General features: G+C 41.7%; 1 protein-coding gene and 2 long non-coding RNA genes across 5 annotated transcripts; 2 read left to right on the top strand and 1 right to left on the bottom strand.

Annotated features, from left to right (window-relative positions):
• Positions 1–28,556: 28,556 nt before the first annotated feature.
• LOC140686768 (uncharacterized) lies at positions 28,557–31,904 on the top strand. The gene is made up of 2 exons (XR_012060664.1): positions 28,557–29,225; positions 31,754–31,904. It is a non-coding gene; the product is annotated as an uncharacterized lncRNA (long non-coding RNA).
• PARM1 (prostate androgen-regulated mucin-like protein 1) lies at positions 31,821–128,373 on the bottom strand. Of its 3 annotated transcripts, none has more exons than XM_015246348.3 (4): positions 128,043–128,373; positions 65,752–66,453; positions 43,469–43,547; positions 31,821–32,009 (listed from the first exon to the last, which is right to left on the bottom strand). In XM_015246348.3, exons 1-4 carry the CDS (start codon positions 128,083–128,085, stop codon positions 31,925–31,927), a joined length of 909 nt encoding a protein of 302 aa, XP_015101834.1. In that variant the 5' UTR covers positions 128,086–128,373; the 3' UTR covers positions 31,821–31,924. The 3 variants fall into 3 exon arrangements, with proteins under 3 accessions (XP_015101834.1, XP_072797542.1, XP_072797563.1); XM_072941441.1 differs by lacking the exon at positions 128,043–128,373 and adding an exon at positions 127,740–127,891; XM_072941462.1 differs by lacking the exon at positions 128,043–128,373 and adding an exon at positions 87,018–87,123.
• Positions 52,386–56,443, top strand: LOC140686766 (uncharacterized). The gene is made up of 4 exons (XR_012060662.1): positions 52,386–52,429; positions 54,594–54,744; positions 55,353–55,482; positions 56,333–56,443. It is a non-coding gene; the product is annotated as an uncharacterized lncRNA (long non-coding RNA).
• Positions 128,374–144,179: the final 15,806 nt, after the last annotated feature.

The raw sequence follows: 144,179 nt of genomic DNA, 5'->3' as shown, positions 1-144,179 counted from the left end.
TATATATGGAGCGGGAGAGAGAGGGAGAGGGAGGGGAGGGGAGGAAAAGAGAAAGAGAGAGAGTGTTATTGTAAGGAACTGACTCATGTGGTCATGAGGGCTGGCAAGTTTAAGATCTGTAGAGCAGGCTGGTAGGATGGAAATTCAGTTACTGGCTGATGTTGCAGCCTTCTCTCTGAAATCTCAGGCAGTGTTTCTATGTTGCAGTCTGGAGGAGAGTATCTTGGGAAACTTCAGTCTTTGTTCTTAAGGTCCTCAACTGACGGGATGAGGCCCACCCCTATCATGAAGAGTAATCTGCTTCTACTGACTTCTGTGTTAATCACATCTGAAAAATAGCTTTAAAGGAACATCTAGACTAGTGCTGATGAAATGACTGGGTGCCACAGCCTAACCAACGTGGCACATAAAATCGGCTGCAACAGACTATTTTTTGTAGGTCCCACTGTGCCTACAGAGTACTCTTGGGCAAAGTTTTAAAGGGCTTCAGCTTGGCTTCCTCTCAAGTGCCATATCAAATCTAAAAATAGAGTCATACATTATTTTCCCAACAAATTTTAGTTTTTGCTTTTTCAGTAATTTCTTAATCCTCTGCCTCCAGCTTTATTGAGGTTTAAATGACAACAGTGTAAGATATTTAAAGTGTGCATTTTGATGATCTGATAGCCATATACATTGTGAAAGGATTCTCACCTCACATATTTCTTACCCCTTCTGCCCATCTTTTTTTGGTTAGAGCAGTTAGTTTCTCCACTCTCCCAGAAAATCTTCCTTATACAATATGGTGTTGTCAACAATAGTCACCACCATGTTTTACATTATCCTCAGACTTTATCCATCTTATACCTGAAAGTTTGTACCCTTTTACCAAATGCTCCCTATTTTGCCCATCCCCAGCCCCTGGTAATCACTTTTCTATACTCTATTTCAAAGAGTTTGACACTTTTAAAAGAAACATTCCACATATAAGTGATACCATTCAATATTTGTCTTTCTCTGTCTGGCTTATTTCACTTAGCATAATGTCCTCAAGGTCCATCTAGGTTGTTGCAAATGGTAGGATATCCTTCCTTCTCATGGCTGAAGGACATTCTATTATATATATGTATATCCATCTCATATCTTCTTTACCTATTACTCTATTGATAGAACTTAGGTTGTTTCCATATTATGGTACCATGAATAATGCTGCAATAAACATGGGAGTGCAGATAATATCTTCAAAATTCTGTTTTTCATTTCTTTTGGGTATATTCTCAGAAGTGGGATGGCTGGATCATGGGGTGGTTCTATTTTTAATGTTTTGAAGAACCTCCATACTGATTTCCATAGTGGTTGCACTGATTTACATTTGCCCAATAGTTCAAAAGGATTTCCTTTTCTCCACATCCTTGCTACTTGATATCTCTTGTTGTTTCAATGATGGCCAATCTAATGGGCGTGAGGTAATACCTCAGTGTGGTTTTAATTTACATTTCCCTGATGATTAGTGATGTTGAGCCCCTTTTCATGTACCGATTGATTATATGTACGCCTTCTTTGGAAAAATTTCTGTTTAGTTCCTTTGCTCATTAAAAAACCATCAAATTGTTTGTTTCCTGCTATTGAGTTTTATGAGTTCTCACATACTTTGGATTTTTAACCTCTTATCAGATATGTAATTTAAAAATATTTGCCACCATTCTATAGGTTGCCTTTTTAATTTTGTTGATTTTTTTCCCCCTTTACAGAAGCTTTTTAGCTTGATATAGTCCCTCTTGTTTATTTTTGTTTTTGTTGCTTTTGATTTTAACGGCATATCCAAAAATCATTTAAAAACCAATGTCAAGGAGCTGGCATCCTTGTCTTTTCTTCTAGGAATTTTATTGTTTCAGGTTAAATTTAAGTCCTTCATCCATTTTGAGTTGATTTTTTGTGTGTGGTGTAAGATAGTGGTCCAGTTTCATTCTTTTGCATATTGGCTGTCCAGTTTTGCCAACATCATTTATTGAAAAGACTATCCTTTTCTCATTGTATATTCTAGTCTCCTTTGTCATTAATTAGTTGAATATATGTCCATGGGTTTATTTCTGAGTTCTCTATGCTGTTCCATTAATCTGTGTGTTTTTCCCCATAGCTTTGATTATCGTAGCTTTGTAATATAGTTTGAAATCAGGATGAGTGATACCTTCAGCTTAGGCTATTGGGAGTCTTCTGTGGTTCCATATAGATTTTAGGATTGTTAGTTCCATTTCTGTGAACAATCCTTTTGGAATTTTGACAGAGATTGCACTGAATCTGTAGATTGCTTTGGGTAGTGTGTTAAAGCCTAAGGTTTGTTATTCTCTTCATCCTCCTCTGTGTCCTAGGAGGTTGACATGTATCAATTAGATCAACCAGTCTCCTTTCCTTCCTGAAGTGCAGAGGATGTTAGAGGAGACAGAAGCAAAGTTTTTTTTTTTTCTTTCTTATCTCCTTCCCTCCCAGACTTCAGGTTGGTAGTGGCAGAGTTCCTCTACCAAGGCCACAGTTCCCGTCAGGTGACTGTCCAGTAATTCCAGGTCTTACTGCATTCTGCTAACTGCTCCATTTCTTCTGACCTAGGTATAGTATCCAACCTCTTGCTGCTATCCTTGTGGTTGATCATCATTCTTGTGGGTGGGTTACCACCACATTTTTGTCAATAGTCTCTTAACTAAACTCTTCTCTATTACTCTGTTTAAATGTGCCATCTATCCTGCCAGTACCCTAATGGATTACATAATTGGGGCAAAGAAGGGCCCCTATCATGACCTTTTAAAATGAGTTTCTGGGATTGAGAGTCCTACTTATTTGATAAATATATGAATAACTTTTTTTCTTACTGGGGTAAATGAGACATTGACAATCCATATATGGTGCCATCATGATTACTCTGAGTATCACCAGCAGCAGCACATGATGTAGTATAGATGGAGGGCAAGGTAATGGGAGACCAGGTTATTCATTCTTCCAACACCATTTATTGAATAACCCTTTCTTCCTTTACTGATTGAAACCATCTTCTTTCCCATAAACTAAATTCTTTTATACTGAGGTGTATTCTTGGGCTATCTATTTTGTTCTGTTTATTTGGATAAATCTCACATGATCACCCTATTTTATTGACCCTCTATGCAAGTCAAGGACATAACATTGATTCATAATAAAATAGCCTCCACTCAATAGTGCTTCCTCTGTACCGGGCACTGTTCTAAGTGCTTTAGGTAGATTAACTCATTTCATCCTCACAACAGCTCTATGAATAGAAGCTGTTATTATCTATGTTTTGCAGCTGTAAAATGAGGACAGAGAAGTTAAGTGACTGGTGCTATATCTCACAGCCAGAAAAGCAAAGGATCTGAGATTTTAGCCTACCAAGTCTGGACTCAGAGTCTGCACTGCTAACCACTATGCAATTCTACCTCTAACCATGAGTGAGAGTGTCTCTTTCGGAGACTAAAAAGATACAGTCTAGCTGCACTGGTCCTGATGATTTAAATTAATCAGATAGAACTTAGATAACCTAGAAAATTGCTAGTTATTATATCTCCTAGACTGTCTCTTTCAATTATCTGTTTCTCAAGTAACCTTCTAGTTACTGTCAGACTTTATCTGCATCAGACTAGCAAATTAAGTCCAAAACATTTTATATCTGCCCATCTTCCCTGTTCTTCATATCACTGAGTGAGACAAAAAATTCCATTTTTTTCTGGTGCTGGTTTCTCACAAACTATGACTGGCAACTGTATATTTATGAAGTTTCTATTGCATTGCTAGATTCTCATTGCATTATTATAACAGATCATAGATTGCATTGATAAATGCCATGAGGAGACATAATAAATATAGTCCATTTTGACTGGGTAAAGTTCTCTTCAACTTTGCTGATCTATAAAACAAAGATTAGAACAGTGGACTCCTAGTTTTGGGATGAACATTATAAGATCATGTATGTGAGTACAATTAATGGTGCCTGGCATATGGTAGGTATTCAGGTAGTGTTGGTAGAATCTGAAGCTCTGGTTATTATAGTGCTAAGACTAAAGGCAGAGAGGAGATGTGGAGTGATATATATTTACTGAGCATTTTCCATAGACCTGGCACTATGCTTGGTGGTTTCCATGCATGTAGTTTAATACTGTGGAATTAGTTAAGTACTTTTATGAGATGACTTCCCCATGTGGTACCAAACTATCAAATTATGGTCCAGTATTATGCAAATGACTACCTGTCATTTGGTGAAATAAAAAGGGGAAGGGGTGCCCTCAAATATCCTAATCACAAGTTTCCCTCCCACTCTACCCTTCAGGTAAGGTCCCCAAGCCACACAGCCTTCCTTGTTAGCAAGTGGACAAGGTACAGTTTCCATTTATCCCCAAGTAACAGGTTTCAGTTCCTGGCCAACCCATAGAATTGTTCAAATAAGCCAATTGCATCCCAATTGCAATGGGAAAAATTCATCTCTTGATACTACAAAGCTTACCTCCCACAGCCCCTAGTTGTTCACTCTGTCACTGAGTACAGCTCTGTGTGACCTGTGAGGCACATAGTATCTTCCCTGTCCCTGGGCACAGGGTAGGGCACAACCACTAAAAGAATGACATAGCCATTGAGATAAACAGGGTAGGACATAAATAGTTTAGAATCAACTAGGCCAAGATGGTGGAAGATTTGACTTCCAGTAGACCCTGAGCCTCATTCCATGCTCATTATAATATGTTAGCATGCTAAATGATACACCCATAGGTACCATGAGACTTCCATAAAAGGCCAAAAAGTGGGCAGTGGCCTAATTCCTGGAAATCCTTGCCCCTACTTCAAAATAGTTGGAATAATCGTCCCCCTTGTTAGCATATGACATTACCTAGCCCATAAAAACTAAACACCCCCACATCCCCGGGGCTGCTCTCCCTTCTGACACAACCACATTCTGACTATGTAATGTGTATCTCTCTAAATAAATTTGCTTTCACTTTACTATGGCTTGCTCTTGAATTCTTTTCCTGTGCAAAGCCGAGGACAAGGACCCTTACTTGGCAGGGCACATCCCAGGGACTCGCCCAAGACCTGGGACATGACCATCCTCTTGTACCCCCATTTTTCTGCAACATCCTCATAGCCTTAAGGCCAGAATTCCTCTTTTCCCAACAATTTGACTAGAAAGTGGTCAAAATTCTAGAAGAAAATGAATATGATGGGTCCCATTGAATGTCCTAGATCATAACTTCTCAAACTTTAATGTGGAAATAATTACCTGGAGATTTTATTTAAAATGTCCATTCTGACTTAGTAGGCCTAAAGTTGGTTTTCAGTGGGGCCTGAGATTTTCCATTTGTAACAAGCTCTCATGTGATGCAACTGCTCCTCAGACCCTATGAGGCACAGAACCCAGGCCAGGGAGACCTGGAATGTTCACTTGTATCACTCATCAATGACCTTACCTTACAATCATCTGGGAATTTGGCACATCAAGAAGTGATTGATAGTGTTACCCAAAAACTGAGATCACCTTTTGGTGGGTATCTAGCCAAAAGACACAACCAAGACAAAGATCATGAGAAGGAAGAATTTGTTACTACTTGCAACAAGTAAGGAGAACACTGGGAATCTTTCCCAAAGCAATGTCTCCCCAAATAGCAAAGTTGGGGAGGTTTTAAGCTAAGGATACATGCATAATCATGAAGGGGCTGGAGCAGAGGAGAATTCAGCAGAGAACTGGGGCAAAGGTTGACAGAGTCTAGGCTTAAGTTGATTGAAGTCAGCAGGGTCAGTATCATTATTCCATCCTCCACCTTGGTGGGGGGCCTCAGTTCCAGTAGAACTCGAAGATATATTATTATGTATATCCTTTGGGGAGGAACTCTGCTTTATCACTGCACCATGGTTTGACTGTCTTTTCTCTATTCTTGCATTTCTTTGTTCCCTTAAGATAATACATTATTAAATGCATTGTGGCCTGGCTTAGATCACAAAATGGTTTTTCTTAGGACAACCATGCCTGGTTCTCTTTCTCCGAGGACCCCTTAACCAATCTACTTACAATGGTACCTTCCTGGAACTGAAACATTCAGACTGAGGGATTGGAAACTGACTAGGATCTATGTAAGATGGAAAAATCTACCAGAACCAGAAGCAAGAAACTGCTTAGAGGTCACATGGCCAGGAGACCCATAGTAGCTCCGAGAAAAGGGACTTCAGTTTCTGCCTTCCTCTGGCTACTCTGTGATCGAAGACTGCTACTATTTTAAAGAAGGAAATGATGGTCTCCGTGAAGTTTATCACTAGATTTCTTAGGATTAAAGAACTTTTCTTATTTCTATTAGGTTTTTAGTAAGGTTTATAGGGAAAATGTCTGATTCTGAGAAAGCGGGAAAAGAGACAAAAGATTTGTTGCAAAGCATCCTAATAAACAAGCCAGATACTTCTCAGTGAGAAGGACAGGAGGAGAGAAACAGAAGGAGAAGAGCTGGATGAAATCAAATCATGTTTTCTCCAGGAAGCCTGACCTCAGTGAAAATCCAAAAGCAGAGGCCCCCAAGGAGTCCTTCTGCTCCCAGGAGACAGTGCAGATTAGATTGGCCTCATGCTTAGCAGACAGGCCTTGATACTAAATTCTCTTGACCTTCTCATGTGATTCTTGTCAGCCTGGCCCTCATTTGTTAAGCTTGCTTTAATTATGTGCATAATGGCTCATTATTTTTTATAAAGAAAACAGCAAAGGAAACAATTATGCAAATGAATGAGGTTTGTTGTTCACCAAGGAGCTGTGGCTACTAGGGCACTGATACAAAAACACCATTGCCAAACACAGTGTCAAAAGGAACCCCACTAATCTCTGAGATCTCCTTCAGTACATCAGTACCTACAGGATAAACTTTATGTCCAGGGGCTTTGATCAGAACAGTTACTCTTCCTTGTTGACATTGAAGGCTTATCCAAGTTGTTCAAGTGTTACTGGAGAGTATGTTCTTCTCTCATTGCAGAAAGAGTTCAGAAACGAGACATTGAAGATAAGAAAGCAAAGGAAAGATTTATTAAGCAATATACACTTTTAAGGGGGAGTGCAGGCAGACTTAGGTGAGTAGCTGCACTGAATTTTTTTGGCAAGTTGGTTATATGGAGTGTAAAAATGAATGGGCAGAATATTCATCGGAGGGGAAGGGGTTTGAGGTCATATTTCCTGATTTTCAACCTAGCTCCACTTTCCCAAGGGGAGGAGGGATTTTAATCCTTATTTAGTCTTGATTGGAAGTGTCATGGTGTCAGTGCATGATGGTTACTTCTCATTTGCAAGGCTAGTTTTATTGTAATGTGCGTATAATGAGGATCAAGGTCTACTGGAAGTTGAATCTTCTGGCCATCTTGGGCGTAGTTGGTTCTAACCAATTTATGTCGTATCCTCAAGGGCTATGCCATTCTTTTGATGATTGTTCCCTGCCCTCTTCCCTCCTGTCTCACAAGATCAAGCTTCTCCTTTTTGGTTTGCTCTTTGATTGTTGTCAGACAGAAAGGATTTGTATTTTGACCTAGGATTTCTTCCTCTGGTCTCTGTTTTGGAATGTCTCATTCACTCACTCACTCACTCATTCATTCATTTTGCCTGTTTTAATGCTATCTAGTTAAATCTTTACCTACAAGGCCTGTGCAATTTGGCTACATTTCGTCTTAACCAATGTCATCTCTTTTTGACACAGGTCACTCATCACAGGTAGCCTTCTTTCAGCCTTACATATTCCAACCTCCTTTGGTCTTTGGTCTTTTACCTACAATGGATTAATTTCCTCCCACCCCCATGTAACCTCCAGTTCTGATTCTTTAAATTAGATCAGAAATATATGTCATATGCTTCTATGCTACCCTGTATTTTTCCCTTAAGGCATTTATAACATTTGAAATTAATTACTGTTGTAAAATGACCTAAGCTAACTTGGTCATTTATAATTATTACATCTTCTCCAGAACTCATGACCAGCAGGGATATTATACTCAAGGTGAGTCCCAAAATGGATTCTGCAGAACAAAATGTCACCCAGAAAACACAAAACTCATCACATAGCCTGTTCTGTAAGCTCAATGAAATCTTAGCACTCTCTCTTTTTATGCACTCAGACAAGCTCTTAATTAAAGGGTTCATTTGAGGCAAATGTGAAAATATTTTAGCAGCAGGATTCAGCTAAATTTCTAATCAGTATCAAATACTGCCTAAATGATAGGGTATAGAGCCAGAAGAAATACCAAGGCCTAGGGCTACTAGGTTTGGCAGATTCCTAGATGTTTTGAATATAATGCTGTAGAGCCCAGACAACATTTTTAGACATTCCATAAAACTAGAAGATCATTTATTTCACCAAAGAAACAGTATCTCCAATGTCTATTATACCAAATGACACATTTTCTGCTGTTGATCAAATATTAAGGTAACTGTAGCTTTATGGTAACTGTCCCTGGAGGGTGGATTTTGATTAGAGGCTTTCAAATATCACCCCTGGGGTGTATATTTCTGATTAGAGTTGTTCAGATATCAACCAACCACCCCTAAGGTATAAATTAAAATGCACATCTATATATCACACATTCTGTGAAGTAATTTAAAATAAATTGCAGACAATATAGCAATTGTTAAAATTACAGGCTAATTTCTGGTTTGCTTACTGGAATGTAAGTTCCATGGAGGGGGAGGTGACATTCATATCATATACCCAGAGTATACACAATTTCAGACCTGGAGCAGGTGACCAAGAAATGTTGTTGGAATAAATGGAGATCATCTGCCAACCTCTCCCCATTCCTTCCCAATTCTGCCTTTTTACCTATCATTCCCTTCAATCATTCTCCTTCCTTCCTTCCCTCTTACCTTCCTCCCTCCCTCCTCTCTTTCTCTCTCTATTTTCTCTTTTCCTCCCCCTTTGCCCTCTCTTTCTCTCTCCCTCCACCTTCTCTTTTTCTTTTTTCTTTCTTGAGCCTCCCCTGTTCCTTTTCTCTTTTTATTTGTGTGGGAAAATCATGTGGCTTTTTCAAAATTCTGACTGAATATTCTGCCATTGAAGAACTAGTGTCTGAAGACTTGCTTTACCTTGATTTAGTTGCTTGGAGGCTTTATTTATACTGTTTTGTTTCCTTATCTGTAACAGGAGAGTAGCAGCGGCGCCTCCCTCAGAAGGGTGTCATGAGAATTTGTGGAGTTTTGCCAGCAGGCTTAATTCTCCTTCCACCCATCTGCCTCTAACTTAGTCCTAGCCCCCATTTCACTAATTATTAGATTACTTTACTTTCTTAGCCACGACACCATTCATTTCTTTCTCCAACTGGTCTTGAGAAGGTGAAAGTGTAGCATCTTCTTTGCTGGGTATGTTTGTGCGTGTGAGGTGTGTTGGGGCAGGGACTGGCAGCCAAGAAGAAATGTGTTGCTCCACTCTCCTTTCTTTCCAAGATGGGTTCTCTTAGACAAGACAGTTAACCCCTTTCAGCTTTTGTTTTCCTATCTGTAGGAGGGAGTTATGATGCCAATCTCACATGGGTGTCATGAGGATAGCATGAGATTAGTATATGTGAAGACAATTGGCCCAGAGAGATGCTCAACAAATGTGAATGGAATTAAATGATCCTTTCTAACCACTTGTAACATCAGGGTTCAACCAGGAAGCTGACCTCTCTGAGCTATCGATAAGGGATTGATTACAGGAAGTGGACCTGATATAATTGTGGGAGGCTGGGGAAGTGAAGGTGTGAAGGGTGAGTTGAAGGATCACAGAAGCCAGCAACTGGTCAATCTGAAAGCCAGGCATAGCTGGCTGCCGAAGTGAGACTGAAAGGCAGGCTGATGGGAGGTCTGGACCCACAGCCACACATCTGTTGATGAACCTGGGGTCTCTGTTAAACAGTATGATTAACAGTCAGGTAGAAGCATTTGACCTTGGGTAGAAGAGAGTGACAACAATGTGTAACCCTCTGGCACCTGCATCTGCCTGTCAACCCTGGCTAAGCTTGATGTCCTTAGGGAATAATGGCTGCTGCTTCATTTTCGCTTTCCAAATCCCATGCAAATTCCAACTCTAACTCTGTTTAACACCCAGAATAAGAATCCTGGGAAATGTAGTTTCAGCTTTCCCAAGTTGACCTGGAAAAACCATCAGACCAGTTTTTAAAATATTTTACAGCCAACTCCTTTTGGTTTTGATTTAAACTTTTCAAGAAATGCTAAAAATACTTTAACCATGATCTTAAGTTTGTGGAATTACATAAAGTGATTTTTGGACTCTATTTATGTCAGGTCCTCTACTTTGCCCTTGAAATGCAATGTCACATAAGAGAAGGATTTTTAATGTAACCCTACATTAGTTTGCTTACAAATGGGAAAGGGAGATTGTATTGAGTGTCATTTGGGTTTAAATTTAGAAATGTATTAGCAATGACCATATCCAGGCTCTGTAGAGTTTATTCATTTGTTTGTTATTTGTCTCCACCCACCAGATTTTCAGTTTCATTGTCTATCTTGTTGCCTCTTCCCTGAACCTCTTGGGACTCTGACATGAGAAGCCCAGACTCTTTCAAACCTGTTCTTTTATAATCCCAAGGGGCCCAGAACACTTGTAGGCAAAGACTAAAGTAATAAGTACCATCTCTGATTTGTTGAGGAGAAATAATTGTTAAGGTTCTTGAGTACTTCAGGTTAGAGCCTTAAAATTTTCTTTATAAAATGTGCCTTTCTTACGTGAGGCTGACAGCACACCTGTGAGGCTGCTTACTTCAGGAGATCAAGGCAGTTTCAAGCATTAATCATCTTTCTTGTTAAGACATGGAGATTGGAAAGATGAATAAGATGCTGGCACTGTCTAAAGGGATTTAAAATCTAGTGTGTGTTGGGGGTGGGGGAGCAAAAATGATAAGATAACTTTATTATATTATCATTAGATAATGATAATATATCATTAATATACTTTAATGACAATGTATCCTTAATACACTCTTATCATAATGATAATATATCATTAACATACTTTAGAGTGAGGTCCTCTGGAGGAAAACCTGGTCAATTCTTAGGGAGGAGAGGGCAGAAACTGAGGGAAGCACACCCGAGAAGCTGCCTTCAGTTCTTGGCCCTCAAAGATTTCATTAAGCATTAAGCACATGAAAGAAAGTAGGCAGGGCGTTCATTCCCAGCAGAGGAAACTCAAGGAGATCTGAACATTTAATTAATCTTTTAACAGCCCTGGTTGAGTGAACTGAGAAGTTTCATTCTTATTTTAACAAATTAAAGTCTGACGAGAATGGATATAGGAGAAGAAAGGACAAACAAAATAGAATGAGTTTGTGATTGCACAGGCAAATTGTTAAGGGGATGCAGTTTATTTTCAACATCTCCGTTTACCCTCTGGGGGCTCCCCAGTCCCCTTTGCACTGGGGATCTCAGCGACCTTCTGCTGTCTCTGGTCGCTCCCCCTGCTTTGGAGCCATTCCTTAGCTTACCAGGACAATTTTCCCCTATTCAACTTACCTGTCTTCATCTTACTCTTTTGAGGCTCTGTTTATTAGAGTATCTCTTCAGCAGGCACTCACTATCATCATTCATATACCTTACACTTGTAGAGTTCCTTAAAGTTTGCTAGGCTTTTAAGTACATTACATCATTCAATCAATTTATTTGAATGGATTAATATACTAATAAATTAGTCTCTCTAGGTAACATATTGATACATGTTAAAGGGGGCTACTAGAAAGAGTACCATAATCCCCTAAATTCCGTAGATTTGCATCATTTTTTTATACTTTGTAAAGTGTTCTTCAAATGTTTTTGTAAAGGCTCTGGAGTAGTGGGAACTGCACACTGGGTAGATTGGAAGAGAAGGTATCTTAAGGCCTATCTGGTCCTCTGGGGCCAGAGTCACCTCATTGCACAACCCCAGGGGGTGCCATTGACACGGTTGAGCCCGGGAATGGCACCCCTGCATCCATGTAGGGCACTACCTGTGAGTAGCCAGACCCAGTGGCTCTGTTTGTGGTCTTTGATTCATTCCCCTGGTGCCTCTGCTGGTGCCCAGGAAGATGGCTTACACCCACTGTCCAGCGATGACTTGGAGAGGGCTGGGTGGAGGGAAGCCTTTAACCCTACACTTCCCCAGGATGGAGTAACTAAAGCCCCCACCATACGTCCTTCTTCCCCAAGCCCAGGGGTAGTCATAAAACTATGCTTGGCAGAGACATTTTTCTCTCAATGCTTATAGTAAACCTTGGAGTTATGATTAGAGCAGAGGCTGGAGATTATAAAACCATATAACTCACAACAGGAATGTTTTCCTTTTAAGGTACAATCCGTTCTCCTAGGCAGCTGTCGCTTATAGCTCAGTTACCATGTTCTTGTTGCCAAGGACCTGCACACAGGCTGCTGCGATGTTTAGTTTTCCTGACAAATTCAGAAGGTACCCTACTTTTAGAACTAGTTTGCTTGAGGTCTGTGCACTAGCTGTCAGAGCCCCTTCTTATCCATCTTTTACACCAAATTAGTATTTTCAGGGCTTCTTGGTTCTTCTGCTATAAACTTATTCTCTCACTGTGACATTTCTACTTCAGAGTCGGGAGGTCTGAAGGAGCCCCCCAGACCACTGGTTGTCCCAGCAGTTTATCAAGAAGACCTCAGAAAGCATGACAATGTTACAGGAGAAAGCAATAAACAGTGTCCATATCAATTTCACATATTTGCAATGTAAGATTAATTACAGGCTTCAGAGAGGCCCTGTTATAGTCCTAGCAAACCAAAATATTCTAAAAGCATTGCTTGTGTCAAAAGGCCACGTGAGTCAGCTGTCCCTGCTAACATTTAGTTCATCTGTATTCCTGTGTTTGTGCTGGGTGTGAATTTCAAAAAGTTTGTGATCACTTTCCTGCACGCAGATAGATTTTGCCCCAGGCTACACAGGGACCAAAAATAAACAGCACAACAAGAGTTCTTTGCACATGTAGGCATTCCCTCCTTCCCACACCTCTCTTTGCCCAGGTAGGAGATGTAGAGACATATGGCCTTTTCTTATTCTTGGCTGAGAGTGTGGAGACCCACAGAGATAACATGATACAGCCATGAGGGGCATATGACAAACGAATACGACATAAGTGGCAGATGTTCCTCATAAACACTTAAGGGGAAGCTGTCCATAAAGTCACTTTATTTGACAGTGGTTTTGAAAGTTTGAAGGGAGGAGGGTCTGAGGTTGTAGGAGCCTGACCTGTAGTCCCAGCTGCCATACCCTTGGCTGGAACGGAGATTCCATCCTTCTCTATTTGTTCACAACTGTTTTCTTTGAACTGTACGCTAACATTCAGTTCCTGCCAATGCTTAAATTGCTTTTACTTAATATATATATATGTATTTTTGGTTCTTTTTTTAAAAACAAAAATATAATCAGTTACAAAGTGTCAATTTCTGGTATATAGCATAATATTCCAGTCATGTATATATATATACATACATTTGTTTTCATATTCTTTTCATTAAAGATTATTACAGGATATTGAATATAGTTTCCTGTGCTATACAGAAGAAATTTGTTTTTTTTGTTTATTTTTCTATGTAGTGGTTAAATTTACAAATCTCAAACACCCATACTTATCCCTTCCCACTCTCTTTTCCCCATAACCATAAGAAAAGAAAAAAGAAAAAGGACACTAATGAACTCATTTACAAAACAGAAATGGACTCGCAGACATAGTAGACAATCTTATGGTTTTTACTTAATATTACAGATTGAAAAATATGTAGATGTTACCTTAGTCGTTAACTTATGATCAACATTTTAATTAATGTCACTCTTTGTCATCCTCTTAGGTAGTTTGCAGAAGTGAGTTACATTACACACACATGTATCCCTTTGTGCTCTTATAGCAAGAACATCTTACTTTATAGTTGTCACACTCCCAAGCTCTCTGTCCACCTCACACCTAAACTTGATGGGAGTCCATTACAAACTATCGCGCATAGAAAATCTGGCAAGTTGAGTGTTTGAGTGTTTTTCTCCCACCTCTTTCTCTAATTGCATTGTATTTGGTGTTACTGTTCATGTTTGGTGTTTTTGATTTTGGCTGTTACATTATATCTTGATTTTTACCAAAATAATTCAAAGGCTTAAAAAGATTTATCAAAATATAAATACAATGGTAACAATAGTCACATGGATGCTGTAACTCAGAATATATGATCAGATCTTTTCAATATACAAAGTGAGTGTAGTGAATGTACACTGTGAATTTCCATCAACTGGGACAAGATAATCCATGGAAACAATGATTTTACACACACACACAAAGGTATTGTTGGAAAGCATAACAATAGTTATCTGAAATTTGAGTGTTACCAGACTGATAACTCAATTTTCCCTAATACTTAGTGCTTTGCACATTGAAAAACACCAAAGAGAGTCATGAAGACATAGTAGCTTTTCCATCCTTTAAAAATAAAGTATAATGATATATCTACCAGGAATACTTTCAGCTGTATTTAAGTAATTAACCCCAAAATAACAGTGGCTTGAATGGAGAGAGATTAATTTCTCTTTCTCAAAGAAGTCTGGGGGCAGACAGTCTAGGGTTAGTATAGTGAGTCAAATCCACGGTGTCATCAGAGCTCCAGGCTCTTTTCTCTTTCTACCATCTTAGTGCCTAGCTTCTGTTCTTACAGTTATTTCAAGGTCAAAGGTGGCTGCTGGAGCTCCAGACATCACACTCCTACTATAGCCAGCTAAAAGAGGTAAGTAAAGATGGACACACCCATTCCCTTTCAAGGAGACATCCCAAAAGTCCTACACAAACCATCTATTTATATTTCACAGACTGCAACTTAGTCACATGACTATCCCAGCTGCAAGGGAGGTAGGCAGGTAGTCCTCCATCTGAGCAGCACAGTTTCTATCTAAAATGTGAGGTTCTGATCCTAGAGGAGGATGGGCATTGTATAGCATTTCCTTTCACAAATGACCTCAAATCAAACTAGTACATTTTCTGAGAATAAGCACACAATGATTCTTTCCAGTGTAATACCAATAAATTTTGTGGCTAAAGGCAAAGAAGAGACCAAAAATGAAGAATCTTTAAAGGACAAAAATGAGCATTTATTGTGCAAATCACAAGGGTTTGTAAAACTAGTCACAAAGTTAATGATAAGTACTATGTTTGAAGATTATTGGTAAAATTCCTCTATGACATAGTTCTGTTGTATACTGCTCAGTATCAGTGCAATGTAATGTGAGGGGGCAATTACTACCACAAGTGCTTAATAAGAGTAAATATTTTGTAGATAAACAACAAGAACCTACTGTATAACCCAGGGAACTATATTCAATTTCTTGTAATAACATATAATATAAAAGAATCTGAAAATAAAAAAAAGTGTATGTATAACTGAATCACTTTGCTGTACACTTGAAACTAACAAGTGCTGTACACTTGTAAAATTACAAGTTGACTACACTTCAATAAAAAAAATTTTTAAAAATAAATATTTTGCTTTGCAGCTCTATAAAACCACTGATTTCAGAGTTTTAAAAAGCTCCTGACATTTGTCACGTTAAAAATGAGGGGAAATTGCTTAACAATTTTTTGTTCTCTTTATTCTTGAAAACCCATGATGTAGGAGAGTTTTGTTCCTTTCATTAATAATAACTTTGTAAGTCATGATATATATATAGGAAAATATACCTCGAGATTCATTCTGAAGGATGACCACCCATGTTTACAGCAGGGAAAGGAGATGCCATTGAAAGGTGCAATCACACTGTTTTCTTTACATGGAATAGTTGTCAGTGAAGTAGGCCACAGGTTTTAATTTGAGAGGTTAGAGAGAAAGCTGTAAATACAAATAGTGACTACTTGGTGAATTGTGTTCAATGTATTATGCAAAAAAAAAATTGAGCAGCAACTAACACTTACTGACAGTAGGGAGAATACAGATAGCCTGTGGCACGTGGTGGTGGTGTGGTTGTTCAGCATGTTAACAGTGGTGACCTGGGATGCTGTGTACTGACACCGTGACTTTGGCCTCGTGAGACCCCACACAGGAAATCCAGTTGAGTCTGCCTAGTCTTCCAACCTATAGAACTGTGAGGTAATACATGGGCATTGTTTTAAGCTGTTACATTGGTGGTAGTTTTTTTGCAACAACAGAGAAAGCATACAAATTAATACAGTATGTTCAGAGGGTGGGAAATAAACCCTAACATGATTCAAGGGCCCACAGCATCAATGTAAATTTTAGTCAAATTGTCCGAAGCACTCCGCAACATTCTGCTCCAGTTAGGGGCAGATTATGCGTTGTGTACTTCCCACCACCAGGAAAGAAGGCAATGCCTGACAGGTGTCTCTGATTTCTGGGGGCAGCACACTGGGATTATTGATTAAATCCATTCCCAGTGTGACGCATAACATCACCAGCTCTGTGTGGGTCTCAGACCAGGAAAAGGATCTACCCGCAGTGGGTCCAGGCTGAAGGATCCTTCCACATTGGGTTTGACACCTACTCCGAATATGGGTTTGCCTTTTCTGTTGGCAGTGCCTTGGCCAGCACCACTAACCAAGGGCTTAGAAAGTGATTCATAAACATGGGCTCTCACATAAAATTGCATTGGATCAAAAGACTAACATTATACCATAATAGCAAAAGATCAACACTATACAGCAAAGGGGGTGAGCAGTGGGTGTGTGACCATGGTATTTGCTGTACCAACGCATACCCCACTGCCCACACACAGGCTGCTGGATTGACAGAGTGGAAGAACAGTCTGTTGGAGGTCCAACTGAGGTGCCATCTTGGAGAGAACACCCTGTGCAGATGGAACACTATCCCCTAAGACGTGGTCTGTACCTCAAATCATTAGATATTTATGGTGCTGCGTCTGCAAGATGTGGAAAGCATAATCTAGGAAGCAAAAGGTGAGAGTAACAGAAACCTTGCTTATCATCAACCCCAGTGGCCCTTTTGGGATTTGTGCTTCCCTTTGCCACAAATCTGGATTCTGACATTTTTATAGTCTTGTTTTTTAAAGGGGTCATGGTTCCACCAAGGAACACAGCAAAATCCTATAAAGGTTATTAATAGGATTAAGTTCCTGCTCAGTTACTCGAAAGATCTTGTCTAAGAGGCCAGCAGGCAAAGAAAGTACTCACCATACTGGCAGGAGTGATTGACCCTGACCATCAGTCAGAGATAGAGCAGCTGTTACACACTAGGGGCAGGAGAAATATACCTGACACTCGGGTGATCCGCTTGGGATGTTCTTGGTAACTGTCTTCCCAATATTGATGGTAAATATGGCAGCAAAGACAGCCTGGGAAGGTCATGGTGATCAGTGACCCATGGCCACTCTTATTTAGAGATAAATGTCTGTGTTATTGCTGAAACCTAACCACCTAGACCAGCAGAGGTGCTAGTCATGAACAAAGAGATTCTAAAATATTTGATGGAGGACAGGCAGGATGTCTGTTATTGTCTGTTCAATGGCAGGGGTGGTAGTTTTTCTCATGGAAAAGAAGCCAAACAGAATGCTGAAGGACCTTCTCCCAGAATTTAGTAAATGAAGCAAGTGCATCCAACAGAGGCAAGGAGTTGTACACAGAGGATGCCACGGTGTGCCACCCAGATCCCCCTCCAGCTTCTTTCATTCATTCCCCCAGCTGGTGGGAGTATGTGTGGCAGATAGCTCTCAGCTAAGTTCCCTTTCTGGGACTTTCTATAGACTGGATAGACCTGCCTCACTCAAAGTTATGCAGAGGGGAGCTTGTAATTAACACCCCAATTTGAGACAACTTTGAAGGATCACTTCAGTCCCAAAGCTTCCTGTGGGATTGGCCAAGTCCTTTGTTGCAATGGTACTGCAGTTCTAATTCACCCTCCTCCCATACTCAAATCACTCCCCAATCAACCTTCTGCACACGAATCTCTATCTTGGAGAACAATTCTTGGATTTCCAACCTGTGACAGAAAGTTTATGCCAAACTGTATCTGATTAGAAATACATGAAATAGTAGTTTCATCTCAGAATTTCTGGTATTGAATACCTTCGGTTTTTTAAGTTGGGGATTTTTTGTTTGCTGTTATTTAAATTGATGATGCAAAATGGTGCACTAGTCTGATTTAGAATTTTAAAAATTACCAGCAAGGTTGAAAAATATTCTTACATGTCCATTTGTAACACGTCTGTGGCATGAATATTTTTGGATCTGGTCTTTATGTGTCATCCAAGCCAATGGCCATTTCTTCATCACCTTCCCTACTTCTTTCACATGGCACACATCACGAGATTTTGAAGTATGCTGGTCTTGTTTACCGTCAAATGAGACACTATTCTGTCCTTCAATGTCCCAAATTCCTAGAAGGGCCAATTAATGAAACTGGGTTGGGAATACACTCAATATAAATAGGTTTTTTATTAAAAGACTGTAAACATACTTTATGGCTTCTCTTTGTTTGTTTAAGCTTTTCAAGCTTGTGACTTCAACTTTGCCAAGGCTGGGCTATTTTCTCTGGAAGTAGGGCTACATATTTCAGGACTAAATGTGCAGACCTAGCACTCAGCATCCACGGCTCAGACTGACAGAAACTTCAGCTTTTATCTAACTTCATTAGGAAAGATTAAACCATCTGAGGATATTTGAAAGCCTTTTCAAAAGTCAGAAATACTTTAATAACCCTACAAACAGCAACTGACATTTAAAAATTTGATTATGCAAAGAACTTTGTCTCTGGGACATGGGATTACCTACTGCCAAAAATAACTCAATTGAGACTGGGATCTTTTTCCTAGCTCGGAGAGAAGTGATGTTAGGAGGATTAGTTAACAGACCTGAATCCCTGTCTTGAGCAGAGACATCATGTGTGATTAATGACATATTTGGAAACAGACACCATGTGACTTATGATGGCTTAACTTGAGAAGTTCAAATCTTTATAGGCTTATCATAAATAGGACTTAATCATAATGAACAAACTTTGTGTTTATGAGTACCTAACTGCTGAAACTGATGTGCTTTTAGAATAAACTTGGGTCAGTGCAAATAATTAGTGACGATGCAATGTGATGTGTTGGTTTGAAAGGTGAAAAAACTTTTTGTTATGTGAACTCATGATTGATTGAAGAGCTTGCTCTGCACTAAGGTATACAACCTTAGCTTATGAAGAAGGCATTGATTGTCACTTTTTAAAACTCTTATGAACAGAGCTTGGAAAACCACCAAGAAAAGGTGGTAAGTGGAGTAAGGATGATTTCGTTGTTCAGGGAGATATCTGGGTGGCAAATTTCAGATTTCAAGGGAAGCTGAATGGGTTGTCATAAAGACATGGAAGGCTTCTTTGGAGAAGTGAGCTGAAGTCTTCAAAGATGAAGGCTACTATTCACAGTAGGTGCTACATGCTTTTGAAAAGGGAGCAGGTGATTACTGTAAGAGAAGTCACCTTTGAAACTCTTCCTTTAGAACTGACCATTCACTCATTCACTCCTCAGTGGAAAATTTTTCCCCAAGTGAACCAAGTATTGAACATTTCCATAGTCCCTGGAGCAATGAAGGCTGCTGATTCTGATTACTTAGAAACCTAGGAAAAGGCAGCATCTTCAGTCCAGTTTTTAGGAAACAAACAGCCTCTGCCCACCCACTCTGAGATGTTTTGAAATGTAGATATATATCATGTGTTTGTTTTTACATATTAAATACATGTTTATCAAAGTGTGTATCCGAAGCGAGGGCTTTTTTGGTTATGATCATTTGATATTTTAATTATATGGGATGGATTTTATGGAATGAAACTACAATTCAAGAGTCAAATATGGGACTCTTTGAACTGTCATCCAGAGACTTTATTGTAAATCACATGTCAACAGTACCTGCATTTCTAATTCCATTTTGTTGTTCCTTCTGAGGCTCAGAGAAAGGAAAAGAAGCGATGAAGGTTATCAGTCATTGAGCAATGCTCAACATGCCTAAGGGATCTTACTTAGTTTTTATCAGCACCATTGCCAAGTAAATATTATCATCTACCTTCTTTTCAGGTGAGGAATCTGAGGCTCAGGGAGATTAAGTAGCATTCCTAAGGTCATCGAAGTTAGTAGTTGGCAGGACTGAGATGTAACTGCAAGTCTGTCTTTCTTTCTTTTTTTTCTTTCTTTCTTTCCCTTTCTTTCTTTCTTTCTTTCTAATTGAAGTACAGTCAGTTTGCAATGTCGTGTTAATTTCTGGTGTGCTACAACATAGTGATTTAGTTATATGTATATATTCCTTTTCACATTCTTTTTCATTATAGGCTATTACAAGGTATTGTATATAGTTCTCAGTGCTATACCTTGTTGTTTATCTATTTTATGTATAGTAGTTTGTATCTGCAAATCACGAAATCCCACTTTATTCCTCCACCATCCACCCCTTTTCCTCTCCCCTGGTAATGATAAGTTTGTTTTCTATGCCTGTGAGTCTGCTTCTGTTTTGTAAATAAGTTCCTTTGTGTCATTTTTAAACATTCCATGTATAAGTGATATCATATGGTATTTTTCTTTCTATTTCTGGCTTACTTCACTTAGTATGACAATATCCAGGTCCATCCATGTTGCTGCAAATGGCATTACTTCATTTTTTTTTTTATGGCTGACTGGTGTATATATATATATATACACACATATGAAAGTAACCCTTGTGACTTTTTGTTTCTTTTTAATCCCAGAATATGCCTAGCTCAGTGCTAGGCACAGAGTAGGAGACCAACAGGGTTAGGTGAGGAGATGGATAAAGCATGGCATTTGGAACTGTGGCACCCGGGCTCCAAAGCCAACTCCTGGATTTACCGCTAACAAATGGGGACCTTTGGGCAAGTCTGCTTCTTCCTATGGCAAAATGGGGATAATAACACCTATCTTTTAGAGTGGTTGTAAGGATTAATTGAGTTGATGCTACTAAATTACTTAAAATCATGTCTGGTACATAATCAGTTCTCAGTGAATATTAATTTTTATTATGATTGATCAGATAAATTCTACCAGATTGTCACTGTGTAGACTTGGGTAAGCTTCAGTTTCCTTATCTGTAAAATATGAAAAAATAACTTACCTTGCATGGCTGTTTTATTTAGCAGACATACACTTAGCAATTTGTCTGCACTTTGAAGGTCTTAATTCATTTACCTTTCATAGCAGCCTAATGAGGCAGGTCCCCTTCTGACCCCCATTTTACAGATGAAAAAGCTGAGGAACTGAGAGGGGAAATATTTTTTCAGGGTGATACAACTGGTAATTAGATGAGTCAAGATTCAAACCCAATCACTCTAGCCCAGAGTCTGAGTTTGTCATGACTCCTGCATGCTACAGATGTGGTGAAATAATATTTGTAACGTGTCTGTCCAGTTGTGGGTAAGTGGTAGAAGCTTACTAGATGTCAGCTCCTCTCCCATCTTCTCGATAAATACCTTTTGAATTCTCGTGGAATGCAAAGTGATAGGAATTTATTATCCGGCTTACTTGCTTTCCTAAAATGTCCAAGTTTGTATGATAGCAGCATCCCTGAGCTCGTTGAGGGTACTCAGAATTTTGTGACCATCCCACTCTCTGATTGGGCCCATCTTTTCTGTTGGCACATTGGAGTTCTGGGAAGCAAGACATCAATATGCACTCACGCGTGTGCAGTGATATCCTGGAGAGCAGCTGTCACTGATGACAGTTTGGAGCAGAACAGCTGGAGGGCAGAGCTGATGTTTCTAATGACCGAGAACAAGTAATGGAGATAAGGCAGCCAAAGGGATGGTGTCTGACAGCAGCGCCGACACCCCACGCTGTAAGAGTTTCAGGTGGGACAATTCCGGGCCGTGCAGGACCTTCTGGAGAAGGCCAACCTGGGTTATTTCACATATTGTAGGATCTGTGGCATTCTTGACTCCCAGATGCTAAATGCCAGTAACTCCACTGTCATAGCAACAACTACCAATCAAAACCAATCTATGCTGTCGCACACTGCTGCCCTGGGGTTAGGAGATGGTGTACCACTTCTGTTGGGAACTTCTGGTCAGGCCCTGGGGGTTCACCTGGGATTCTGAGTAGAAGGCTTCGTTTTATATTGCCTGGCGCTTATAATCAGCGGGAAGCCTGGAACCCTTAGCATCAGTACCACCTGGGAGCTTATTACAAACGCAGACTCAGGCCCCACCCCAAACTGTGGCTCAGAATCTGTATTTTAACAAGACCCCCTGTGATTTGCAGGCACATTCAAGTCTGAGAAGCACTGTCATACTAAGTAGAAGGTGGGCTTTGGTGTAAGAATTTCCGGGTTTGAAGTTGAGACCCCACCTCTTTCTAGTTCTGTGACCATGGGATGGTCACTTAACCATTCTGAATCTCAGTTCCCTGGTCTCTGAACGGATCTTCATACCTTCCTTAAGGTGCAGGCACATGACAGGAATTCAACACACGTCCTCTCCCTTCTCTCCGTCTCCCTTCCTTCTAAGGGCACAGTCAGGAAAGGCCATTTGCCTCTTTCGTGATCATTAGGAAACTGTGGTATGGTGAGGAAAGGATGCTTTTCTCTTCCTCGCCCTCCCTCTCCTGTCTCCTCTTTCCTCTCTCCTCACTCTTCTGCTTTCTTTCCACAGTTAGAGACACAATACTTATCAGGTTCCAGCTGGGGCACCACTAGGACCCAGCAAGCTCTGAAAGAGAGGGTTGATCTGAGTGTGACCAGGATCAGGGGAAGCCAAGACTCCTGGTTCTAATGGATCAATTAGGAGGAAGAAAGTACATTTCCAAGATAAAATTGGACTTATGGCAAAGGATGGGTCTGTCGAGAAGGAACCCAGGGAGTTGATTAGGCAGACAGCGGGAGAATGCGGATCAGAGAGAGATCTGGGAGTGAGGAGGATGGAAATAAATGTGTCAGGGCACTTTTCATCCTTTCACTACATCCCCTTCTGTGCTCCCGCTGTCCCATGCACATTCCTCTACCAGGGTACCCACGGCTCTGAACGGAATCACAGATTTCACTCTTTGATTAGATTGGAAGCATTCTGAGGATTGACTATCATCTTAAGAACCATGTCTTATTTCATTTGTTTCTACATCTAGAATGTGTAAGTGAATACTGTTTGATGAGTGATGAATGAATGAATGAAATTTTTGCTTCCAGTGCTGTAATCCTGTCACAGTCTATTCCTTAGAGGAATTCCAGGGCCTTTAACAGAGCAAACATGAGGCTCTCAAGCCAGTGCATAACTGTCGGTCTCCAACCCCATATGCCTCCATGTGGCAGCCTGGGTTTCGCACTGCCCCTCTCTTCTCACAGCTGGTGTCCTAAGTGTGGAGAAGGACCAAGGGGAAAGGACGGAAAGTTGGCAGACTCTCTAGTCTTCCAGTTCTCTTTTGCTCGCTATTTTGACTGTGGTCGGATTGAGAGCCTATTACCTTGCAGGGAACCAGCTGCCTCGGTTTCTAGGAGCTCAGAGAGGCTAGGAAAGAATATTTGTGCCTTTCTTTACTGAAGAGCTACCTGTCAGCCCCCAAGGATGACTCAGGAGGTTAGTCCCCTAGCTCAGGGTTGTACCTGAACTCTGATGGGGGCATTAAAACTGACCTATGGGAGATAGACAGAAAATCCACCCTCTCCACTCTGGAGGAGAAGAGGCCAACAGCCAGGTGATGCTGAGAACCCTTGGAAGGTGACAGACAGAGGCCTCAAGGCTGTGCCCCCACAAGCAGGGCTTCTCGGTGAGCGTGGCTGCTTTCCAGAAATGGATGTTCAGAGGAGAGAACACAACCCCTGAAACCTGAGATTAATCATCACTGGGAATTATTCACTCTATATTTCGTTTTATCTCATATCGGCTCCAGAACTTGTTTTCAAGGGTCAGCAAAACCATGTGCAGCCTGGAGAGAGGGTGGGGTTGGTGGGATGCAGAGGGAGGTATGAGCCTTGGAACTTCCATGTTGAAAGTGAATAAATTAAAGGAAACATTGCTCTTACTCTCCCCTGCCCTTCCCAGCAGGTCTTCTATCCAGCTTTCGGAAGCCTGCATCCTTCTCCTCAGAAGACCCCAGCAGAGGCGGGGAGCTGGGAAGGGTTGGTGGGTGGATGGCGAGGGTGACCACAGCTCTGCCTGCAGCAAGAGAAGTGCTGAGGAGGGTTTTGAACCCCTTCTCTATTTCCTTCCCCCACCTTTTTTGTTCTATTTGGCAGGGGTGGGGTGGGTGGATGAGGCAGGCTGGAGGGATGGGGGAGGGGAGAGGGAAGAGCACTGAAAGCAGGGAGGGGAAAGAATTTGGCACATCACATGCAATGTGAGCTGCTCTCTCTCTCGTTCATTTAAAATTTAGGTCAAAGTGAAAAAAATTTAGGTCAAAATAGAAATATACATATTTTGTGGTTTCATAAAACTTCATTTACTGTATCTTTAAAGACAGTAGAAGTAACAACAATATACGTAAAAGTAGTGATTTAGTGACTAGAAGCAAGACAAAGCGAGAGAATTGTAGAACCAGTGTCCAGCTCAGCAACCCCCTTTCTTTCCTCCAGTCCCCAAGCTGTACTCACATTCTGGCAGAACATATGCGTCACCCTGCCACGTGAAGAAACACGAGCAGGGGAGGTGTTGGCGGAGAACAAAATGGGCCTGCAAATGGCGAAGGGGCTAAGAAAGCTGCAGTGACCACTGTGTCACGTGACCCACTGCAGACAAGAAGCTTCTCCTAACTATGCACATTCTCTTTCTTGCTTTGACAGGTATATAGGTGCATATGTTAACCAGTCCCTTCTCTCTCCTTTCTCACCGCTCCCTTCCAATGCAAAGTGGTTAACCCTGTAATGTGGCATGTAAGTCGCAGGGTAGCAGAGGAATGTTGCATCTGAAGTAGGAGTGGGTGTTCCTGGAGATTAAGTGACACATGGGATGCTGTCTTTCTTTTCAGGGGCAGGTGAGATCACCCTCAGTTGTATAACAGCCAGTTATGTCACGTTAGGAATGAAGCGGTGCTCTTTTTTTTTGAAGTTCTACTCTGGGGTAAGAAGAAAGGACTGGACTCACCTGTTGATGCTCAGCTCAGCATTGTTACCGCCCTAAGACCTCCTCTGTGATACAGAGGAGAAGGCAGGAACCACTTGCAATCCTGTTTCCTGTAAGGCTCTGGCTAGAGCTTGTCCACAAGTGGTTTGTGGAAAAGGCAAAGTCATTCTCCAGAAACCTTTGCCGTCAGGTGTGCAGGCAGCTGCGGCTTCCCCGTGAGCTCCTGAGAACCACCTGCCTCACTGCTGCAGCCTGAGATGTCAGCTTCTCAGAGACCCAAGAATGCCAGCAGTTACCTGCCATGGCCTCCCTAACCTTTCTTCTTTCTGCTCTTGCAAAGTTTTTGTAAGACTCTCATGTCTATATGAGATCCTTAACTTTGAACTAAGATTTTAATATACATTTCAGAAATATAAGAAGTGTTTCTGGCTTTGGTTTTTCCCTGATGAACCTTCGTTCCAGGGCTGAATGTCCCGGCACGGGGGCTGGGGGTTGGCATTTGTCTCTCACACCTGCCGACAGCACCAGGCTTCTGACGGGCTGGGACTTTTCAACACTCTGCACAGCACTGTTTGTGGCAGCGAATTCCGTCCAAGTGCCAAGGGAGATATGGCCAGTGGGAGAACAAGACAGTGGTCTGGACTGTGTCACCACAGCTGCTGTGTCGGTCTGGTGACAGGGGAGGGTCAGCCTGGAGTCCCCTGCTGTTGATTGTAGTGGCTGTCATGTGGGGGACCCCGGCTGGCAGTGCCAAATCTGCTTACAGGCAGCTCCGAGTCTGGACAGCTGGAAGCCCTGAGTGAGCCCCTCTGGCTGCTCGAGGAACTTCTCTTCAGGTAGGGATCCTGCTTCTGTGCTGGGTGCCCAGGTTGTCCCACACTGGGTTCAGACCTGGGTGGGCCTGTCTGCTGGCTGGCCGAATGTGTGAATGTGTGTGCCAGGAACCTCTGGCACAGAGTGAGGGCTCCCTGGAAGTGGTCAAGAGCATGGACTCTGGGGATCAGCTGTTGACATGTGACTCCTGCCTCACTGCTTACCAGCTGCACGACATTGGGCAAGTTTCTCAGCCTTTTGGCCCTTAGTTTGCTCATCTGTACCATGAAGATATCAGCAATACCGCCCTCACAGCGATGTTAATTTACGTTAAATGTTTAGAACAGTGTCTTTCTCGTAGTAAGTGCTATGTGAGAATGAGCATTCTTATGATGACACTAAGGAAGGACAAGTTTGTGTCACAGTGGAATCTTCAGGCAAGAGAGGGCAGTGACCTTCAGGTCAGCCTCCCTGGTCCAGGCTGCTGTGGGGAGCGGGGAAGCCGCCAGTGGAAACCGAGAGAGAGGCTCTCACAAACACACTGGGCAACAGTGGGGGCCTGTGTCGGCGTCATGACAGAACAGGGGGAAGGGGAGGCAATCTCCCCCTCGGCAGAGAACACAGCCCAGCAGGGCAGCAGGAGTTAGCGGAAAGGTGGCAGTGCCCGGCCGGGGGACAAGTGCCTGGGACCTGGCTGGGCTTGCTCCGGGCTGCATGCCAGACACCCTCGAGATGGCCCAAAATAGCTGAGAGGGACTTTGCAAGGGTTGGAAGATCCCATTTTACCAGGAGGTGTAAGAGTCTTCAGAGCTGCGTTAGACTTACATCTGATGCCAGTCCCTTGGGTGAAAAGCAACCAAGGGCTCTGGTGACAGACAGACCTAGTTTGAGTCCCACCTCTGCCACTTACTGCACCGCACACACTCGGAGGGCATGGGCCACCTAAGTCATTGTGGAGTGTGCAGAAGGGTGCAGTACATGCATGAATGGACTGAATGTCCTGGAACCTCAGTTTCCCCATCTGTAAGATGGCGAGAGTGTAATGATCAGGGAAGTGATGCAAGGATTACATTAGACAATTGCCCTCAGGAGCCAAAAGTTCCTACTGAACATATGTTACTTCTTCTTTATAGTAAATATTAAGTGTCTTGCTTAAAATAGAAACCCAATACATTCACTGACCGGAACAGATAATGTGGTTTTAGGGCAGTATATGTAGTCCATTCTAAACTTGCCAAAGACTACAACCTTTAGGGGAAAAGATCATACCTCTTACAGGGGTTTTCCCAATTTGATCAGTGCTTTTAAGTGTCATATATGACTCAGTCCTTTCTGACGAAAATCGAAATATAGCTATGAGCTATTGATAAGTGCCACTGAATTTTAGGAGAGTAAAAGATTCAAGGTAGGTTACTAAATAATTGAAACAGATTATGACCTGACTTGGAAAAACTACGATACCAGGGAAAAGTGGACTTGGACGCAAGAATTCACAGTGTGTTCACACTGCACATTATTATTAGGCTTTTTCTTTCCATGCACATTCAGCGTGCTTTCTGACCAAACCTGTTCAAGCCAGCTTGGAATAATGGAGCTGTTACTTGCTTTCATGCCCACGGCAGGTCCTCAGGAAATGACTGAATGATGGATGGGAAAGGGCCTGTTTCACGTTTGGTCCTCTTTGTCTACCTTACTCCATCCATTCAAGCCTCCATGTTGTGCCGCTGGAAGCCAGGTACCGAAACTTACTGAATCTGACCTCATGTTTAAATCCATCCTCAAACCAGCTTGCTCTAGTTTGCAGGTGGATCCACCCCTTTCCTGTGTTGCAAAATGCATAGGCTTTGTTGTTGCTGTTTTCTTCAGGATCAGAATAGTTTTTGGTTGGCTTCTGGAGGGGAGAAATTATATTCTGGATGATTGAAATTGCTGGCTATTTAACTGCCAGAGAGGATGAGTAGGTTGACTTTTTTGAAGGCAAACAAAACAAGTATCAAATGTACCGTTATGGCCTCAATAAGACTTGATTATGTATCACTACCTATTAATTGAACCAAAGTGTTTACTTTTACAACTGTTTTATAAGGCATGGTGTATACATAAGAATGAAATCACTGCTTGGGAAGTTTCTTCATTTCTGACATCCTTCAGTTCTGTTTCAAGATCAGAGGGGGCATCCCACTCTGCAGAAAATATTATTTATTGATGTGGGATAAATTAGCTCTAAGAACAAGCCAGGGCTACTTAATATGAGCAGTACTGAGGATATCCAGTGAATGGCTTGAATAACAAAACATATCAAAATGTGAATCACCGGTGTCAGACGCAAGCTTTTAAGAACTTTAATTGATATAATCATAATTAGTATGCAGTATGTCTTACAACAAATGTAGATACAGTGACAGCAAATATCAAAGGAGTTGCACGTCTTTCCATCTTTAAATGAGGTTGGCTAACTCACTCCAAGAAAGCAATCTGTCATTGGTCTCTTGGTTAGCATTGGTCTCATAGTTAGCGCTATTACCAAAATCAACTAGCACTTTAAAATCAAAGTTGAAATGGTACATTCATTTGCCAAAATAGAGGTAAAAGGCAAAGAAGGTGAATCAACGTGCAAATCAGCATCTGGCCCAGTTGCAAAATTCGTTTCCCAGATGCGAGGGATTGAACCATGCACCCTTGCAAGCAAGAGGAAGGGCAAACGGATGACATCAAACCAAAATCAACTCCACAAAGAACTCAGAAGACTTTGGGGTGGTCAAGGCCAGTTTACTGCTCTTAGTGCTCAAGTGTCCATGTATTACCCTAACTCAATAGTCTGTGAGACCTGTGTCCTGGGCCATCCTTTCACTCAAGGATGGAAACCATCCTTTGTGGTCCCAGGAGGTCAGCCAGTGGCACTGGGGGGTAGCCCGGAGCTGGAACAGCTGTCTGATGGAGCTACCATACAGCTGTCGTTCTATAGATTTAAGTAAAAACAACACAGCAGTATAACAACAAACAAGAAACTGAGATCACTCGTACACCTGTGTAATACTTAAAATGTCTATAAATATTTTTCTCCAGAAACTGAAAACATAGTAGACATGATTTCATGAATCCTCACAACCCATTTGTGAGGTAGCAGGGGGTGAGGTCAATATGACAGCATCACGCCTGCCTAAGAAATGAAGACACAGACATCCAGGGAGGGCAGGAGACTCTGTCGGGGCCGTGGTGAAAGTAAACAAAGTTGAGCCCCACTCTGTCAACATTTGCAATCCATGGTCGAGAAGAGGCTGCTGGCCTCCCTCCTGCTCTGACATTCTCTCTGACGCTTTAGGACTAGTCCTGTCCCTGGATGGTGTCTGGTTGTTTTCAATCCCCTGGAGCCGTTTCCGTCGGGTAGACTTGAACAGACTCGCTCCTTGAGGTAAAGGACGTCAGTTATTAGCATACATTTCAGATGTGTGTATATGTGTGTGTGTGTGTTAAGCAATATTTCTTGAATGCAGTTAAATTTCTTGGCCAACTCAAGAACAGGAAAAAATGCCACTTGGCAAAATAAGGTTCAACCCATTGATATTTGATACTAACATAACAAGGAGTGTTAAGAGTTTTTATGGGAAACTGTCACCTGGCTGAATGCATCTGCTGTAGGTCCAAGTCCCTTTCTTCACCATAAGGACCTGGAAGTTAATAAGAATGACCAGTCCATCAAGGACTCTTGTACAACAGGAGCCTTTGATAAGGAAGATGTTTGCTGAGTCCATGATTTATAATCGGTCGGAATTCCCTGGGGAGAGGCTGGTCCCTCTGACACAGTACTTATGACAGAGCAACATCCAGGTCTCACCTCTGCAAAAGTGTCTCATGGACATTTTGTCAACATGTTTGTGACCAAGGGAGAAAAAAATATATGGAATGTCCTGTTTTTATTGAATTGTCCTTTGCCAAACCTAAAGCTTATAAAGGGGGTGAAGGTCGGGAAGGGGGCCAATTATTCAGGCCAAGCATGGTCAGAAGGGGCACCCTTGGTCATTCCTGGCCATTTTTCTGACAATATCCTTTATTTAAAAAAAGATGATCACAGATATGAGAATTCCTGGAAGCCTACTTCTCAGTCTTCACTCCTGCTGTAAAACAACTCTGGGGATTGCTCATTCCCCTTTGGTACCTAAGGAGTTTAGGAATAATTTCCTTCAGAGTGTGGGAGTGGTAGGTTGCGGAAAGTGGCATCGGTCCTGGTGTCTCTGACACCAGAAAGGTTTAGAACAGCATGGCAGCAGCCGTTTTCATGTCAGTCCTTTACTCCACAGTGAGTGACAGGAGGAGTTGAAGGTCAAGTTTCTGGAAACTAAACAGAGTCACAGCAACAGGGCCAAGTTTAGAAATAAAATAATGCAACTTTAAGTTCTTTATGATATTGTGGGAGCATATAACACATTTGGAGACAGACGCCAATGTATGTTTTTCTACTCCATGAAATCAGGACAGAAGATGCCAATTACTAATGTTCTGTGTTACAAGAGGACAGAGTTATAGCCATGAAATAAAGCTATCTAGAAAATACATAGAAATCAAAAGGCAAGCATGCATAGCAAAAACAACCCATCAGCCAACAAATGAAACACTTTTCAGATATAACCAATAATCAACCAATTATTTCATTTAGTTAAAAATAAACTCACTAACCTGGGAGGGTCTGGTTTTGTCACAATGGGCATTGAAATAAATCAGGGTTCCTCAAACTCGGCACTATTGACATTTCAGGCCAGATAATTCTTAGTTGTGATGGGCCATCCTGTACCTCATGGGATGTTTAGCACATCCATGACCTTCACTCACTACTAGCACCCGTCAGTTGTGACACCCAAAAATATCACCAGAAACTTTCAAATGTCCTCTCTGCTGCTGGAGAACCACAGCCGTAAATGGATGCCCGCAAAGATGATCAGTTCCTTTTCAAAATTTGTGATGCAGGATTTTATGTCTCTGTACCGACGGGTGTTCACTTGTTAAAGGGCACGATTAGTAAGGCAGGGTTAAGGGAAGAATAAATGGATTAATCCCCATGTCTGTTTCCTATGGAAATGCCTCACCGAGCAATTGCAGGTAGACTAGTGCCCTTAAAAAATTTCTTTAAAAAATAGTTTACAGACGTTATCCAACAGACAGTAAGGCAGTGAACCAGTTGCTCTGTGGGTCGAAAGCAAGGATTCTACAGGCTCCTCCAAGCAGTGCATGTCCCCGCTGGGTATTGAGGGCTGAGTCCCACTTCCCCGAATGAGGCGCTCAATGCATATGGGGCCCTCCCTTCTCTCCCACCCTCCTCCACGCCCCCCATTACACTCACTCCACACATCTCTCTCTTTCTTTTCCATAACTAAACTCATCTCACAGCCTTCTCCTGTGGAACCACAACTCCCTAAAGGTGTGTGGGCTGGGGTCGCAGCTGCAATTGACCAGAATGGGCATCCTTAGCAGAGACAGGTGCCCTGGAGGGGAGGACATGTTGAGGGCACGCTGAAATCTGACAGCAGCCTGCTACTCTGACTCCCTCGGGCACCTCGGTTTTCCTCCTTCCTTAATTAGGCGGCTGAGAAGCTAGGATCCAGCTTGCAGAGCTGAACAGGCTTCCTGTCAGACACAACCAGGTGAAGAGAGATTAAAAAGGAATCCTGCATCCTCACCTGCAGGGCGGACTCCTCCCACTGAGATTTAATGTAATTTCCCAAAGAAAAGTTTGTGAAATACCACAAACGGCAAGTTCCCCTAAAAGTAACCTCTGATGACACAGCCTGACCCCTCTTCTCAGTTCTTCTTGCCGTGGGTCCTGTCCTGGGTACAGACACCTCCATCGTGGTGGTGTCCAGCCTGGAGGGCTCAAGGTTGGCCCATGTCAGTTGCAAATCAGCCTCCACTCACTTTTAATTTTTTTTTTTTTTTTTTTGGTACCAGAAAGGGTGAGTTGTAGCAGCCAGAGGAGAGGGAGGAAAACAAAACAACCAAACCAACACAACAAGGCTGAAGATTGTCGCTCAGTGAGCATCAGGTTCTTGTAATTAATTCTACTGGATAAGCACTGATAAATAAAGACAGTTGCTCCTCATCCTGTGCCATGTTCCTTTGTTAGGAGTCGTCGTACAGAGGGTTGTTGTAGTTTCCCCAGGACCCGTAGTCGTGATCATCCAAGAGCCTTCCGTAGGAGGAGTGCCTGGGGTGGGAGAAGACAGGGTTGTGGTTATTTGGAGAAGGTGCCCATCTGTGGGCAGCCTCGTGCCCTGGGGCCCGCTAGAGGGGACACAGTTCTTCACTAGGACGACCTCTGGGCAGCAGCCCCACTGAGCGTGGAGGCCCCAGGCTGCAAACGCCCTGAGTTACGACTGAGCCTCTGGGAGCCTGACTGGCGCCTTCTGGTGAGATCAGCGGGGTGCTTGTCTCTCACTGACCTCCAGCGCTGGAGCAGGAAGAGGCTTCGTTTCCATGGCTATTTAATAAGAAGTAATGGGAAAGAGAAGGCTGCATGCCTGGCATTTTGGCTTAGGTCCTGGACTTGATTTTCCCTGAAATGATAATAACACAAGCAGAATGGCTGTTGCTTACACCACCTCTCCTGACCTCTGTATAATGTTTTACAATCTGCAAAGTTCTTCTATATTCCGTATTTGCTGGATCCTCAGAATAGAGCCATGGGCCAGGTACTGTTTATTTTGATTTCTCCAATGAGAAAAATAGGGCTCAGGGATGTTGACTGACATGCCCAAAGTTTGCCCAGCTGAGCTATGAGTTGAACCCTCACTTCTGGGGTCTGAATCCAGTGCTCGGAGCTCAGCTTCCCCGAGTCTGGTTAGTGCCTTAGCTCAAAGGCAGTATGGCTTTATGAGGCTTTGCTGGGTCATTTGTGGAACCTGTTCCACAATTAATATTATTTCTATAAGAAAGTGAAGTCAGATTGTTACTCTTTTGTTCAGAACCCTTGAGTAGTTCCTCATCTCACACAGAGTAAAGCCACAGTCACTAGGATGGTTTCCAAAGCCCTATAGGATGTGACCCCTGTTACTTTCTGTTTTTTAACTTTTTTTTATTGAGTTAAAGTCATTTTACAATGTTGTGTCAAATTCCAGTGTAGAGCACAATTTTTCAGTTATACATGAACATATATATATTCATTATCACATTTTTTTTCACTGTGAGCTACCACAAGATCCTATATATATTTCCCTGTGCTATACAGCATACTCTTGTTTATCTATTCTACATTTTGAACTCCCAGTCTGTCCCTTCCCACCCCCCTCCGCCTTGGCAACCACAAGTTTGTATTCTATTTCTGTGAGTCTGTTTCTGTTTTGTATTTATGTTTTTTTTTTTTTAAGATTCCACATATGAGCGATCTCATACGGTATTTTTCTTTCTCTTTCTGGCTTACTTGACTTAGAATGACATTCTCCAGGGACATCCATGTTGCTGCAAATGGCGTTATGTTGTCGGTTTTTATGGCTGAATAGTATTCCATTGTATAAATATACCACATCTTCTTTATCCAGTCTGACCCCTGTTACTTTCTGAGCACGTCGGCTACTAATCCAGTGCTTCTTGCTCTCTTGGATCCAACTACACTGGCCTCCTACTCTTTCCCCTCATGCCTGACACACTCTTGCCCTAGGGCCTTTGCACTTACTGTTCCCTCAGTTTGGGACAACTGTCCTCCAGCTCTCCACAGAGCTCATCCCCTCCTAGCCCTCAAGTCTCCACAGATGTCACCTTCTCAGTGAGGCCTTCCTTAAGAACTCTATTTAAACTTGAACTCCCACCCCAAAGCACTTCCTGCTTAATTTCTCTCATAGTACACACCACCTTCTAACACACTATATTATTTACTTATTTATTTTGTTATTGCTTCTCTCCCCTAACTAGATGGAATGTGTGGATTATTTGCCTGCTGTGTTTGTTCGTAGCTCTGTCTCTAGCACCTAGAAGAAGATCTGGCATGTAGTAAGTCCTCAATAAGTATTTCTGGAAAAAAACAGTAATGGGGAAAAAAAATCCTGAAAAGCCAATCTTTTCACGAGATGGGAGCCTTCTGGAAGGGATTAGGGTCATTTTAAGCTTAAAACTCATGGCAGGATTGGGAGAACAGCATAGAACGAGCACCTAGTGCCTCTGAGGTTCACACTGGCTAGTGAATTTCTACACCTTGTCACAGGGAGTCAGGTATGCTATATACAGGACAGATATAAACATACCCACTTCCCCTAATGTTTTCTTACCTACATATGAAAATTAAACAAGATGAAAACACAACTTGAGAGGCACAAAAAGCATTTGTTAGATATTCTCTTCAATTTCTTTCTTTTTTTTTTTTGTTTTTTTGCTATATAGTTCTGTGTGTTGCTAAAGTAATTACTGTCACTCTTCTGAAGTGTATTTACATCTGTCAGGTATCTGAAAAGAGATGATCTGTTGAAAAGCATCAGACCTTTGATGTGCTGGCTTTAGATTTTAAGCCTTCAAATTTCTGATTTCTGTCCTGAAGACTGGCTCAGTGGACCCAGTCTATACACCTGGGAACTTGAGGATGTCCCACAATATACTCTGTTTTCCCTAAAGGCCCACATCCGTTTCTGTGGGTGTGAGGAGGATCGAGGTCACAAATAACACACCACTGATCTTCTGATCAGCAGGAATAGTGGAGGCCAGTTCTGGTAAATTAATCACTGCCCATTCACTGCCAACACTCCCTCCACTCTTAAAACCTCTAGTTCCAATCAAATCCTTTAACAGGAAGGTTGAGAAATGGAAGCTATAGAATAAACAAGTAAAAACCTAGGGATTACAAGACTGGAGCTCAGCCTCAATTTCAGCATGACTTACTGTGGCGAGCCTGGCCAGCCTCATAAACGTGTTCCTGTATTGACAGGACACTCCTGCCTCACCTTGGTGTGGTAATTTAACTTCTCACATCGTTTTTATATCTATCATATAATTTTATTCCCACAAAATGTCAGTTGGGCCTATAGATATATGTCCTTGAATATACTTTTAACCCCCTGCTTTTTCATCTATAAGACAAATGAACAAAAAATTGCTTTAGGATTGTTGGATGGATTAAATGAGGTAATGCGTATAAAAGACCTGGCACATAGTGAATGCACAACAAATGTTGGCCAACATTGCTTTTTAATTTTTATTAGAATGAAACTTACACAAGCACATGGCAGATTTGCAAATAACAAAGAAGGCTACTCAGCGAGAAGTGAGTATAATTTAAAAAATGATTATCATGCCAGAGTGGGGTTAGAGGATTAAAAATCTTCCCGTCATCAGGTTTTACTGCTTATGGTTATTGTGGGCAAGACTATTTGATCAGGGCTGTACCTGGATCTGCTGTAGTATAAGAGATGTAGTGTCCACTACACAAGCACTCGTAAGATGAAGGAAGAAGATGGACCTTTTGGTTTTCTTTGCCTTCTCATTTGAATGAAGAGCGAGCTGAGCAAAATACTAATAAATGAAGAAAACAAAGCAAGAGCTATAGATAAACCAAACTGGGGAAGGCACTGAACCCATAGGCCTTGTTTTAACAGATTAACAAGCCTCAACAAGAAGAATGGGCTGTGCTGGGATTCAAGCCAGGTTTGGGTAAATCCTGCAATACTCTAGAAAGAGCAAGACAGACATACTTTGTATGTGTGTGCTGGGGGGGGGGGGTAAAGAGAGAATGATTAATGATCACTTTAAACTGTCTCTCTAGATCAGAACTTCTTAAATCATGGAATCTTTTAGATGAATATGGGGGAGTTTTTCAGATTGGTATTTGCAGAGTCTAAAGAGGTGAAAAAAACTATTCTAAAGATTAGGAAGATGGAGTTTGGCTCAAAGGAGCTGGAAGACTGTCACTGTGATTTAATGGTAGAGCTGGTACTAAAACTGGGGTCTGCTGGCTTGGTCCTGCAATGCTGCTTCATCTAATTTCAATCCGAATAGCAATGTGTGCAAATGACATCATCATCAGGTCAAAGCAGTTTTGTTTACTCAGTTTCTTCACAAAGACTGGTGCCATCTAGCATAGCTAAGTTTTCCATTTGCTGTGTCTTGGATCCCTTAGATGGTAAACCTCCTGGGCAGACTATGTCTTACTTTGCTTCCAATTTGCTGAGTGTCTGATAGGTTGTTGTTAATGCAATGGTATTTAAAAAAAAATACTTGATGACAAATGCTTACATCCAGTAGCATAAAAAACAGTACACAGAGTAAAACACTGAGTATACTTGGTCAATACCAGCGGGGATTAGTATGGACTGTGGCAGTTCACAGTGAACTATAATTGTGGCAAAGTGAAAATACTGTATTAAAGAACAGAAAGGGCCAAAGCCACCATTTTCATCTTATAGACAGGAAGGAGAAAGAGAATTATAGCTAAGTTTCTCCCATGCGATGACATGGCTTTAAAGCACTCAGCATAGGCTCACAGTCCCTGTAGATCAATGGCACTGTGCTGTCAATGATGTTCTGCTGTGTCGTACAGCTTAGTTAGCTCAAAGCAGAACCCGAGGGGATAAAATAGGCAATGACTGATGTGAAGCCCTTCCCTTATTGCTTTCTTCTCAAGTGGCTTTGCTCTAACAAAGCAACTCTCCCCACTAGCCTCTGCTCCAACTGGTGATGCCTTGTTGGTGACAAACGGTATACGTGGTGGTGACATTTGCGGTTTGAGGCCTTCCCCACAACTGTGAAATGGTACCTATTTTAAGATAATTACAGCATCAGTACTTAACAGAACTCAACTGTCTTTGAAAATGAATGAGGTGTTTTACTTTTTTAATGGTGAAACCAACATATTTCGGAAAGCACCTTCCCCTTTGTCAGGGTCAACCCAAGTTCTCTGTCGAGTCTCCACCTTTGTTTATTGCTACTCCTCCCAAAGTCAAGTGAGTCTTGCCATTCAATCACTAGTGCTTATTATGTGCTAAGAAGGAGAGACATAAAGATGACTAAGATATGGCTTGGTGCTGGGAAAACACAGCTAAACTTGCAGCACGTTAATCATTAGTCATTAAGCCTTAGACTCTTACCATCCATTAGTAAAGCTGGTGTGGAGCAGCTGTCACTGTCTCCCTTGTTTCTGATGGTGACTTTCTTTTCCTCATTGTCATGTCCCTGCCTGGCTTCTTTCATTTATTCATTGAAAAGTTGCCATTGATCAGGCCTTATTCTGGGGCTTGGGGGATACTCCAGTGAACTAAAAGACCAAAATCTCTGTTCTAAGGGAGCTTACATTCTAGTGAGGGCAGACACAAATAAGACATGAAAAATAATATGGCAGATGGTAATAAATGCAATGGAGGAAAATAGTGCAAGAAAGGGGAATGAGGAGCTCCATATGGGAGCTGATCAGGAAAGGTTTCACCAAGATGTCATTTGAGCAGACATATAAAGCAGATGCAGATGAGCCATGTGGATGCCTGAGACAGACCCTACAAGGTGGGGAGAACAGCATGTGCAAAGGCACTGCAGCAGAAGCAAACACAGCTGTGTGGTAGCTGTTGAATAATAATTAAAAAATAAACTTTCTATTTTGAGACGATTTTAGACTTACAGAAAAATTCCAAAAATAGTACAAAGAATTCCCGTAAGTCCTTCACCCAGCTCCCCTTGATGTTAACAGCTTACATAACCAGGGCACATTAGTCAAAACTAAGAAATTAACCTTGTGAACCATAATTTTGAAGCTAAGAAAAATGTGACCACTAGTGGTGAATTTAGTTGCCCACAGTTAACCACAGCAAGTTAGTGGCAGAATGAGTATCATAATGCAAGAATCCCATCAGTTTTGTCTTCTCTCTGCCAAAATCTCAAGGATGGAAACATTTCCAAACATTCATTTTCAATGTGCTTTTTCCATAGGCTGGGTTTCTTTTAAAAAGCCATTACTTAAAACTTTGTCACTAAATAATCACCTTTACTTTGAAGGGGCAGCTACAATTTGTTTATTTTATATTTAAAAATTATCTGCCAGTATTGTACAGGAAGACATTCAACACAGAAAAGGCCTGCACACTGGAACACCTGCCTATTTGTAAACAAGTTCAGAGTCACGAGGTAACTAGAAGGACGTCTATGGTTTAACAGATTCTCATGGCTTCTCCTCCTCTAAACCTAGTTTCTCTTGATTTGGAATAACCAATACTGCTGCCGCACCCCAAACTTTCCGACCCAGAAGAATCCACTAATCAAGAAAATGTCTATAAAGCAACTATTACATGTCAGGTATTGCCAGCGGCTTTCTGTCCTTCTAGTGGAGGACACTGGAGGAGGATGTGACGATTCCAGTACTCGGAGGTGAATGGGACAAAGGAAGCCCGTGCAGCATGAGCCTCAACGGTGGAGACGGTGGTGGGGTGGGGGGTTCCCAGAGAGGATCTCTTTTGAGCTAGACAACTTGGAATTAGCCAGACAAAAAAGAATGAACCAGTTACCTCCAACAGAGGGATCCACATGGTCAAAGTAACAAAGGCATGGAACAATGGGGCATCATACCTGGGAAGCTTTAGAGCCAAGTGCGTATTTGGAGTGTTGGGGGGTGAGAGCAGGGTAGGGAAGGGTTCCTCAAAGTCTGGTCCTCGGACCAGCAGCACTGGTATCACCCATCTTGACACACTGAGTCAGAATCTATGGGGCTGAGACCAAGGAAAGTGGGTTTGTAGTACACATGCCCATTGATTCTTATGCACATAGAAGTTTGAGAACCACTGAAGTAGAGAATCCAGCCATCTAGACCTATAGAATGCCCAAGGCTGACCTGAAGAAGTCAACCTGTAGCTATCAAACTCTAGAAGATCTTAGACTTCATGGCTGGCTCTTCATGGGACTACTTTTTAAACCTGACAACAACCAGAAGGAATCCAGTTGTATAAAACATGATCGCTAGAAGACTTGAAGCAAAACAGATGACTTCTAACAAGATGTCTTAAGAACCAGGCTCTACTGTGTCTATACATCAAGATCACATTTATTTTCGTGAGGGGAACAGCCACGTTATCTGCCTGGGTTACCAGCACACCTAATTATAGCAGCATCCACACTGCTGGTGACAGCAGATATGGTCTCCTGCCCAGGAGATTATCTCGTGGCTCAACAGTTTTGAGCCAATTTCAACACAACAAACCCGACTTACCTCATTCTTCTATCATCACTAATTAAAGACACCCTTCTGCTAGAGGCAGGCAGGAACTTTACTTTTTTTTAAGGTTTCAAACAAGTGCTAGAATAAAGATTTCTCAGAGATAGTTTCTATCGGTCAATGTATAACATGGATGCAGAAGAAGCACAATTGAAACTGCCAAGATGGAACACAGAAGTCTGCGCATTGATACACAATTCAAAAACTGATCTGCTGTATCCTCTTCCTCCTCCTCCTCTCCTCCTTTCTTTGAATCCCTGATGCCTGTGGAGTGGGGCTGCTGGTGGCTATCATTTTACAGAGTGCATAAGCTGGAAGCCCACGATGACAATTACAATGCTGACAGCAGTTAGCTCTTCCATCGCCTCCACCTCAGCCCCAGCACTGAATGTTTATCTGTGTCATAACTTAATCCTCACAAACAGTCCCGAATTAGGGATCAGTATTCTAGTCCCATTTCACAAACAAAGACACTGAACACAGAGGGATGAATAAACTTGCCCTCTGGTCCATGTCCTTAACCACCATGAGCTGCATTCATGACTTCATCTCATCTTCTGGACAACTGTGACAGATAGGTATTAGCAGCCTTATTTTTGCAAGTGAAGACATTAAGGATCAGGGAGATTATAATTTGCCCAAGGCCGCCTAAATAATAAGTAGAAGGGGCAGTGTCGAACCTGATTGCCGAGGCCACTTCCTCCCTCCACACGGTACCGCTGCTGGCGACGGTGGGCGTTGTGGGGTAGGTGGGGAAGGAGTAGAAAAGAGCCCTGGAAGGTTCAGGGCCGTTCATTTTTCGTAAATCGCATCCCAAAGTGGCTTAGGTTACAGAAAGATGTGGCTCTCCAGGCAGGAGATGCTGTGACAAAACTAGGGGTCACGGGACCCAGAAGAGCAGGAGTGTAAAAACAGACAGGTAATGCATTTACCGACACCTTCAGAGGGAACCTGAATTTGGGTAAAGATGAAACTCCTGAGCCACTGTTAGCAGAGCTTGCAAGGAGCACCGTTTTTCTGGTTGTGAAGCTGCCCTTTCAAGTGGACTATTCTGTGCATTTGCCAGGACATTGGCTGGGCCAGGGCGATAGCCCATGGTTGTGGGCCAGAAGCTAATGCTTCCCTCATGGGCTGTGTTTCAGTCACTTGCTGCTCCAGCCAAGTGAGCTAAAAAAACCACAGACAACATACCTCTCGTCATGTTATTGTTCTCAGAAGTCTGGGACAATAGGAATCAAACACATTTCCAGGCAAGGCAAAATTCAACTCTAGGTACACAGACACACACACACACACACACACACACACGCACACGCATGCATGCACGTTTGTCAATTGAGCCAAATGTATTTTTGATGAGCGATTAAGTGGGGCTTTCCAAGAATCTGGCAAAATAATACTTGAAGGGGTTTCAGCACAGCCTTAAGGTTCATGGGAGTTATTAGCTTCCTTATGCTTCATTTTTCAGAAACAACTAACAGAGCAGCAGAAAGGGGTTTTCCTTAGGGGGTTTCTAAACAGGGGTCGGATCACTTTACCCATCCTTAAGTTTGTAGTGCCAAAGATAAGTATCACTCTTGTACCACTGGGGGCCTTTCTACATTAAGAGGGAGGACCTGCACTATAGGGGAGAGAAACAATGACTAGCTCGATTTAGGCATTCACTGAATTTACCTAGTGTTGACAATGCTTGGAGGAAAAACATGCTTTAAATTTTTAAAATGAAACGTTCTGCAATTTTAGCCAGCACTCAGTAGAACGGATCTTAATGGCCTGCTAACAAAATTCTCCAACCCAGTAAGTTCTGAGATGGCAGGACTGCATCCCATCACCGATGTGACCTCAGTGCTTAGAAGAGTGCCTGGCACATGGCTATCGCTGTCACTGTCTATTGAGCACCTGGCCTACTGGGCCCTCCCAGCTGACCACTTGGATGACAGTGATGATAATGATGGTGGTGGCAGTGCTAGGTACTTGGGAAGCAGTGTCCGTTAATCCTCCTAACAATGGTTTTTAACCAGGTAGTTAAAACGATGGCCCTTATCTTTCAGGGGAGGGACGTGAGGGTTTGTGAAACTCTGTCACACTCCCAGGTGATGGCAGAAACTTCCAGAAAGCAGTAGAGCTGGGATTTGAACTGAGGTCTCCCTGCTTCTGGAGTCTGAATTTTTAGTCACTGTTCTAGTCTGCCTGTCTGTAGTCAGGGGTAGGCTTCAGGTGGTAAACTTGAATTCTTGCTGGAGTCAAGAGGAAGGATCCTGAGGTTATTTTAACATCATTTTTGGCAAGTGTGTGGCGAGAGTGAAGTGTTTCTATTTTGCTCCACACACCATGGAGGTCGTATTTTTGGTGACCTAGCCCTTCAGAAACTCACCACTGGTGATTCCAGAATGACTCTAATGTTTCCCCAGATGCTCCTTTTTCTAAGCAATGCTGCTCCCCACCCCCCACCCATCTCCCAAACACAGAGAGAAATTCTGCTGCAAAGTGGCAGTGAGGTACCCAGACAAGTTCATAGAAGCCAACTTAACTCAGAATTAAACATAGTGCATCCATGGTGATGAACTAGTAATCAAGCCAGATGGAAAAGGGTAGCTTTCAGTAGGAGATAATTCATAAAGCTGATGCTCAAGGAAATACAGACTTAATGAAGAGAAAGTTTTCTTCTTTGTTTGTTTGTCTTAATTTGAAGACCTCTGGATCCTTTTATAAAAGATACAGGTAATGCTGGCACTTTAATTCCACTTTCTCTTTGAAGGCTGGCTTTCCTGTCCATTGTCCCTGAGATAGCAGTGATATTACAAGGCACTCACACTTGACACAGCATTAGATTGGTCTGGTTCACATGTAGAGCAAAAGATGGAAGGAGATAAAAGGGAAGGGGGTGTTCCCAAGTGGGTGCTGGTCTGGGTGAGGGTGACTGGAGGAGATGAGAGAGGGCAGGCAGCAAGGGGGACGTGTGCATGGGAGATGAGACCCTAAATATGTGTGCTCCACATGGGGAGCCAGGACACGCTCCTCGAGGAAGAAGCATAGCTGTGACGAGAAAAAGTTGGGAGCATGCATGTGTGTGGTGAGGGTGCCTGGATGATTGTGTTCTACGTCCAGTTGTTCATTTATTCAATGTGTCGAGCATCTTCTTTGTACCGACACTATGCTCACAGGTAAATTCTGGATCCTCACGCAGCTCACATTTTTGTGGGGAAGAGACAACAGACAAGCAAGCATATATAGAAGAAAGCAAATAAAAAGCATAGACAGTGATAATAGCCAGGATGAAACTCACTGGGGCACTAAGAGAGTCCCAGACCGGAGGAGAAGTCTCCTGGAGGATGTAACCTGGAAGCCGTGCACGGGGGAGAGCTCGGAGAAGAGCGTCCCAGCGAGGGGACCAACAAGAACCGAGGACCTGGACAGACAGAGAACCTGGTGCGTTCTAATGTTGGACAGAAAGCCAGGGTGACTGTGGCGCGGTGGTTAACAGAGAGAAATGTGTGATCAGCAAGAAGAGGTGGGCAGGGCGGGTCCAAGAAGGAACTCAGGGCCAGGCTGAGGGGTCTATTTAATTCTAAGGGAAGGGGAACCCACTGGGCATTTGAGGGAGGGAGTGACAGGTCGGAGGGGCTCCCACAAAGCTGGCTCCTGCAGCTGGGAGGACAATGTGCGGGGGTCAGGGAGTGGCCGTGCACATCACGGCAGCAGGCGGCCACCTGTCCTCACTACAGGCACCGCACAGCCTGGACAACCAGATTGCCACTTGCCTCTTGGCATTTTACAGCTGGAAGGACACTCGGTGTGAGGAATGTGGTTTTTGAGTCTGGGATTTCACAGAGCAGTAGGCAACAGAAGTCGGGGACTCACAGAGTACTACCACTTTCTCTTTGGCTAAGGAAAGTAAAAACTCAGCCACCGTCTGTGATCACCTTCTTTTCATAAGAGAAAGGATATTTTAAAACCAAAAATATAAGACTACAATCTCATGGGGAAAAAAATCAGTTTTATCGAAAACAGTACACCTTCCTTATATTTTCAACGTCTTGCTTTAGAAACAGTTAGAACCTTCTGACAGACTGGGCACACCCCCCCACATCAGCATTCAGAGCATCGGTATTTAGGAGCCACTGAGCCCACCCATCTCTCCCATTTCACAGATGAGACCAGGTGAGGTTCAGGAGGCATGTGGCTTTCTCAGGGTGAGGGCCTGAGTTAAGGGCAAAGGTCTGAGGTCCCCCTCTCCTGCCTCCAGGTTCATTCTCATTCCATTACATCATCATGCTGTATATTCCAACTATTTCTTCTGCTGCCAACTTGCAGCGACTGTCCCATGTATTTCTGTCCAGTGGGGAGGACACTGGCCATTTTCACTTCCCTGCCAGTATTTCTGAGAGCTAAGGTCCTTATCAAGAAACAAGTATTCAGCACAACTGCTCTCAGCCTGGAGCCCAACAAAATGGAATTCTGTTCTTGATAAAGAAGACAGAAGTGTGTCTTACCTGATCTTTAGATATGCTGCCACTCCAAACACCAGCAACACCACAGCAATGACTGTCACCGTAATGGCCGCGATGCTGCCTGTGAAGGAGAGAAGGCACAGAAAGAAGATGAAGGAAGGGTATTCATTTCAGATCATTCTGCGACAAAACCCTGGAGCTTAATGCTGCTACCAAAATGCTTCTCAGCCTAGGCTAATTCCGGTAAATGGCCAATATCTATCAAGACTTTTTGGCTGGCCTGGAGTTCAGAAAACAGTCCACAGTAATATCTGATTATCTTTTAAAGAATGCTGCCAATCTGTTGCTGCTGTGTGCAGGGGTAAGGGATTTAAAATCTCCAGACATCTTATTTTCTTCTTTTATATGCTCTAGCTTGTCTTTCGGGCACTTGCAAAATATTGGAAGACTTAGGATGTTTTATTCAAGTGTCATGACAAAATAATTTGGTTGGCTTTTTAATAAACCAGAACCACACAACTATATCAGTCATGTCCATTTCAAAAGGGTCATCTTGGTAGGAGATGCATTAACTTTAATGATGCCATCAAATCAAAGCATTAAAAAAAAATGCCTCTTTGGGAGGTGTGTTCAGTTTTCATCCTTGATAAGTGAATTTGATTTTGTAGAGGATAAAGTCAAGTTTGGTGCATAAAATAAGGTCAAGTCTGGTAGGTAACACTATTTGTTGTTTGTAGAAACAACCAGGTCCAACATGAATGTTTTATTGTGTAGTTTAAAAATCTGGTTCCAAAGGTAACTATTAATGGGCAGTTAAAAAAAAAAACCCTTTGAGCATGTAGTCTTGTAAGAATAACCATATTGCTTCCAGAGATTACTACTTCGAAGCACAACACTCTTTTTGTGTGAGCTGCTGACTAATAATGTGTATGTTTCAGTTATATTTCACTTCAGAAATGCCAAGAATCAATTGGGCTCTTGTCCCCTAATAGTTAAAGTGACTTTTTGGCACTAAAGTTGGTATTAGGAACCCCATGTACCCTTTCAGGCCACTGAGAAATTATTTTCTGCTTCAACAAATGAATGAGACTGTCAAACACACTGGAAAGAGCATCAACTCTGGAGTCCATGTGGATTCAAGTGTGGTTCCATCATTACTGGCTATGTGACCGTGGGCTGTTTACTTAACCCCGTCGACCAACACTCACCTGCACTGACAGAGAAAGGAGAGCTGTTCTACCCTCCCACGTAGTTTTAAGAAAATTAAACGAGATGCTTGTGCCAAAGGCAAAGTCCTATCCAAATATACCTTCCTGGACCCATGCCCGTCTCTTGTGACAGCATCTTAAAGGTGATGGGTCCGCCTCACATTTTTGGAGATTTACCATTTGTAGATTATTTTGCCATTTCTCCTTTTATTCCCTCCCCCACCTTATAAATAGCTTTTGTACACTGTTCTTTTTTTGAGCCCTTCCACCAAAGGAATTAGAGCAGAGCTAGGATGAAAATCAGTCTACTCATTAACTCTTTAGTAACTCCCCCAAAGTTTTGGGTGAAAGAAGGCTACGGCAAACATCCAGAGTGAGAAGGCCCTCACTTGTTATAAATTCTAAAATAGAGCCAAGGAGGTACTGCAAATGTAGAAACTAAGACCAGACCTTGATGTGTCCACACAGGTTATTATCAGTACATTTTCCTTCCCCCTTTTACTACTGTCAAGATAGAATTATGGCACTGAATACTCAAATGTGCAGACTGGATCAAGTAAAGTTCGAAGTCAGATCCCCTTATGGGAAACCTCTACTCCTACTTTGAAAGGCTTCACTTAGCTGCTCAGCCTCCAAACTATGCTGAAATTAGAACAATTCAAAGTTCATTGAAGCCCCTTAACAACTCTTTTAAGAGCTTGTGAAATGAGATTATTACTGCCAGGTAAGGTGATGGGGATATTGTCAAGATTCAAAAAGATATAGTGATTGCAATTAGAAGCAGTTTTGAAAACTGATCTTTAAATTTGATTTCCCCCTTTCAAAAAAATAAATGGGAGAAGAGAAAGAATATAGTTGATTTCTCTTTAAGACCCTTCTTTCTTGCCCCAGGATACATTTAATACAGGAAATCATAGGTCTGACTTTTTTCAGTTTCTTCCGTAATTCTAGGTAGTTGGATTTCCTCCAACTCTGTGATTTACTGGATATATTTATATACCACCTCTTACTAAAGATAAAACATGCAGTTTCCCAACCCAAGTGCTGTTTTTTTTTTTTAATAGTGAGTGATAGAGTGATCCACTTCCTCTCTAAGTGACTGGTGACTGTCTGGCTGTCAGGGCAGTCTTCAAATGGGGCTCTTCAAGAAGGAGAAAGAAAAATACCATATGAGATCGCTCATATGTGGAATCTAAAAAAAAAAGAAGATAAATACAAAACAGAAACAGACTCATAGACATAGAATACAAACTTGTGGTTGCCAAGTGGGCAGCGGGTGGGAAGGGACAGACTGGGAGTTCAAAATTTGTAGATACTGACAGGCATATGTAGAATAGATAAACAAGATTATACTGTATAGCACAGGGAAATATACACAAGGTCTTGTGGTAGCTCACAAAGAAAAAAATGTGACAATGAATATATATATGTTCACGTATAACTGAAAAATTGTGCTCTACACTGGAATTTGACACAACATTGTAAAATGAATATAACTCAATAAAAAATGTAAAAAAAATGGGGCCCTTCAAGATCACCTACTAGTTCACAAAGGGCAGCCAGTGTGACCTGAGCTGGAATTAGCAGGTGACTTTTCCCCCATGGGCCCTTGAGGGCAGCTGAGCAAAGGGCCACTTCTGAGGGTTGGTACAGCCCCAACGGAGGCCAAAACCTGGGAAGGAAGACAGGCAGTCCTTAAATATTCAGGCCACCTTATGAACTGTTCTGTCACCCCCCAGATCTCCTTGGAGGGTGCCACGGTGGGGGCCAGGGTCTTCTGGAACTAGAAGACCTTAATTGGCCCCTGCCTAGGAGGTCTTGGGTCCTGAGCTCAATTTCCCCTCCACAGCAGCTGCCACCCTCAGAAGCAGCCGGCAAGCTTGCCCTGGAAAGTTCCTCACCTCAGGGCATCCCTTGAGCATCTGAGGTGACACAAGCATAACTTTACATGGTCAGGGAAAAGGCTCGATGTCTTCCTTGCAAGAACAGATGTCATTTCCCCCGGGCTCTGGTTAAAGTGGAATTCCTCTTCTTCCCCTAGTCTTTCTTCATTTGAGATGAGGCAGGAGAAAAAAAAAAAAAAGAGGATGGTATGGCTGGGGCAGGGAGACTCTGTCCTGTGAAGGGGGGAGAGACGGGGAGGGGGGTGCCTGCGCCCTGGGAGTGGGGGATGGGAAGGTGGCCCACGCCAGTCTTCCTGGTTGGGATGTGTGGGTTACAGGCTCAGTGTGACTCAAGCTGTAAGGCCCTGGAACCAGAAGAAATTAAGAGAGAACTGGAGTATTTTCAAAGCTGGAATGCAAGAATATTCCATGATGCTAGCACATCCCCCTGTGCCCACCTGTTCTGCCTGACCAGAGTGTTGTTGTAAAGCTAGGAGCCAAAGCCTCCTTGAATGCTGCACCTCTCCGAAGGCAGGGATTTCTCAGGGGGCCATTTCACCACTTTCCTAACAACTCAGAACAAAAGAACCAGAACAGGCTACAGAATAACCTTGTCTAAACTTGCAGGTGGTTACTTTGGTCCAGCGCTGGGCCAAGAACTTCACAGCTATCACCTCATTTAATTCTCTTTATGAATGAGTAGGTTTAGTCCCATTTTAGGGATGGGCAGGTAGGGCTCAGGCAGATTTAGGAGCTTGATGCAGGCTTTACAATCTGGTTAATGATTAAGCTAACAGGACTATTTCCTGGGGTTTGCATGTTTAATCATTAATCTACTGGTTACTTCCCTGGCCCTTTTCTCAGCTCGACCAACTCCTACACTTTCTTCATGACGACTAAGTACCGACCTTCAGAAAGCTCTCCTGATGCCCCCAGGCAAGATGTAGAGCTGCCGTGTGGTCTCAGCGGCTCCTTGTGTCTGTTGCTTTCAAGCACTTTGCGCTGTGTGTTTGAGCTTCCCTACACATAACCGTACTCCCCTTGCATCTCTTCCTCTTCTCCCTGCTGTCTTAGCACCAAGCATAGTCTCTAGCCCATAGTGGATACTTAAATCCTTTTTTAAATAAAATTTTGAATGATTAAATGGAATTTTGGCAAAGAAAGAAAAAAAGCTAACTGACAGTTTGGGGACCAATCACTGTGCTAAGAAAGTTCCCAGTCTCCCCACCTGTCCTTCTTGGAACCTCGGCTCCAGGCCTCACCCAAACATCTCTTCTTATGACGACAGCTATGGTCCAACCACCCCAGCGCATGCTTGCCAGTGCCCATGGAAAACTGAGCTGGAGGAGCGTTATTTTAGGAATCTCTGTCTGAATAGAGTCAGATAATATCCTTGAAGTAGCCAGAGAAAATCCCAGAAGGCCAGGCGCCTGGTCAGACCTGGTCAGACCACCCGAGGAAGAGGGCTTACCTGGGGGCATCACTCGCACTGCTTGACTCTGTTCTGTGCCTGGGCCATCCTGGAACCAACTATGGCATTACTTTAAGGGCTCCCTCCCCCAACGCCTGCCTCTCCTCCCACAGACAGCCCATCTTTTAACACACTCCTACTAGCCCCTTCCAGACGCAGGAAGTCCTCCACACTCAGGCGGGGCTCTGCTCCTGCCCAGACTACCTCCCCCTTCATTTGTCCTAAAGGTGCCTTCCTGTCTTCCTGGGCTCAGCAATGTTCCCAAACCTCAAGTGTTCCTCTGGGACTTGTCTCATGGAGGAGGTTTCTTTCTTCCCCATTTTAAAGGTGAAAGAGACATTTCATCTGACCTCTTTGGCAAAAGTATCCAGAAATGAGAATCTTAGGATGTGATGGTAGGAACCCAAACAGCCTCTGAAAGAAAGAGCCTCACTGGGCTCTTGAAAAAAGTTGTCACTGCTCTGAAAGAGCCAGGGGGCAGAAGAGGTGACTTCCCCCTGGTAACAGAAAGAAGGTGGCTTGTAACTATCTGTGGCTCCTGAACTACCTTCTCCATGGAAACTCATCAGTCAGCTTATTTAGAATCCCGTGTGAGTACTCTGACCGAGTTCCCGGGTATGTGTGTGTGTCTGGTCTATTTTGAGATGTCTTTAATGAACCTCCTGACTGTTTTTCAATATTCTTGCTCTTTTCTTTCCTCTTCCTGGTCCAGAGAATAGGTGAGAAGAGGAGCAGGTGGCCACTTCAGAGTGTGTGGCGGCTTCTCTAGTCAAGGTCACCAAGAGGAAAGGAACAGTATGTCTCGGGGGAATTCTTTCTCTTTCAAAGCACGTGTCTGTGGATGTGGGCGATGGGTGAGGAGAAGGGCTTAAGGGCTGACCTTTGAGTGCGCCCAAATCTCTCTTTATCACCCTGGGGAAAGCCTGCTCCCTCTTCACAGCGCCAGTCTCCCATCGAGACTCCTTCCTTCAGACCCCGGTGGTCATGGCAATAGACAACCGCAAAAACAAAGCTCGCGGCAACGGGCGCTTCGTCACTTGCTCTGTGCCAGGGATTGCTGTAGAAGCCTCGCTCCTTTCACTTCAAAGACTCCTCCCCAGAACTCTAGAAGGCAGGCACTGTTGTTACCTGCACTGACACACGAGAAAACTGGGAGACTAAGGGCTGAGAGACGCACGGCTGGTCGTGAGAGGCCCCGCACACGAGGGCGTTCTCTAGAGGCCGTGCCGTTCCCCGCTGGGCTCTCCCGCCGCCCGGACTCTAGTGTCAGAGCCGAGTCCACCGGCGGATGAAACCCGCCACCCGCGCCTGTCCTCTGTCTGCCTGCTGTCCAGGAGCCGGGGCCCAGCGAGGGGCTGTGTCGGGGTTTGCCTCCTCTTATGCGCGCTGGCGAAGGGGGGTCTAAGCTCAGTGATTCAGTTAACTGCGAGGAGGACTAGTGAGCGGCAGACACCGTCGCAGAACGGCGACCTGAGGAGGGCCACGCCGCTGGTTTCCAGCCTGTGCTGCGATCAGGAGGGCTGCCTAATGCTTACTTCGCAGTATTTACAACACCCCAGGGCACACAGGGACTGTGATTTGCTCTCGGGAGTGTGTCTGCGGGTGTGCGTGTGCAGGCATGAACGTGTAGGTTGTGATACGGGGGAGAAAAAGGCGAAAAAGAAAATCTCAGTTTGGGGATACTATCAGTTGGGTGGATCCTAATTTGACCATTATTGAAGGTCGCTTTGACTTCTGGCCTTGAGTGCTGCTTGGCTTTACTGCTGTTTTTCCTCCTACTCTACTCCACGCCAAGGGCAGCTAAGCTTGTCTCCGTCTGACCCCAACAATCCCACAAGCCTCTCGCGACTGAGCTCCCCAGGCTCCTCTTGAGCTGGGACAGTGCAGCGTGGACAGAAGCCACAGGCAGGCCTCTGAGGTTTTACTACCCAGTGGCAGAGATGAGAGTCAGGCTCGGGGACCACACAGGGGAGTGCAGGACTGGATGGACAGACAGGTGGGCGGGGAAGGTGGGAGATGGGTGGTACCAAACTCTGTGTTTCTGTCTCTAACTTGGGGAAGGGTTTGTGTCTATAAAAGTCAGAGTAGTCTTGAGAAGAGATGTGAATGAAACTGTTCTCTAAAGAATAGACAGAACTTGAAAAGACAGCAGTGAAGGTTTGAGGCAAGAACTAGCCAGACAGAGAAAACACCTAACATTTCCAGGCTTGAAGGATTAGCACTGAACTTGGAGACAAGCACGTTGACTGGTGTCCTCATCTAAAACCTGGGATGATCCTCTCCACTTCATAGGGCTCTTGGGAGAATCAGATGAGAGGAAGTGCTTTGCACATGAGGACAAATGAAGGCCTTTGAAAAGCCCGCTCCCTTCACATGATGGATTAGGAGACTGCGATACTGAGCGACTGAAGGAGTGATTTGCCTTATTGAAGGTCACACAACTTACAGAGGTGACAAAACTAAGGCCACAGTCGACATAAGATGGTGTAATGGAAATGAATAGGGACCATGAAATGGTTGGGTACTTGGGACCAGATCATGGAGAATTGCGTGTTTGGGATTGACAGTGTGGGGAGGGGGAACCACGGAAGTGCTTTGGGCAGAAGCATGATTTGCAGGCACTTTTTCAAGTTCAACTTTCTCTTGGAAATCACCCCCAGTGGCGTCTGCTCATCTCGAACCCTCTTTTTCTAGGTGTTTGCCCTCTTACTTTCTATGGCACAATTCAATAAACTTATTCTAGTATTGAACTAATACTGACAAATGTAGCTTTGGGTAGTTATGCTTGTACATACAAGACAAAGACACATGAAGTACACTGTTACACTGATGGCTTTATGTGGACACGTTCTGCATCCTCTCTTGACTGAAAGTCCCTTCAAGCCAAGGATGCCAAGTATATTTCTTTATTTGTCTAGATCCAAAGTAAGTAATGCATAAAATAACTTATTCTTCTGAAAGTGTAGCTATTTTTTAAACTGAACTTTATAAGCAGTTATGGTGCAAAATTAAAACTCCTTTATAAGGCATACAGCTTGCATGAAAATCTGCTACAGAATTGTTTTTAATTAACGCAATCTAAGCTTGTCTCCGTAAGTTAGTCCTTTTCGCCACTGACCCATCTTCTCAACTCTTTAAATCATTAAATAACTGCCACTCACATGGAGTGGCAGAGGTAAGCTTTATCAGCATGAGTCAAATATTATCACAACTGGAATCTTTTACTTCATGTTTATATGCTTAGCTAAAAGCCATTTAGTTAATGGGGATTGGTTAATGGGAAGACTTGGGATTCAAACTTTGGGGCAAGATCTCTGATATCTATACTTCTCCACATCTTGTAATCAGAAACCCTGATTTGGGGACTGGCTTTACTTTTCTTTAAAAGCATTTTACCTACTTGGGTAGCATACAGTTAAAAAGCTGTATGAGGAACATCAATCTCTGTTAAGATCATAAAAGATTTGCATTTGTGTTTCCTTCTTTCCTCATTTCTCTCCCCTGCAGACACATCAGCTGTACTTTAAGGATGCAGGGGGCACAGGTTTGTAATTGATGCCAACCAGGGCACACAAGTCGGCACAGTTCCTGGGTACCATGGGTTTAAAGTCGCTTGACTTCACTTAAAATTACAACCTTTACCAACACAAATGAAGCCTCTTTCCCACCTGAAATTTGTCATAACTACCTGTTTAGGTCGCCTGATCCCAGCTTTCCTTTGAACAAGGCTGGGTTTCTAAAAACAGCACACAGCGTGGCTCATCCGCTTTTCCCATAGCATTAGGACAAGCTGACCAGCACACAGCAGCGTCTGATCTGTGTCAAAATCCAGGAGCATTCCCCTCATCCAGCTCTCCCTAGACCAAAAGGAGCCCGCAGGGAGCGAGACTTACTCCTGAAACAGGGGCGACCCTTACATCTGAATGCTATTAACCAACTCTCCTTAAAGACTGCTCCGAATTCAGTCTTGGCTTAACGACAGTTCTCAGGGGACATCTCGAGTATTACGCCAAGGGCAGTAATAAAAGCATTAAGAAAAACAATCCAGCAGTATTTTATTTGCTAGAGTACCGTAAACAGTAATACTCAGAAATACGGATTTACTTTGTCGCACCTTATTACGGAAGTAAGTTTTTTGCCTTAATCCAGCTCAGCCATAGAGGGAACTCTCCAAAGTATAAGAGAAATGTAAAAAGATATCAAAATACACCAAGATTTTTTCTTAATGATGTTTCTTTTACTTTTCCAGGGTCAGCAGAAAAATACTATATTACTATTTTACAATTTTATTAAAATTTAATAAATAATTATAGAAAAGAAAGAAAGAGAAAAAAAAGAAAGAAAGAAAGAAAAGAAAAGGAAAAGAAAAACAATCTTGGTCATAAAAGTCACTACGGACAGACACCCTTTCCTGCGACCCTGTGCCCTGAGGCAGAGGAGGGTAGGTATCTCCGTTCAGAGTTTAGCAAAAGCAGTTAACAAAAATCTATTCAACTGGTTAGTATGCAGAAACAGGATTTAACTTTTGAGGCTTGATTCCCCAAACTTATGCTTCTCTACTTTCTGTAATCAGAATGGCGTGAAGACTAGCTTTACAAATGCACTAGCTGAACAGTCTTGGACAAGCTGCTTTCCGTCTCCCGTCTCCCCGCCTCCACGGCCTTATTTGTGTCCCCCTCTCTTCCTGTAAACGAGACTCGTTCAATCATTCACGTGGCTGGCTGATGTTTGTAGATTACTATGGGCCCAACTTTGATGAATCACTGGCTTCCTTCAGAATGCTTTTACAAATTAAATAGTGTATTTCAAATGCTTTGTCCATCATGAAGTGCAGTACAAAGGTCTCAGTCCTGGGCGTCTCTTATCCATAAAAACTCTGAAGCCAGGAAGAAACCTTGAATCCAGAGATTTGAGCCAACCTGAGTATTTGAAATGACTGCGGATCTTAAGTTCAAATTTTGCTTCTAGCCTGATCAGGACCAAAGGAATAATGTGATTTTTTTATTGTAGAAAGGAAATTCTAAGAAGGTTCATTGAAATGAATCTAACCCTTCCATTTTACAGATGATAAAATAGAAGGCTAAAGAAATTAAAAGATTTGGGTGAGATCAGACTCCATCGGTGGCAGAGCTGGGACTAGATACCTTTGAATTCCTGGTCTGACTTCTTTTAAATTTTCTACCCCAGGTCTCATCCCACGTAAAAGCCTTAAAGCACTGGTGGGCAAGACCCCAGCCTCTGCTTCAGGACAATGTTTCCAGAATTCAAACATCTCCATTGATGTTTTCTGCCAAGTCCGTATCACTTACACTGTTATTTTCTTAGTATCTGTAAGTCATTTTTCTCTAGCTGTTTACTACCTATAGCCACAACCTAAGCCACAATAGCTATGAAATGGTGAATTCGATGTGCTATTTTTAGTTTATTTTTTTCTCAAATTCATATTGAAACAAAAGCATAGTTTCTATTAGATCCTCTTGCATACTACCTGTTCAGGGACTTAAACCATGCTTTTAAGAACACTGCTCCAGGAACCCCAGGTTCGCAAGGAGACTGGGGATGAGATGCTGGATGGGGGGTAAATCACTGTCCTCAGAGCCCCTGGAGCGAGGCAGGGAGAACGGAGGGCAGAGAGGCAGGGTCAGCAGGGCCCGTGTCAATGCCTGTCATGGCTCTAGGGAATGTGGTAGCGTCACACATACTGCTTCCTGGTGAAGGCCCAGCAGGGACAGCTGTCCTGACTCAGCCACTCCCCAGGGAGCAGTGCAGACATGAACAGAGGCTGCACTTCTGGGTCCATGGCCCTAACTAAGCCCTGATTTCTCTCCCTTAACGTGCTCTGTGTCAGTGTCTGCTTCTCATTCTCCCCTGTAGGACAGATTTGCAGTGCCTGGGCTCATAAGCCTATCATAACTCTTTCGACGTTACTTTATATAATAAACATAATCCAGCCTGGGCTGAATTATAAATTCTACTGAGTTGAAAGAACCATATCTTGTGAGTGGGAATTTCAGCTCTGAGTCAGCCCTACCCCAGATCTCTTGGGAGTTGGGGGAGGTGGCAGGGTTAGAGATTTCTGAGGAATAATTTTTTTAAAAAAAGGACAGAGAATCCCCTCTATTGTTTTTTCTGGATGAGAAGACGTCTCCTTCTCCTCTTGTGAAAATTCTGATCTATACTGTGAGTAGATGAGCTATGTCATGTTAGGTCATCAGATCCCTTGACAGAAAGGCGAAGATACTTCTATTTAGGAGTCAAGTCAGAGAGGGGAAAATAAATCCCGACATCTCTCTGCTGACTGAGTATCTTTAATGCAACAAGCATTGAAGATGGCAAAAAGAATTCCCTGGGGGTTTTCCAGCTGGGGACGACTGGCTGCGTGGCAGTGGCAGGAGGAGATATAGGCTGAGAAGTCAGCCTTCATGGCCTCTGACTTTCAACGTTAAGGGGCCACGTTAGGGACCTCAACTCTGAGGTCATCTCTTTGTGAACGCCCTACATAGAGGTGCAAATAATGTATCGGAGGTGACTTTTATCTTCATGAAGACTGAAAAAGAGGGTTTTTTGGTTTGTTCTACATCTTAGTATTTCTTCTGTCTTTTCAGTATTTCTGAGATGAAAATGGGGCCTGATCATGGATAAAACAATACTGAGGGGAAAAATAAACCAGAAAAGTTGGTATATGCCCCTTTTTGAGACTTGTCCAGTCTGCAGGGTGAAGGCTCAGATCCCTTTGGAGTCTGCCAGACTTAGCAGGTAAGACCTTCCACACTGATAGCTTCTTGGTTCAGAAGATACAGCAAGAAGGAAGGAAAAACTTTTCAGAGCCTGAGACAGAATCCTAACCCTGTTTGCCAAGCAGTGTGCAAGTTTACCATTTTTATCATGGAATACGGCTGGGAAGCCAAGAGTCGCAGTGTCAGGTCAGTCTGTCCCAACACCTTGACCAAGGGCAGTGACGTTAGTGTAATTACTGTAGCCCAAGGACCCAGGGATCTCTGTGGAGCCATTAGTTTAGCTTTGCCTCCACATAATCAATTGCCAAGTCTAGGTAGGGATCTGCTTTTTTTTTTTTTTTTAAATTGAAGTACAGTCGGTTTACAATGTTGTGTTAGTTTGTGGTGCACAGCACAATGGTTTAGTCATACGTGTATATATAGATTCCCTTTCATAGTCTTTTTCATTATGAGCCATTACAAAGTATTGAATGTAGTTCCCTGTGCTGTACAGTAGGACCTTGTTGTCTAACTCTTTTATGTATAGCAGTTAGTATCTGCAAACCTGAACTCCCAGTTTATCCCTCTACCCCAACCCTGGAAACTGCTTTTGGATACGGTATGTTACCAAATTTTAATTTCTTCCAGGCTCAGGCTCCCAAGGTTTTAGAGTTACAAACTTTGGAAAGAAAATAACTTCCAAACTTGGATGCTAATTAAGGGAAGAAGGCAACCCCTGGCTCTCAGTCCTCCACTCTTCAGGGCAAGTGGAGCCTGGGTAAAATCCTAGCAGCTCAGCCTTTGTGTCCTCCTCCTCTATGATTTACTTTCTCCTAGCTAAACATTTCCAGTTATTTGCACTCTTTAACCCTTTTTCTTTGGATTTCCCGTTTCATGAAAGTGTTACTATTTCAAATGTGAGCATAGTTATTTTTCCCTTCCACACTTTTTGGATTATCCTTTTCTGTATTGTGCTTGCTATAGGCAGGTGTATAAATGGATCTTCATTACCTAATATTTATAGTAATAATCCTTTTGGGAGTCTTAAAGTGTTTTTCCAAACATTTTATTTCTTCAAAGTTAAAAAAATCATAGTCTAGAAGACTCAAACCCTTGTTGGTACCCACACTGAGAATTAGGGACCCAACTGTAATAACAGTGACATTTACTTAGTGCTGACTGTGTAAGGGACCCTTTATATACCTGTCTCATTTAATCCCAATAAGAATCCTATAAGGCAAGTATAGTACTATTACTACTCTCATTTTATGGCTGAAGCAAATGTGGCACTCAGTGATGAATAAATTTGCCAATTCTACCATCTAGCAAATGGCAATGGTGAGATTTGAACCAGACAGTCTGATGCCACAGTGTGTACTATTAATAACATTCTTACCCTCCTAGAGCCTGGCTTTGAAATGACCCCAGAATTTCACCAAACAGAAATATGGCAAAGTGTTTTTGATGGCCCATTGCCATGGACTCACTGAGAGTTTATGATTTTAACCCAAGTTCACCTTATTTTTTGAGCTTGTGGTCTACCCCTGAAGGCCATGAGTCTGATGATAAAAGCAAGATACTGTTAAATAAAATGCTGTTTCTTATTGGCAAATATTTTTCTTTCCCAGGACCTGAGAAACAAGGCATGCTGAGGACAACATCAATTTAGTACCCATTATGTGTTCTCCTGATGCAGTACCCCGGAACCTTTTCTAATAAAGATTCTGGGTTAGTGCTGATCTAGTCTCTTTCCTATTCTTATTTTATAACTAAACAGACTCTTTTGAGTCCAGAGATTACAGTAAGGGTTCAGTCTGGATATGGGATCAGGTATATTCCAATCAGTTTCCCCAAGGAGCCAACAAGCCATGGATTCATTTATGACATCAGCCGTGCTTATAAGCTAAATCTCATGTTCTCAGTGAAGCATTTCCAAAGTCACTTTAGTCATATGTGACTGGTAAAAATATTTGAAGCAAGAAAAAGGAAAGTGTTCCTCGGAGACAAACTATCTCAAATTAATAAAAGGTGATACTGAGACAATTAAAATACGTGATGGAGCTGTATTGCTACTAGACAACATTGACGTAGCTACCTGATTTCAGTACCTTGCCATATATTTTTCAAAGGCTATTTTGGAAGTATCTTAAAACCAGATTAGGATTTAGGCTGTAAAAGTAAACCAAAGGAGAATTAAAGTAGTAGCGACAAGAGTAGAGAATTTTTTTTTACCTAAAATATTGTCTGACAGTTGGAGTGCCTTATGGGAGTTTACTTGGGGTTAGCAGGCTTAGAGGTTTAGCCTAAGCTTAAATAATTGGGCAGAGAAGGAAAAAAAAATGTGAGCGAGGGTTTATAACAATCCATAAACTTGTCAGCCCTGCAGCCCAAAGAGGAGCCAGTATGATGGGAAAAGAGAGGTGTGGCAGGAATGGGGATGGAAGGGAACTCATCATAGCGGAAGACAGCCCTTTAGACCGTCTGCAATGATGATGGTGTATTAGATGGGTGTGTTTCCATGCACAGGTCTTCAGGACTGAATGTGTGAGTCTCCCCAAAATTTATATGTTGAAATCCTAACCTCCAATGTGATGGTATTAGGAGGTGGGGCTTTTGGGATGTGCTTATGTCATGAGGATGGAGCCCCTGTGAATGGGATTAGTGCCCTTATAAAAGAGACCCCAGAGCACTCCCTCACTCCCTTTAACACGTGAAGACACAGTGCAAAGTCACCGGCTATGAACCAGGAAGAGGGCCTTCCCCAGAATGTGAACATGCTGGTGCCTTGATCTTTGACTTCTTAGCCTCCAGAACTGTGAGAAATAAATGTTTGCTGCTAAATAACCCAATTTATGGTATTTTTGTTCTAGCAGCCTGAACAGATTAACAGGGGAAGGTGCTTAATTTTTCTTTATTTTCAGTTTAAAGGTTAGGATGTACAAGGCTAATATGTGCATTTATTATTTTTAAATACAGCTATTTAGTCATTCAAAGTCATTCATTTACTTATTCATCAAACATTTATTGAGCACTACAATGAGCCAGACACTGCTAGCTGCTGGGAATTTACCTGCGAGCCCAAACAGACAAGACCCTTTCCATCATGTACCGGAAAGAGCAGTGTAAGCCCTGAATAAAAAGCCACATGAGTAAATGTATAATCACAAACCATGAAGAAGAGATACAACTGAATTATGACAGTTTGTAACTGGGAAAACAGAGCTGGACTAGGGGCCCCAGCAGACACTTCCTGAACAGGTGATGTTTGAGCCCAGACCTGAGGAATGATTTAGCCAGGTGAAGTGATGTGCTGTGGGAAAGTTCCAGGTAGAAGCATCCAGATGAGGAAAGGCCCTGTGACAAGAGGGAGATCTGCAGGTGTGTGGAACTGAGAGACAGCTGGTATGGGAGATGCAGAGAGGGAGGGCTGCGGGGCTGAGATGAAGCAGGCGTGGCGGGCAGAGGCCCAACCTCGCGGGGCTCTGTGGGCTTGTGGATTTCATCCTAAGGGCAGCTGGGATGTTGTGGAGGGGTGAGGTTATGAGTGTCCTGATCAGATTTATGTTTAATTATCATTCTGGCTGCTGTGTGGAGCACTGGCAAGATGAGGAGACCGGTACAGTGGAGGATGTGAAGGGGCCAGATAGGAGTCTGTTACAGTGGGATTGTGGGAGCTTTGCCATGAGAGTGAGAATGAAGAGAAGTGGATGAATCTGGGAGCTACTAAGGGTTCAAATCAACAGTACTCGGTGATGGGAAGAACACAGTGAGTGAAGGAGGACTGAACTAGAGGATGTTGGCACCATTCACTGTTGGAGGCCAGGCCTGGGCACATACAATGATTTAATATTTGCAAAACTGAGCTGCAGATAGATGCGATACATTTTAGGATCATTGCTTCCTGATATATTCTGGGCAATCTGAAAGAATCTGATCTGTAAATGTTTAACATTCTTTTACTTTTTTGTTGTTGTTGTTGTTGTTAAATCATCATTTCCCCCTTTGCTGTATTAAATACCTCATCTAAATATAATGGACATTAACTCACCACAATACATTTTTTTACCCCTTAGATTTTTCTATGTATATTTAAAAAATCATTCTTCCCCTTTTGTAGGAGTTCATTCATTTTTCAAATCTGTATTCATCCTAAGAGTTAGTCTGGAGTAAGGAGGTGTACAGCTCAAAGTCCCTCGCAGCAGGAGAGAGATAAATTAGGAATTTGAGATTAACAGATACACACTACTACATATAAAATAGATAATGAGGACCTACGGTATAGCACAGGGAACTATATTCAATTTCTTGTAATAACCTGTAACAGAAAAGAATTTGAAAATGTATGTGTGTGTGTGTATATATATATATATATGCATAACCGAGTTTCTTTGCTGTACACCTGAAAATGACATTGTAAAACAGCTACACTTCAATAAAAAATAAATTTAAAAAAATAAAAATGGAAATAATAAAAAATAGGAAAAAAAAAAAAAAGAAACTCCTTAGCAGGTATGCACACAGAGAAGGGTAGATATCTGTGTCCCTTCTTTCAGGGTGTTTTTAGCACAGTTCATACTGAATAACTATGGAGTCAGACTAGCAATTTGAAGTTCAAGGGTCTTCATAAACTGTCACAATGATGAGTCCTTTTTTTTGTTAATGGCAAGTGTAGGACAGCATAAGACAAGTGGCCACTTGGATTTTTAAAAGACAACAAAAGAGAATATCTCCTCTGCAGCAGGCAGAGTGACTGTAACTCTAAAGTTTGCACACACAAGAGTGGGGGCAGTTGAGTATAATTTGGTGTGCAATATTGAGTAATCCCTCCAGCATTTGGACAGTGCCATTCAATTAGGTTCCGGGAGCCACAAACATACCGTAGTCATAGTTTCCACCCTGAAGAGCTCTGATTTAATAACACAAGATGACCCATATATAACACATCATGCCTCTCTCTCTTTCTCTCACTTCCTTTAAAAGCAAAACAAAAATGGAAAAATGAAAACGAAAACTCGTTCCTTCCACACAGCCGCCTTTGGACGGCTGCTGCTGCCACCTGCTTCTTCTCTCGGGCGGCCCCACCCCCAGGCCCGGCGGGCAGCACCATGCGTTTGATAACATCCCATATGCGGCTCTCTCCACAGCAGTTTTGGAGGGCACAGGTCCTCCTCAACTTTTCATTTCTATGAATGCAGGGCGAATGGATGTGGCAGAAGAAATCCTTGGCTTAGGGGCACTCAGGCGAACTAAATTTGAATACTGGCCTGGTCCCTCATGTGGGAACTTAAGTCACTCAACCTCCCTGAGCCTGTTTCACCCATCACCTGTAGAACAGATACTGTCTGGCTCACCTCACTGGAATGTTCTGAAGATTAGATGAGGGTTCACCTGTGTCAGTCACTAGCCCAGTTTTTGGATCAGATATATTCTCAGTCAGTCTCATAAGAATACGAGTCTCATTTCTTCTGCCTAGGATACTTCTAATAAACAATTTTCATGGTAAGACAAGCCAGATAAAATCCCCTGAAAGATTGCCTCTCTTGTATTCAGTTTATAGTGAGGAGCTTGTAAAGTCAGAGTAGTTGAATGACAAGATCTGTCAGTGACAATGGCAAACCAGAAGCCAGGTATAAACTGATCTATATGTTTTCAGTCCTGAACCCCTGCAATTTACACACACGTATTCCTACCAGTTGAACACTCAAAATATAATTCTCGACATTTTCTTCCCCTGATAAAAAGCCTTTGGTGGCTATTAGTGGCTTGTCAGGGAAAGTAAATTTTCTCATCATGCTACTCAGGGTCCTCTAACACTTGTCCTGAAGTCTTCCTTCCTGTTTCTTCTTCAGTCTCCTCTTCCACACATCCTGGGATCCACCAAACTAGACTACCTTCCATGCTGTGCACGTGTGGCACTGTAAACTCCAGGAGGGAGGCCTCACCAGGTACTTGACTCACAGTGAAAGCCCAATAAAAGTTCATTGAAGATGGTGGACATTCTTCATTATGATAAATACAATAAAAATAATAACAGCAATCACAACAGCAAAATAATGATAATAATGCTGATGATAGCAGTAAGTGATAGTAAAACAACAAGCACAGGCATAATTGAGCCATTACTCAGTGGCCACTATCTTGTACATTTCCTAGTCCAACTAAACCTTATAATAATCCCATCATTTGGATTCTACCCTTATCCCATTTTATTGATACAAATACCAAGGCTCAGAGAAATTAAATAACTTCCCTAGTATTGGATGACTGACCCTTCATTCATTTATTCAACAAACGTGATTGTGGGTCTGACATGTGTCAGCCTCTGTTCCAGGGTTGGGCATGTAACCTACATCTTTCTCTTTGTGAACAAGGTCCCTGGTTTCACAGAGCTAACAGTCCAGTGGCAGAAAACCAAATAAATGAGATACTGTCAGAAAGTGGTAAGCGATCAAAAGAAAAATTAAACAGGGTAAAGAGGTCCATGGTGACAGGATTATAATTTCAGACAGGGGATGAGAAAAGGTTCCTGAGGAGACAGCTAAACAGTCTTCCCTGATGAGCCATTAAAGAGCTGGCAGGAGAATGTTTCACGCAGAGGCAATGCAAGTGCAAAGGCCCAGGGGCGAGGGTGTGCGTGGTAAGTTCAAGAAGTGGTAAGATTGCCAGTGTGTTTGCAGGTGAAAGTGGAAGCAGGTGAGGGCAGAGAGGCAGGGCAGGTTCAGTGTGCGAACACAGCAGGCAGGACACAGACTCCGGCTTTTATTGATTCAGAAGGGAAAACAAATGGAGTGTTAGAGCCAAAGAGGGACAAGCTCTGTCCTGGGTTTTGAAAAGGGTTTCTCCAGTGAGGGCATGGTGAGTAGTGAGATCAGTCACAGGGATATTCAAGTCCTACCTACGAGAGCGCCATGACAGACGGGCGAGAGGAAATTGGGTTCTGCAGGACCAGATGTGGAGTATGTGTGAGAGAAAAGCGTCTGGGATTAGTCCATGGATTTTGGCCTGAGGAATCAAAAGAGGGAGGAGGGGACTGAGGGGTGAGGAAATCAGCAATTCATCTGACCTATATTACCTCTGAGATGCCCAAGAGCCGCCCAAGTGGAGGATATGAGTTAGTTGACAGCTGGGTGTTGACACGTCTTTAGTTCAGTGAAACAAAACAGGGACAGAATTTTACATCCAGGAGTTATCAGCACAGGGATGGCATTTTAAGTCATGAGACAGGATGAGATCATCTCAGCAGTGAGTGAGGAGGGAAGAGCAGAGAATGCGCGTGACTGGGGGGAGGAGACGGCAGTATTGGGCCTGGGGTGCTCCAGTGTAGGAAGGTGAGGGGGTGAATTAAGGCGACAGACTGTGATGGAGCAGTCAGCCAGGTAGGTGGTGAAACAAGAGAGGGGTGTCCTATGGCCAAGTGGAGACAGTGCTTCAAAGATGAGGGCAGTGACCATCAGCGTCAAATGCTGCTGATAGGTCGGGCTTTGCCAGGACTAAGACTTAACCCCCAGAGCTGGCAGTGTGGAGGGCACTGGATACCTCGACTCAAGCAGTTTTTGTGCATGCAGCTGCCAGCTGAATTCTGAATCCAGGCATGTGCAGCTCACAAGTGCCTGAATCTCCCCCGAATTCTCCTGGGGTCCTATCTCTCCCCACCTCTTACAGCTCAGATCATGTGCTCCCTCCCTCCATCACAGACCCTGCCCTCATCCCACCAGTCAAATTTAACTCCCATAGCGTTTGCCTCTTTTTAGAATCATTCATTGGTGACTATGTCTGGATATTATTGAGTGGATGAGTCCTTGGATTCATAGAAATATGCTATGTGAATTCATACAGAATAAGACAAAACGCTAAACAAAAATGTAGTGTTATTACTGCCACTCTTGAGGCAGCACAAGAATCTTCAAACAGAAACATCCCCAAACAGTCATCCATGAGCACAGCATCACGGGGAGCTGCTCAGCCTGCTGGGCTGATGGAGAAGTGGAGGGGCAGTGCTGCTGATCCGAGAAGTGGTTGTAAGGATTGTGGTTTTAAGGATCTGGACTCTGCCACTTGGTGGTTTGACCTCGGGTGAGGCACTCCAAACTTCTGGGACACGATTTCTCCACCGTTGAAATGAATGGATTGCATCACATCTGCTCAAAGATCCTACCACCCACTTTCGTTCATTCTCAGATCAGAAACTAAGGAATGATGTTAAGAGTTACTTTAAGAGTTACTTAAAAAATGATACAAATTCTATTTACAGACCAAAAACAGACACAAGGACATAGAAAACAAACTATGGTTACTAAAGGGGGAAGGGTGGGGAGGTACAAATTAGGGGTTGGGGATTAAAAGACACACATTACTATATATCAAATAGATAAACAGGGAACTATTGTATAGCACAGGGAACTATATTCAATTTCTTGTAATAACATATAATGGAAAAGAACCTGAAAAGAAAAAAAAATATATGTATGTATATGTATAACTGAATCAGTTTGCTGTACACCTGAAACTAACATTGTAAATCCACTACACTTCAAAAAAATTTTTTTAAAAAAGCATTACTTAAGAAAGTGCCCTTTCTTTTTATTTTAACTATAAAATTTCAGAGGACAGATCTTGCACTTATTAGTTCTTTGCATCAAGCACAGGGTCCTGGTTGATGCATGATAAATATTTTCCGATTTAATAGGTCATAGGGGATAAACCCTCTTGGGTCTATGATATGTACACTGGCCATGCTCAGGGATCTCCCTCTAACCTGCCACACCTTCCTCTCGAGTCATTCAATCACTCCTTTGTCCATTTACTCTGGATTTCCTACTGGGGGTCATATTCCCTAGGACTATAAAGCTCTGGTTAATGACCCAGCTCTGTCACTAATTTTGTCTCTTAGCCCTGCTAGCTTTGAGTTGAGGAAATCAAGATACATGGTCTAAAACACAAGCTGGCATATTAGAACAGGACTGTCTTGTATCAGCCCATGATCTAGCCCATGAAACTGAGACTGGGACTTGAAGAAAGCAGTAGGTTGTGTCAGATGAGGGAGGTTAGCTAAGAATTTGTGCTTGGTACTGACCTATCATGTCCATGGTATCCTGGAAGGCAGCAAAGTGAAGAAAGGGAGACTAGTTAGAAAACTGAAGACATGGTACCATGCAGGCAGCGGCGAGGTCTGAATTAGGAAAGAGAGGAGATGGGGCCACTGCCCGCACACCTGTTCTTAGATGGCACCTTTGTTAGGGACAGTCCCTGGGACACTGAGTCAACACTCAGTCTGCTCCAGGTACCTTGTCTTTAATGGAGCTGTTTCCTGCCAGCTGGGAGCATGGAAAGTATCAGACAGAAAGTGGTGGAAAGCAGAGACAGGAAGTACACTTCTAAATGCCATGTGATAAGTGCAGGCTGGAAGTGCGAACAGGGCGCTAAGGAGGATGGGGCTGCACAGAGGAAGCTATTATTGAACTGCGCGCGTCAGATTCCCTCCTTTTGACCCTCCAGGTCCACTTCCCACCTTTCTCCACTCTGCTCTCCAGGAAGTTGACCTGTATGGACCACAGTGGGTTTCCTTGTCCTTGGCTTACTGGGTTGCACATCAGTGGTAGGGGGATGGAGGGCAGAGAAGTGATTCCCTTCACCCCAGAGGTTAACCTTGGGTTAGCTGTGTCCGTCGCCCAAGAGTCACTGCTCCTCCTAAGGTGGTCTTTTCTGAAAGAGTCTCCTCTTGGGTTCTGGTTTCTGGTCTCTCCCTTGAGGCCTGACTCGTGACAGCTCTGCAGTTATGATCCCCCGTGGTTTTCTTACACCCCAGCTGTACCTTTGTAATTCTTTCCTTTACCCCAGTTTGATTGTATCTCTCTTTCTTGTTGGGACTCTCACTGATATATACTGGGCCTTTGAAATAAAAAATTGCAATTCTTTGGGACTTTGGTCCCTAGTAAACTGTGAGCTCTTCTGTGAGAATTGTCTTGTTTATTTTAAGTGTTCTCCCTCTCTCCTTCCACGTCTACCAGGGTTTCCATTCACAGTGCTTGTCTAGCAATTGTTAAAAGATGTTCATTTCTCCTCAGTCACAGCATTTCTTTGACCTCAGCTGGTCATGTGTGGCTCTGTCCCAAATATCCTCCTCTGAGTCCATGCCCCTGGCAGGACTACTCAGGGAAGGAAGGGTCTAAAGTTCCATTTTCCCCTCCCCTTTCTGACTGATATCACCTTACGGTTTCTTAATCAAGAGGGCAAATGTTCCCACTAAGGCCTTTTCCTGCCCAGTGCCCTAAAATTTACGGTCTTCACGTCAATGTCAGATGCAAGTGACCTTAGAAAAGACCCTAAATCTCTCTCCATCGTAATTTCCAAGATTGCAAAATCAAGATAAAAATAATACCATCTTCAGAGGGTTCCTGGGAGAATAAAAACAAATGTGACGTTCCATAAGATTGATTGTCTTTCCCACGTATCAGTGACTCTAAAGAATAAGCACATTCTCTCCAACCCCCCACCCTACTTTCTGGCCTGAGGTAAACACTTCGTCAATACACTGAGCAAAGTCATGATAACAACTGACATTTCCTGAGTACTCACTCCCTGCCAGGGACTGTTCTTAGCACTTTATATGTCATTTCATTTAATCCCCACAAGAACCATGTACAATAGAGCCTATTTTATGCTCATTTTACAGATGAGGAAAAAATAAGGGTACACAGGGATGAAGTAATTTGCCCAAAGTCAGGAGCCAGAATTGAAACCTAGGAAGCTCAACCCAGAGCCGTGCTGTTCATCCCTTTGCTTATTCAGCTTCATTCATTTACACTCCCTGTGATCTACGCAAAGACAAACCGTAAAGATTGGCTGCAATTAATTAACTATCTTGGGGAAATTATTAAGAGACTGAAAATTTGTAAAGTTTGCTCTCTTGGACATTCTTGTGCATTATAATTCAGCACAGGTGTTGCACTCCAAAATTCAGATCTAACCCATTGTGTCTGGTTAACTGAACGGTACTCATAGCATCTTAGTGGCGTCAAGGACACCGATGTTCTAGACACAGACTCACCTGAGCTTAGCGCATGCTCCACTTCCTGCATGATCACCCTGGGGGAGGCGGTGGTGGTCTCGATGTCTATCAGCACACAGGTCACTTTGGCTGGCACAGTTGCTTGGGGTGTCGTCTCCGTGAGCACCAGTTCAGCTGAGGCATGTGAAGTAGGTGTGTGGCTAGAGCTGTGCTCCTCCGCTGGGGACTCTGGGGTGGTTGGGGCTCCTGTAAACTTGGTGCTGGTCTCAGTCGAGGTCTGATTGGTGCCGACGGACGCAGAAGGAACCTCCGGCGGTGAGGTTGATGGGGGTGAGGGTGATGAGGCTGGTGCTTGAGGGGAGGTGAGTGCGGGAGACTCAGTGGGGGGCTGTGACCCTGTAGCTGGCACCCTGGCCTCAGGAAAGTCTGAGCTGTGTTCCTCAGGCGTCGGGGTTAAGTGGGCTCCACCGCTAGTTGGTGAGGGGTCTGTGTTTGTGCCTTCCCAGTTGGAGGCTGGACTGGTGGGCTCCTCTTCTCTGGGCTCTATGGAAACGTTCTTGGTGGGTGGAGATGTCTGGGCTGATGCTGTAATCGGGAGGACTGGGTTGCTGGGCGTGTCACTGGCTGGGGACGCAGGAGGCCTTTGTGGAGAGCTGGTCCAGACTGTTGTCAGTGGCGTGATGCTTGCAGGAAGAGAAACAGGTGAGAGGGCAGATGCAGACACGCTCTGTACCGTCAGTCCTGCGGAAGAGCCAGTACAAACGCGGTCAATGTATGAAAACCTGCACGGCAAGGCTGTTTTATAGCAGTTTCACAGGTTTTTTTTTTTTCATTTTACACCGTGCCTCTGCAATTGTGAAGGTCATTTTTAAACCCCCCACCCCCAATTGCTCTCTTCTCCCTTTGTGACTATGGGTAGGAACCAGAGTGAAGTCTCAGCTGGAGCAGTTATGGGTCAGTCAACGCAAATTCAGCCATTACATGGCGTGAACTAATCTTCTCTCCTGCTTACTTAAATTTGTGCTCTTAAAAACTGAGACACTCTGCAGAACTGACTTGATGAAAATTTCTCTGGATTGCTCTAGGGTCTGCTCCACAATGACTGGGGATGCCCAGCCTGTGTGCTGAGCATGGGGAAGGCGTGGTTGGTGAGCCCAAAGCTGGAGGAGCTCACTGATTGGCTGGTCCCTGTCAGAAGAGTTCACTGATTGGTTGGTCCCTGTCAGAGGAACTCATTGATTGGCTGTTGCTTGCTTCCAGGTTTTGAGTCCTGCAACTACGCACAGGGGTGCAAAGGGTAATGGGTTTGCCCCAATGGGGTGAATAAAAGTGTGAGCACATTTCCTGTTGGGGAAAAAAGAGGGAGGTAACAGAATAAAAGCCTAGGGGAGGAAGGAATCTGAAGTTTGGAAATATTTTCTTAGACTAGAACCTAGTTCTCCCAAATTCTAGCCAAGGGTCTTTACCATCATGTAATTTTAACAAATATTCTCTTTCATGTTTTGTAAGACTTAGAGTTTCCTTTCTGAGTTTCCTTTCTTCTTTCCTCCCTACCTCCATTTGCCCATTCAGTTCCATTCATTCATTCATTCATTCATTCAAGTATTTAATAAATGGCTTCTAAGTACTAGTGGTCTGCTGGACACTAAGTTTATGATTTCACTTTTCAGGGAACTCTTGATGCCTCCCCATATCTCTTCTCATTCCTCAACGGGCTTTTCTCCTACTCATTTCTATCTCAGTGGATGGCACTTCCTTTCCATTGGCTACTGAGTTCAAAATCCAGACATCGTCCTTGATGCGTCTCTTTCCCTCACCACTTCCCCACCCCAACTCCCAACCAGCAAATCATGATGACTCTACCGTGAAAATACATCCAAATCCGATCCCTCCTCACCACCTCCCTTATTATCTCAGCATCACCTGAGCCACCAGTCACTCGCCTGGACAATGCCACAGGCTCTTAGTTGATCTTCTAGCACCCAGGTTTCCTCCCTTTCAGTCTACTTTTCACATAGCACCAGTATGATATTTTAAATTGGCAAATCAGATTAACCAATCAAAACTCTCCAAAGATTGTACTTAGAATAAAATCAAAAACTCTTCCCCTATGTCATCATCCCATGTTCTCCTCATTTCCGTTGGTCTCTACTCAAATGTCACCTCCTCTGAGACTTCCTAGACAGTCCTAACTAAAATCATTCTTACTCCAACCCCTTGCTTATTTTTAAAAATTAAAAAAATTGTATATATATATATATATACACACACACACATATAAATGCTATATTTACAACATTTTAACCATTTAAAGTGTACAATTCCTTGGCATTTGAGTACATTCTCATTATTTTTCAACCATCAACACCATCCATCTTCAGAACTTTTTCATCTCTTCAAACTGAAACTCTGTATCCATTAAACAATAACTCTCTATTCTTCCCTTCCATTCCTTTCTCCAGCCCCTGGAAACCACTATTCTACTTTCTATCTCCATGAATTTGACTGCTTTGGGTACCTCATGTAAGTAGAATCATACAATATTTGTCCTCTTGTGACTGCCTTATTTCATTTATTAGTACAATATATTCAAGTTTCATCCATATTACAGCACATGTCAGAATCTCCCTCCTTTTTAAAGCTGAATAATATTCTGTTACATGCATGCACCACATTTTCTTTATCCATCCATTGATGGGCACTGGGGTTGCTTCCCTCTTTTGGCTATTGTGCTGTTCTGAATACGAGTGTACAAATACCTGTTTGAGACCATGGTTTCAATTCTTTTGGGGTACATACCTAACAGTGGAATTGTTGGCTCCTACAGTAATTCTATGTTTAATTTTTTGTGGAACCATCATAGGCTTTTCTCTTTTTTTTTCAATTTTGTTTTTCATAAAATAAATAAATTAAAGCAATTTCTTCCTGAAACTACATATTCTTTATTTGCTTATTATCTCTCTTCTCCCAGAGTATAAGCTCCATATGGGTGCAGGGACCTGGTCTTATTCATTGCTGTTTCCTCCAAGTTTAGGACAGTGCTTAGGTCATTGTAATTGCTCAAAAAGTACTTGTGGAAAGAAGGAAGGAAGGAAGGAGGGAGAAAAGGAGGGAGATAAGAAAGGAGGGTGGAAAAATGAATTAACTTAAGAATTTTATTTAAAAAAAACCCCAGTATTTCTCTACTCTCTTTTACATATCATATCACTTAGTATGGCCACAGCCATCAGAGCTGCCTCAAGGAGGGCTGCCTATCTGGTGTTATCTGAGGGCAAGAATCTTGCTTAAAATGTCAACCTCTGTCCTTCTACGTGTCCATGTACATGTATGTGCCTGATGCATTGTTAGGTCTTCAACTATTTAACCCTCCAAACTCTGGGGAAATTTTCTTGGGGGTAGCATATAGATAACAGTCAAACATGATCTAGATTCACAAGGAATAAAACATAGGCTAGATTTTAGCACAGAGGAAGGGAAAGCAGAGACATGCAAAGAAATTCAGGCACTTGAGATTAAATCTGCTCACTTCTTCATTCATCTGCACAACAGATTCAGTAGCTGATGGGAAACTGTGCTACAGAGTCTAACCTGAAAATACAGTTTTCTCAAAATGAAACTGAATCTAACACTTGGATTGTTATCAAAATTACTGGCTTTATTTTATTTAAAAGGAGTTGGTGAAGACTGTAAACCACAGGAGGGGTTCTCTCCTAGTAAACAGAGGGGCAGACCTCCCAAATTAAACCACATAATAGTCCATGTTTCTATGGTGGACTTTGGGCAGCTGTGAAGTGTCAATAATTTCAGGATGAATACAGACCAAGGGATCTTTGAAATATGGACAAAATAACAGTTGGGACAAATATTATTAAAACACTGAATCTTCACATATGACCTTAGAGCTTACTGGCTCTGCATCCTGGTAGCTCCCATGACTCATTAAAGATTCTGAGGCCAAAGGGGGAAAAATGACAATGTTTAACTACTGTTCATAGTATCATATAATAGATGGGCAGATGGAGGTAGAGAAAGCCTCAGTCTGGTAGCTGAATCAGTCTTTGGAAGCTTGGGATGAATGGGGAATGAGTCATATGCAAAGGAGCAGGACTTTATTCATTCATTCATTCATTCAAGCTTTCATTGAGTAGTTTCTATGGCCATGGCCTTGCTCTTGGAGAGTTCACTATCTAGCAGGGCAGACAGGACATCCAACTTCCTGTAATGTGATGTGATAAGTGCCTTGTGGAAGTAAATGCAAATTGGAACGGGAGCCCCAAGGAAAGATGAATATTCTGTACGGAGACCATGGAATGCAAAAATACACAAAAGTTATTTTCAAATGACATTTAGAAAAGTCACAGAAGAGATGACATTTGAGTTGGTTCTGAAAGGATGAGAACACACAAGGTGTCATTAAAGTACATGATGTTCAGGGTGACACGTGTGTTGTCATTTCCAGTGGAGCTAAAAGCTGTATTATGGAAATCACTATAGTGCTGAAAATGACATGCTCCAGGAATTGGTTTTGTTGCTGGAGAAGTTCATGCTCTTGTTTTACTCTGATTAATATACCTTTTTTTCCCTCATTTTTCAAAATCGAAGTATAGTCAGTTTACAATGTTGTGTCAATTTCTGGTGTACGGTATAATATTTCAGTCATACATATACATACCTATATTTCTTTCCATATTCTTTTTGATTATAGGTTACTACAAGATATTAAATATAGTTCCCTGTGTTATACAGTGGAAACTTATTGTTTTTCTATTTTATATGTAGCATTTAGTATCTACAAATCTCAGACTCCCAATTTATCCCTTCCCACTCCCTTCCTCCTCAGTAACCATAAGTTTGTTTTCTATGCCTGTGAGTCTTTTTCTGTTTTGTAAATAAGTTCATTTGTGTTTTTTTTAATGATTCCACATATAATTGATGCCATATCATATGGCAGTTTTCTTTCTCTGTCTGGCTTACTTCATTTATATGGTATGATAATCTCCAGGTCCATCTGTGTTGCTGCAAATTTCATTCTTTTTTATGGTTGAGTAATATTCCATCATATACTACAACTTCTTTATCCTAACTCTGACTAATATACTTTTATAACTCCTACCTTTCCTGCTTCCAAAGAGGACTGAGGAGGTCGTTCATTTTCCATGGCTACCTCCTTAGTTATTTAAAGTACTTTACAGTCTAGTTCAGGTAATTCTGACTCCTAACAAAACAACAGTGCACGGAATTGTGGGACAACAATGATTATCTTCACTTGAACAAGGCATTAAAAGCCTCTTCTTTGCCTTATTTGTTGTTGCATTCCAAATTTCTCTGAGTGCAGGAGGGTGGGTCTTCTTTCAGCATGAAGATACTGTGACTACCCTAGAGAATGCCTGCTGTCCTAGTCAGCTCAGGCTGCCAGAACCAAACACCATAGACTGAGTGACTTTAACGACAGAAATTTACTTCTCACAGTTTGGAGGCTGGGAAGTCCCACCAAGGTGGGGGTGAATTCAGGTTCTGGTGAGAGCTCTGTTGCTGGCTTATAGGTGGCAGCCCTCTACCTGTGTCCTTGCATGGCCTTTCATTGGTACATGCTTGTGGAGGTGGGAAAGGGGGAAGCTCTCTTATATCTCTTCTTATAAGGATGCTAATTCCATCATAAGGCCCCAACCTCATGACCTCATCTAACCCTAATTACTTCCTCAAAGTTCCATCTGCAAATGCCATCACATTGTAGGGGTGGGGGCTTCAATATTAAGAGTCACTGAGATAGTCTGAGGAAATATCACTATGCTTTCTCACATGTAGGACTTGTGTTTCCACAGGAAAACCAAACGAAGTCAAACAGGGTTGTATCAGGATTGAGGATTTATCTCAGGATTTCAAAAAAATTTTTAGAGCTAGAAAGAGTCCAAGTGATACATGATTACAACCCCTCATTTGACAAATAAGGGTACAGGCACAGGAAGGGGACACGATGTAATTGAACTGGCACATCTAAGACGGGAAGTTGGACAGTGTTGCCTGGAAAGAATAGTGTAGGGACAGAGTCCCAGCTAGAACTCCCACCCTCTGACCCACACCGCATAGTGCCTGGCCTGGAAAAGGCTGGTAGAACATACTTTAGCAAACACCATTACAGAGTAAGCAAGGAGGAGCCCACAAGAGACTGGGCCGCTGAAGAAGTTAGAATAACGTAGTGCCCATAAACCTTCCCAACCGAAGTAGAGGGACTTTCCCCTGAAGAAAAGCCTTAGTTCTAATATTTCCTTGAGAAAATGGCAGCATAAGTAGAATGAAGAAATTGAACCCATTAACCTCTAAATTATAGGTGAATGAGCCTTGCTCCAAAACTGAGTGACTTTGACAGATACAGTGTCACTGCCCTGGCAGTGACAGGCTCACTGGCCTGAAATGGAGTGACTCAAGGGTGGAAATCTCTTCAACTTGGCCAAGTGAGTGATCTGGGGATGCATACTATGATGGCTAACTTAATCTGCAATTCCTCCTTGTAAGTTAACAAATGGAAGTATTTCCTGAAGTTTGGTCAGATTAAAGCTTTTACAATCAAAAATAGCTGACAGATTGTTGCTGAGAAGAAAAGCAGACTCTTGGTTGGATAGCAAATTATCTATTTCCATGTATATTGTTATTTGATATGTGAAAAAACTGTGTCTGGCTTGATCCTGGGTTTCTTGCGTTGCCAGGAGGAAAGATTTGGGGGCTGATGGCTGGGACAGGGAAGCGAGTTCCCCAGTGTTGAAAGGAGTGACAGGATATTGCAGTGTAGAGAGTCTGTGTTCTACACAGGTGCTCTTGCCTCCTGGCTGGACCGGGTGTCAGGAATACAGGTCTGCAGCACTGGCAATGAGTGCCATGAATTGTCACCCACCAAGGACTAGAAGTCTCCCTGTGATCCCAGCCCAGTCTGCCTCTTCAGCCTTCTCCCTGCCGGGTACTCAAACACACCAGGCTTTTGATTTAGTCTATTCCTTCTACCTAAACAGCTCTCCCTCTTGTGTCTGCCTGGGTTACTCTTGTTCATCCTTCCAGGGTTAGCTTAAGGGCCTTTGCTGATTCTCCTGCTAAATCTAACCCCATCTCCACCCTCCACGTCCGTCCCAACCCCCGATGTACGCAGAGCACCTTGTATCTTATATTTACAGGACTGAAATTGGCACGTAACTGTAATTGCTTGTGGGAAGCTTTGTTTAATGTGTGCCTCCCCCTTTAGACTCTAAGATCCACAGGAAGCAGGGACTGTAGTGGATTTACTGGTCATATATTCTCATTGTCTGAGCCATCGTAGGAATTCAAATATACATATGTATATTTCTATATATGAATGAGTGAATGAGCTAAGCCCTTTACACATATCATCTCATTCAATCTTAACATCCTCTGTTACCTTGGCTTCATAGATGACAAAACAGAGGATCAGAAAAGTTAAGTAACTTCCCTAAGGTCACCTAGCTAGTACAAGGCACAGCTGAAGTTTGAATCTGAAACTATCTGGCTCCCAGCTAACCTTATAATCATTCCACTGTCTTGTAGCAGGAAATACAAGGGTGTTTCTGAAATCTGTGCTCCATATTAGGCAACAAATCACTAGTTTTCCTCTATCCTTCTGAATACATTCTCTAATATGGGCCACTAGAGAAGACTTTAAAAAATTACGTGACCGTGTGAACCCCTTTCTCCCGCTTCAGTCCTGCTGTGGGCTGCCTAATGGTCTCAGGATAAATTCTGAGCTCCTTGGCATAACACGTAACACCTTTTATGGTCTCCAACCCCACCCCTGGTGACCCCTGAGACCCAAGCAATCTGAATCAGCGTGTGCTCCTGAAATATCCCGTCTGCCTCCTTGCCCCTGTGTCTGCTGTTCTTCCCACCCTGACTCCCCTTTCTGCACCCAGTTCTGAGAACTCTGGAGTCTCACCTCCTGTATGAAGATTCTCCATCTCCTCTGTGTGGCCACCGCACTTTATACAGACTTTGTTCGTAACACATGTTCTACTGAGCTCTCCATGGTTGTCTGGCAGCCCTAATGAGAGGGACTGCAGCTTGTTGTTTGTGTCTTAGTGCCTGGTGCGGAGAAAGTGCTCCATCAACATTCATGGAGGAAAGACACGAATTTTCTACCCTTTGAAAAACAGCAATGTTCTCTGGCTCATATTCTGGACTGTGATTGCAGAAATGCATCCTCCTTCTGCTTTGTCTGTGAGTTCTGTAAAAAGCACTAGCTAATAGGAAATTTTGGATGGGTCTCTAAAGAGACTTTTGCTATTTTTGCTTGCATCCACTTTGGAAACTTCAGGGATTGCCTCTCTGTGTGCAGGATATAGACCAGGGTTGCCAGTTCTCGCTATGCTGATTATCAGTCAGTTGGTCCAAATGTGGGTGGGCCTTACCATCCTTGCACTGAATGGATTAAACTTCAGCAAGTACTTGGACTGAAATGATACGTATATTTTAATATGAAACCTAAATCTTTAGATTGAGGGAAGCCACTGTTTGGGACCCTCATACTTATAAAAATCCCCCATGTTCTCTTTGGTGGGGCTGCTAAGTGCCCCCAACACTCCAGCAGGTTCATCGAACATCTGCAAAACCATGACTAATCAGTCTGGTCCAGCCAGACGGCATTTGAGAGCGCCCATATGTCTAGACAGACTGTGCGTGCCTCCAGGCCATCAAACTGTGTTTAAGAAGACACTTGTTTGAAGTCAAAGAGCCATATTCTCCTGAGGGTTTTGCTGCTGGAAATGGGATACCATTCTCATCCAGGGAAAAAAAAAGACCTTCTGTTTTCTGTCCCCCAAATCAGAACCCACAGACCTAGTGTCTGACTCAATTTCTCTATCCGTGAAATCCAGACTAATGGTCTCACCAGGCTCCCTGTGGGGGCTGTGAATGCCAGCGAGAGAAGAACACTTGTGAAGAATTTTGGTACTTCTTGGGGGAAAAAGACACCATTTTTTGTTTTTCCTTTCAACCAAGAGCAGCATCTGTCTTTCAGTCAAATTCTCCTCCAAACTCGTTATCTTTAAGTTGGGAGCAGGCCTTGGTGGTCGGCCTCAGGAGGAGGCTGTGCTGAGCAAGGAGGCCAGTAGGTACCTGAGATTCTGAAGGGGCCACTTGGGGCCGGGCAGTGGAGGCAATGAGAGACGATGGAGGCAGGGAGGGTGCCTTCTCTTTGGTCGCTTTGTGGCTGGAGGTGCACTGGGCGTGGGTCGTGGGGAGCGGGGTGGGAGAAGACGATGACTAGTATCTCCCACAGGGGGTCTTCTGGACAACTGTGTCAGGTCCTCTGCACTTCCCTTCTGTGGGCCCAGACCCAACACTGCTGGGGCTCAGGCCGAGGGGACACGCCACGGCCCACCCACAGGGCGTGTAAGTACGCAGCTGCTCCAGGTGCCTGTGCTCCATCCAGGGCCCGCAGCCTTCTTCCGGGAGCCTCTGCTGACTGGAGACCAAGGGGCCAGAGATCTGCCGGGGCAGCTCAGGCCAGGCCAAGCCTGGGCCCACCCAGTCCCGGGATGGCGCCTGCCCTGGACACGTTGCCCAGGCTTTCCTCGGGAGCAAGCCCCCTTCCCCAGGCCTCAGAGGGGAGGGAGGGAGTGCAGGTAGCACCTTGGGTGATTTCCAGTGGCCGACATTAAACCAAGGCAGCCCCCTTTCCCGTGACCCAGAGCTGAGGCTGTGGTCTCCCCGACACATGCTCTGGCCTGGGGGCCCAATTCAGCTCAGTTTGTCCAACTGCTGACTGAAATTTCAAAAAAATTTCTCATGCGATTGAAAAGAAAAAAACCCTCTGTGTTTGGGTGTTGTAAAATGCAGTGGTCTCTTGCCTGGTCAAAGGTCACACCCCCTTCCTTCCACCCTACCTCCTACAGGCGCAAATAACAATCAAGTCATTTCTCATACCCTGCAGCCCTGGAAAGTACCAGAACTTAAGAAAATCCATGATGTTGGCCTGCTTCGACTCTGAACCGTTTCTCTCAGAGGATCTTTTTGAGGCTTAGAATTGCCCAAATGGCTGGGGCAGCCCTGGTGTGGTGAGAAGCCACGGCCTTCTCAGCCTAAATGCCGTTGTCCACTATATCCCGCACTTTGTCTCCAGCTCAGTGCATGCATCATCCGTGACTCCTTGTTCCACACAGCTGGAGCTCTGTAGGTGGTCAGCTCCATGGAAATCTGCCTTCGGAAGGACAGTTCTCAGAGGCATCCCAGGCTGATGCATCCTGGCGTTCTGATTGGTGAATCCGTAGCCAATTTGATTACTCACAGGATAATGCCCATGAAATGAATTCAGATGTTGTATTCCTGTTGGCCTCCCCTCCTAAGTCCACCACTGGTCACCCAGTGGGTCAGGAAAGAGGGCAGCGATGACTCTAGTGCAAATGCTCCTCCAAGACTGGGAAGATGACTCAGGGGAAGTTTGCTCTGGGAGTGGGAAGTGGGAGAGGGCAGTGGGGGCCTTCTGAGAGAAGACGAATGACCCATGACATCGGTGGGCCTCCTTCCTCCTCCTGCCAACATTTTCTTCTAAGGGTTTTCTGCAAAGATGCCACTCAGCATGAGTATATATGCTTCCAAGTTTCTTTTTTAAATTTTTATGTACTTTAAAAATAGAAATATAACTGACACACAGGAAAAGGCACATACCTTTAGTGCACAAATCAATGAATTTTTCCATGCGATTAAACCTGCATAACCACCACTTAGATCAAGATATAGAACCAGAAAGTTCCTTCATGCCTCCTCACAGACATTGTCTTCCAAAGGTAACTCTTATTCTGACTTTCATCACTACAGTTTAGTTTGGCCTGTTGTTGAATTTCACATAAGTGGAGTCCGGCGGTGTCTGGCGGTGTGCACTCTTTCACGTCTGGATTCTCTCACTCACTGTGAGACTCTCCTCGTTATTGTGTGTTAACACCTCATCATTTTTCACTGCTGGATAGTATTCAATTGTTTGAAGATACTACAATTTATTAACCCATTTTACCTATGGTGCACATGGGGGCTATTTTCAGTTTAGGTTTATTATAAATGAAGCTATTTGCTTCATAGCTTCTTAGTTAACACTTGTCTAATGGTCATTGTAAGCCAAATTCTGGGTACTTGACAAGTACTGTCACTTAATCTTAACCTCACAATAAATGAAGGATAAGTGTTATTGTTCTCCCCATTTTACAAGTGAGTAAAGTAAGGCAGAAAGAGGTTAAATAACTTCCCAGGATACATAGCTAAAAGTAGTACAACTCAGATTTAAACTCTAGAAGGCAGTTTATCTCAACAACCTGTCTTCTTAACCATCTTGCTAAGTAGCTGCCTGTTAAAGTTAAAGGTATTAGCCAAACCACTTACTTGCTGTATGACCTTGGGCAAGTCTCTTAATTACTTAATTATAAACTTGCGATAATAAGTCCTTCCATTCATAGAGTTATTGTGAGGGTTAAACAAGTAAGGCAGATAAGGCAAACATTGTTGCCTGATTAACCCAATAGCCATTCCCAATCCTCTCTTGCCAGCCTCCCTACAGAGGCTATAAGAGCTAAATGCTCCCTTCCTAGGCTTCTTTGCTGCTAGAGGTATCAAAGCACCCCAGTTCTACAAAATGAGATTGATAGGATATAGGCTAAGGGGCTTCTGGAAAAATTTTGCTTCCTTATGAAAAGAATATGTAAGAAAGAAAAATTCTCTTGGTGTGTGCTCTTCCTCCCTCCTTCCTCCCTTTAATGCAGATGTGACGTCTGGCACAGTGGCAGCCATCTTGTGAAGCCAAGGATGAAAGTCAACCCACTAGAGATGATGGAAGAGAAAGAGAAAAAGAGCCTTTCTCCTTGATGATACTGCTGATCCTGCCAAGCCAGGACTAGAATGCCTAACTGCAGACTTCCTATTAAATAAACAACAAATGGCTGGGGATTAAGTTACTCTTGGTTAGGGTTTCTATCACTCGCAATACAAATGACAAACTATGTAAAATGCTTATCACGACGCCTGGCATAAGGTAAGAGTTCAACACATATTAGATTATTAGGTGGACCTCTGTCTAATTGGAACATGGGACCAAATGCCTTCACCTCCTTTAATCTGCTAATGATTTTCAAAAGGCACTTTTTAGGCACCATCAGAGGGAGGCTATTATGCCTCCTGGCATCATCTGTGAGCCTCAGGGATGGAGCGCTCCCCGCATCCTCCAACAAAGCAATAGGCAGCTGGACCTGTCAGCGTTCCCGGAGGTATTCTCTAGGCTGATGCCTATGAAAGCTGAGCTGCCTCACACACCCACAGAAAGCATCAGAAAGGAAAAATACCACAGCTAAATGTGATTTGTATTTTTCCACTTTATTAAAAAAGAAGTTCAGAAACTTCTAGGGCGGTTTTCACCATGAGTCTTGACAAGAACATGCATGAGGCTGGGTGGCTGCAGTAGGTGAGGCTGAGGGACCAGAGAAAATAGCACTCAGCAGCAGCCGGGGAGCCACGCCTTGTTATCCTTAGCCTGGCTGGCCTGCCTTTGTGCGACGAGGCATGAGCAAGACACACTCCCTAGAACGGAATCCTACTATTGTTTTAAAATGTTAAGCATTACTTAGCAATTTACTTTAAAATTTTTTTGATTAGATTTTTGTTTGTCTAGGTCCAATACAACAAGTAAGTATTGAGTGCCTGCTCTGATCAAGGCACCCAGGTATCTAAGTGACACGGAGAAAGGCAAGTGGAAGAGATAGTGATTTGTTTGGTATTTCACACGGCCTTTCCCTTGACAGCTGCAACTGGGCTTATCTTCCCCTCCTAACACCAGCACACTGGGCATTGAGATTTTAGCATATGAACTTGGGGGGGCACAAATATTCAGACCACGGCACTGGCCTTTCAGCATACTTGACAAAACAGATAATCTATGTGAAGAAAAAAGTGGTAGAGGAGGAAACATGACAATGCCAACATCAGAAGTCTTTATTTGGAAAGGTCAGATGCAAAAGGCCCTAAGCATCAATAATTCATACGTTGAAATCCTAATGCCCAATGTGCTGGTGTTCGGAGGTGAGGCCTCCGAGAGGTTAAGCTTAGGTCATGAGAGTGGAGCCCTTAGGAATGGGATTAGTGCCTTTATGAAAGAGACCCCACAGAACTCCCTATACTCTTCCATCATGTAAGGACACAGAGAGAAAATATTGGCCTTGAACCAGGAAGAGGGCCTTCACTAGAAGGTGACCATGCTGGTGTCTTGGTCTTGGACTCCCAGCTTCCAGGACTGTGAAAAATAAATTTCTGTTGTTTACAAGCTGCCCGGTTTGTGGAATTTTGTTACAGCAGCCCCGACGGACTAAGACAGAAGGGGATGAGCAAGTAGGTGAAAGGGATTAGCTGGCTATTAAGTAACACACGAAAGTAAGGTATTCATTAATTACCATTTCTGCCCTTTAGTCCTCTTTCTGCTTGTTAAGCTATCTCCTAAACAACAAAACTCAAAAGCTTACAGTGTCAGGACAAAGTTCCTAGAATCTGAAGATCTCTGTCCTCCACAAACATGGAAATGAGAATGAACTTGTTACTCACTGGAGTCAAGTTCTAGGCTGGAAATGCTGAGGCAGAGTTGGGAGCCCCGAAGTCTATTGGGTTTTGTGGGTGTCAGTGCCATTGTTCTTTGGACGAGCTGCTTCTCCTCTTTGAGACCCAGTTTCCCTGACTATGAATCCTCTTCTCCGTAAGGGACCATCACTGCTGCGCTTGGCCTCTCTGCTGAGACGGGTCGTTTTCAGAACTTGGACTGGGTGGAAGATGCAAGTTGAGGATGGAACCACACACAGCAAGACCCATTGCATCACTGGGACTCCAGGAAAGGACCTTGTGTTTCACTGTCTCCTGGAATGTGGTCTATGTCCTGACATGTCATCAAAGATAGGTGGCCCATCTTCGGGGAGTGGGAACCAGGTGCCCATTCATTCCCAAATAAAGAGAAGGGGCCAAGAGAACAGGAATCAATCATTAATTAGGAAGTCCTAGGTATACATGCGAGCTGGTAGCTCACACAAAGGTACAAAGAACACAAGCTGAAGTGGGTACAAAGCTTGTTTCCAGTTTATGTGTGATTACAGTAACTTATTAACTTTGTAGGAGTGAATCTTCTCTGCAGAAATATTCCTCATAATGAATTGAATCAGTTGAAATCAATATGAGAAACCATGCTTTATGTAAGAGATGTTGTGAGTAATGAATTTTAATCAAATACGTTAAGTGATGAGGCGAACTGGCTGTTGGAAAGAATTCCATAGTGACTCCTCATTTAATGGGATTAATTACCACCTAATTTGTCACCTGTGTAAAGAAGCATTCTGATTTTAATTTGCCTAAAATCCAGACTCTCTTATGCTCTTGTTCCCTAACACATTCACAACTCCAGAGGGAAATGGCTCGCTCTCCTTATTCACTGAATTTGCATCTCAGCTTAAAATAACATAAATCAGTACTTGGATACACACATCCACATAAACATCATCTTCAGGGTTTCATTCGTTAACCAACCTCCAACTGCTGCTACCCTCAGTATCTCTTAAATGCTGGCAGCACAGTCTCCCCTGCTAAGAAACGCACCAGCAACACCAACTGGGGAGGCGCCCCCGGCACTGTTATTGGAGCACAGCATCTTCTGATGAATCTTCGGGACCCATTAAAATGCTACTCTGCAGCCACCGCTGACAGATGCTATTAAACACATCAATCTGGAAAGACAGACTCTGGCAACATGAGCTAACTTGGGTGAACCGTGGAAGCTGTATAAAAATTGGCTCAACTTGAAGAATAATTTTGCTTTTGGTGGTCTACTAATTCAGAATAAATTTGTAAGTGTTGCTGCTGGGAAAAGAATTATTCACAATGTGACACTGCCCATTCTATACGTCGTAAACCACTCCTTTAATATATTCTTAGGTTCCCCCTGGCACTGTTAGGGTCAGACAGGGATCCTCTACATGCACACATGCTTAATTTGAGGCAGCTCTACCTCACGACTTTATTTCAAAAGTAATTCCCAGGTCTAAATATCCAGCCTGGCATTCTCTCTCGTGTTCCAGGCCCCTAGCTTAGATCCCTTTTGGGCTTTATATTCAAAATCAGTAAGTCTATTAACTGGTTTTTCTTTCCCCATCAAACTAGCTCCTCTGGGCTTGTTTCTGCCATCACCCTTACCCTTATCCAAGTTCTTTTTATTTACTTTTTAAAATAAATGTTGTATATATTTAGGATGTACAACATGATGATTTGATATAAATATGTACAATGAAATAATTACAACAGTCAAGTTAACTAACACAGCATCTCCTTGTGTGGCTACCATATTTTGTATGTGATGTGAACACTTGAAATCTACTCTTCTAGCAAATTTCCAGGATCCTATACAGTATATTAACTAGAGTCATCATGCTGTACATGAGACCTCTAGACTTTTTCATCCTATGGAACTGTACCCTACAGACCTTTGTACCCATTGATCAGTATCTCATTTCCCCCACTGCTCCATCCCTGGGAACTACCGTTCTACTCTCTGCTTCCCTGTACTCGATTTTTTGTAGATCCCACATAGAAGTGAGATCATGTCATTTTTTCCTTTCTATGCCTGACTTGTTTCACTTAGCATAATGTCCTCCAGGTTCACCCATGTTGTTGCAGAGATCTTCTTTTTCAAGGCTGAATAATATTCTATTGTGTGTATGTGCACATCTCATAATTTCTTTGAGATATGTATATCTCACAATTTCTTTATCCATTCATCCAAAGTCACACAGCTCACAAAAGGGGGAATCTTATTCCTCTAGATACCAAGGCTAATAAGGGAAGCACTTTGTTTGCATTGTGGTGAAATATTAAGCTACAGATGAACACACACATACCAAGACAAATACACACACACACACACACACACACACACACACCCTTCTAAATGATTCAACAGTAAGGAAGACTTGTTTCTGCCCCACCAAACATACAAATTCCTCCTGTATCTAGTTAGAAGGAAATGAGTGGGTCATTCCCTAGTCCCTAGGACAGATGCCCATGTGTCCTGTCAGCCAGACTACAGGGACACGTCTTTCTAGCTCAGAGGCTGCTTTTAGCAGACAGATTCGCATCTCACCCTAAAAGCACTTATCAACTGTTAGGTCTCTGCATGCTGGAGCAGAAGCACTCTGGCTTCATAAAGCTATGGGGCTGTAATTGCATTCACAAGTCTTCATCCAGAAAATCTACTTTTTACTAAACCCTTATCAAATAATGATATATAGAAAAGCCAAAATTATTCTTCACGAGATCATGAATAGCATTTCTATTGGCTGTGTAATTGAATCAAGACCACTTCAGCTTTGGCTCCTCTCTCTGAAATCCACCCTTTCATTCACAACCTAAGCAAGTAACAGCAGCATAAAAAAAGTACAAGCAAACTTTCTAAGCCACACAGAGAAAAGGAATTCTCCTTTCTATGTACAGCTGTACACACGACCTAGGGAGGAATATGCCAGGTATCAATTTTGATTTCTGTTTCACCATAATAAATCCACAATCAGTCTAGGTAAACACTGCTGAGCAAAGGGAGGAAAGTGAAGTCTTCTTTGAAAATGTGATAAAATTTCTAAAAAGCGGAAAAACTATCAAGTTGGAATCTCCAGCCTCATAAATGAGCCCTGATTCTCTCATTTCCACTGCACACAGGTCATTTCTTCTTGGATGACAAATTATCACCAAATCACAGGTACCAGCCTAAACTGAGCAATTCCAAAATAATTCTCCTGATGCTGCCAATGGCACCAGTTAGGTTTAATGTATGAAAGGAAATTTGACATAGGTATAGTAGATACAGAGAACAGAGTAGTGGTTACCAGACAGGGAGGGGTCAGGGGGGTTCCTGGGTGACATGGGTAAAGAGAAAGAGGATCAATTGTGTCTTAACAGATGGGAACTAAATTTTTGGTGGTGAGCATGTTGTAGGGTATACAGAAATAGGAATATAATGTGGTACACATGAACCTTATACAATGTGATCAATCCATGTTACCTCAATACAAAATAAACTTAAAAAATACATTATTCTTCCCCCCCAAAAAAAAGAGAGAAAAAGAAAATTTGATGTCTTTCTCAAGTTTGTTTTTGATATCCTGTCAAACTTAGTCCTTGTTTAGCCTTCAATTAAAACAATTATTTAGAATCCACTATGTACTTAATACCATGCTAAGTGTTGGGGAGAAAATAACAAACTGAATCACCAGCCTCACAGAACTTAATATTCAGTGGAGCAAGCCAATTATTAAGCATGAGGGTAGAATGCAGTATAATTAGGTCAGGGCAGTGTCCAAGCATGTCAGAGGTGCGCCAAAGGCACACATAGGTCAGGGAGGTAGAGCACTTCTAAGAGAAGTTACCTCTCAGACTGGATGTGAGGAATGAGTCAAAGACAGTCCATGAAGAATAGGATGGGCGGAAAGGAGGGGGAACAGGATTTGAAACAGAAAGAGCATCACATACAAAATTGCAGCCTGAGAGAGCATGAAGTCTTATGTCTGGAGCCTAAGATGCAAAATGATCTGGCACCAGATTGCATGGGGCCTTATAAGATATGTATGAGCTCTGGCCTTTATCCCAATGAGTTTGAACAGAGAGGTGATGTGATCAGCTTTGTGCTTTCAATAGGTCATCCTGGTGAGGGCAGAGAGTTGGCTGGAGCCTGGCCAGTGTTGGAGCCAGGGAAAGCAGCCAGACACTGCTTCAGAGAAGAGGAGCCGCTGTCCTGGACACAGGTAGTGGCCAAGGAGATGGAGAGAAGGGAGTGGCTCTGGATCTCTCCTGGACTGGGTTCCTTTACCATCATTCTCAGTCCCATCACAGGGACCCCACAAAGTAAATGCTTGAGGATCCACAAAGCATACACAAATCTGAAGCCAGACTGCTCTGTTCAAACCTCAACTCCACTCCTCGTTGGCTTTGTGACCAGGGGTAAGTTATCGAACCTCTCGGGTCCTCAGTTTTCTCAAAAGTAAAATGGGGATAATAATAGTGTATACAAATATGCCATAGTAAATACACGTTAAATACATAGTTAATATACAGGCACTTAGAGCAACACCAGGCATGTAAGAAGCACTCAACAAGTATTAATTATTATTGTTATTAAATGTGTTTGGTGTTATACTGTCATTTCTTTTACTCACAATCTCAGCACACCTTACCCAGTCTCCTCCACAATGGCATCTTAAACAGCCTTCCCACCTTACTCTTCCCTTGCCTAACTCTACTCTGTACATGATTTCTAGATTAATCTTCCAGACATCTTTCATCATGTCATGTCCCTTTCCCAGATCTTTTAAACCTCCCAGTTAAGTCCCTAAATCCTTCATCTAATTATTAAAACACTTCCTGAACTTGGTCTAATTTATTCTTCCCTCAGCTTATTTCCCATTATAGTCATACTCTGGGGTGTATCCTTTTGGTTTATGAGAATTTAAATTTATGTCCTTTTGATTTATGAAAATTTAAATTTGCAAGGAGTTTCAAGTCATACCTGCTTTGGCTTGTGAAGATGCATTCATTCACATTTATGAGAACTGCTTTGGATGGTGTGCACCTCTCAAGTCGCTGAGCACTAGGAAACAAGAGCCCCCATGAGGTCATCTTCCCAGCGATGCAGTATTCCCAGTATTTTTGGCTAGCAAGTCTACAGTAGTGACAAGCTTATGCACAGTTTGCATTGCTTTTATTGATTTATTTTGTCTTTTGTGGGCTAAAAAAGGACAATAAAAGTTTAAGGGTATGGTATGCAATACCCATAAGTGAACTGAATGAAAGCATTTAGCCTTATCATAGAGTAATTAATGAAGGGACATTGTCTTGGAAGGCCATCAAGACAACTAACGTCACCTACTGAAATGAGAATGTCCATTTTAAGGGGATTTGGTGTTGTTTTTATGATTGGATTAATTTCAGGGCTCAGGAAGTAGCAACATCTCTTGAAATTAAAAATAATTATGTTATAGACTTTATAGGAACTTGCCTTATAGAGGTTTTCTGGAAGAAATTATCCTGGAAAGATAGAGAAAGACTGTTTTTTTTTCCCTCGAAAGGCATTCTGTGCCTAATGGTGGGTATTAACTTCTTCCCCTTCACACATGTTACCAATTCCCACTTTTTTGGCTTTCCTGGTGCTCTGCCCTCTACCTCAGCTTCTCCTCACTTTTCTTCTACCATTTTTACCAAAGCTTGACATTATTGCTCAATCCTCTGTCTTCTGTGAAGGCTTTTGTAATAATTATAACTCACATTGACATTTCTCTTCTCTAAACATCTATTGTCTGTTCCTTATACTTTTGTTTATATCTTTTTTGAGTATATAAATAATGTGTAATTAATATATAATAAACAGCTTATATTTCACTTCTTTCTTTGTTATTAAAATTACAATCCATTGTTGCTATTCTTGCTGAAACCCTCAATTGTCTTATAAAGACATGTAATAAATAAGGGAAAAAGTATTTTATATTTATCCCCATATATACCTCATTTCCTCTCTTCTGGTATATCAGCTACATATCACTGTATAATAAATTATCCCAGAACTGAGTAGCTTAAAACAACATGTATTATTTCACAGTTTCTGTGGGTCAGGAATTGGGGTACTCTGTCTCAGGATCTCTCATGAAGCTACAGGCAAGGTGCTCAGCGCTTCAATCAAAACAAGGCTCAACTGGGGAAGAATCTGCTTCTAAGTTCATTCATCTGGTAGTTGGCATGATTCTGGTGAGCTTTTGGACTGAAGACCTCAATTTCTTTCTGGCTGTTGGCCAGAGGCCACCCTCAGTTCTTTACCACTTATGTTTCTTTAGCATGTAGCACACAGCATGATAGACTGTGTCATCTGAGTGAGCAAATGAGAAAAAACAGAGAAGAATGTGAGCAAGATAGAAATCATTCTTTTATAACCTAACTTGGAAGTGATGTCCCAGCACTCTCGATGCACTACAATCATTAGAAGCAAGTCTCTAGGTCCATCTCATACACAGGAAAGGGAATTATACCAGGAAGTGGGGATCATTGGCAACTACTGTAGAAGCTGACTAGTACTAAGTTTTTTTGAGGAGGTATATATATATATATATATATATATATATATATACATATATAGTACACAACACAGTGTTATTTTTAAAGACAATTGCCCGAAGGAGTTCCTTCAACATTTAAGCATGTCTTACTTACTTGTCTGTTGACGACACATTCTTTAAGCTTTTGTGTTGGAAGAAATATTTACTTTGCCTTTTTTGAAAGTTATTTTTGCTGGGTACAAAATTCTAGATCGATAGTTTTTTATTTCAGTCTTTTAAAGCTATTGCTTCACTTTCTTCTCACTTGTGGTTGTTTCTCTGAGAAGTCTGCTATAATTTTTATCTTTTTTTTATTAATTGTCTTTTTTTCTGACTGCTTTAAGTTCATTTTCTTTTTCATTGATCTTAAACATTTGATTAAGATGTGTCTTGGTGGAGTTGTCTTTATGTTTCTTTTGTGTGGAGTTTGTCAAACCTCCTGAATTTCTAAGTGAATAGTTTTCATCAAATTGGGAAACATTTCAGCCATTAGGTTTTCAAATATTTTTTCTATACCTCCCATTTCCTTCAAGGACATGTATATTAGGCCAGTTGAAGTTGCCCCACAACTCATCACTGCTTTGTGCATTTATTTTGTAAGTATTTTTTCTCATGTGTCATTTTGGAAATTTTCTATTGCTTTGTCTTCAAGTTTACTAAGTTTTCTTATGCTGTGTCTAGTTCCGTTAGTCCTATTCAGTGTTGTTTCAAATTCGACATTTTAAATCTTTTTCTATAGGTTTGATTTGACTCAAAAAGTCTTCCACATCCCTCTTTAAAATGCTCTTTCCTTCTTTTATCTGTTTGAAAATATGGAGTACATTTATTATAATTATCTTAATGTTCTTTTCTACTAATTCTATCTTCTGTATCATTTCTAGGTCTGGATCTATTGATCAAATTTTCTCCTCTTTATGAGTTCTATTTTATTGCTTCTTTATATGCCTAATAATTTTTGACTAGAAGGCAGACATTATGCCTTTTTATGTTGTCAAGTGTTAAATATTATGGGTTTTTTTGCATTATTTTAAGTGTTTCAACTTTGTTCTGGGACATGGCTAATTACTTGGAAACATTTTGATCCTTTCATAGCTTGTATTTAAATTTTGTTAGGTGGGATCACAACAGCCCTTAGCCTAGGGTTAGCTTGTATCTTTCTGAGTACTGAACCTGATTCCGCATGCATTATGAAGTTTCTCTCCTCTGGTTTCTGGGAACATGAATGATTTCCAATCTTGTGTGAATGTCAGGAATTTTTCTGCCAACTCCTTTCTGGTGATACTTTCCTCAACTCCAGGAAATTTTCACACAACTCAGGACTTGAAAAGAACCCTCTTCAGGTTCTGGAACTCTCTCTCTCTCTGTAGTTCTGGTACCCTTCTTTGGGAATTCTACCTGCTTTGTCACCCCCTATAATTCTCAACTCTGCCTCTTCAACTCAGAGAGAATCCCTGGATCTGCCTAAGTTCTTTTTCTCTGCACCCTAGCCTGAAAACTCTAAGAATCAAGCTGAGGCAATTGTTGGGCTCATCTTGTTTATTTCCCTTCTCTTAGAAATTACTGCCTTTTATCCAATATTGAAAAACTGCTGATGCAGATATTTTCTTCTAATTTTTTTTTTTAGTTGTTTAAGGTAGAAAGTTAAATCTGGTCTTTGTTCCTCCATCACATTCAGAAGTAGAAATTGATTTCATATCCTTTAGTAACCTATTACACATTTTATTCCTTCCCACCAAATTTTCATATATCCCTTATGTTCTTCGAAAAGTACTCTTAGAGGCCAGAACCCATATCATCTGACTTCTTTTGCACCATGCACAGTGCTCTGCACATAGTGAAAATATATATTTCTCTTTACATAGTCCCCTGGAAGGATTGGCTGTGAACTATCTTCTTGTTGCTTCTATGATAGTGCATCCTTGTGGTCCCTCTCTTATTTCTGTCTTCTCCATATTTAGCTCCTCTTACCACTGCATAAATATAGGAACTTCCCTTCACAATGTCACTCAATCTGATGGCTTCAGCTATTATCTTTGTCAAGTACTTAGTAGCAAATTTACGACACCAAAGGGTCTCAAACTGAAATTTATGTGCCAAATATCTTAAAGGTGAACAAAGGTGAAAAACTGCCATCTGGCAAAATTAGTCTAATTATTCTAATTACTATGCTTGGTTGAAACCCATTATTTTGGCTTATTCCCCACCTTCTGATCCTAACCTCCCACTCCCTGCTGTGATTCTCAGTGTCTTCCCAACTCAGCTGATAGTAAATCGTGACTTTCCAAGACTTTCCCTGGTTGGTCCTAAGTGCCTGTCTCTTAGATCACAGACAGAGCCTGAGGTCCATTTGCTGTTTCTGGTACTGTTCCTGTATATCTGAGTTTCATCTCTGGCTAGATCTGTGTTGTGCTAAGGCCAACAGTATTCCGGAGGTGCTTGCTAATCCCTATTTATACTGCAGTTGCAAAATTCTTCCGCCTTCCAGCTGGAAAAACTGGTTTTGTAGATGAAGATATCAATGAAATTACTGTCTCATAGGTGAAGGTCACTCCTTTAAAAACCTACTGCAGTGACTTCCAGGACTTACATGCTTGAATTAAATTGAACATGGATGTGCTACACATTTCCATGTGGATACTCTGCTTTCACCTCAAGCCTGGTATATCCAAAATTCAACTTCCCACCTTCCCTTCTAATCTGACCCTTCTCTTCTGGTCCCCATTCTTATTAATGGTGCCTCCAATCTCCCAAGCTCAGGAGTCATCTTTGACATCTTGGTCTCTTACTATTTTCACCTGATTTGTTTTCTAGTTTCCACGGTTTTACATTAATGATGTTCCCCGTATGTTGTGGATTCTAACCCTCCCTCCAATGTTTATCTTATTCATTTGTTTTCTTTTCCTTTTTTTCTATACAACCCCATTATCACTCCCTTGCTGCAAGGCCTCATCCTTGATGCCCCCACCTCTAACGACCTAATCCATCCAATATAGCATTTTCAGGTAAATCCCTTTCAAGGATGGCCTGCTTATGTGAATTTCCTTTTCAAAAGTTTCAGCAGCTCTTCACTGTCTACAAAATTGAGCCCAAACTAATCCTGCAACACTGAAGGCTCTTTCCTCAGTGATTTTTGACTTATACTACCTTTGTAATCTTGGCCATCGTGCGTCCCCCCCAACACCTGTCATCTTCAGTCAAACTGAATTTCTCTTGGAATTCTCTCAGGTACACTGATGCCTGTTTAAGCCCGTGGATCTGAGTTTTAAGTCTCTGCACACAGGTCAACTCATTCATGTCATTTTCTCCAAGTTTCTACCCATAAGTAATAGCAGCATGCTTATGCTCAGGACAGTGCCTGGCACACAGTAGGCACACAAGCAGTATTTATTTGATGAGTGAATGACCTTCTTTTATACTTTCACGGCATTTTGTAATTGTCAAATAACATTTTTATCATTTTGCCTTGATGCAACTACTGGTTCATTCAAAAAGAAATGACTAAGTGCCCGTGTGTGCAAAGTTCCACGCTCCAGAGTTAACTGAGCAATGGTTATCTTTCCCACAGCAGGGTGAATGTGTCCATTGTATACATGAGCATCTCTCTCACAGCAGTGTGAGTGTATCCACTGTATACTCAGTCTTCTCCCCCAAGCAGTGTGAATGTGCCCACTGCCTACATGGCCATCTCTCCCACAGTGAGGTCCCCAAGAGAACAGACTGCATCTCATGCCTCTTGGCTTCACTCACAAAGCCTAGTGCTGGGCCTTGTATGACACACCGTGAAAGCTGAATCCAACAGAAACAAATTCTTTTCTGAATTAATAAAATAAACACAGCTATAACTAGAGGCAGGATACTGACAATCTGTTTATGTCTCAAATAATTGAAGGGAGGACAAAGATCATTTAAGATCTCAGGAGGAAGTAGGTGCTGCCTTGCTTCTTTGTATTTGACTTTAGTTCCTTTCAAAACAGAACAGCCTGTCCTTATTGATCAGTCACAAGAGAAAACCACAAACAATGAAAAATCTGTCAGGTTCACTTTCTTCAAAAGGTGATCAAGCTAATAGAGTGGCAGACTTTAAAATTTCACCATTTCATCTCTTGAACTTGATATAACCCTGTTAGATAACACCTCAACTATTTTAATTTTTAATACACAAAATGAATATTTGGGGAAGCTACTGTTTCAAAGTTAAAAGGAGTCTTTACAAATAATTTTTAGTTCATGATCCTTTTATGTACTATTTAAGATAAGGTTTAGTTTACACACCTTTCCTTAATATAATTACTGTTTACAGATAGGACTACTAGAATATTTACTGTCTCTCATTTATAGCTCTCAGTATTTATAGTGGATGTGAATGTGTTATGAAAATGCTCTCTCTTCTAAGAACAGACATCCCCATCTAACAAAGGAATAACCCCTGTGGTCTCACCCAAACTCTGGGGTCCTGTTTTCCAACCATGGCTGATTGGACGGGGGCAGGAGGTGAGGGTAGATACATGACCCAAGTCAGATCGATCAGATTCCATCCTCTAGAAAATTGTATTTGAGACTGAGACATTAGGTAGTAAGTGAGAATTAATGTTTGAATTGGGAAAAATTGGGAGGACATCTTCCCATCTGTTTAAGAAGAAAAGGAAGCCAATCGGTAGATGAAAAATAATGGAGTAGGGAGGGTAATAGCTCAATGGAAGAGTGTGTGCTTAGCATGTATGAGGTACTGGGTTCAATCCCGAATGCCTCCATTAAAACAAACAAACAAACAAACCAAATTACTTCCCCCAACTATCCCCCCCCCAAAAAAATAAAAAATAATCTTAAAAAAAGTGAGTTCTTAAAAAGAAAAAGAATGAAGCAAATATGAAAGACAAATACAAATAATATTGAGCATTTAGTATATATCAGGTACGATCTCATTTAAATCTGACAGAACTCAAGTAAATTCAAGCATTTGCAGTCAAGGGAACTGAGGCAAAGATACAGTAATTGAAGTGGCCAAGCAGGGATGTGAACCCAGTTGTCTGACCCCAGAGCCCAGCTGGTTAGTGCGACATTCTCCTGCCAAGAAACAGCAGAGCGGGATGAGGAACCCTGAGACTCTGGAGAGCAGAGCCAGCTGGATTCCTTACGAAGAGATTTACTGGTCTTTCCTGAGAACTTGTCTATACGGTCTGCTTTTGGATATAAGGAAGACTAATTTCTTCCATTCAATTCTCTCCCTTTGCTTAATTTCAGAGGTTTCAGTTATCTGCAATGCCAAAGTCATATATAGCAGCCCTGCCCCCTCCATATACACTCATTCTCAGTCCTAGCCTTGTCACTGAAGTTCATGTATATATTTCCAGCAGCCTCCTCTGCTGTTTGTGTTCATTTTCCACACGCAGGCACGCATGCACGGCACGTCTCTGCACCTGCTTCTGCACTGTGCATAAAAATCAATTACTTGCTTGGGGAAATGTAGGGAAGATAATGCAAAGAAGGTTTGGGAGATGTCTGGGACTTCATTTAATTGGTGGGCCTGGTGAAATTATGAGGGAATATTTTATTGTGAGATGCTGTTTATAATCTCTGCAACGAATGCTTTCAGTGTAATTAGGCAGTTTGAACATTAGCTAGAGAAGGGTAATTAAATCTGTGTTCTGCCTTCCATACTGTAAAGAAACCATTCAAAACAACTGGGAAAGGTAAAACTTAGCCAAATCTATTTTTTTTTCCAAGAAAGTTTCTGGCAAACTTTTGCTGGCATCTAGACACATGTAAATCTTCAAATGGGTTGTGCATGGCAAGCGCCATACATTACCAAAATGCCATCTTTCAGCGTTACTGTTATTTAAGAAGGCAAGACAATAAATTATTTTATCAGGTATGTAATTTCAGGCCAGTTTTTGTGGTTCTTGGCTTCCTGCCGAATGAATAAGGCGATTGTACATCATTTAGACCCTGCATTCAGACAGATCTGGGTTCAATCACTGCTCACTATCTACAAGCTCTGCAACCTATAGGCAAGTCACTTTTGATCTTGGGGAGGTTAGTTTGTTACTTTTCTTCCTCTGAGCCTCAGTTTCTTCATCTGTAAAATGGGATAAGAATGGTGTCTACTTCACAGGATTGTGGTGAGGATGATAGGGACAATCTATCGTTGGGAAAGCAGCCAGCCCAGGGCCCAAACATCTGCACACTTCTTTGCAGAGTATGCCAAGTGGCAAGCCCTCATGGCCCTCTGACACTGAGCCATTTCTGGAACAAGTCATGTAGCCAATTAAGTGGGTCAAAGTGACACAGAATGACTACCCTCTGGCCACTGGCTCCCTGGCTTGTTCACTGCTAGAAAGATGCTGAGCTCTGGGTCCCAAATTCCTCAGCTGTAGCACAACTGCCTGCATTGGGGCCATCTGGACCCACTGTGTCATGCAGAATTTAGGGGCAGAGGATCTGACACTGCCAAGTGATGCTCCTGCTGTTTTCTGTGCTGGAAATTGAAATTGTCTTGCTCTTAACTATTGAGTCTAATTGTCTTCTTTCAGCAACGTGGAGTTTTCAGCAACTGACTCATGTCTTTTGGATCTTTTTTGGAGTCTTGTTACCTCTTGCCATCCTGTCTGACAGAAGTTAGCAAATTTTTGCTGTAGGGACCAGATAGTACACATTTTAGGCTTTGGGGCCATAGATCTTCTCTACTGTGTATTTTTCTCTGTGTACTTCATTCTTTAACAACCTTTTAAAGATGTAAAAACCACTTTAAATTCACAGGTTGAGAAAAAAACAGGCTGAAGGTAGGATATGATCTCACTCACATGAGGCTGGGGTTCTTCCTTGATATCCACAGAAATCACTTAAAACAGCATGTTCTCAATTAGTGAAAATTCAAGAAATGTTAGCTAAGGGAACTATATTTGTTTTCTTGTAATAACATATAATGGAAAATAACCTGAAAAGAAAAAAATATGTATGTATGTATACATATAACTGAATCACTTTCCGTATACCTGAAACTAACATTGTAAATCAACTGCACTTCAATAAAAATTTTTTTAAAAAAAGAAATGTTATCTATTCTTACACTAATGTTTTCTGTTTGTTAAGCTCTAAACCTAAGGCAATCCTGTTAGGACTCAAAATAATGTTCCTAGATAGTGCAGAGAACTTTCTGGTATACATATAACACACAGTTACTAGTTCTTTCCATTCCCATTCCCCTGGGAACAGGACAGGTCCTTATGTTAGGCTTCCCATTGTGGTGCCTAGAAAAAGCTACAGGTGTGTATACAGACATTGAACCCCTCAACCTTCAGGGCGCCTGAGCAGCTGGCCCTGTGCACCGTCCTTTACTTACCCTAAAGTGCTGTGCAAATGTTACCATTTTCCATGTGCACCAAGGCATGCCAAAGGTTGTCAAGCCCCGCCACGAATCATTAAGCTATTGTTTCACAAAGTACAGCTTTGGTGCACAGCATAAGGAGGCTTTACATGCTCAGAGCACTACTTTCAGCCAGAGTGTAAGAGGCATGGCACCCGGAGAGGCTCACAGATCCCTTCACTGATCCTAGGTGACTGTGGTGTGGTTTCTCCAACAGGACAGGTGATGAAAATAAGTCACAGTTACTGGTTAACTCTTAATGGTCCAGACAGCCTCTGAGGAGAAGGATGAACAAAAATAGCCAGGAAGCCATCAGTGACATCAAGAATAAAGGCAATGGGACAGGCCCTAGAGGACTGCTGAATTGGAAGGTGAAAAGTTAAGGGGGAAAGGGTGGCCAAAGGGAACTAATGGTTCAGCCTGTCCACAAATTTCTAGGCACTGATTCTGGTTAAAAAGGCAAAATTTTAGATGCCAAATTGAAAAAAAAAATTGAAGAGAGGAGGAAAGGTAGTGGAAGATGGAAATAATGAGAGGGGAGGAGGGCCAGGAAACCGAAAAGAAGGGGCTGTGGGCTGCAGAAGTTGCACAGGAGGGTAGGGACACTGACGAGGTAACATAGGTCAAGGCCTATCATGGTGCCTGCAGAGCCAGGTTTCAGGATGGGAGGATAGACTTCTACTGGCATCTAATGGCTGGACCACACCAGCATCCCACAGCATCACTACATCACTGAAGTTCTGTAATAACAACATCAAGTCACCTAGAGATGCAAGAATAATGCACAGTCTGTTTTGTTTTTTGAGTCAGGAAAATATACATTTCAGAAAGATTTCCCTTAAAAAATAGTTAGGAGTTAACATTTCAAAAACTGCTTCCACAAAAGGAGAGAGATTTTAGTATTCTGAAATTCATCCCTAAACCATATTCAGTGACAAAACCACAGTCTCTCACGAATCTCATCATGTGTGAAGGGTGGAGGAGATCAATACTCCAGATTAACCTTTCCTGGTCCTGAACTGTAGCTGGCTCCTCTGGTTCTCCATCTGACTGAGCGTAAGATTCTGAGTTATCATTGTAGATACACAACAGTATCTGATCCCTGGAACAATTTTTTTTTATGATTTTGATGAGGTAGGGCAGTGGAAATCTGATTTTTTTTTCTGTTCAAGTGTTAATGGAAAAGTAAGGAAAGATGCATGAGGCTAACAAGCCTATTTTATGGGGTCAGAGACCAGAATCCTCTGAACAGTGGGCTGATTGACTCAAGGGGTGGTAATGATTTCCTGTACAGAAAGAATTAGAATGAAAAAGTGTACGTGTCTTGGAATAATGGCAACTTAATTCAGGCATATCACTGGGGATTTGCTTTAAAATTTTTTCTTTGAAAGCTCGACTAAACATTTCAGAAAATGTTCCTGAAAGAAGTGTTTCTGAATGTTGTCTTGGAAATGGAAGGCCATTGCCTCTGGAGTAAGTGCACATTCACCAGTGGTGGCCATGTTTCAAGCCTTATCCAAGCATCAGCAACTTTATTTGAAAAATACACCCATGCACTAAGGTTGAACAGTGGTGGTCTCTGGATGGTTAGAAGAGGAAGTGCTTTTTTTTTTTAAGTTTGCTTGTCAGAATTTTCTAATTTTCTACAATGCATATATATTACAACTGTCATAATGCAAAACTCATTAAAATGAAAAAAATAGAAAACTATACCCTGGCCATTGTGGAAGGGTTCATTACACAGAGGTAGGTGTACAATTTGCCTGCCTCTCCTAACCAGATTAACCTAATTAATACAATGCATGGAGTCAAAAGTGACTCAATACCAGCATTTTACAAACTTCTCTGGTTGTATGTAGATGTCCGTAAAATGTCTGGGAAATTTCCAAACTTAGTAAGGGAAATTCTTCCCCTTGGATTCACAGACACACTCCTGTCTTTCAGTTACCCCAAAGTTCACAAAGTGGATCAAGGAAACAGAGATCACTGAAGCACTGCTGGTTGGAGATTTATGTCCCATGTTTTTGTTTTGTTTTGTTTTGTTTTGCTTTGCTTTCCAGAAACAAAACCAAAATCACAATCTAGCATGATTGGGAAATCTAAAACTCTCATTAACTACATTGTCTGCTTATGTCCAATTAGAGCTCATTTAACGCTAAAGCTAGGCTAAAGATGCTTTTGAAAACAATGACGTAGAAATTTAAAGCATCTAATAGAGGCTGCAATCGATCAAGAATTGGATGCCATGATCCTACCTGTCCTAGTTTTCAGAGGCTGCATTGACATTTAAAGGCTGGAGTAGGGAAGGAGAAATGGGCAAACCATCTCATCAGGGACATGTGATGACAGCTTCAGCTTTCAGAGTAAGGAAGTGCTGGACACAGTCTTACTGGCACAGTGGAGTGGGGTGTCTGCAGCATCCAGTGCTGCCCCTCAAAGTTATCCCCTCAAATTTTAAGAGATCACAATGACATTTGCCTCCACATTCATCTTTCTCTACCATGGTTGCAACCACTTCCACATTCTATGCTAATTGACCAGAATGAAAAATGCAAATATGCTAGCAGGCTCGCATGGCCAATAAAAGACTGATCTGTCTCCACCTCTCCTGAACTTGAATGAGCAGAACCATAATGGCAGAACTCCTCTGGAAACCAATTCATCCTGTGTGAATGTCTTCTGTTGTCACCTGTCTTAGGGGCGGCCACTGCAGAGTTTATTTACTGTCAGCTCAGAAGTTACAGCAGTAGCCAGATGCTTTTCCTGTGATCTCTTTCAAGCCTCAACTTAACTATATTTCTCTGTATGATGTTATCTCCTTTATTGGCTCCTTTATACAGATGATTCATACATCTGTATATGTAAGAGCTGTTAATTAAAGTATCTTTATTAAAACTACACTTTGTAAGAATGTTGTCATTGCTAAAATGCATGTCATTAAAAATGAAAAAATAAAAGACCAAGAAAGTCTGTAAAATACTGATATCAAGTCACCTTTGATGCCATTCATTGTATTAATTAGGTTAATCTGGTTAGGAGAGGCAAATGCATTGTATACCAGCCTCTGTGTAATGAATCCTCCCATGATGGCTTGGGTATAGTCGTCTTTTTTTTTTTTATAAATGAGCTTTGCATTATTACAGTTGCAATACATGTATATTGTAGAAAATTAGAAAATTCAGACAAATAAATTAAAAAAAATAACAACTTGCTCTTAAAGAAATATGGAAGTCTAAAACTCTGGACAGGACTTCTTGGTGTGACTCAGCAGTTCCCAGTAGCCCATCCCTGCAGCGTGTCTTTGCTATGTCAGGAGGGAGCTGGGGTTCCAGTGTCCTGAAACCTGAGGGAGGTGGCCTGGGTTCCCTTGGCCAACACCTTGGGAACTTGTGTTAGGGAGGAAAAGAACCTTCAGAGTGTGGACAGTACAGGTTTCCTACACCTGGAAAATGTATATCTAACTTAGGCCAACTAGAGGCTTGTGACACTGTAAGGGTCCAGGGGGAGAATCTGAGGCTATCCGGCCCTTCAGGGCGGGATTTGATCTTCAGCTTGTGCTCCCTTCCAGGACTCAGATGCAGATGAGCAGAGCTGACTCCCCAGGGGCCTCCAGAAGAGACCATGTCCCCAGCTCTCCCCTGGGATGGTGATTTAACACTGGGGAAGTGCCTTGGTTGTTTTCAGGGTGATGAGGTCTTTGGGGGGGAAACAGAAGTATTTTATATGCTGGGATCATTAACTCTTTTAAACTCTTTAAAACTCTGTTCATAGTTATTGGGAAAAAATGTTACTCCTCTCCACATATATTTTTCCAGCATCGCCTCAGTGGCAGGTTTTGCTAATTTTTCTCTTTTAAGTTTATGCTACCTGCAATGTGTACCACTGAGAAAACACCCTGAATTTTATACTTTGCTGACTGCAAAACAAAAATCAAGATCAAAATCCAAGCCAACACAGTCATAAACAAGCCTTTGAAAAGCAATGGGGAAGTGGGGAAGAAGGGGTAAATTTAAATACTACTGTGTGGTGAGGACGGTAGTAGGTACTTTTGTGTGTTATTAATCTCCAAATAACCCTGCAGGGTGTTACAGTCTCCTTGTTTACAAGTGAGGAAAATGAGGCTCAGAGAAATTAAGGTCACAGAGCAGATAAGGGGCAGAGCTGATGTTTTCAACTGCCACCTGCTTGAAATCAAAGCCCATGTTTTCTCCATTGCCCTGCCCCAGCTTCCAGATGTCCTCAACCCTCTTATACCAGAACTGTAAATGTGCATTTCATGTCACTGCCTGGAAACCTGGGACATCAACAAGATGACATCATCAGTTATGCATATTGATGTATTCTTTTCCATTATAGGTTATTACAAGGTATTGAATACAGTTTCCTCTGCTATACAGTAGGAGCTTGTTGTTTATCTATTTTATATACGGTAGTTTGTATCTGCGAATCCCAAATTCTTAATTTATCTCTCCCCCTCCCCGTTGATAATCGTAAGTTTGTTTTCTATGCTGTACATCAGAAATTAACACAACATTGTAAATCAACTATACTTCATTTAAAAAAAAAGATGATATCACATTGAAAATAAAATGGCTCAAATTGACCTGTGTTACTTTCTTAGGGTCTCTGCAATCAGAACAAGAACTCATAGAGTACTACTTTGTGTATTTACCAAAACAGGTTCCCCAAGGGCGTGAAAGTAAAAGACAGGTCCCCTAAATATAACTCTTGATTCAAGAAGCTATTTACAGCGGAATGTCAGAGCTCGCCTGATGTGACTGAAAAGCTGCCCTAAAAACATGGTGAGGACATTCAGATTCAGCTCTGGATGTTTACCAACGCAAAGATTTCAGAAAGGTTTTAAGTGAGATTTGTACTTCTTTCTGAAGTTATCTTACTGTTCTGAAACAGACACATACAGGCAACTCGATACTAATTGGGCTAAATGGAGCATTCTGAGAGACACACACACGGGGGTTTCAAAAGTAGGTAAGAAAATATGTTTGAAGGGGAAAGATTATCATGCGCTTTAAGTTTTGTTTTTGTTTATGTTGTAAAAAACAAAACAAAACCAACTCAATATTTAGGACAAAAAGCAGGGATGCCTAATAGTGGAACAAGATCTTGCAGAGGATGGAGCGGTTCCAGGGCCACATGGTACTGCCTTCAGTCCATCCTCCTTCCATCTCTGCAGGTCCTCGAAGTGGGAGTGGGGGTTCTGCAGACAACTCTGCTCCTCTGGGAATGACTCAGGATGGTCCCTGATCCCCCCACACCCCTGCCCCCATGCCCTACTCAGAGGCAGGGACATGAATCTTATCAGTGCCCCAGCTCACCCCTGCACAACCCCATCCAGGCCTCCCCTGCCGGTTACCCTGAGGAGCAGTCTGTGAATAAAGAAGCATCTCTGACATTAAATCCTACGTCCTTGGCCATCCTGTGGCCTGGTAGAGACTGGCACCATCCTGCTAATCCATGCTGCAGGAAGACTGTGTTCCTCCACTTTGGATGCCTCAGAAACCTTTCGGGCTTTCTCCTGGAAAGAAGAGTCTAGAACAGGCTGGGAAAAGGTGGGATAGGTCATTCAAAAGTTAGGCCAGGTCCTCATTAACCCTATAAGCAGAGGAAGCCACGGAATGGACAATTCAGCAGAGCAAAGCAGAACTCAGAGCCTCAGAGCTCGCCCCACCCAATCGCTTCATTTTCAGAAGAGCAAACCCAGCCCAGAAACCTGACCTCAAAGGTAGCGATTATCAGATGTGCAGTTATTTAATGCACCACTCAGAGAGGAGAAATGCTGCCGAAAAACTAAGATAGGCCGTCAGTTGTGAGGCATCCCACTTTCAGAGGTGGTAAATGTAAAGAAAAAAAAGGAGTGTCTTAGAACTGATGAGCTGTCCTAAATCGCTTGCCCCTAATCACTCAGAATTCAGTCTTTAGGGCTCTTTTTTTTTTCCCTCCACTACACTCTATGGCTGCTCTCATGGATGAAACACCTAAAGCTCAGAGCCTAGGTGATTTACCTAAAGTCACTGCACGAAGAAGGAGAGAGGCAGGACTCAAACTAGACCTGAGACTCCTTCAGGATGGCTTCCATGACTCTATGGGGGCTCTCACTCCGAGATATTCATCTCTGCCTCTGGAAAACAGAACTGAATTTGTCTGCAGAACATTTGGCTCCTGATGAGATCTGGCTTCCAATAAGATCAAAATTAATGAACGGCTGCCTTGAACAAATGCAGAGAGGTTGAGAGCAACCTGGGTGTACGCTTGTCAGGGGAGAAGACAGCATCTCTGGATTTATAATGTGCTCAGGAAAATCTATAAAGTAGGTAATCCACAGGCCCAGCAATTATAGAGCCACTTCTGGCAGTGAGATTTGGTGTTTTACTAGATATTACTGGAATATGGGAGAAGGGTGAGAACAATTTTATTTTCCATAGGCCTAGCCCTTCCCTCCGCCCCCAAGCCTGCATGCTAAGATTTCCCACAAGTCCTGTGCCAACGACTAAGCCTTGCCGTGCTTGTCACTAAACACTCTGGGGGCTGACATGTGAACTCTCCAGACCCAGGTGGCCCAGAACCCTCTCTGACTTAAGAAGAGGGACAAGGCCACACAAGATGACAGCCCCCTCTCAGTGCCTTCTCTGGCCATGCTGGCATCAAAGCACAAATTAGGCTTGGAAGAGTATGATCTGGAATGTCTCATCTGGCTGGTGCCCCAGGAACCCCAGACACTGTGTACCTCCTGTTCACACACTGTCACTTCTGAGTTAAGCTTAGGGAGGCACAGCCTCTAATTCCTCATATGGGGACATGCTTCTTTCAACTCAGAGTGTTCTGACACCCAGATTATAGGTGAGCCTGGAGCTGGGCTGGTCATCTGGTGCCAACTGCCTTGATTTTGATTCTGATTGCTACCAGATATTGCATGTGCCAATGACTTGGATAATAAAAAAGTCTACAACCAGACTCACTCAGCCCCTGTAAGGCACCCTAGGAGCTCAGCCCATGGATTGTCTCAAGATAAGGGTATGGCATGCAATGATCTCAAAAACAGAGGGAAACAAAAATCTTGCAGCTCCCTGGCCATTCTGTGATAACCTGATAGCAAGGTGTTGGGAGCGCCCAAAAGAGAAGGTTGCTGGAGGAGGAACAAAGGCACAGCCTTCTCAGGAGGTGTTCGGTTCCATCACACCACTGCTTTTACTTTTGTTTTCCCAGCCTCATGAAGAAAGGTGACACTCTCTGAGCTGTGCCTTCAAACAAGTTGTGGAGAAAATGTATCACTGCTCTTGAGACACTGCTTCCAGAAGCAAGATGGGCACTTAAGCTCTGGTGATGAAATGGGAGCCTGCCTTCCCTCTGTCTGCCGCTGGCTGTGGAGGACCACTATGTGAGTCTAGAAGGTGAGACACATGCACTAGGCTGGGGGAGACGGGGTGGCCACTGCCTGCTGATGTGGTGCCTGCCAGCCAGCAACCCAGCTGTTCAACAGGAGTTTTGGTTCATACTTTCCCTCTCAATACCTGCAAATCCTCCTTAAGAGACCTAATGCAGCCAGGAAGGCACCTGGGATCCCCCCTCTGTGACCACCAGGGTCTGTGAGCTTGGCTCCTCTGGGCACTCCTGACAGTGAGACGGAACCACTGGAGAATGTCAGGTGCTCGTTCTCACACTCTTCCTATGTACATGTACCATGGCCACCTTGACAACATCCACCTGCAAAGAGAGACTGGCAGCCAGAACACGATTTACTGCATGCCTGTATGCTGTCAAGTCTGATTCTCTGTCTGGAAGGTTAGTTCTATTTTTGAACATGGACAGCTTCAGCAAACTAGCTCATCATAGTCTATTATCGTCTTTCACAGCATTTCTTTTTTTTTTTTCCCTTTCTCTTCCTCTTTTCTTTCTAAAGGCATATTTTGAAAACTGTGGTTTTCACTCCTAAGCTGTACATTAGAACCAGGAGATGTTATAAAATTACCAACGTGCCAGCTCTAGCCCCAGTTTCAGGTTAAATGCTTTGCTAGGGGGCGGCTACACTGGAATGAAACAGAGTATCAAACCTCAAGACATTAATCATGGAGTTGGAGACAGTCTCGATTCATCACAGCATTTCTTAAACATGGGAAAGCACCACGACTCTCGGAATGAGCAGAAACCAAAAACTCTCCAGATTTGCCTGTATTTCTCAGATATGATTTTGACATTTTCCCCAACTTTAGCTTGGTTTAATTCCATACAGTGAAATTATGTCATGTACTTTGCTACCTTTGAGTTATGAGGAGACAGAAGGACATGATCAAAAGGAAAGTTCCTTCTTTTTTTCTAGAAAAAAAAATGGATGCAAAATTGCCAAAAGAAAACATAACAGAGAACTAATTCTAAAATGCCTTTTCTCTTTGTGGTCAGCAGGACCATGTCGGGGGTGGGGGCTGGTTTCACAATCAATTGCCATTTCAGTTAATTTAAGTGCCAGTATTATTTTCCCTTCCTTTTCTTCTTGCCTGCACACTGACAAGTAATCAGGGTATGACATGTACAAATTTCAAATCTCATTTGAAGTTGGGATGGTATATCATTCAGGAAGCACAAAAGTCTTACTATAGAATACAGCACCCAAACACAGTGTGAGGCATAAAACCAGAACAAATCGAACATTTTATTTCCTGACCTGTACAAACTTGATTATCCAGACCTGATGTTTTAGTAATCTGATTTCCAAATGATGTAATGTTCTTTTCCTTAATTTTTCTTGAGACAAATGCTCTAATTTTATTTGTAGCATTTGGGGGAAAGTAAAGTTCAATGTCTAATTTTTCTGATCTATTTAGAGCTATTTTCCTCTGCTTTCTAGGAGACAAACAGAGAAACAGAAATGGGATCAAATTCTATAAATAAATTATGGTTGGTTTGCCCTTAAATATTATAAACTGCTGAAAAGAAATGAAGTCATAGACGTATATTAATTTTATTTTGAAAGCTGGCTAAGAGATGGCATTAAAATTAAAGAGCTTTGCAAGAAAGAAAATGAAATGAGGGGGAAAAAAATCCCTGCAAAGACTTTAGAAATAATGAAACACTTATATTTCCTTGCCAGCCTCTTCCAAGACATCAAGATCTTCTGTTTGCTGCTTTAGCCACAGTGTTGGTTCGGATACTTAAGAAACCACCAAAGTTGCAGTAAAAACTGACACCCTGTAAGTGTGTTGCTTAATACTGGTTACATTTTGCCTGATATTCAGCCACTATTTCACCTTCTCTCTATATTAAAATATCCCCCAAGGAAAAAAAACCCCACAAGTTAAATAACAGCAGAACAAGAGGACCTTACAGGTAGACCTGGATTTGCTTGCATTTTATGACCTTCTTTCATGTCCTTTCAGAATTTATTTAAGAGTTGGGAGAGTCAGAATGTGTTAGCTGATGAAATTTTTTTTGGAACCAAAACAAAACAAAAAAAAAAGAACTACTTTGAACTTGAGTTTTCATCAGCTCAGCTCATGTGCCAATGTCAACCTCTGTCAGCCCTCCCCACAAGCTTTCCCCATGACACAGTCTATCTTCCTGCAGACAGAGGTCTATGCTGCCCCACAGCCAAAGCCAGGTGAAGAAATGGGGCTATTGTGAAGATAATTTTAGGTCAGAACACAGGCCAAAAGCCAAGATGGCTTGATATTGCCTAGCTGTCCTCATTTCATCACTTGGCTTTACGTGGAAACGCACCGCTCCAGGACTTACCCAATGACAAACAACCGTTGAATTGGAGTAATTTTTACTCCACCAAGAGTACACACCAAGAGTAATGTGAAGGGGAGACTGAACATATCCATTTATGCAAAGCCCTGCAGACCTGGATCTGTTAATGTGGATGAATGTGCTGGTCTGGCCAGGAGGAAAATGAAGCGCTCCTTTGGTTCATCCCTTGACTGAAGTGGCAGCTGTCTAGGGTTTGCCTTTGCACCACATGTAAAGTCCTTACTAGTGCATGAGGATCTTTTGACTGAAAAAAGAACTTCTGCTCTGAGAGAACTGCCTAGTGGACTCTAGGTACCAAACCACCTGTAAAATTAGATACCAAATCCTCAAAGCTTGCTGTCTCCAGATACTCAAGCCAATCAATTTGGGAGTAAATGGGCTCAAGTAACATCAACCTGGTAATGCCTGCAGCCAAGATCCAGATGCTGAATGTGAAATCACAGGTAGAATCTGCTCTCAGGCTCAACATGCTTAGACCACGGATACAACCAAAACATCTGGACAGGCATCAAACAGAGTGGATGTTGGTAGAATAGGTGCCACTCAAATTGGAATCAGATGGTACTGGCATGACTGATGATGACAAAGTCTCTCTCAACTTCAGTCAGTTTCCTCTGAGCCCTCTTCCTGACTGGACCTCAACCTTGGGGCCCCTTCTGCCCCTCCCCATTCTGTCTTTAACCTGCCTAGCCCAGTCTTAGCAAGAATCCTGCCAAGTCAGTTTGGGGAGGATCCCCCACCTTTGACATCTGATCACTTTTGATACCTGACCAAGGTCCTCATCCCTCACCTTTGATGTAAAAGTCCTTGACTTGCTTTTAGCAAGATTCCTGCTAAGTTGGCTTAGTGAGAATCCTTCTACCCTGGATACCTCCTCTTACAGATTTTCTACTCACTGACCCCCTCACCCTGCTCCCTGACTATAAGTCTCCACTTGTCCTTGTTGTATTCGGCACTGAGCCCCATCTCTCCCCTGTACTGACTCCTATTTCAATAGTCTCGAATGGAGACCTCCAAAGCATTTTAACTAGTGTCAGAATGATTGTTTTCTTTAATGGTGGTGACTGTCTTGCATTTAGAGCCAAAAGTCAAGGCATTTTGGTGACAAGAAATGTCATTGTCTGCTTAGCAGGGAGTTTTCTTTTTCACAATTATTTTGTTTGAATATACTTTAAAAAATCTTTAGTCATTTATTTTAGTTACTTCTCTTACTAGGTAACAAAGAGCCAATACTGACTATTTTAGTTTTGAGGATTTATCTTTAAATAAACTGCTTATTATGGAATAATTTTAGATTTACAGAAAGCAGTAACTATTTTAGTTATGAGGCTTTACCTTTAAATAAACTGTTTATTTTGGAATAATTTTAGATTTACAGTGAAGTTGCAGAGATGTCACAGAGAATGGCCAGATCTTCTCACCCAGTTTCCCAGCTGTTAGTGTCTTATTTTTGTCAAAATGAAGAAATTGTCATTAAATTTTAAATTTAATGAAAACTGGTATTAATTACACTTTATTTGGATTTCATCAGTTTTTCCATGTCCTCTTTCTGTTCCAGGATCCAGTCCAGGTACCACACTGAATTCAGTTTTTATGTCTCCAGAGTCTCGTCTGGTCTGTGAGTTTCTCAGTCTTTCCTTGTTTTCATCACCTTGACAGTCTTGAGTATTGGTCAGGTGTCCAGTAGACTATCTCCCAATTTGTGTTGGCCTGATGTTTTTTTCACTGGACTGGGGCTATGGGTTTTTGTAAAGAATTCTTGGAAATACAGGTATTTGGAAAGAATAACACAGAAGGGTCCTCATCATGAGATCACGTTTTCGTGATTGTTCTGATTGTTATGTATTGCAAATGTGGCAGCTTTTGCCCAAGGACCTTAGAGCAAGACTCTTCCCATTCCATAGCTATCCAAAGGAAACCCGCCACCCAAGGCATCAGTGAGGAATCTTACTGAAGAATTCTCATGGTGGAAGATTGGGGGACATAAGGAGGAAGTTACATGGCATATCACAGGGCACACATTCATGAAAATCCCCACTAGTATCCATGTTTCCCCTTCTTTCAAAGGAAGCTCAGCCCATGGGGCCCCCACTTACTTGGGCAGCCTCTGAAGCCCACCAGCTCCAGCTCATCAGTACCCCAATCCCTCCAGCTCCCATCGTATCCGTCGTTACACCCACCAGCCTGTTCAGCAGAGGCCTTCTGAAGACCCAGCTGCGCTGAGGCGCCTAGTGACTGTAAGTAAGAAGTATTTTTTTTCAATCACAGTAGCTTTTTTTCTTTTACACAAAAGAAAGATTTAAAAAAAAAAACTTTTCTACCCACAATACAACACACAAGGAATGGCATCCACACAGCGTCCACTCATGCAAGTTGAACTAGAGAGCCGAGCAGTTTCTTGGCCCTGGTGTTGGGGGGAGGGGCGAGGTGGGGGCAGGAGCTTATTTACCTAAACTTTCCATATTGGCTTTCTTCAAGGTCATGTTTCTAAGACAATCACAAATTTCACTTACTACTTTGCTTTAGTCGTCTGCCACTTACTCCCGGCCACATCCTGACTAGTCTTTAAGCAAGACTTCCTTTAAGCCTTCCAGAGGAGAAACTAGCACAGAAATCTCAGGAGGACAGGTCATCAATTCACTCACTCAACAGACAATTATTCCTTGTGTTTAGTTGCTAAGTCAGCTGGTCCCTACCTGTAATGCAGCTCTTTAAATATGATTTATTTATGTTTTAATTCAATAGATATTTTCTAAGCTCCTACCTAGTGTCTGAGACTGGACTAGAGCCTGGGATTGTGTAGTAACTAGAGCAGACACAGTCCCTACCCTCACAGAATCTATAGTCTAAGGAGATAGATATTAAACAAATAATCATAAAAATTAAGCATAATTTCAAGCTATGACAAGAATCACAAAGAAAATATTAAGGAAGGAGACAAGGAGACCTACTTTGTGTGAGTGTGTGACTTCAAGGGGTGGGAAGGAGCTGATCTGCTTTTTGAGAGTAGGGGTCAGGGGATGCTCAGCTAAGGAGGAGCTTTCACAGGAGGCCTGAGGGATGAGCAAGAATGAGCCAAGCTGACTGAAAAGCATAGCTCAGGCTGAAAGGAGGACATGCAGGCATGTTCTAGGAGCTGCAGACAACAGTGTGTCTGGAGCACAAGGACCCATAGGACCTCAGCAATCATGCAGGGCCAGGTTAAGACCGTGTTCAAGATTGTGAACGCTGTCCTCCCTGCAGGGCAAGAGGTAAGTACCTCCTTCACTGCACGTGGGAGCACTGTGAGAATGGAGAATAAATATTTGCTAGCTGACCTGCTGGGCCTGCAACCCCCTCCCCCAGCCCACTCACAGCTCAGGAAGGAGAAGGAGGCAGCAAACCCACAGTTCAGCTCCCTGACGCCACAAGCCATTCCTCACTAGGGTCTGCTGCAGAGAAGGGCGGAAGCTTCTCTCTGCAGAGGAAGGAAAGAGCTATGTGTTTAGACTGGGTCCCACAACAGTCCCCCTCAGCACATCTGCTTCTGAGTTCAAGGATAACGAACTCACTGGTTGCTACAAAGACCTGCATCTGCGCCCAATCATCTCTCCTTAACCAATGACTCTGCCAAATGGTTCAATCATCTCCATTTTCCAAGGATAAAGAGTTTGGACTCATGTTCTGTAAATAGTATAAGAAGGTCCATTTTTTATTGTTGTTGCACTTTGCTTTAACTACCTGGCAAAGGAACAAAAAGTAGAAATAGTATAAGAACAACAAAAAGGAATTAGTTACGAAAATAGCGACCTAGGCACTTTGTTCTACATGAGCTGCTGCCCATGTATGATATTTCCCATAAGCTTTTGTCAAAACTAAGGACTAAAATATCCATCAATGAGTTAGGGATTATTGGGGATCTACTGGGGGTGGCAAGCATAGTCAAAAAGAAGGAGTAGAAATGTGTCTGGTGGGGAATAGAGAGATGGCTGACAGAGAGCATGATACTTGGGCAACTGGAACTTTCTAAAGTAGAAATGATAATCCAACCAAACTTTAGGATAATAAGAGCCTGGGCCAGAAGACCAGATCCTCTGCGTTCTGGTATTAAGTATATTGTTAACTATCTGTGTGACCCTAGGAAATTCAATTTCCCTCTCTGAGCCTCCACATTTGTAAAATGGTGGGAGTATGGCAGCAGAGAAGAGTGAGGAAAGTTTATATAAATCTCTAAGGTCTCTTGTACGTTAAACATTTTATGATTCCGTAAGTGAGGAAAGTTTATATAAATCTCTAAGGTCTCTTGTACGTTAAACATTTTATGATTCCGTAACTCTAGACCTCCATTGTCTAACATTATAGCCTCTAGTCATGTGTAGCCATTTAGATTTGATAAAATTAAATACAACGAAAATTACAGTTTTTCAATAGCACTGGTCATGTTTTAAATGTTCAACAGCCAAATGCAGTAAACTGGCTGGTGCAGAAAGAGAACATTTCCGTCATCACAGAAAGTCTTATTGAATAGCCATGTTTTTCTTTATAAAAGTTACTTGAGAAGTCTAATACAAACACTATTCATGCTTTCAGTTATTGATTTCATTGTAAAATTAACTATTGCTACCATGAATGCAGTTATTAGGAACTGACATTTATTGAGTTCTACTATTGCTGGAATTGTAGCAATTAGGCTATTTTGATTTAATTCTCACAACAACCCCTGAGAGAGGTATCATTATTTTCCACATTTAATAAATGAGGAAAACAAGATTCAGAGTGACAATGTGTGTTGTCAGAACCACAGAAGGGGCAGAGCTAGGCCTCGAGCCCACTGACTGTAATCCAGAGCCCCCCTGATGGCTCACTTTGGCCCCGAGCTTAGTCTCTGGGCTCACTGTCTTATGGCCAAGCCCCATGGATTCCTCACAACCCCCTGCTATGGACACTGGGCCTTTGCACATGCTTTGTCTAGGATGCCCTCCCTTACCCCCTTTCCTTTATTTGGCAACTTCCTATTTATTTAAAAAAAATAACTCAAATATTACTTCTTCATCAGGCAAAATAGTTGCCCTGTCTGCTTGGGGTTTCCACTACACTCCATTTACACCTCGAGCATGGAGTTCACCAGGCTGCATTGTAGTCTCTTTTGCGAGTCCGGTCTCCCACCAGACGGTTAGTGCATTCAAGATGAAGAGTGTGCCCAGTACCCCCAGTTTAAACAAGGTGCTAAGTCAGTTTGCTAAACGAAAATGTTAAAATACCTTTTTAAGACTGAGTCACCACCTTTTCCTTCCACTCCATCCTATCGAGATGCTTTCCATTTTCCCTGGAACTTGCGGTTTAGATGCATTCATTATCTGCAAGCAGAGGGCTCCAGAGTCTTCAGGCAGGGAGGACAGTTAAATACATACATGTATAATCATTTTGCAGACAAGTAGTTCTTTCCAAGTCTCTCTGCAAGCAGGCTGTCTTTTACAGGCGAGGAAATACTATGATTTCCTACCAATTCTGGTGAAGTTCTGTCCACATTTTCTACCCTGCGCCAGGCCTGGGCAGTGCTCTGGGCCACCTGCCTATGGTGACAGAGGCCATTTAGAAATACTACAGGCCAGCAGGGTGCAGTTTGGCTGTTGTCTTGTTTTATCCCCTCCCCAAAGCAGAAGGACTGCAGCAGCTTTATAAAGTGATGTAAAAGTTATTCACAAGGACCTTTGTGCACAGTTAAAAAGACACATGGTCACCCCACACATTCTCCCTGGGAGCAGAACAGAATCCCTCTACTGCCTGCCACCCTTACCCCAGACAGAACATGGGAGAATAAAGTTATTCCTCCCTTCCCTGTCCTTTAAAGTCATACAGGCACCACTATTTAGAGTCATCCTTTTTTTCTTGCACATTTTAAAAAGGGCTGAGGTAGGTTCAAATCTAAAAAAAAAAAAAGAAAAAAGAAAAAAAAATGCAAACAACAAAAAGTCCTAATCAATCAACCTTACAAAGTCAGAAATATTATTAGAACAAAGGTTAGGAAGAGAGATACTGTTTATTGAAGACTTCTCATGTGTCAGGATTGTTCTGGGTAAATGAATCTCTTATAATCCAACAACCCCCAAAGATACGTTTAATGATCGCATCTTATAGACGGAGGCATGGAAGCCCAGAAGAGATGTGTTGAATAACTGAAAGAGCGTGGGTTTAATGGCGGAGTGATCTGGGAGCCAGAAGCCCTGTGGCTTTTGAGGAATTGTTGGACACTTCAAGTCTCCGTGTCCTCATTCAGAAACAGAGACCAACAGCACCAACCTTCCAGGGCTGTTGTAGAGCCAGATAAGAAAATGCCTGCAACGCACCTAAACACGATGGCCACATCTTACTAGGTTTAATGTTAGTTTCGCTTCCCCTCTGCTTGTCTGCTAAATGGCAGAGTTGGAATTCAAAAGCAGGATCATGGGCCCCAAACCAAGTTCTCTGCAGATCAGTAATGAAAACTTGACTGAGCTGCTCCTCCACCTCTGTGGTGATGGACTCAAACTAGCTGAATCTGAGTCATTCTTACCTTCGTACTGGGCAAAACACTCTCTGTTGTTTTATATATCTATGCCCAGATGTAAATCTTTTAGAAGTCAAAATCAAAACAAATCAATCATGCATCTCCCAGTCCACTGTAAGGTGCCTTCAGCACAGCCTGATCACAAAAATATCTTTTCCAGTCACTTAATGTCATAGAACTACTTAGGAAAGAGGTTTAGCATTGGCAAAAGACAATAGAATAATTACTGGGTTTCAGTGCCTATGGAATTTGCAAAATGCCCATAAGACACAGGGAGAAATAATAGCCTTTTTAGCTTTCCTTGTCCTAAATCTCTCTCGTAGTCTCCCTGCTTTGAAGTAGGCTTTGTACACTTCTTGAAAGAAAAAAAAAAAAAGAGCAAGTCCACAAAAAAAAAAAGTTCTTGTGAAAAAATGTAGGCTGCATTTAGAACTGGGGAAGATCTCAGTCTTCATAGTTTTCTTGCTGGTCAGAGATATATTTGTCCTTGGCTTGGTAAGGAGAAAGATTCTGAAGTTTTAGAAAAAAAGTCTTCAAATTCATAATCCAGGGAATGCACTATTTCTCTTACCTTGGAATTTATTTTGCATACAGCTCCTTCTCCACTGCATGAGTCTCTGAAAACAGTCTCATCTGACAACATATTTCCCAGCCTGTGCACCCCTTCCCCACCCCCAATGCCCTAAGAATACTGTAGAGACAGCTGTGCTACAATGAACTGGCGCAAAGCGGGAGTTGTGAGATTGGCACTGAGTTTGGCTCAGTACCTTTCTCTGTGGCTTTGGACGTGTAACCTCACTTCTATGAGTCTTGATTTTTCTTGTCTGTAGAATGGGGGTCCTGGCTGGCTGCCAAGAGCTTGTGAGGACTGAGTCTCATTTTGCACCTGCAAGCTCTGTGGTGACCACAAGGTGCTATTTGAATGTTTTTATTAGAATTTAAGGAGCAGGAGCCTGAAGAACTGCCTGCTCAGGGCAGTATTTTCCATTTTTAAATCGACATGCATACTTGCCACTAGTCTAATTAATTTTGGATCAGTTTTTTTGGGTCCTAGAGTTTGAAAACTAACATAAGTGGCTTCCAGACTACTGAGCTATGTGTATTAAACTTGCTTTTATGCCATTCTACATAACAGACTGTGATGGATAAAAACACCAGCCCAGGAAGTCAAAACACCCATGGCTGACTCCCAGGGCTCTCAGTGACCTTAGTGACACAACTCTGAGCCCTTCTGCTGCTCCCTGACACCCTGCCCTGCCATTCCCTTATATGTAACTTGAAAGGTCACTGTCTTTCTTTGTGAATGACCCAAGCTCGCACACAATGAGTGCATGTAAGAGCAGCCTGCACATTGGAAGCCACAAACCCAAGTAACTTAAGCTAGCACTGCTGTAGAGCAAGGACACCCTGAAGCACCAGACTACCCCTAGGAGCTTTATGAATTTCAAGGAAAGAGCAAGTCATTTAAGGATCAAATCAATCAGAAAGTGAATGTTTGATGTTCTTGAACTTATTAAAACCCAGAGTTCAAGAACTAGATACAATCTATGGTTTTTCTCTCAAGGGAAAAAAAGGCACATCAGTTCATCCACGTTGGCTGCGATGTTTCCTGGACTTCCTGGCCCTGAGTGATGGATCATCTAAGTTGGGTAGATCTTGGGTTAAGAAGCTCTTTTAGCACAGGGAAATATACACAAAATGTTATGATAAATCATAGAGAAAAAAATGTGACAATGAGTGTGTATATGTCCATGAATGACTGAAAAATTGTGCTGAACACTGGAATTTGACACAACATTGTAAAATGATTATAAATCAATAAAAAATGTTAAAAAAGAAGCTCTTTTCAGATTATAAAGGGCAGATAGTAAAACTCATCTCATTTAATCCTCTTATTTAACAGATGACAAGTGTAGGCGTGGAGGTTACCCGGGACCACAGCACGTATGTTAGACATGGTTTTAAATACGTTGTTTTTTGTTTCCAATTTAAAAATCAACATGCCGTGTTAGAATATAGAGAAAGCTCAGTTATTTGGACTATTTCATTTACCAGAATATTTTATTCATCATCCCTGTTAAATCAACACCAGCTTATGTATACCTCATCCATTTTCCATACCATAAATTGAATTTATACCTTGAAAACGATGCCATGGACCAAGAAAGTACAGATTGAATTAACCCAATGTCCCAGTTAAAGCCAAATTGCTAATGCTTATAGAAGGATACTTTACCTACTTGGGCTTAAACCTAAATTCTTTGATAAATTTTGACCCCTAACTCTTAATCAGGTTTCCTGAATTCACACAGTTTTGAGTTAATGGCCCATATTCTGCCAGATTCCTCATCAAAACTAGAAGTCAGGTGTTGTTTAAATCTGATGCTAAGAAAAGTGCATTTTTATAAAAATAAAACTGAGAAAATGTGTAAACAATATAATTCACACATTTAGGAGTCTGGGTAATGAGGGCCAGCCTTCCCATGGCAGATGGGATTTGGTTTCTGTTTTTCATTCACTGGCATCACAACCAGCAGAAATTGCTCTTCTGCAGGTGCAGCAGGGTTGATTGTGTTTTCTGAACACAATGCTGGAAAAGGCCATCAGCATCACAAGTGAATCGAAAATGAGCAGGTACAACTATTGAGCTTACAGCAAGATGTGGTCAACATATCGCTCACTGCGTAATTTCAACACAGCAGTATTTCTTTTTGTTGGATGTTATGAGTCAAACAAGGTCAAATTTGGGTTGTTAAAAATCTGGCAGTCGTTGCTCAGCAAAGAACATAGGTGCCTTTTCTTTTCCCAGCTGCTCCTGTCGGTCAGGCTTTACCAGAATACAGTTTGGCACAGCTCTGCAGAAGATAAATGCTGTCACTTTGGCTCATGGAGACTTGACGAAGTAGCAAGCAGCCCATGTCAATAAACCTGTCTCTCTAATTCAAGTTGTGTGTGCCCTCCTAGAAACCTAATCCTGATTACGTCAAAGAAAAATTGAGTCTTTTCCCTGGAGCTCCTGTCCCTTTGCACACCATCTCAGAAGGCTGTGGGTTTTTCCTGGATGGTTCTCGCTCAAATGGTGGATGATCTCTTCCCACTAATTTCAAGAAGAATTTGCTGTGGGTAATATGTTAAAGCTTCAGAGGATGTATTTCAGATCTACCCCTAGTTTCTCTCTCAAGTGCCATGTAGTCTCAAGCAGAAGCCAAGCCACCTTTGGAGAGAAGGTTTAGAAGTGGCCAGATCAACTACGGTAGAGTTTATAGCCTCCTGATCCACCAGCTTGACTTGCCAAGGGAGACACGCTGTTCATCAGACGTGCCCCACTTTCCTTCTTCCTCTTGTCAGGGCCCTTCGGGGTTCGAGCCCCAGCTGATTCATTTGCTTTCCCCTGTCAGATGTCTCTGGAGAGGCCAGGATGTTCTCAGATGTCAGTGGCGGTGGGGATCACTTTTCAAACTTTAATGTCTCTTGTCACTTCTTTCATTCTGGAAGAATTATCATAAAGTACAATCTGCCGTAGAAAAGTTTGGTCATCCCAAGCGTGTGTCTCTAACCAGATACATGAGCTGGCTGACCTGCTCACCCCTTATGTAACCTCAGATTTCCTGATTAACTCCTTTAATCTTAATTGTTTTAAAGAAAAAAATTCAAAGCTTCTAAAGCTCTTTACTCCTCGTCTCCTGGGCACTGATTTTGGGTCCCAGGCTGTCTCACCACATTGCTTTGTCAAAACAATGGCTCTCCCTGGGACTTAAAAAATATAATGAGGCTGTTCTTTTGCTTTGTAACTTTTTATCTCAGCATGAACTCAACTCTCATCAAGGAGTTTTGTTTATAGTGTCGGGGCTTTAAACATTTTTTTTATTCCTTTAAGAATAACCCAAATCAGTAAAGGCTTTAGACAGTAGACCTCTTACTTTTCTTAGAATATTTCACTTGCTTATATAATCAAACCTATCTAACTAATTAAATCTCCTGTTAAATGAAATTATATTTTTTCCAAAGGGAAGAATTTCAAATGCTGATTTTTCACTCTGATTTATAAGGAAAGCTATGATTCCAGAGAACACTGAACAGGCAGCTACAGAACCAAATAAATGTCCATGTTCTACCTTATTAGCACCCTAGTTACTAATCAGAGGACAAGCTGTATATATGTCAATGTCTGTTGAATGTGTAGAATAACCTGCTTTTTTATGGGGAGGAAATGTTGAATGTTAGACATCACAGAAAATGTATGAATCCACTGAATATTAATTTTTCCAGAGAAAAGACATTCTTTTTATGCTACTTGGTCTTCACCTTTAAAAATTCTTCTAAATATTTTAGTTAAGAAGGAAGCAAGTAAGAAAGGAGAAGAACACACATCCTACCCACAAACATACATATACACACATCACACACACGCACACACACACACACTTTTCATGCAGGCAGACAGAAATCCACTGTTCTAGAATGTCACAATTTATATATTTTTCCATGAAAGATTTCTGTGGCCCTCTGTGGCCCACATCCAATGATGCAGACCTTAGAACTGAGGAAGAGACCTTTTAGGAAGCAGATCATACCCTCTCTGCATCTGGAGGAAAGGTATCGTACCTAGAGCAAGGAGCTACATCACAAAACAGCAGAAGCTATTTTCATCTCCTGCGACTTTTTGCTTTTTCTTTTCTCTTCCTGACTCTGGCTCAGGCACAATGATGCAAACAATATAGTATTCACCGTGGCAGAGAAGAAGTGAAACAGTGCCCTTAACATTTGTCACATGCCTCCCAAACAGTACACCTGCTATTAGCCACGTCCAAATCAGAATGCTCCAGAAGCACCCAGAGGCCTCGCAGTTAGCAGACTGGCTGAGTAAGTTCTAAGTGAGCAGAACTTCTATTGCTTAGTAAAACCCATTCTGTTTGGGGCTGTAAGGAGGGCCATTAAAAATCATTAATTTAGGTGGTTGGTTTTCAATGAGTCTGGTAAGTTTAGAAATATGTGAAGGCATTTCTTCCCTCCTTCCTTTCCTCTTTTTTTTTTTTCTGTCTGTTTTTCTTTTATCTTGCTTGTCGCATTGCCTGTAAGGCACTACTGCTCTTTAGTGTTCAGAGCCTAGGGATGCTGTCCACATGTTAGGCCCCCTCCAAATGCCCACAGCACGCTGGTTGAGAAGTACCTGATTTAAATAGTCTCAACCAACCTTCTACTTTCAAGAGCAAAAAAGAAATAAGTAAACAAGTAGGTAAAAAAACTACTTGAGAGGTGACAGCAGCTGCCATCTTGGATAAAAGTAATGTGTAATTGATTATGTTACTTACGGCTTCTTTTATCAGTGAAGGCGGGTCTTTCATGAATGTGGCTTAGATGCAAAAATAATATAGCTGATGTGAGTTTAATTGTGTCCCCACAAAAAGATAGGTTGAAGCCCTAACCCCACTCTAGAACAGTGGAGTGCCTGCGAATGTGGACTTAGTTGGAAACCTGATCTAGGCAGATGTAAGCAAGTTAAGAGGAGGGCACACTGGGCTAGGGTGGGCCCTAATCCGGTAAGGCTGGATGACTGATGGCCTGACAGGAAGGGAATCAGAACCCAGACGCACTCAGAGGGAAGAGGGCCATGTGAAGACAGAGGCAGAGATCAGAATTAATACTCTCGCAGGCCAAGGAACACCAGAAGCTGGTAGATGCCAGGAAGGATCCTCCCCTGGAGGCTCTGAAGGGAACATGGCCCTGCTGCCACCTTGATTTCAAACTTCTAGCTTCCAAACAGTGAGAGAATATAGTCCTGTTGTTTTAAGCCATCCAAGTTGGTGGTAATTTGTTTTAGCCACCCTAGGAAACCAAGATAATAGCTACTCTATATTTATCCCAAGCTAGACAGGTTGGCATCATTCAAGGGAGCAGGCAGTTCAAAGCGGTTTGGGGGGAGGAATGTTGGGGGACAGACACTTAACTGGCAACCTCCGTTGCTGCTGGGTGACCCAGAAGATCGGAGAAGGTTTCCCTTTCTGCCCAGGAAGGCACACTTCATTTTAAATTCCGCTCCCTCTGGATGCTTTAAAGGCAATCTTCACTGGATTCATTTATCTAGAGTGAACTTTTAGTTCATAAAGACATACAGGCAAGGGTGGCTGCCCAAAGAGAGCAAGTTTGTCTGGAAGTAAGTTACAGTGCCTGCCTTTCCAAATGTCACTTGCTGGTGGGTGATCATGTGAAGCAGGCTAACTGGATGGCCTCTCTTTTCTGTGCTCCCCCTGGGGTCTTTTGGTGTTCAGCACACTCATGACGCCTTTCACTGTGCAACTCTTCCTCAAGGGGTGTCCCAGCCTCCAGGCCACTTTCCATTATCATCACATATCTGTCCTCTGGGCCACCCCCTCGAGGCTCAGGCTCCATGCTCTTCTGCACGCTGGCACATGGTGATGTGGTGATAATCTCCTTCTACCAAGCCATCTTCATTTATTAGCTGGAATGCTTGTATGGAGACAGTTACCTCATCATCTAATATTTGGTCATCATCTAATATTTGGGTACACCTCATAAAATAGATGCAAAAGATCAATCAATAAATCAAAATAATTCTTTTATCTATTTCTTTTCAAAATAACATGTTAGTTTATCAGCATTCTCCAACAGAGATAAATGAAGTTTCAGGTTATCATTGTTTTGTGTTTGGTATCATTATGAACTCATGAGCTTAAACAACATGATTCAATCCATGGCATTTATCCTTACTGATGTTCAAACTGTTCTCTTAGGCCAATGGGAGCCTCACTAAATGACTTTGAGTGCTTCTGACAGGAGCCTGGTAGTCTTTGTCAGCATCCTTGCTATCCAGTACAGGTTCTTCCAGGCTCATCTTAGACATCTCCTAACCCAGACCTGGAATTAGCCATTTCTCCAGGAGGCTTCATCCATTGCATTGGAAATGGAATTTAGTAACCACAATCTGAGCACCTGGATGACTCTTAGGCAGATCTGGGTCTGCTTTTCCTCCCTCGGACGCGAAAAGACGATTTGGCCTGAATGAGTCCCAAAAGAGTGGCAAGAGACCATGAGAAGAGAAAGGTTGACAATGACCACGGAGGAGTTTCTGCAACTGTCTAGGCTGAGATCATGAGGTTCTCACCCAAGGGTGTAGCTGTGGGGAGGGGGAAGAGGATCAGAGCTGGGAGAGATTCTAGAGAGTAAATTTACACAAGAGGATTTGGCAACTGATTTGGCGGTTGAAGGCTGGAGGGGCCAAGGTAGGTAGAAGATGGCAGACCTGGGCTCAAAGCCTAGCTCTGTCACTTACCAACTGTGTGATCTGCATCTCATTGCTTCACTTCTGAGAACCCGTAACCTCAACTACAAAATAGGAATAGCCTGCTTCTCTCACAGGGTGGTCGGGAGGATTAGATGACGCTGCAAATGACATGAACATAGTATAAAGTGTGACACCTAGGACTGCTAAAAATTAACAACGTGAATTTCCCCGCTGCCTGACAGGTCTAGACTTTTCTATAATATGAAGGGGTTGGCCCAGATCACACCAAACCCTCCTCCAGCCCTGTCTGCTCCAGCCCTCTCTGAAGTCACACTTGCTCTGTTCTCTGATAATGCCATGAGTATTAGTAATGGATCCTCTAGCATTTACCTAAACCACATTTTATTGAATATTTTATTGAAAAGATGATATACAAATTTGATGTTGCCAAAAGAAAAACACATCATATAGCCTTCTGACAGCTCTTTTTCCTATTCGATACCTAAGTTGACGGATTTCACTGAAGAAAAGCTTAATGTTTTCACTTAAAATTGCTCCCATAAGTGACAAATGCTGAAAATATTAAAAAATAACAAAGTACTTTAAATGCTAATCAGTTAGCTCAGAGCTTCTTAAAATACTTTTCAAGACAGTTGTCTTGATCAATGATTTATGCAGCACTCTGGCTTTAGAAAATAAAATATTACTTTAAGTCAATTCCTTCCCAGAACGCTCCCTGCCCATTAAGTCAGGAATATCCTGTAAACCTTTCTGAAATTATTTGCTTTTTTAAGATTATTTTTGGGGGCTCCATCAGAAGGATTTTTGAATCAAGATTTTGAGGATAGAAAAAGTCATCTAGCCACATTAATGATTGATAAAGAGGGATTAAAATATTGATAATATCTTCACTTTTTAAATTGTGAAGACAACACAAACCATAAAACAAAAGAGCACAAAAAGTGAAACTGACCCAAAACTCACTTGCCAGAAATAACCACTGTATCCTTCTGAACTCTTTTCTCCATGGGCACACACATAACGTTTTAAATATTTTATTACAAGGTACATTTTATTCCTTAGCTTGCTTTTTCAATATACTGTGAAATATAAAGTTACAAGATATTAATTCAATATATTGTCACCATTTCTATGTGACAGTACATAAGAGTCACCTTATTTTTTTAAGCAATTACTGAATATTGCCCAGTTGAATAAACATGGAAGTGTTTATTATGGTCTGACTAGCACTTTATAGTTAGACATTTACGTTGTTTAGAGTGCATTCATGTTTTAAAAAGTCCTTAACTTGGCTGTAAACTTTGGAATCTCAAAAAGCACATATCCCCTCTTTCTGATTGCTCTCCAGACAGAAACTCTGTTCTCAGTGGTGCGGTAATTTTTCCCTCCTTCAGCAGCCACACTTGGCTGTCACCAGCCTTCTCTTGTCAAAGTGTGTTCCTTTTCTTTCCAGTGAGAACTGGGGCCCTGTTTTTTTTTTTTTTAATTACTCTATCTGTATTTTTTAAATATATTTATATGGAAGTACAGTCAGTTTACAATGTTGTGTCGATTTCTGGTGTACAGCATATTGTTTCAGTCACAAAGGAACACACATACATTCATTCTCATATTTTTCTTCACCATAGGTTATGACAAGATATTGAATATGGTTCCCTGTGCTATACAGTATGAATTTGTTGATCTATTTTATATATATTAGTACCTGCAAATCTCTAACTCCCAATTTATCCCATCTCACCCCCCTCCCCCCACTGGTAACCATAAATTTGTTTTCTATGTCTGTGAGTCTGTTTCTGTTTTGTAAATAAGTTCGTTTGTCTTTCAAAAAACTTTTTCTTTATATTCAACATATAAGTGATATCATATGGTATTTTTCTTTCTCTTTCTGGCTTATTTTACTTAGAAAGACATTCTCCAGGTTCATCCATGTTGCTGCAAATGGCATTACTTGGGGAACATGGGCTCTCGGATGGAGGAGAGGTGGGGTATGGTCACCTGCCCTCCTGTGTCACTCCCACAAACCCAGACGCAGTTCCCCGTCGTCGGTCCTCCAGCATGAGGGGAGGACAGGCTTCTCTCCTTGTACCCTCTCTCTGTGCACAGACCCTGCTGCTGTGCCTCAAGATGGCAGACCCCCTTCCCACCTCAAGAACAGACAAGTGACCCCACAGATCAAGCAGGAACATGTTTTTAATATAAAGTGATCTTTTCCCTTCTTTGGTTTGTTTGTAGGTTGCTCTTTAAGTGGATATAATCTTTTTTTATAAATGAAATATAGTTGATTTACAATGTTGTGTTAGTTTCTTGTGTACAACACAGTGACTCAGTTATACATACATATATTTTTATCATTATAGGTTGTTACAAGATATTGATTATAGTTCCCTGTGCTATACAGTAGGACCTTGTCATTTATTTATTTTATAGATAGTAGTTAATATCTGCCAACCCCGAACTCCTAATGTATCCCTGCTCCCTTTCTCCCTGGTAATCATAAGTTTTGTTTTCTTTGTCTGTGAGTCTGTTTCTGTTTTGTAAAGAAGTTCATCTGTGCCTTTTTTTTTTTTTTAGGATTCCACATATAAGCAATATCATATGATATTTGTCTTTCCCTGTTTAACTTAGTTCACTTACGATGATCCCTATGATATGTTGTGATAATCTCTAGGTCCATCTATATTGCTGCAAATGGCATTATTTCATTCTTTTTTATGGCTGAGTAGTACTCCATTGTATACATATACCACAACTTCTTTATCTAGTCATCTGTTGATGTACATTTAGGTTGCTTCTATGTCTTGGCTATTGTAAATAGTGTGCTGCAGTGAACATTGAGGGGGTACTTGTATCTTTCTAAAGTAGAATTTCCTCCAGATATATGCCCAAGAGTGGGATTGCTGGATCATATTAGTATGTTTATTTTTAGTTTTTTTTAAGGAATCTCCATACTGTTTTCCATAATGGTGCATTGAATTACATTCCCACGAACAGTGTAAGAGGGTTTCCTTTTCTCCACACCCTCTCCAGCATTCCAATTGTGACTTTTTAATAATGGCCATTCTGACTGGTGTGAGGTGATACTTCATTGTAATTTTGACTTGCATTTCTCTGATAATTAGTGACATTGAGCATCTTTTCATGTGCCTATTGGCCACAAGTTGACATAATTTTAAATTTTGCTATTATTCCTTACTCTTCAAGACCAGTATGTTGTTCTTTTTTTAAGCTCCTATTCTTTTTGGCCATTATTAAATAAGTAGATGTTTTTATTTAAGTCAAAAAGTACCATAAGTCTTGTTGGATGATGATGCTAGAGGGTATATCAACCTGGGTGACTTTAACACCAGCCACGTCAAGGAGTGCCAGCCCTTCAAGGTGGGGAACAAGTGCTCACAGGAGACAGGTTTGATTTTCATGAGGACTTCACTTCTATCTATTGCTTGGACTAAAACACAATTCATATTTCAGAGTCACCGATGAAGGCAGAACGCAGAGTCTGTAAGGCCACGAGCGCTCCCAGTCTGTTCCAGCTTATTTGTGACTAACTTACACCCTCCACACTCAGCACACTCAGTCTCAAACATTACTGTGAAATTGTCAGTTGTGCTTCCTTTAGACTCAAACCACTTTTCATCATCAGGCTATTTTTAGTTATTCAGAAGATTCTCAAAAGTGGTCAAAGAGTAAAAGTATCTTTATCTTCTCCAGCTGAGCTCAAAGGTGACATTTTCTTAACTGGCCAGAGAGTTTTAAAAGTTTTAGCCATTTTAAAGTGATACCCATGGCCAAAAAAAGTGCTTACATTTTAAAAAGAAGTGTTTTGTATGAGCATAGCTAAAATAAAAAAAGAGCTGATTTTAAAGTTTAGCTTTTGTAAACTTTAATGAAAACGAAAAGCCTGACTCTTTTTTTTTTTTAAGAAAAAGCTATTTGGAAACACTAGACACAAGCAATTGATAATAAGCAAGTTTGCCAATGTCTCATTTTGGGGGGCTCTAAGGCAAAATTTAAATTGTCTTTATTTTGTCAGTTCTGAAAAAATGTATTTTAATCATTCAGTTCAACAAATGTATTTTGAGTACCTCCTAAATGTCATTTAGCACTAGAGGCACCAGAGAAAACAAAAGAGACAAAATCTGAAGGTGGAGGAGGTAAGGGATAGAGGAGGTACACATTAAAGAAAAAGCAGAGGCAAGAGGCAGACGAGGGGCCCTTGGGACTATGGTGTTGGCAGGTGGAACAGACTGCAATTTAAAAATGTTGGTCAAGGTCAGCCTCAATGAGAAGACGATGTCTGAGCAAAGGTTTTAGGGAGGTGAGGGAATTAACCACGTGGACTTCAGAGAAGGTGTGTTCCAGAAACAGGACCGAGCCATTGCACGTGATAAGGAAACCAGTGTGGCTGGTGCAGGGCAAGCGGAGGAGAGGTGGAAGCCCAGGTCCAAGGATGAAGGTGGAACAGCTCATGCAGGTCTTGATGGTCACTTTAAGGCCTGGGCTGGGATTTTACTCAGAGTGCAAGAGGAAGCCATTGCAGAGCTGTGAACAGAGCAGTGGCTTCATCTGATGCATTTCCACTGGACCGACTGCTGCTCTGTAGAGACCAGATCTTAGGTGGGAAAGGCTAAAAGCTGGTAGACCTGAGAGGAGGCCCCTGCAGTACTCCAGGAGGAAGAGAATGGTGGCTCCCACCTCAGTGACAGTGATGGAGGTGGCAAAAAGTGTCTGACTTCCGTATACATTTTGAAAGTCAGGCGAACATATTTTCTTGAAGGATTGGAGGAGGGGTGTTGAGAGAAAAAGAGACTCAAAGATGACTCATGATTTTCAGCAACTAGAAAGTTGGACCCTGAATGATAGCTTTAAAACTATGGCCAAAAAACCAAAACATCAAACAAACAAAACTTTCACTCCTTCAACACTAGTCATGTGCAATCCTGCACTAAAGTTCCTGTGTCCTTTCCTACTGATGGAAAAGAAAATCAGGTGCCAGAATTTGGACTGTAAGTGAAAGATATTATATTCAAAGTTGTATTCTGTCATTCATCTTATTTTGTATTGAAGAGCCATGTTTTCTAAATATCACACCTGGAAACTTTCCACAATTTTTTCCCCACCTAACGGTTACCTATTCACAGATTTTGCCTTAGGTATAAAGGTGCAAATTTCCACCGCAGCCCAATTGCTTAAAGAATTTTTTTTCCAATCTGCCTTGAAATTCAAAGATGCTGCTTCAGGCCCGTAGAAGCACAGCTTTCAAGTGATACCAATAGATCTATCCTGCAGGAATTATGTAAACCTTATATAATTAATATTTGTGAGATGCATTGAGATCCTGGCACAGAAGACAGCATTGAAATCCAAAGCTATCCTATAACTTTCTTTTTTAAATCAGCTGCCAGCTATCCAGCTGGCAAGGCTTCGAGTCCCAGCTCCTATGCAAGAACATTGCTACCATTTCAAATAGTATACTGGGTTGTTTTTTTGGTTTTTTGTTTTTGTTTTTTTTTAAAGAAGGGTCACAAGAGGGTAAAGTAATGCAGCATCAGGGAGGCTACAGAAATCCCACTTGTTCAGACACAAAGAGCAGTGCACAGTGAACAGATATGCAGTCCAATTCAAAATGTTTCATCGGAGAGCTGCCTCTGAATCCTAACGTTGTATTTGCTGCTGGGGACAGAGCTCTCCACATCGTCCCGTGAACAGATTGTGACGAATGAAATGGTGCAGGGCGGCTGAAGCCGGGTGAGGCAGGGTTCAAAATAAAGTCAATCCTATGTCAAACACACATCATGGATGAACCACAGATGAAAGGCCAAAGGTAGGGCTGCTAGAGAAAATACAGGATGTCCAATTCCATTTGAATTCAAGATAAACAATGAAGACTTATTTAGTTTAAGTGTGTTCCAAGCACTATGTGGGTTATACTCAGAATTCACTATTTATTTTGAAATTCAAATTGGACTGGGCAGCCTGTATTTTTAATTGCTAAATCTGGTAACACTAGCCAAAGGAAAATTAAAATAGCTTATTTTCATTTAACATTATACCACCTTGTACCAATGAAAAACACAGATGAAAACAATTACATAATTGTCTATTTGGTTGTAATGGTTTCTATTACTTATAAAATGGCAAAAGTCTCAAGGGTTCTAAATGACATTAAAACAGGTAAAAGAAGTGGGTTACACTGGGGTAAAGGATTATGAAGAATATTTAAAGATCTACACATCAGAAAATCTGATGTTGCATCAATTCCCATCACTTAAATAATTTAAGCTGTGACTACAGAATGCAATGCCATGAACCATATACACGAATCAGTCTTATTTTATAGTTACCCCACTTGCACATTCATTAACTGGATGATAACCTATTAGCCCTGCATTGCCACGTAAAAAACAATCACTGCATGAGGCAGGTACCCACTAATTTGCCCACCTCTTTTCAGAACCACTGCTGTCTTCTAAATGAAACATTAATTTTTCCAGGCAACTATTTCATCCAATATCTTGCTAGCAAAGCAAATACAGTCAATCCTCCATATCTGTGGGTTCTGCATTTGTGAATTCAAACAACATCGTATCGAAAATATTGGAGAAAAAAATCAAGACGTTTCTAAAAAGCAAAACTTGAATTTGCTCCGTGCCGTCAACTATTGACACAGCATTTGCATTGGTTTAGGTATAAGCAACCTAGAGATGACTTAAAGTATACAGGAGGATGTGCATTGGTTATATGCCGATACGATGCCATTTTATGTAAGGGACTTGAGCGTCTGAGGATTTTGGTATGGGGGGAAGGTTCTGGATACCAAGGAACGACTATATTTGATTCCTAAACTAACACATCTGATTTCAGTGATAGATGCTTCCAAAAGGAAGGAAACTACTGTAAATGTTGTGGCAGGATTCCTTCCATTGGGATGTTAAAATAGCCAATACCTTTTGAAAATATTTTTAAAATCTTCCTCTTCATCGTTTCCAAGGGATGCTGTACCCACCACCCCCACCCCCGGGAAAATGATCATTTAAGAAAATCTGCCCCAACTGTAAATATTTGGCCACTATTTTTCTTATAAAAACACAAGCACAATTAAAGCATGACTAGACCAGGCCCAAATGGTCAAGTTACATTAGAGATCTGGCCGTTATGGATGGTTTTGGATTCTGGAGAGACCAGTCTGGATCATTCATACACCATGAGCTGGCTTTTTCTAAGTTATTAGATCAGAATTATCCAAAATGTGTGGCTCTGGGAACCTGACCTCAAGGTTTAGCTGAGTTGGGCTTTTGAAACATACCAGATTGTAAAAGAATTTGTGGAAGAAATAACATCTTTGCTGAGACTCTACTGCTGTTTGTTACTGAACAATTTTTTTTTGGACTTTTGTGCTAAATCTGAGCTGGCACATTATTAACCTTTCAAATTAGGCATTTAGTAGGCTCAGCTGAATATTTTCTTAATTTGCACAAGAGGGTTTGCCAAAACAGCTGGTACTGTGCTGGAGTATTAGTTGAGATCTTTGATTTACATAGTCCAAGCACAAACACATAAACTTCGCTTTTGGAGAGGATGACCTAATAGGCGCCGAATATAGTGAACTTTATTAATGAGAATAATAGCAACCACAATCGCTAATCCTTGTTGAGGATTAATATATAATTATAATCCAGGCATAAGGTATATTCAGTCATTTAACACTTTAAACAATCTTATGAAGTTTTATTCCCCCAATTTCATAGATAAGAAAACTCAACAGTGGCTAGACCATGTGCCATAAATTATACAATTAGAAGGTGGTAAAACAGCTTTGTACTGAGGCAATCTAGCTGCCGAATCTGCATGCTTACCACTTTGCAACATGGCCTCAGTAAATGTATCTGATAACCATAGGGAGTTTCCACCTTCTCAGGTCAGATTTCATCCAAAGGAGGTGTCACTCTGTGAACAGACTTCAGGGGAACAGAAGGTAGCCAGGCTTAAGGGATGCAAGCCTCCACTCTCAGCCAACCACAGACAACTTTGCTGTTCCTGTAAATGTGTGTCCACTTTGGGTCTAATTTTAGTATGTTTATGATAAGATTTATGATAAGACTTGGTATGCTTATGAAAAGGCCCTGACATATATTAGGACTAATAGCTGTAAATGTGGAGGGTGGGGTCTTCCTTCCAGGATAAGGACATTCTAGGTGTTAGTCACCTGGGAGAAGAGCTATCTGACAGGCCCAGGACACAAATAGGCTCTCTAGCTGGGTAGCAGACTGGAATCCAGCTCTGCTGGTCTTGATCACCAAGGGGCCAAGAAGTCAGCCTGGGTTGTGGGGTGGAATGCAGCACTGTCCTGGGGTATGGGGGTGGGGAGACCAGGGGCAGACAGGGCAGAATCGGGGCAGGAAAAAAACGAGTCAAGGAGTTTGTGCCTCTCTTACTTATGCTATTTCCCCTTTGAACTCCTTGAATGTTTGGAAAAGGCTTTTGGAAGGTTCCAGTATATCTCAGATATCTCATTTGAGGGAATTTTTAAACACAGTGGGCCACAGAGCACTGGAGGGCAGCAATGATGGTGGCGGGGATGAAGGAATCGAATCCAGAGAGGAGAGGGAGTGGGATGAAGATGGAAACTTTCAGTTGTCTGCCATCCTCCCTCCCTTCTTGGTTCTGCTGCCAAACTTGGAGGTTCTGGCTTGTATTTTAATGTAGAGGCAGCCCTCCTGTATGCCTAGAGGACTGGCCTTCGAGGTGTTTGGGAATGGTTTGCAAAATTGCCACTCTTCTTTTCTGCCACAATAGACTTTGAGAGAATTGAAGACAATTCAAGGTGGCTCTCTTCCTTCTTTTTCAAATACAAGTGAAGATGTGTAGAGATTTACTTTTGCTGTGTTGTTGACAGTGCACACATATGTACAAGTGTCTATTATAGAAACTGAAGGAAATGCCATGTATATGTATTGAGTAGATTTATTAAGCTAAAAATAAAAAGTCCCCTGCAAAGTCCCCATTCCTGGCTCAAGAAAGTATCACCTTAGGAGTTTTACAGAAAATTTCCTGTAGCCTCTAAACCTGGAAGGGTAAAAAAGAAAAAAAATTTGCCAAGAGAGTTTCAGGAGTTCCAGTGAAACATGCATGCCACTTTCATTCCAAGAACCCTCACACCTCTCTCCTTTACCAATTTTTTCTGGAAAAGTCATGTTTTATTTCTGAAAACACCATACTTTAGGATGTAATGAACCTCCTAATATATTTATGTCTGTTTTAATATTATTTTCCTGATAACTTATTGCAAATTCCTCTAACATCACACTGACCCCCAAAGAGATTCCTTCAGAGGCATAAACTCAGAGAAAAGGATGAAGCTTCTTCCTTCTCTGTTTGGAAGATGTACTCAGAAACATAAATGTGTCTTCCGGTGTCAGGGAAGCCCCAGAACTAGAAGGCTGTGATACTTGGCTCTGACCTTGACACACGTGTGCAGAGATGAGAGTGAGGCTGTTCAGCCAGTAGCTCCCGGAGCTCCAAGCCTCCTCACTCTGGACTCGAACAAGATCAAGATTCCTGCCACAGAAATAGCTGAGCTAAACTCTAAAACTGGCCAAGAAAAAAAAAAATCTTGCATTCCTTAGGGGGGAAAATGCTACATTACACTGCCTCGTAGGGTTAATCCTGGCTTTGCCAACTGCCAGAGTTGTTAAAAAATTTTTTATAAATAATTAAATAAATATTAGCCAACTAAATGAAATTAGCCACTTAATAAAATTAGCCAACAAATCTACCTACCAGTTCGACTCGTTCACTGAAGGTTTTTCTGAGCCTTGAGCCTCATGAAAGGATTTCTAGGGAGGAGAAAGTAAGGCACCTTTCATGTCTTTTCATAAACCTCTCTGGGCAATCCTCGGGCTCGGGTCTGCCACACTCGCCTGGATCCAGGCGCTCCCAGCCTGGCCCAAGGCTGCTCAGCCAAAGCCATCAGAGACAAGACCTTTCTGGGAACCGTTTGCAGACGTGCCTGCAAACTGCGCAGACACCAAAGAAACAAGGAAGATTTCTCTGGCCTTCAGCAAGTACAGGAAAAAGGCTCTCTATAGCCTCAAGTTGGGAAACTTTCCGTCGAAACTACATTATCCTTTGTGAGTTGCCGAGAAACCTCTAGCTTCTTTTCAAGGGATCGTAACGACTTGTGTCCACAATTATAGGAACCCAAGCAAATCAGAAGGAAAAAAATACATACATTGACTAGAAGCATAAGTTACATGGCTTGTGCGCGGCTTTGAAACATTCTTATCTAAACATGCCAGTGTCTACGCAATCGGGCTGCTTTTACCCCGGTGCCTCATTTGTAGTCACTTGTCCCTTGTTGGGCTGCATTTTTTTTTTTGGAAAAACTAAGCACCTTAACTCCAGTCTCAAAGCGCTCCTCTGCATCTCTCCTGGCGCCCCGCAAGCAGAGCCCAGTCCTCCGGCTGCTCTCTTCCCAGCCCCCTGCTAGAGGCCGCCGCGGTCCGTGGTCCAGGCACCCGCGGTGAGCGCGTGGGGAAGCCGTCCCCGGGGTATGTGTAGGTAAGGGGAATGGGTGGAACCTGGAGGATGCTAGTTTTAGCCAAGTTAACAGTGCCTGTCAGGGCACGCACTTCGGGTAGCCTCTGGGCCACAGGGTAGAATTGCAACCCCCCAGCGATGATCGCAAGTTTGAACAGAGTCGAAGCAGCTTCACTGGGACTGTTAGGGCCGCATCATCGGCAAGCATACTAGGCAGGGACGCCGGAGACAGAGACCACCAAGTCTCGGGGAACGCATACCAGCCCCGAGGAGCACGCAGCCACCGCTTAAAGATTTCCCAGATGCGATCCCCTGCTCCTCTCTCTGTCTCATCCCTCCCTGGACCCAACCTCGTCAAGAAGTCTGATGCTTAGACCCAACTCTGGGAGGTGTGCTCCAAGACCCGAGAAGCCTCGAGTCGCAGTAAGTGTCGCCCACCTGGGGTTCGAACGTGTCGCGCAGCCACCTGTTCCATAAAGCCCGGAGTTTGTGCGGACGGGGGCTGCGGCAGGAAGAACCCTGTCATCCGTTCGGTCCGGCTCGGCCCATGATCTCCAAAGGCGCACATCACCCCAATTCCAAGTGCGCACATACCTTTGCGCAACCCCGGAGGCTCACACCACTCCCACCACCTGCGCGGCGACTTACTTCCCGGCCTCCCCGCTTCAGCCCCTTCCCCAGCACTGGCCGCAGGGCCCATACAGCGCCCGGCCCCTCCGGCAGGACGGTGCCCCAAAATACCTGCCGTGAAGATGCAGAGAGCGAAGAGAGTCTTGCAGACCATGGTACCTTGGTGCTTGGTGCCGAGCCCGGCGCGGGCGTTGGGAGAGTTTGCCGGGACTGACCGAGCGCACCGGGAGCGGGTGGCTCCTCGTCTGCCCGGCTGGCTGCGATGGGAGGCGGGCGGTCCGGGCGGCTCGGGTGGCGCGAGGGGAAGCGAGGCGAGCGCCGCGCGGCTCCGTCAGCTGCTTGTCCTCCGGCGCCCGGCGCGCTTCTGCTCCATCCCCGACGCCCGAGCCCGGGGCCGCCTCCGCCGCCGCGCCGGCAGCCGCCAAACCCCTCCCACCCGGGCCCCGCGGCGAGGACAAGGCCACCCCTGGCCTTTCCTCTCCCAGCTCTCGGGTCCCGGGAGTCCCGGCCCAGGGCGGCCTCTACTGGACAGTCAGGGCGCGAGACCCACGTTCTGACGGGGTTCGGCAAATGTTTGGGGCCGCTAGCACTGTGCGGGCGGCTAAGGGGATGCAAAGAAGTGCCAGCAGATCTCTGCTCCCAGGAATTTATCTCCGCTTTTCTTACATGAATTATTATCCTTTAAACACGTGTCATCTTAGGTGATGACAACAATATGCCATCTTAGGTGTCGCCTCGAAGAACCAAGACTCCACCACTGTAAGAGAACATACACATTTCTTTCCAAGTATGAGAACGGTTTCCTTTTCCTTCATTTCTCCAAATGTTCCTACGTGTACATTAGAACCTCACACATACTCAACCCCACTGCATTTCCTGGTGCCTGAGCCTGGATGTCTGCTATCACATTCAGCTTCTTACTTGAAGAAATCGTACTGATGTCAGGTAACAGTGATCATAGGATAATTATGAACCAGGCACCCTACTTGGTGTTGTATGGTGATGTCTTCTAACGACCCTATGACATAAGAATTATTATTCCATTTTACAGATGAGAGAACTAAGGCAAAGAGAAGATAAGTAATGTGCTCAAGATCACATAGCTGGATCCCAGAATTGAAGGCCATAATAGCAAAGGCTGAGAATTGCTGTGTGTTGGATAACTGTGTTATGCAGGTGTTAACCAAGTCAGGTTATCAGAACAATCATTTGGAGTGGGCACTATTATAGTTTCATTGTCGGGAGAGAAAATGAAAGCATCAAGAGATTTGAGTACTTGCTCAAGCTCAACCATTACTAGCTAATGGTAGAGGTAAGATGCCTGCCTAGGGACCATGGATCATCCCTGTACTATACTCCCTCTTCAAAGCTCTGTGTGTTCACACAGATCAAAGCTGACTTTCACTTAATCCTCCTCATCACTTTAGACTTGCTTACTTCCACACCTCTATCGGGCCAGATGCCAGATCATGTCCCAATATCTATGTTATTACGAGCCTGATAGTCCCCTAGTCACTAGAGCTGGGGTGCCACAGGAATTAAGGAGTCTTCCTAAAGAACTGATTTGCTCAGGTCCATTCAAAGCTGGAGAACACCTTTCTTCTTCTGTGACTTCTTTCTCATATACCAGCCAGAGTCTCTGGTTTTATCTTCTCCCTCTTTTGGGTCTCATGACTTTCTCTGTGATGACATCAGTTCCTCTGCCTGACCCCACCGTTACCACTTGCAGAGCTTATCATGCTTTTACAACCAGATTCAACCGAGCTCATAGTTTTTCTTTTGTCTTGGTAAATGTGTTATTGATTCTCATTGAAATAAGAAGTAGAAGACACTATTACCAAATGCCCATCCCCCTTTCCTCCTCCCTGGCCAGGAAAAGCTGCAAATTCAATTTATTAAACAAGTTCTCTTAATGCTTTTGACCTTCGGGTCCTTCCTAGTTCTAGTGTATTCTATGTGATTGTGAGGAATTTCTGCCTCTGGATGGTGGCTGTTGGGGGCGTGGGGGTGGGGAGGAGCAGGGACCACACACAGGTGGAATTTTGCAGGCATGTTCTAGAAGGTACTAACGCTATTAGATTAGCGCATTTTAAGTAAGTAACTCTATGACAGAAATAAAAGTTTTCCACTTCACAGAAAAATTATTCAATTGAAATTCAACAAAACTTTACTGATGTCCCTCACTAGTGCAAAGCAGGTGTGACTGTCTTTGATATCTATCATGATGGTTTGGTAGCTAAAGAATGGTGAGCCCCACATATGAATCAGTTAACATTTCCAAAGCTTTTAATTGTACACAGAATAGAATTGAAAAGAATTTCTTTAACTAAAATAATTCATTTTTATTAATGATGAAAACTTTTGATTTATTAATTTAGTGAAAACATAATCACTTACCAGGTACCAGACCTTATGCTAGGCTGTGGAAATAGAATGGGTTGTGATAGTCAAAGTAGGTGGGTTATGCTGCTGTAATAAACCACCCCAAAGTCTCAGAGGCTTAAGCAATAATGGTCTATTTATTACTCATCATCGTCTTCTGTGGATCCAGGTTACTCCCCAGAGTAGATCTCCTATACATCAGGACTCAGTGTTATATTCCATATCGAAACCTGCTTCTACACTCACTGAAATGGGGGGAGAGAGAGGAGGAGAGTTAAGTGCAGCATTTAAGTCTTCCACCTGGAAGTGACAATTTTGCTCATATTTTATTGGTGAAAGCAAGTCAATGGCTATGCTGAAACTTCAGAAAACAAGAAGACACATTCTTTGTCACTGTGACGTATGCCACAGTGGTTCATTCTGTTGCCATCAGGAAGTTTATATTCTAGTAGTGAGGAGTCAAACTTTGAACGATCACAAAAGAATATGCAATAATTTATTATGTTAAACTGGTGGGGGATGGGAGAAATGAGTAAATTTTTGTAGTTGTTGCTTGTTGAAATAAACTGAATAAAAAGAGCTAAAAATATATGCAATACTTTATTATGTTAAATGCTATAATAATAATACCTACTAACATTTATTGAGCTTCTGTTATGTGTTAGGAATTATTTCAAGCATTTTGTGTAGTCTGTTTAAACTTTACACTCTATAAGTTTACCTCAATTTTACAAATAAAGAAACTGAGAGACACTTAACGAAAGTTTAAGTATGAAGGAAACCGAAAGGTGATAAGATATAGCAGGGGAACTCACACTCCTCAGTGGGGTCAGGGATGAAATTTGCATGTAACCCTTAAGCAAACCGTTAAGACCCTTTAATGTCTTATAGCAAAAGCCAGTTTCTTCACAGAATTCTTAGTTCTTTCACAATGCTCCACTGGGATAAAATCTAAGCTAAATCTGCCTTTTACTGACTTCCACTCTTTTCTGATCACTGTTAAAATGAATTTCTAGGGTTATAGACTGTCGACATTGTTTAAAAATTGCCCTTGGTTGACTTAGTTTTTGAAAAACTGAATTAATTATAACTTATAAAGTCAGATAATATATGTTAGATAATATGGAAGTGTTAGCTCTGGACTCTGATTCATCATGGCCTAGAAGAGACAGAATAACTCAGTTGAGAGCCCTGGGTGAAGCAGTACATTCAGTGGCTAAAGGCTGAATTCTGATGTCTATACCATGGTCCCTGAAGGTTGGACTCTAATTCTCTCTCCATCATGGACTAACGACTAACTGACTAATTACTTGGCATCTCTATGCCTCAGTTTCCTCCTGGCATCATTGGGAAGGTTAGATGAATTACATACATGAAAGGCTTGGCATATTCTAAGTGCCCATAAATGTTAGGTGTTATTAGAGGAGAATCTTTGACGTACATTTAAAAATTATTTTGAAATCTAAAGTACAAGGAGAAACATTAATGCCTGCTGCAGTTATTTCTTCACACACATGGTTATGTGATTTGGACTCTGCCCCTGGGTACTTCCACTCCCATTACATCTGAGCTGCAGGGGAAAGTTCTAAACTGTCTCTGACAGCTCCTTCCCCACCTCCCTCTTTCCCAAGGGCAAGAATGCAGCAGCCTCAAGATCCTGATATATTTTGCCTTGTTTTCATTTCTCTTCCCAAGCTGCACTGCAAAAATGTCTCCGTGGGTTCTGCTGTTTGCTTCCTCACATCACTTTTGGTCTCTCTTCTTAACTCTAATTTCCTTTTTAAAATATTTTTTTAATATTAATGGTAAAAAAGATTAAAGGCAACTATGTAATGTGGGAAAAAGAGTAACTTTGGAACTTTGCCAAGAAATATTTGCATGAACAAAGGCAGTTTTACAAGGGCATGATGAAACATGATTGTTTCCCTGATTTAAATAAACTTGTTTGAAGCTGTGTGAGCTCTTTGAGGACACTAAACCACATGTCACTAATTTTTATTTTAATTAAGGAGGAAGCCCTTAAAAGACTTCAGGAAGGAAGAAACTGGCCTCTTGGAGGTGATGCACTTAATAAAGCTTCTTATTTAAACAAGTCTAAAACTCCAGAAGTCATATTTTTAAAAATGGAGAAAGAAACAGGAGAAATTAATTTTAATGCTGTACTTTGTTTAACTTGATATACCTAAAATATTTATCATTTCAACATGTAATGAACAGCAAAATATTCATAGGATATTTTACATTCTTTATCTTATTCTAAGCCTTCAAAATCCAGTGTTGATTCTATACTTATATAATGTCTCAATTCAGACTAAGCACATTATGAATACTCAATAACCAAGCATGGCCAGCAGCTATTGTAATGATCAGTGCAGCTACAGAGCACTGGGCTCAGTCTCTTGCTTCATGGATGTGTTCTATAAAAGTACAGAGCAAATGCTGGTGGGATTTTCTTAACTGACAGTGGGGTAGTTGGAAACCTAAGACTTGCTAACTGCATGTTCTCTAACCCTCATTAACCTCTCTAACTCTCAGTTTCTCTTTCTATGAAATGAAGAAGATGGTAATAATAATGACCCTCTACTTCAAAGGATTATTGTAAGGATTAAATGCATGGAAAACATTTAGAACAGACCCTAGACAGAGCAGAGTCTTAATAAATATTTCCTATTATATTTGGCAGGAATGGTTATGACGATGATAAAAAATGAGTATCAATAGTAAAATCTTCCCAATTGTCAGTGTAGTGTTAGAGACTCCTTACCACTCAGAGGCATTGACAATGTTGCTTGTCCCTGGAAGTCTACTTATGCATAGTTTAGAGCAGCATTTATCAAACATTTTGGTCCCAGGGCTCCTTTACCCTCCTAAAAGTAAGAACTCTAAAAACCATTTGTTTATGTGGAAGGAACACTTTAAGGGCCCTTTCAGATAATTGTGGGTTTTGTTCTTTAATGTTTCACCTAAACTCAATAAACAGTAGTTTCTCAAAGTTAGCAGCAAAGTGGAATCTGAAAGCATCTCAGTAAGATTTTCATATTCTTTTCTATTCAAATTAATTGGTCTATCTTGCACTTTGAATGTGTCTCTTACTCACATGTATTTTGTAACATCATGCATTGGTCTTATAGAAAATATTGGTTCACTGATTTATGAAGATCTTCCAAATTTTAGCATATTTCATTATACAATATCAAAAATAACATCTTCACTTACATCATCAGAGAAATCTTTAAATATTGCTAAACTGTCAAGTCAATAATGGAGGATACAAGTTTGACAAAATTTTAATTTTCACTTGAAAGCTTGACTCTTATTATTGACACCAGATACTGTTGTTTTCCTTGAAGTGACAGTCTAACTTCATGGAAAAAAATGTCTTACAAATATCCAAGTCAGAATAACCATAGTTTGTCTGTTAGTTTTTCTTTAAACTATAAATTGTGTTCCATGAAAAAAGTGGTTGTTTCAGCTTGTGACTCAAATAATTACATAAGTGCATTTCCTTGAGACAATCACCTCCCTTTGGCAGGCAGCAAACGTGATTTATGTTTTTTTCCCTTTATTTACATAAAATATATAAAACATGCATATTCAAGATCAAGATTTATTAAAATTAATAATTTTTACTCTTCTTTAAGGAAATTCTTAAGTGAAACTTACTTTTTCCCCCTTTAAACTGGGCAGCATGGTGTTGAGGAATACAATGAGTACTAGTAGAATTTGGTGCCAATTCTTCATTAATGCTGAGGCACCAGAAATTTTCCCACAATTGCTTTTGCATCATCAATGCAAAAGTTAAAAAAAAGGCCAAAAATGTTAAAATGTAAGTTGTATTTGAGTTTTGATTTTGTGGACCTCAAAGGATCTTGGGAACTCCTAAGAGTCTGTGGACCACACTTGGAGAATTGCTGGTTTAGCAAAACATCTTAGAAGACTGCTAAGAACATCGATGATTTTAACTTCCCAGAGCAGTCCTTTCTTCAGAGAAATGCTCTTTTCCCTTCTCGAATCAAGAGGTTCCAGTGGGGGTTGCATCTTCTCGTGGAGCCTGCCTCTTTTGCTGCAGAGATCTACTCAGTGCACTTTCCCAGGATTTTCAAACTTGGGACCAGAAAATATCACTCATAATTGCTCTCTGAAATGAAGTTATGGAGTTCCAGTACTCTGGTGGACCACTCCAGCATGTGGAAGAAACTGGTCTGAATTAGGATATAGCAACCTGATTCTCAAAGAAAAGTAGAAATGGAAGAAAAGAAGCCTGGTGATATTTTAGTCCCTAGTCACACTTGTCTCTGAGGTGTATCTGTATCCTTGTCCTTCCTCCCACTCTGTGAGCTTTTTGATAAACTTCCCCTTTTTGTCAAGCTAGTTCAAACTGGGTTTCTGCCTTCTGCAACCAAAAGCAATTGACTAATGCAGAGGTCAGCAGAATTTTATTTCTAGAGCCATTCAGTGTTCAATAATAGTGACTGAAGACAGATTTTCCTAGCCAGAAAAATTTAATTATCAGCTCTGAACTAAAAATAATTATAATAAAACCATACCATTGCTATGTTGTTGAACTGATGTGTGGTACAATAAGTAAGGGTTCAGCATGTATTTCTGAAAAATTCATGTAACTGAAAATGGTTAAGCCCATGAAAGCAAGCGAACCACATCATTCACACTAAATGTTTAATAGTTTAATAATGATAAATTCCAATAACTTCCACAAATAATTGTAATGAAAAATACAGTCAATAACCTGAGCTTTAAATTCTTACATTTTCACAATATTTATAAATTTGTCCAACTAGGCTTTTTTTTTTTCTGCTCTACACATATTTTTTACCACCATCAATTGTAAAACATCTTAGTAGATTCTGCCTTATGTTGTACTGCATTCATGTTTCCTTAGGTTCCTTGAAAATATTCTTGACTCTAGTTTTACTCTGACTATTCATAGAGGTGAAATTTTCAGTCATTTCAAATTTGGTATTGAATCCTCAAATAACCACATATGAACCAGTATTGATAACATCTGTTGACTCATCAAGAGCTAAGGAAAACCATTAGAAATTTTTGTTGCTGTTTTTAAGTTGACTATTGATGCTGCTTCTAATTTCCTCAACTCTTTGAGCACGTGGTCTCACAGAAAGCTTAATGGTCCAAACAAGTTCATTTTCCATGGAAACCATTTTGCTTTTGGCTGCTGCATTCAAATTCAATGTAATTAACTCACAATTGGTAAATAATTTCTCTTGCTTTACTAATGAATGAGTCATTGTGAAGGTTACTTTGGTTGCAGCTTCATATTGATTTTTAATTTTCATGGAAAAATTCTGATCTAATGAGATATTTGTTTTAAATTTTCTATTTTTTCTGACTGTTTTGGAATATTGTGCGTTGGCAAGAGTGTGATAATTATTTAATTTGATGATATTGACATATAATATACTTTTTTAGCACAGCAATAGCATAATTCACATCCATTGTGTCTTAAAAGTGTGATACTTGGAGTCTGCTTTTCATTTTTATTTTTGTTTCTTTGGACATGATGGGTACACACCCACACCAATATATGTGACACTAGGTATGCTGCAAAGCTATGACTGCATCACTATTATTTATAGTGCACTGAGCAGCAGTGTGAAGCCATAAGAGTGCCACATGCAGCTTCTATCACAGCTAGTCAACACTGCACCACTGCTGTAGTGTGGAAGTAGCTGTAGGCAATGTGTAAACAAATAAATGTATTTTGTAGCTGTGTTCCAGTGAAACTTTAGTTATAGACTCTGAAATTTGAATTTCATATAATTTTCATGTGTTAAGAAATATTCTTCTTTTGAATTTTTTCAAACTTTCTGAGCTCACAGGCAGTACAAAAACAGATTTGACTTCTTGACTATAGTTTGTCAATCCTTGCTCTAGAGAAGATTTGACTTGATTATGCTAGTTTGGCTCAAACTCATATCAATTTCAAATTATTAGCATGGTATTTCCTGAACTAAGTAATGTATATTGAAACCAAATCCATATGAAGTTAAGTCTATGGTTCTGTCTCATGGAGGAGACTATTTTCCTTATTATTATTAATTATTATTATTATTTCACATGATGCTGAGTGAAGGCCCTGATAGCCATATTATCTTTTGGGTCTCCCTTTACCATCAGACATATTTTTTTTTCCTAGCTTACACTTTTTATCTAATTTGTAGTCATCCTTCAAGAGCCTTCTCTTTATGCAAGAAATCTAATCCCATGACTCTAAGGCATACAAGTCAAGTCCTTATCTCCTGTTTCTCATGTGGCCATTAAACCTAGGGCATCTATAGCTTTAAGAACTGCTGATCTCTATAATTACAGCTTTGTTCTCTCTTTGGGGAAAGGGAGATAAGGGATTTCCTTTGCTTTCTTGTGAGTCCCATTATATATTTTTTAAATGTTTCTAGTGGTTTATCTAATATTTTAAAAGTATCTTATATCAAGAGGTGGTATTTTAGGATGACTAGACCTACATACACACAGATTTCAAAATCCGTTGTATTTTCTTAGTCTTCCCCTTCACTTTTCTTTTCTTTTTTTCTTCCTTTACTTTCTCTAATTCAGTTTCTATTTTAAGCCTCCTATCTCATTAGGCTGGTGGAAAACTTTAATCCTAGTCATGGTGATTTCCCCACAACTTTATGAAATTTTTTTTTTTTGCCACAGTTCCAGAACTTTATGCAATGCTAAAATTTGGAGTGAGGTGAGAGCATCTGGTTCTTGAATCATATGTCTATTTTGAAACCCAAAATACTGTTCAGAATCAGTCATTCTCTTTAACATGGCTCTTCAAATCCAGGGGCTCTTGGCTAGGGTAGGGGTGTAGGAAATTTTGTGAGTCTGCTTAGATTCCCACAAAGATAGTCATTTCATTAGTGAAGTCTTTCCAATTCTCCATTGGCTTTGCCTAGAAGTCCCCTCAGACTCTCAGGCCTCACTATTCTTATTATTCAACCTATTTCGTAAAGTTTTGGTAATTTCTTCTTGTTTTAGGGAGATCATTTGCTTTCATGATTCTGGCCTAGATACTTTGTGTATACCATAACCTGCTCCCAGCTTTAGGGATTAGGTCTTTGGAAACCAAGGCATGGAAGATTACAAAGCTACTTCTGAGTTTTGCTCTGCCATAGTCCTTCCCTTCCTGTCTTCTCCCTACCAAGCTGGCAGTGAAAACTGGATTGACTGTTTGAATAGGGGCAAGAAAAGAAAGCAGAGTAGTAGTAGTAGTAGTAGTAGTAATAATAATAATAACAACAACAACAACAATAATAATAAAAGATTAATATTTTAAAAAATACTGTCCTGCCACATGTTTGAAAGGTGATGATAGTAGTTCTGCCAAATTCTATGGTGGTTGGAATAAGGTAGTGATAGTCAAGATGGAGAGACAAAAACAGATTTGAAATATGCTTTGGAGGCAAAAGCAAGACTACTAACATGATATGGGGTTGAGGAAGAGGCTGGAATCAAGTAAGCCTTCCAGATTTCTGCTGGGCCAACATGTGGCCCCATTTACTAGCTATGGAAATCTGAAGAAATAAAGAATTTTAAGAAATTTCTCATATCCATTTTTCTACTTGAATATAGAATCATACTTCAGTTGTCTGTTGAAGACATTGAATAGTTAAAGATGTAAAGAACTAGTCCTTACTGCTACCTTCTACTGTCTCTAGTCCTCCACAAAGTTGTCTTGACAACTCAGTTTATGTTTGAATTGAGGCATATTTTGAAATGGATAAAAGAGATTACTGAATAAACTTTAATCGGAGAGGCCCCAGATGTACACTTTTGTTTGTCTTGACTATTTTACAGCTTTGTAGAATTGTAAAAATCTATAGAAAACTCAAATAATATAAATAATTTTAGTCCATAGAAATGTAAATTTTGACCAGTGGAGTGAAACTTACTGTCACTTTGTGAATATTGACCAGTTTTGCCAATTTTGCATCCATTTATAAATTCATCTTATTATTTCTTATCTGCTTAAAATGTATGGTATTTTGAATTCCTTTAATCAGTTGTAACATCTTACTGATTTCCTCATTTACTAAGGAGTTAAATAAAATCTTTTATGTGTATTCATCTTATGAGTCATGATTTTTAAAAATTATTTTTAACAAATTAATCATAACTTATGATGTTTCATTGCTTTAGCCTAAATTCTTTTTGAATACTGGAATTGTTATAATAATTACTGATATAATTAATAATTATATTGAGGTTGAGTAAAAACCTTGGTGATTTTATTTACTATTTTCTTCATTTTACAGATGAGGAAACTGTAGCACAAAGAAGTTAAGTGACTAGGTCCCAAACTGTAATTAATCAGGTTCAGAGAGAAACTTTAACCCAGTTCAAACAACTTCCAGTTCAGTATTCTTTTCATTCTTCTTATCTTCATGAATATAGGCAATCCATAAGGAAGTTGTAGACAAGTTGCTTCAGAAGAATAAGATATAATCTCCTTATATGATTACTAGAAAAAATCATATATTTGGAAAGCACTAAAGTTTAAGGCTGAGAAAAAAAACTTGATCAAATATACATTTATATTACATAGGATGTAAGTAATACATTTTCATTGTATGTTATGCTTACTGCTAACATGGTTAAAACCACTGGCTTGGAAATTTATGTCTCTTTCCTTATGGATTCTGTCAGTGTGATTTTTTTGGGGGTAGGGGATTGTTTTAAGTATGAAAATATTGTTCTATTTACTGAAGTTACAAGTGCTAAGACTTATATTTTCAGCTTACAAATTTTGTTCTGTATATTATGTAGTCAAATTTTATATATCATTTTTTTTCTTTTTTTTAACATTTTTTATTGATTTATAATCATTTTACAATGTTGTGTCAAATTCCAGTGTTCAGCACAATTTTTCAGTCATTCATGGGCATATACACACTCATTGTCACATTTTTTTCTCTGTGATTTATCATAACATTTTGTGTATATTTCCCTGTGCTATACAGTATAATCTTGTTTATCTATTCTACAATTTTGAAATCCCAGTCTATCCCTTCCCACCCTCTGCCCCCACAAGTCTGTATTCTCTGTCCATGAGTCTATTTCTGTCCTGTATTTATGCTTTGTTTTTGTTTGTTTGTTTTTGTTTTTTAGATTCCACATATGAGCGATCTCATATGGTATTTTTCTTTCTCTTTCTGGCTTACTTCACTTAGAATGACATTCTCCAGGAGCATCCATGTTGCTGCAAATGGCATTATGTTGTCGGTTTTTATGGCTGAGTAGTATTCCATTGTATAAATATACCACCTCTTCTTTATCCAGTCACCTGTTGATGGACATTTAGGCTGTTTCCATGTTTTGGCTATTGTAAATAGTGCTTCTATGAACATTGGAGTGCAGGTGTCATCCTGAAGTAGATTTCCTTCTGGGTACAAGCCCAGGAGTGGGATTCCTGGGTCATATGGTAAGTCTATTCCTAGTCTTTTGAGGAATCTCCACACTGTTTTCCATAGTGGCTGCACCAAACTGCATTCCATCAGCAGTGTAGGAGGGTTCCCCTTTCTCCACAGCCTCTCCAGCATTTGTCATTTGTGGATTTTTGAATGACGGCCATTCTGACTGTTGTGAGGTGATACCTCCTTGTAGTTTTGATTTGCATTTCTCTGATAATTAGTGATATTGAGCATTTTTTCATGTGCTTTTTGATCATTTGTATGTCTTCCTTGGAGAATTGCTTGTTTAGGTCTTCTGCCCATTTTTGGATTGGGTTGTTTATTTTTTTCTTATTGAGTCGTATGAGCTGCTTATATATTTTGGAGATCAAGCCTTTGTCGGTTTCACTTGCAAAAATTTTCTCCCATTCCATAGGTTTTCTTCTTGTTTTACTTCTGGTTTCCTTTGCTGTGCAGAAGCTTGTTAGTTTCATTAGGTCCCATTTGTTTATTCTTGCTTTTATTTCTTCTAGGCGAAAATTTTTGAAATGTATGTCACATAATGTTTTGCCTATGTTTTCCTCTAGGAGGTTTATTGTATCTTGTCTTATGTTTAAGTCTTTAATCCATTTTGAGTTGATTTTTGTATATGGTGTAAGGGTGTATTCTAGCTTCATTGTTTTACATGCTGCTGTCCAGTTTTCCCAACACCATTTGCTGAAGAGACTGTCTTTATTCCATTGTATATTCTTGCCTCCTTTGCCGAAGATGAGTTGACCAAAAGTTTGTGGGTTCATTTCTGGGCTCTCTATTCTGTTCCATTGGTCTATATGTCTGTTTTAGTACCAATACCATGCCGTCTTGATGACTGTAGCTCTATAGTATTGTCTGAAGTCTGGGAGAGTTATTCCTCCAGTCTCTTTCTTTCTCTTCAGTAATGCTTTAGCAATTCTAGGTCTTTGATGGTTCCATATAAATTTTATTATGATTTGTTCCAGTTCTGTGAAATATGTCCTGGGTAATTGGATAGGGATTGCATTAAATCTGTAGATTGCCTTGGGCAGTGTGACCATTTTAACAATATTGATTCTTCCAATCCAGGAGCATGGAATATCTTTCCATTTTTTAAAGTCTTCTTTAATTTCCTTCATCAGTGGTTTATAGTTTTCTGTGTATAATTCTTTCACCTCCTTGGTTAGATTTATTCCCAGATATTTTATTACTTTGGGTGCTATTTTAAAGGGGATTGTTTCTTTACTTTCTTTTTCTGTTGATTTATCGTTAGTGTAAAGAAATGAAACTGATTTTTGAACATTAATTTTGTAACCTGCTACCTTGCTGAATTCTTCAATCAGCTCTAGTAGCTTTTGCGTGGACCTTTTAGGGTTTTCTATATATAGTAACATGTCGTCAGCATATAATGACACTTTTACCTCTTCTTTTCCAATTTGGATCCCTTTTATTTCTTTCTCTTGCCTGATTGCTGTGGCTAGGACTTCCAGGACTATGTTGAATAGGAGTGGTGATAGTGGGCATCCTTGTCTTGTCCCAGATTTTAGTGGGAAGCTTTAGAGTTTTTCACCGTTGAGAACTATGCTGGCTGTAGGTTTGTCATAGATAGCTTTTATTATGTTGAGATATGTTCCCTCTATACCCACTTTGGCGAGAGTTTTTATCATAAATGGGTGTTGAATTTTATCAAATGCTTTTTCTGCATCGATTGAGATGATCATGTGGTTTTTGTCCTTTCTCTTGTTGATGTGATGTATTACATTGATTGATTTGCATATGTTGAACCAGCCTTGTGTCCCTGGGATGACCCCCACTTGGTCATGATGTATAATCTTTTTTATGTGTTGTTGGATTCTATTTGCTAAAATTTTGGTGAGGATTTTGGCGTCTATGTTCATCAGTGATATTGGCCTATAATTCTCTTTTTTATATATCATTTTTAAAGTTTGGATAATAGCCTCCTATACAAAGCAAGTTAAACATCTTAAGTTTTATTTCTTCTTTTAAAATTAAGTATAGTTGATTTATAATGTTGTATTAAATTCTGGTGTATAGTAAAGTGACTCAATTATACATATATATTCTTTTTCATATCTTTTCCATTCCATTATAGTTTATTACAAAATATTGAATAGTTCCCTGTGCTATATAACTTCTTAAGACATTTTAAATTGCAATTATAAATTTAATATTTTAATTTCTCTTTTAGGTGTTTCTGTTGTCAGACTTAATAAACAAAACCTCTCTGAATTCTTGAATATTCTTTTAAATCTAATAAATTAAATATGCAAATGCTAGTGACTCAAGTTCTTTTAAGTACTCTGACAATACATAAACTAAGATATTTTCTACTTAAAATCACCATATAAATTACATATTTTTGTACTTTAAAACAGAATTATGAAATAACTATGCTAATAGGCCAAATTCTCTGAAAGAGTAGAAGTACATAAAATGTAAAATATGTAGATATTCTTAAGCCACAATTTTTATTATAATGGGCTTATTTAAGATATAATTCTCTGAAATATTTAAAACTTAATTCTAAATCTTCCTGGGTTTAAAATATGCTTAACAACTACATAAACATTTATAAGATCCCAAGACATTTTAAATATCTTCTTCCATATGTAATGATTAAGGTTATTAGTTGAGGTGATGAGTGGATTTTTGTTTGCAATGCCAATTATTAGAAGGACTTCATAATGTAAAGTGTTTTGTCTCCTAGGCCATGTAGTCCACTCCCCTCCTTTTATGGAAATCTTTGTTCCCATCTGCATGGCTTGACTGAATTTGGCATTTCTTTGGCTCTTAACATAGTTGTAAATCCTTTGAACTTGGCAGACCTTCTTTCATATATTTCTATTTGGTAGAACCCTACAACTCTCAAAGCTGTAAAAATGACATCCAGTGGAATCCTGGAAATTTCGTGTCTTCGGGTAACTATTTGATCACAAATTCTAAAGTCTTTCTATTGTCAGGTTCTTAAGTTTCAAGCCACAGAAACTGATTCTAGCTAACTTAAGCAAAAAAAAAAAAAAAGAGTTTATTCGAAGGATATGGCTTGTTCACAGCAAAAGGAAAATTTCAATATTAGGCTTCAAGAATCAGCAATCATCCTGAGTAGCAGGAACTAAAGGACTTTCTCTTTAGCCAGCCCCTCAGGAGGTTCAAGGAGAATCCTCTCTATCCATTTTTAGTTGTTAAGACTCTATACAAGAATTTAGGGCTTAGTTTATTATAAATCTTAGATGAATGAGTCAAGTGCTACCCCTTGTGCAGGGAGGTCCCCACATGAAAACAGTTGCTACTGCCTGAAAAGTTAAAAAACAAACAAACAAACAAAACTAAAACAGAAAAACCAAATGAAAATGGTTCTATAGTCTCTGGGGATAGAAATTGTTTGGATGGCTCTGAGTCCTTCCAAGCCAATGGAAATAGTCCCCTTGGGTAATCACTAAAAGGCCAGCAGTGTTGTAAACCTAATCTCATTATTTAACCCAATTTTGATGCTATTACCATCCTAAACAGAGCTCATGCTAGAAAGCAAACTTACAGCAGTGTAACTTTTCTACTGAAAGTGACTCCCGTATCACTTAATCCTTACATTTACAAGTCACTTGTCTGGAAGGACAATAAGGCTACATAAATTATTGGGTCAACCCAACTGCCTTTGACTGAAGAGAATGTTAAATCTCCTCCCTAAGGCATAGGGGAGTGTGGCAAGTCACCATTGGCGGCATAAATAACTGCTTCTACACTGCATCAGCAACCATGGAGATGAGAGCACATTGATTACTCAGGAGAGCAGGAATAGTCATTATAGTAGCTACCATCGCAGAATCAGCATCACCTACTTTCAATGGTAAGTGCTGCACATTCTTCCTATTAAATCAATGGGACCTCACAAGAATATTATCTTGTAAAAATATGGTTCTATTGATATTTGCATTAAAATAGGAATCTATTTTCCTATAGCACATCCAACTAAAACTATGATCTTCGATAAATTTGTTTTGACTACTATTTCCAATTTTTTTGTTGATTCCACTTGACATTGAGTATACATTTACTATTATTTAACTAATATTTTGTGCTTATAAAATAGGCAAAGAGATTAACCAATAATTTTCATCTTTAGATGTGACAGTTCACTAAAATCATTAGAGATCCTTGTATTAGTTCTTCTTGATACTTACATATATATATATATACACACACACACACACACACACACATATATATATATATATATACACTGAGATATAGTTTAAATAACATCCTATTTTACATGTTATTTCAAAGCTATTTCTAGGTATGCAATCACTGTACTTTAGGTTATAACACTGATAAATAAAGGTAGATTTGGCCATTAGAGGAGAACTCTGACAGCCAAGGCAACATTGAAACACTTAGGTAATTT

Source organism: Vicugna pacos, chromosome 2, assembly GCF_048564905.1.
Source record: "Vicugna pacos chromosome 2, VicPac4, whole genome shotgun sequence".
Taxonomy (NCBI): Eukaryota; Metazoa; Chordata; class Mammalia; order Artiodactyla; family Camelidae; genus Vicugna; species Vicugna pacos.
The sequence above is the reverse complement of the archived record's forward strand: the minus strand, read 5'-3'. Positions and strand labels throughout refer to the sequence as shown.

Bases quoted from the DNA above. Each gene is read 5' to 3' on its own strand.
- PARM1 (XM_072941441.1), bottom strand. From the start codon at position 127,869: ATGTGCGCCTTTGGAGATCATGGGCCGAGCCGGACCGAACGGATGACA. The intron at 66,454-127,739 runs GTGGGCGACACT...GCTCTTCCGCAG, and splicing joins GCGACACGTTCGAACCCCAG to GACTGACGGTACAGAGCGTG. The intron at 32,010-43,468 runs GTAAGACACACT...CTCCCACCCCAG, and splicing joins GCAGCATATCTAAAGATCAG to GCACTCCTCCTACGGAAGGC.